Source organism: Neoarius graeffei, chromosome 8 (genome assembly GCF_027579695.1).
Source record: "Neoarius graeffei isolate fNeoGra1 chromosome 8, fNeoGra1.pri, whole genome shotgun sequence".
Lineage (NCBI taxonomy): Eukaryota > Metazoa > Chordata > Actinopteri > Siluriformes > Ariidae > Neoarius > Neoarius graeffei.
This window is the reverse complement of record NC_083576.1, coordinates 1,657,835-1,787,633: the sequence shown is the minus strand read 5'-3', so window position 1 is coordinate 1,787,633 and position 129,799 is coordinate 1,657,835. Positions and strand designations below refer to the sequence as shown.

Sequence of the window (129,799 nt, the reverse complement as noted above, 5' to 3'; positions counted from 1 at the left end):
TCACTCCCATATGTCCCTCTATGGAAGCAGATATCAGTTTAAGTGTGCCTGATTGCCAAGGGGATTGGAAGACTCCCATGCAGCCTGCCTTTCTCTCAGCTGTTTTTTCTTTGCTGCTACGAGGGAAGGATTTGGCTCATTGTCACATGCCGAGACGATATGACCATCCTCCCCACACTGGAAGCAGTACCAAGGGCATGGTTTGCTGCTCATTTTGATAGCGGGGCTCTGCTGAGTTGTTCCTTTCTTTTTCACAAGGTGAGCCTCAGCTTTGGCACTAGAAGCAAGGGACACTGCTTTCTGTTTGGGCAATTTCTGTTTTTGACTCTCAACTGTCATGCTATTAAAGTGCTGATGACACGTTTTTAACATCTTTGGCGATGTTTTATAACATAAAAAGTAATTCCCGATGATCCATATATTAATTCACGAAGGCGCCTATTTTACAAGTTATGATAAAAAACGTGGCTATTTGGGCAAATTTGACGGGGCTGCAGCACCCAGGAGACGAAGGAGGAGGAGGAGCTATATGACGTCAGCAAAAGAACCTTCCTCCTAACTTACCAGTTTGTTGTTGATGTGACAGGTGTTCAGTTTATCATTATTAGTATTTTTATTATATATATATATATATAATAAAGTTATTATGGCTTCACGTTGTGTTGCCGGCTTTTGCTCCAAAACCCACAAGGATGGGGTAAGTTTATTCAAGTTTCCCAGAGATCCTGAGCTGCATGCGAAGTGGGTGAAGCAAGTCAGGCGCACTCGTGACAAGTGGGAGCCCTCACCAACATCCGTCCTGTGCTCTGAACACTTCGATTTGGATTGTTTTGACACCCTTCCCAGCTTAAAAGAATCTCTTGGGTGTTCAGTTCAGCACAAACGTGTGTTACTACCATCAGCAGTGCCTACACAGTGTTGCCAGGTTGGGAGGTTTCCCGCTCAGTTGTGCAGTTTCAAGTGCATTTTGGTGGGTTTTGAACATATTTTGGGCTGGAAAACGTCAGATACTGTTGACGTTTTCCAGCCCAAAATATGTTCAAAACCCACCAAAATGCACTTGAAACCGCACAACTGGGCGGGAAACCTCCCAATCTGGCAACACTGCCAGTATTCCGGAGGGGGTCTACTAGTAGCTATGCCGGATCCAAAGACAGTCCTCCTGTCAGAACATGTGTTGTGAAACGACATAAGATAAAGGTACGTAGAGCTATAGATTCTACATGATAATCATAAATGTAATCATAAAGTCGGCGTGATATCAGTCATGTATTTGCTTGTGAAAGCTTGCGGCTTTCATGTAACTGCCGCCTAGCAACGAGAGGCAAAGGGTAAAGAGGGTAGGCTATCATAGATTCTATTCGGAAGAGATCAACACAATTCTAGACTCCCAGAAGAGGAAGAGCTAGCACTAGAGAGTTCACCGGCATTTTCATGCGCCATTTCCATTGAGTAGAACCAGAGTAGAACAGCCAGTGAACCGCAGCGTGTTCTTCCGCTGATGTCACAACATGGCCGCGAGCCACGGACCCAGTTTCTTGCGCTGTGCAATTAAAAGTTGGATATTCGAGTAACAACAGCTTCTTTTCACGTAATTATAACAGAAATCTAACATGTTTGCCGTGTTGTATAGTTTATTTAAGAAATTGCATAGAGTCATGTTCGTGTCATCAGCCCTTTAAGCTGGGCACTAATGTCTGATATCTCTTTCCTCAGCATCTCGACTTCAGTGCAATAATCAGAATCAGTAGCAGCATATGCTGTTTGAAGATGAGACATGACATGCTGTTTACTGGCACTATAAACAGGCTTGGTGCTTCCCAAATGCTGCTTCATGTGACTCACTTTCGCCACCTGTTTATCCTCTTCTGTCCTTAATAGCAGCAACAGTTCTGCAAAGAATGGTGGATTCCTCTTTCTTTGTTCAAGCTGGAGGTCGACTATTAGGGAATTTTCCCAGCAGCCACGGCAGAACTGCTTTAAAAGCTGCTGGTCGAAATCATGAGAGGACACACCACCATGTCTCATAGTTGTGCCCAGTGCCACATGCAATCTCTGCAGAAAAGCAGATGGCTTCTCCCCATCATTTTGAAGTGTATTCATGAACCTGGCATATAGTTCATCGCCATCTTCAACTGTTCCATAGGCAGAGTCCAGTAGTTCAAGATAGGCCAAAGGTTTAGCATGTGGGCCAAGATGCTTAGTCATCTCAGAAGCAGGAGGGAAGAGACTGTCAAGGATGCGATGCATGCAGTATGAATCAGAGACTGAGGGATCTTTCATGAGAACTTCAACACTGATACGCCATGTGTTGAAATCCACTTCGTTATTAAACGCTGGACATTTCCCTGAGAAAGCTTGAAGCCTACCTGGTGTAGCCAGGTGTGATGGGCTTTCACTGCTGTGGACAATGTGTTCAACCACCACTTGTTGAATGCTGGGGGGATTCAAGTCGATGGTGGACTGGGTCATGCTACCAGTCACAACTGAAGGAGTCAGCGACAAGGTTAACTCGGTCAGGTTTTTTGTGAAGATCAAAGAGGTATGATGCTGACCCTCATCGTGAGAAGATTTCTTAGCTGCAAGATCAGATGGGTCGACAAAAGAAAGTCGTGGAGAGGATGAGACATTTTCCTGGTGAGGTGGTTCCATTTGGGAGAGTGGGCTCTGCTCAGGTGAGGGATCTTGGTGAGGCTGAGGAGAAGAGGACAGTGTGCTAGCTGTAAACAAAGTAAGATGTGCCAGCTCTTCTTTCAGCAATTGCTCTAGTGATGTTCCACTCAGCTTGGCAATATCACAAAGTTGTTCCATGTATGCTTTGGTAGCTTTGCTCTGGGCATCTAATGTGTAAACACCTGCCAAGCTCTTCACTTCATACACCATGTTGGTCTGGGTGGGGCTTTGAAGCTTAAGGGGCAATAGGGGCTCTAAGGCTTCCATAGCAGTGCTATGTGTGAACTCTCCAATGATGTGTCTGTGGAAATCTGATTTGGGATCATCTATGCGAAGAAAACGTTTGATTGAACCATATTTCTGAAGGTAAGTAGATACTTCATCATCACTATCTGTCTCAGTTAATCCACTAACCACTACAGAGCAGGGAATTGCAACTGATTCCTGCATTACTGTTTCCATTTTGCCGTATTTATTTTTCTATTTTATTTTATTTTTATTATTTTTTTGGGGGGAGGGGATGACCTACCTTTAATTTCAGCAGCTTGTACACACAAAATAAATTTAACAGTTAGACACTCAACACAGCTCTCCTGGCTGGCTCGCCAAATCTGTAACCCTTGTTACGATGTAATAACAGAGCACAGGTAAACTGCTAAACTGCTAATGTCAATATTAATAGATGGACCAGTAATAGAAGACTATAAGCTTGTGAGAGCCTTTGTCGTTGAGTAGTCGAAAGACACAAGCAACAATGGTTTGAGTTTTTTGTGTGACCACTTGTTATTAATAATCAATAACACAATAAAAATAAAAACACAGAGTTTGTTGCAAGGAATTCAATGAAAAATAACTAAAATAATAAAGCCGGCAAAATAAAACCCTCTGTCCCAAAGTTAGCGTTGGGGCCCTTTTTCTTCAGATCCGTGTCAAATGTATCAGTGTATGTGTATTCTGTCCTACCACACAGTCCGTGAGGAAGGGGGAATGAAGGAATCCTTCACCAATCTCAGTTCAATATCGGTGGTTTCAATGTGGCTCGCCACCCAGCTCACACTGGGAATCTATGGATCATGGACTCTAGAAACAATCTCCCTGGATCTCTGGAAACCTCACACGAACCCAGCTGGAAACTCCCCGATAGACGGTGGACCTTGGCTGGGACCTCATCAAATGAAGTCACAGAAAAAAACCCTGACCTACAGAGAGGTCAAAGCAGATCCAAATAGCATGTTGATTATCACCAATCAATACTACTCATTTGCATTAACCAGTTTAAATCATGCTCTCAAAAGGTTTAGTTGTACAACAAAAATCAAATCTATCTTTAGTTCAAGAGTTCAAGTATTAATTTGTAGTTGCGAAACTATAAATACATTCAAAGTGCTTTTTTTTAATTCAAGTACTGTAGTTACATTAATAACTGTTTCAAGAGCTGAAATAGTTTTAGTTACATTAGTAACAAAGAAAATATAATTTTTCAAAATAAAAAATATATATATATTGCATAGTACCCTTTAATTTGGTAGAAAACTGCATTAAATTCAGAAACCCCATGGTAGTTAGAGGCATTAAGGCCTAACGTGCTTAATTGTCTCTCCTTGCACCGGTAACAATGAGAAACTGCACTAAATATTTACCTCTTTAAGTACCACAAGCACACACTTTCATCAAGCAGTCTCACCAATACCTTATTTTTTTTTTACATATGCAATGAACAACAGCTTAGAAAAATATTCCTTAGTAAATAACAATAAACAACACTGAACTGATTATTTAGATGTGACACCAACAAGCTAAACTGCTAAGTTCAGGTCAATGATCCATTAGCATCACAACACAGTCTCAGCACCTATACCACCATTAGCACCTTTTTCATGGCTGCTGCGCCGATTAACATAACTTTCAGATGCTTTACAAATCAACCAAACAAGTTAAAGAGTGTTTTTTTTTTCCACTCACCAAGTGATCAATTTAGGAACGAACGTTCCAGCAATTACCCTCGCCCGATCGGCAGAAATCGTCCGGTCTCACACTGCTCTATAAAGTTTAAATATTAACAATATACTGGTCAACCAGTGTTTAACATCATTAAGAATTATTCCAACTCAGTTCAAAACATTATTTTCAGGTCTTACCCCGTAGATGAAAACAGATTTTATCTGCGTTTGGATCAGACAACGCACGAGGCAGCAACCATAAACATGGCCGCAAAACAGGAAGTTACGACCAGACGTAACCTACGAGGTTGATCACCTGGGGCGCACAAGACGCACTAATTGGCTATTTGGGAAGCTCGTTCTACATAGCCTTCTGCAGCAACTCCTTTTTTTTTCTATTTCTCCTTTTCTCCATTTTAAACACTTTTCAATAGTTTTTAGTGCATATAATCAATTTCAATGAATTATTTATTAAGCATCTATTTATTTCAAAATAAAATGAGTTGCTTTTAGAATTTTAATGACTGATCAATTACTTTCAATGAATTGTTTTTTTTCACAAATAAAATGGATTATTTTAAGAGGATAGTCTTAACAAAATTATGACGCTTTACAGCCTGGGCTACACACAGTCGTTGGTTTGTCTGATTGTCTGGGCTGCAGTGGACTGGTCACTGACCCCGTGCTGCAAACACCAGTCTAAGAGAACACATTATCAACTGATCTGCTCATCAGAAATAGAAGAAATATTTACACTTACCCGAGCTGATCTTTGCTGGATCGAGTCAAAGTTAAAAAAAGGCACCCTTCATCATCAGTATCCCAGTTCTCAAGATTGAACCGAATCGCTGTCCTGAAATTGAATCGCTGTCCTGAAATTGAATCGCTGTCCTGAAATTGAATCGCTGTCCTGAATCATCCGAAGCACATAAAATCCACGTGTCACATCGCAACAAGTTTTCCCTCCAAATAGCCCAAACTATGTCTGACAGATTTTATCCTGTAAACGGGGGGCTTTCCCACCGTGAAGGAGAAACCAACTGCAACTAAAAGAATGAAAGTGTTTGTCATGCTGTTACCATGCCTGTGTCCAAAATCACTCACTCATTCACTACTCCCTACTCACTACATAGGGAATTACTGCATAGAGGACTGTATAGTGAGCTCATTGGTAAAATGTAAAAACGCTTTCGGACACTAGTCTGTCGCGCTGGTATTTACATCATTACTGTCGCACAATTAAAATGTGTCAGATCAGTCAGCTGGAGGGTTTTCAAAATAAAAAATACATGCATGTACTTTTGTGATAAATCCAGATTATACTGAGCGTATTTCCCACGTTAATCAATACAGAGTACTTTGTGTCTGCTGCATCTTTCAGTTCTTTGAAATCAAGGCTGAATACTTTCTTCTTCACTGTTGCCTTTTATTAAATCAAATTTAAGACTGTGGCGGTGGGGGCGTGGTCAAGCGTCGGTCTGTGACCGGAGGGCGGAGTCAGGGAAGGTAAGTGGCAGAATCACTACACCTGATGTGAATTAACCTGTGTTTGTGTGTCTTCCCAGCAGCCGCGCCCTATTTAAGGAAGAGAGCGAGAGCAGAGCGGGCTCTCTCCTGACCAGAACACGTGTGTGTGTGGTGTGTGTGTGTGTGTGTATATATATATATATATATATATATATATATATATATATATATATATATATATGTGTATATATGAATAAAAGTAGAGAAGCTGAAAAGCTGACAATAAAGGAGTCATTGAGAACTCAGTACTGTCCTGCCGTGCTTCTGTGCTCCACCCACCTAGAAAGCTTGCTACAGTGGTGCTGAAAACCGGGATTGGAACACTGAAGCAGAACAGCCCCATGGAGTCCTCCCCTTTCACCGAGCTGGTCCACGCCCTTGCCACGGCCCAGAAAAGCCAGCACCAGGCACTAGTCGCCCTCCGGAAGGAAAAGGAACAGCAGTTCGAGGCCCTGGTGCTGGCTCAGCAGGAAGAATGACAGGCATTCCGCCACCTCCTCACATCGGCAGGGTCCACCGCCGCGGGGCCGTCCCCCTTCACCCTGACGAAGATGGGCCCGCAGGACGACCCCGAGGCCTTCCTCACATTCTTTGAGCAGGTGGCAGAGACCTAGGGGTGTCTGATGGAACAGCGCGTGGCACGCCTCCTCCCCCTGCTAACGGGAGAGGAGCAGCTGGCTGTGCTACAGCTCCCCGCCGACCGCCGGCTGGCCTATGTGTACCTTCGCCGGGCCGTCCTCCAGCGTGTCGGGCACACCCCCGAGCAACAATGGCAGCGCTTCTGCGCATTGTGCTTGGAGGAAGTCGGTTGGCCGTTCATGTTTGGCCAGCAACTCCGGGATGCCTGCAGGCGGTTGTTGAGGGCCAACAACCGCGACACCGAGGGGATCATCGACCAGGTGGCGCTGGAGCAGTTCATCGCGAGTCTACCAGCCGGAGGTGCAGAGTGGGTCCAGTGCCACCGACCGGCGTCACTGGATCAGGCATTCGAGCTGGCGGAGGACCATTTGGCGGCTGTCCCGATGGCAGGACAGCAGACAACCTCTTCTCCCCTCTCCTCTCTCTCTCTCTCTCTCTCTCTCTCCCTCTCTTCCTCGCCCCGTTCTCCCACCACGGAGGCGGGGGCCGGCCCCACCCCAGCCGGCCACCGCACCCACGGTGCCCTCCTGTTTCTCCCTTCTGTGTCTGTCTCTCCCCCCCCACAGGTGAGTGAGCCCCAGAGCAGCAGTGCAGAGAGGAAGCCCAGGCCAGTTTGCTGGCGCTGCGGGGAGCCGGGCCACCTCCAACAGCAGTGCTCGGTGATGGAAGTGGGCGCGGTGGTTCGAATCCCCGACGCACCCGGAGCCGCCCTCGATCGGGCCGGAGCGTATTGCATACCGGTGAGTATCCAAGGGGATACATATCAAGCGTTGGTGGATTCTGGTTGTAATCAGACCTCAATCCCCCAAAACCTGGTGCAAGACGAGGCATTGGGGGAGCACAATTGGTGAAGGTGTTGTGTGTGCACAGGGATGTTCACAGCTACCCTTTAGTGTCGGTCAACATTTTTTTCCGAGGGGAAAAATTTATAGTGAAGGCGGCAGTTAATCCTCGCCTTACCCACTCTATAATTTTGGGGAGTAATTGGCCGGGATTTGGGGAATTAATGAGGCACCTAGTAAAGAGTGGGTCCTGCCGTAGTTTAATAAGGGGAGGTCCCGGTGTCGCGTTGGTGGGAGCAGCTGTCACAGAGCCATCTATGTCAGCTCCGCATCAGAGTGAGGAGCCGCTGGCTCCTCCTCTCTCTATTGGGGAATCCCTGGTGGATTTCCCGTTAGAACAGTTGCGAGACGAGACTCTGTGGCATGCATTTGACCAAGTGAGAGTAATCAATGGCCAAATGCTCCAGCCAAACGCCACCCCGTCCTTCCCCTACTTCGCGATTATGAAAGATAGATTATACCAAGTGACGCAGGACACTCAAACTAAAGAGCAAGTCACGCAGCTTTTGATACTGAAAAGCCAGCAGGAATTGGTATTCCAGGCGGCTCACTTTAATCCCATGGCTGGACACTTAGGGCAGGATAAAACACTAGCCCGAATAATGGCCCGATTCTATTGGCCAGGGATTCACGGCGATGTCCGTAGGTGGTGTACAGCATGACGCGAATGCCAGTTAGTAAATCCAGCGGCCATTCCAAAAGTGCCTTTGCGCCCTCTCCCATTAATTGAGACCCCATTCGAAAGAATTGGGATGGATCTCGTCGGGCCATTAGATTGGTCAACACAAGGGTACCACTTTATATTAGTTCTGGTGGACTATGCAACGCGATACCCGGAAACAGTGCCTCTTCGCAATATCTCAGCACGCAGTATTGCAGAGGTGCTGTTCCACGTTATCTCCTGAGTTGGAATCCTGAAAGAGATTCTGACTGATCAAGGCACCGCGTTTATGTCACGCACACTAAAGGAACTGTATAGGTTGTTGGGTATTAAGCCGATCCGCACCAGCGTGTATCACCCACAAACGGACGGTTTAGTTGAACGGTTCAATCACACCCTCAAAAATATAATTAAAAAATTCGTAAGTGAGGACGCACGTAATTGGGATAAGTGGCTCGAACCCTTGTTATTTTCAGTGCGAGAGGTCCACCAAGCCTCCACGGGCTTCTCTCCATTTGAATTCTTATACGGGCGTAAGCCGCGCGGCATTCTAGATGTGCTGCGGGAAAATTGGGAGGAGGGACCTTCACAAAGTAAAAATGAAATCCAATACATTATTGACCTGCGTGCAAAACTCCACACACTCACCCACCTAACCCAGGAGAATTTGCGGCAGGCCCAAGAACAACAAACCTGCCTGTACAACAAGGGTACGCGCCTCAGGGAGTTCACACCGGGAGATAAAGTACTCGTACTGTTGCCCACATCGAGCTCCAAATTAGTCGCCAAGTGGCAAGGACCCTTTGAGGTCGCACGGCGAGTCGGGGACGTTGACTATGAGGTGAGGCGAACGGACAGGGGTGGGGCGTTACAAGTTTACCACCTCAACCTGCTCAAACTCTGGAACGAGGAGGTCCCTGTGACATTGGTGTAGGTGGTTCCGGAGAAGGCGGAGCTGGGGCCAGAGGTTCAAAAGGGAACATTGGCATCGCGTACCTCTCCGGTCCCCTGTGGAGACCACCTCTCCCCGACCCAACTCGCGGAGGTCGCCCAGTTGCAGACCGAGTTTTTGGACTTATTCTCGCCCCTGCCCAGCCGCACCAACCTCATAGAACACCACATTGAGACGCCCCCGGGGGTGGTAGTGCGTAGCTGCCCTTACAGGCTACCCAAACACAAGAAAAAGGGGTTCGGGAAGAACTCAAGGCCATGCTCGAAATGGGCATTGTCGAGCAGTCCCACAGTGACTGGAGCAGCCCGGTGGTCTTGGTACCCAAGGCCGACGGGTCGGTCCGGTTCTGTGTAGACTATAGGAAAGTCAACGCGGTGTCTAAATTCGACGCGTACCCAATGCCTCATATTGATGAGTTGCTTGATTGACTAGGCACGGCTCGCTTTTACTCGACACTGGATTTAACAAAGGGTTATTGGCAGATCCCCTTGACTCCATTATCCAGAGAAAAAACGGCCTTTTCCACACTGTTCGGCTTACACCAGTTTGTCACACTTCCTTTTGGGCTGTTTGGGGCGCCCGCTACGTTTTAGTGGCTGATGGATAGGGTCCTTCGCCCCCACACCACCTATGCGGCCGCCTATCTCGACGATATCATTATCTATAGTTACGACTGGCCGAGGCACCTCCAACATCTGAGGGCCGTCCTTAGGTCACTGAGGCGGGCGGGTCTCACAGCCAACCTGAAGAACTGTGCGATTGGGCGGGTGGAAGTACGGTATCTGGGCTTCCACTTAGGCAACGGGCAGGTGCGTCCCCAAATTAACAAGACAGCGGTAATTGCGGCCTGCCCAAGGCCCAAGACCAAAAAGGGGGTGAGACAGTTCCTGGGGCTGGCTGGCTATTATCGTAGGTTTATACCTAATTATTCGGACGTCACCAGCCTGCTGACTGATCTCACTAAAAAGGGGGCACCAGATCCGGTCCAGTGGACGGAGCAATGCCAGTGGGCTTTTACTGAGGTAAAGGCTGCACTGTGTGGGGGGCCACTTTTACACTCCCCTGACTTTTCTCTCCCTTTTATATTGCAGACGGATGCATCGGACAGAGGGCTGGGGGCTGTTTTGTCCCAGGAGGTGGAGGGAGAGGATCGCCCAGTGCTGTATATAAGTCAGAAGCTGTCAGTGCGTGAGGGGCGCTACCGCACCATAGAGAAGGAGTGCCTGGCCATCAAGTGGGCAGTCCTCACCCTCCGTTACTACCTGCTGGGACACCCTTTCACCCTCTGTTCGGACCACATGCCCCTCCAGTGCCTCCACCGCATGAAGGATGCCAACGCGCGGATCACCCATTGGTATCTGGCACTCCAACCCTTTAACTTCAAGGTGGTCCACAGGCCGGGGGCGCAGATGGTCATGGCGGACTTCCTCTCCCGTCGGGGGGGGGGGGAGTCGGCTGTGGTCTGGACGGCTGCCCGGCCTGAGTCGGGCGATGGGGGTATGTGGAAGTGGGGGTGTGGTCAAGCGTCGGTCTGTGACCGAAGGGCGGAGTCAGGGAAGGTAAGTGGCAGAATCACTACACCTGATGTGAATTAACCTGTGTTTGTGTGTCTTCCCAGGATTGAAGTGCCATGTACAGCCTTCTTGGCTGATGTAGCTTTGAACGCTGGTTTCCTTCATCAATTTGTTGAATCCTAGCTCCTTGTTAGCACCGATGAAATTAGTGCCACAGTCAGAGTGAAGTGTCTTTGCTGGCCCCCGAATGGCAAAAAACCTCCTAATAGCATTGATGCAGCTTGAGCTGTCCATAGATTCAATCACTTCGATATGAACAGCATGGGTGCCCATGCAGGTGAACAACACTGCCCAGCATTTGCTCTGGGCCTGTCCCCCTCTGGTTCGACAGGCGGTCACATTCCAAGGGCCGAAAACATCCAGTCCAACATGACTGAATGGTGGTGCAACACAGAGACGTTCTTTAGACAGACCTGCCATCTTCTGCTTTTCTGCACTGCCACAAAGCTTTCTGCAGGTGATACACTTATGCAGTACCTTGCTTATGCATCTCTTCCCACCTACTAGCCATAGTCCTGCTGCACATATGGCTCCTTCGGTAAAGAGACGCCCTTGGTGACTGACTCTCTCATGATGATGGCGAATCAGAAGTAAGGAGATGTGATGGCCACCAGGTAAGATAAGTGGACGTTTCTCTTCATCACTCACCTCCACATTAGCTAGTCTGCCACCACCTCTAAGCATGCCTTCTTCATCCAAGATAGGATTCAGCTTTGAAAGTGAACTGCTTTTAGACACTGCGTCACCTTGAGAAAGTGTTTTGATCTCCTCAGGATAAGCTGCACTTTGCACAGACTGAATGATGATTTTGTTTGCTTGCAACAGCTCTTCAGCTGTATGACACTGAGTACAGTGATGCCATCCTTTGCATTTTGTATCTTTCTCTGCAGACGCAGACTTGAACTAGAAAAGCACTCGGAGAGCGCAGATCTCCATCAAGAATCCTTTAAAAAAATCCTGGATCCAGGAGGTGATCCAGATCACCGCCAAAATTTAATGGATTGTTACTTGTGCCCAGTCACACCTCTGGGAAAAATTTTAGAGCAATCTGTTCATTACTTTTTCCATAATGTTGCTAACAGACCAACAAACAAACAAACAAACAAACAAAAACAAACAAACAAACAAACAAACAAACAAACAAACAAACCAATGCTACCAAAAACATAACCTCCTTGGTGGAGGTAAATAATAATAACTAGAATGCATTTCTGGAGAAAATGCAAAAGTGTGCTTGCTCAGGTGCACCGCCATGGCGACCCGGCAAGAGAGGCGACTGCATGCCCACACGACAAGTTGTGTCAACATGCAAAAGTTTGGCCAAGACACAAGACGGATTCTCATACGGAGATGACAGGCTGGCAAGGTTCTTTACAGGGACATCCCAGAGCATCACTAACATGAAAATGTAGATGTAATTCTAAATCCATAGAGATATGACCCAAAACACATTTTTGCTTATTGTGGTGCCCTCTAGTGGCCAAATGACACCACATTTGATGAGGGTACATGAACTGGTGCCGAAAGTCATCGCATATGGTCATATGGTCTTGATACGTCAAAGCGTTTCTGAGATAGCCAAAATATGTTTTTGCTAATTGTGACGCCCCCTAGGGGCCAAATGACACCATATTTGATGAGGGTAGTTTGGATGGTGTCCAAAGTCATGCCACTAAATATGGTCTTGATACGTCAAAGTGTTTCCATGATATGAGCTCACTTCCTATTTGGTGGCTTTGCCATCGATTTTGATTGGCTGCCACGGGCGAATGCTTTGACATATGAGAGCCAAACTAATATCGTTCATTAGGCATGGACTGTAGATCATGTTTCCCAAGTTTCGTGATGATCGGACAAAACACGCGGCCAGGGTCACTCTACATTCACTTTGGACAAAATTCAAAATGGCGGAAAATCTAATTCGGTGAAGAATGACGTCATAGGGTGCGTTGGAATCGTCTACCGCCAAGGATTCCAACGGCACTAGACTTATGAAAATCCGACATATGGATCAAAAGTTACGTGCATGAATGCATGTCAGATTGTGATCAGTTGGTGGCGCTAGAGCGTGAGATGTACCAACATGAAACTTGATGAAATCAATCAGGGTCCACTCCTCTATCAGTGTACCAAGTTTCATGACTTTACACCTTACGGTTTGGCCTACAGAAGGAAAAATCTGTTTTTTGTGTCGCGTGCCCATTCATTTCAAGGGGAAAAAATTAATCCTTTAAAAAAATCCGGGATCCAGAAGGTGATCCGGATCACCGCCAAAATTTAATGGATTGTTACTTGTGCCCAGTCACACCTCTGGAAAAAATTTCAGAGCAATCCATTCATTACTTTTTCCATAATGTTGCTAACAAACAAACAAACAAACAAACAAACAAACAAACAAACAAACAAACCAACAAACCAACAAACCAATGCTACCGAAAACATAACCTCCTTGGCAGAGGTAATGAATGGGCAACATGAATGAGAGATGCAACAGCTCTAAGAAGTGTGGTCCATTTTGAGAATCTCTCGAAGCGTTCAGGCCTAAGCTGCTTCAGACTTGTTTGAGTAGCATATGTAGCTGCCTCGGGACGGATTTCAGTATCATGATCTGGATCAATCAGCTGAAAGGGGTCTTGTGTGGTTGTGCTTAAGTTGGGCTGCTTATACAGAAAGGCTGGTCCTGTCAACCAGGAAGTGCATGTCAGCTGTGATGCTGACACTGATCTTGACGCATAGTCTGCTGGGTTATGCTCAGTAGACACATAATGCCACTGCTCTGGACTGGTGAATTGTCTTATCTGTTGTACTCTGTTATGCACATACACATAAAAGCGTTTAATTTCATTGAAAATGTATCCTAGGACAACTTTACTATCACAGAAGAAGTGTACGGCATCTGGTTCAAAGTCATGGTACTGTGAGGTCTACTTGAGGAGCTAACTTGGCCTTCCCTAGGATAAATCCAAGCTGGCAGGCCCCATCCTCACTGATGGTCTTGAGGTAGGCCACAGCACCAATTGCTTTGGTGGATGCATCTGAAAATATGCAGATCTTCTTTCTTTTTGCCTTTAACAGCGACTGTGCCGTATAGGCGCGAGGGATGTGGAGCTTCTCAAGGTCCTTTAGTGAGTGACGCCATGTCTCCCACTCCATTCTTTTGTTTTCAGGAAGAGGCGAGTCCCATTCAATGCTGTCCACTGAAAGTTCTCTGAGTAAAAGTCTTCCATAGATTGTCACAGGAGCAGCAAAGCCAAGGGGATCGTATAGGCTATTCACTGTTGACAGTACACCACATCGTGTGTATGGCTTGTCATTGTCCAACACCTGAAAGCTGAATGTGTCTGTAGCAATTTCCCAAGTAAGCCTAAGGCTCCGCTGTGTGTGTGGTGTGTCTCCCTCAAGATCAAGATCCTTTATGTCTTTAGCATGATCCTCTTTGGGGAAGGCCTTCAAGACATTAGCACTATTAAAGGCAATTTTGTATAGCCTCAGGTTGGACTCACACAGCAGGGCCTGTGCTGCCTGGAGAAGATGAATGGCTTCGGCTTCCATGGGCAGTGAGATGAGCCCATCATCCACATAGAAATTCTGTTCTATGAAATGCCGAGCAGCAGTGCCATATTCCTGTGTTCATACTCTTGTGCGGCCCGTCTCAGTCCATACATCGCCAAGGCAGGGGAGGGCCTGTTGCCGAAGATGTGGACTTTCATATGGTATTCTGTTATGTCCTTTGAGGTGTCATTGTCACGATGCCATAAAAACCTGAGATAATCTCTGTGGTCCTCTCTCACCACGAAACAGTGAAACATCTGTTGGATGTCTTCTGTTATAGCTACTTGCTCCTTCCTGAAATGGATCAAGACGCCCAACAGGCTGTTATTTAAGTCTGGCCCAGTAAGCAGAACATCATTCAGAGAAACACCATGGTGTTGCGCACTGGAGTCGAAAACAATCCTGATCTGGTCAGGCTTCTTGGGGTGATATACTCCAAATGTTGGTAGGTACCAACACTCCTGATGTTCTTGAAGCGGTGGTGCGACCTCAGCATGGTCATTATTGAGTATTTTCTCCATGAAGCCTATGAATTGTTCCTTCATCAAAGGCTTCCTCTCCAAAGTGCGATACAGAGAAGAAAGACGACTGAGGGCCTGCTCCTTATTGTTGGGTAGACATGCCCGTGGATGTCTAAAGGGCAAAGGTGCGACCCAGCTGTTGGCCTCATCTTTGTACGTGTTCATCCATGATTTTCAGAAATTTCTCATCTTCTATTGAGAAAGCAAGTTTGTTGTCGTCTTTAGTTTTATGAAAAAACAGACTTTCTAATGTTGTTTCTTTTGCTCTTCCTGTCTGTGTGTGAGATATATCTTTGATTTGTATGTGGCCAGGGCATGGAGTGAATAATGAGGGGCGCCCATTTTCTAGCACATTAGTCTTTACACTGTAGAACTTTGGCTTATGTGCATTCCCCAGGCACATGTCTCCAACCAAGACCCAGCCCAGATCTAGCCTCTGAGCAAAGGGGGCATCGTTAGGCCCATTGATGTGTTGTCTGACTTTATGTGCTCTGAGCACATCTCTGCCTAACAGCAAGAGGATATGAGTGTTTGGATCCAGCTGTGGGATTTGTGAGGCAATGGACTTTAAGTGTGGATGCTGCAGGGCCACTTCTGGTGTAGGTATTTCAGCTCTGTTATCAAGTATCTCATTGCATTCAATCAGAGTGGGGAGTGAGAAGCTCTTACCACCACTAACTGGTTCTATACAAAAACCATCAGCTCTCCTGCCGCATGTTTCCACTATACCAGCGCAGGTCTTCAAGGAGTATGGAGCTTCAGTGTCAAAGACACCAAAGAGCTCAAAGAAATCTGACCTAGCCAGTGACCTGTTACTCTGATCATCGAGCATAGCGTACATTCTTGCTGCTATTTCAGGTTTCCTGTGTGGATATACTTTAACAAGACAAATCTTGGTGCATGACCGTCCTGGGGGCGGCACGGTGGTGTAGTGGTTAGCGCTGTCGCCTCACAGCAAGAAGGTCCGGGTTCGAGCCCAGGCTAGGGCCTTTCTGTGCGGAGTTTGCATGTTCTCCCCGTGTCCGCATGGGTTTCCTCCGGGTGCTCCGGTTTCCCCCACAGTCCAAAGACATGCAGGTTAGGTTAACTGGTGACTCTAAATTGACCGTAGGTGTGAATGTGAATGGTTGTCTGTATCTATGTGTCAGCCCTGTGATGACCTGGCGACTTGTCCAGGGTGTACCCTGCCTTTCGCCCATAGTCAGCTGGGATAGGCTCCAGCTTGCCTGCGACCCTGTAGAAGGATAAAGCGGCTACAGATAATGAGATGAGATGAGATGACCGTCCTGCGTGGCCTTCTCCACAGACCTCCATGCAGTGTGTGTTGACAGTGGTCGGCGGCTCTTGTTCATTTCCCTCCCCGCCGTCCTTTACAGCTGGCTCGGCAGCCTTTGCTGACCAGGGGGCTGGGCCTGGGTGCAGAGCACTGATATGGTTTTCACTGTCGCACTCCACACACTTCAGAGCAGCTTTGCACTGCTTTGCTAGATGTGAGTCTGAGGCACAGCATTTTAAGCATATGCCTTGCTCCTTTAAAAAGGCCTTTCTTCCCTCTAGCGTTTTCAGTCTAAAGCCTCTGCATTTCTTAAGGGAGTGTGGCTAATTGAGGATAGGGCAGTGCTTAGCCACATCGGGTTTCTGGCCACTGTCACCTTCGTGATCAGTAGTGGATCTTATTCACCGCCACAAACATTTTGTTCTTTACTTTTGCTGCGGGCCTGTCATGTGGATTGGAGCTGACGCTGGACAAAGCAAAGCTTGGGTCATTTCTGATTTTTTTCATTAAGGCAGATGAATTCAGTGAAGAAGGAGAAAGGCGGATAAGTAACACTATGTTGTCTCTTGAATTTAGAGCCTTGATAGATCCACTTTTCTTGTAGCCCGAAGGGCAGTTTCTCTACAATGGGGTTAGTGCCGCGGGCTGTGTCTAACACAGTAAGCCCAGGTAGATACCCATCTTCCTTCGCAGAGAGCAGCTTTAGCTGCTTCTGCCTTGGCGTGGGCTATTACTGCTGCAGACGATTTTGATGCTCTTGTAGAGCCAGAGTGTTGTGAATGCTTGTCTGACATACCTCTGTTGTTGTAGCTTGTTTACCCCTATGAGAGTCGTCTTTTTACTGTACTGTCCTCCTTGAGTGTATCTAACCCAATTCAACAGCCAGCCTAACTCCATTCAAGAAAACGCGAAGTCAGGAAGTAGCCTCCAAGCTCCAGTTTTAATGAACAGTGAGTAAAACTGAAAATCATACAAAATGTGTATCAGTATTCAGTGTTAAGTTTTAAGAAAATACAATAAAACAGCATAAATGTCCTTTTAAATCTTCTCTTTGTCTAGGCAATGTAGTTGAGTTCACACAGCAGCATGGTGAATGGTTTTACAAATTATTAGGGAGTAAGGAGAAAATATGGAGATATGTCATCAAAATCATAATCTACTAAAGGTATTTAATTTGTATACTTACAGACGATGCGTTCTAAGGGCTTAAACGTAAAAGATGATGACAGATGATAAATCAGAGCAAAACGTGTGCTTTTCATATCAGCAGGAAAGATCTTATCAAGATGGCTGATCTAGTTACCATGGTTACCATAAGCAAAACCAGATAGAAGCTGTATAACAAAAAGGGACACTAGGTGGCACTAAATTACCTAAACCTGCCCTAAACTATAGACCCTTCCCACTGACGTCACCGGAAACCGGAAGTAAACAGACCCTGCGCCATATTGGAAGACCAACAAACTCATGATCGGGGGAAATAACGGCAGCGCGCGGAATTTAAACCCACGAGGCACTTGATTCATCATAAACCTACAATGGTAAACTTTTGTGCTGTGTTAGGGTGTTCCAACAAAGCTGATGGGAAAGGTGAAAAGAAGTCTTTCTACAGAATACCAGCTGTGATTGAGACACAAGGGGAGCAAACCAAGGAGCTTTCTGCCAGGAGACAGAGAATAAGTGCATTACTGAGTGTCTGTGAGCAAAGGAGAGCCTGAACGTTGCAACCTCCCTATTGGCTGTTTGTAAAAATGTATCAATTGTTGCTCTTCCCACGGGAATCATCGCGGACTCGAGAGACGAGACCTGACGAGTTAGTTCGTTGGTAGCAGAACAAAATGTCTGGACACAAATCGGGTTTCCAGAAAAGGAAAGAAAATAAACGGAGGCTCGAAAATACAAAAAAGGAGGCAGAAAATGCAAAACGAGTTTTAAGGTAGGACAAATGGTTACTTTTCTGAGGCAGCCCGCCGTGGCTGCAGGCTTTCAGTTGTGTCATTGAATGGTTACTTTTCTGAGGCAGCCTGCCGTGGCTGCCTGCAGGCTTATTTATTATAGCCCATTTAGTTAAAATAGTTGATCTAAAATGTTTATAGTTATAGTTATGTGATGGTTGTCCTCAGTGTTCGAACTATGCCGATATTTTCGGGGGTCCCTTTTTTTCCCTGGGGGGTGCTTGCGCTTGTTTCGGAACACGGATCTCCAAACACGAGAAGCCTATCTTACGCACATATCACGCGGACTCCACACCTCCACACATGCATCGCGTCTGAAGTCATAACTCATCAGGGGAAATCGTGTCCGCATTGGCATGTTCAAAAAACAACCTTGCGTCAACAATGATACCACACGCAAGAACAAAAAAAACAGTCAGGCTACTCAACAACCAACCTGGCAGCAGCAGTCGTTGTCATATCGGTTTATTTTATCTTTGATGTAAACACAACACTTCGGATATGCAAATGCTTCCCATTACACACGATTGCTATGTCAATAAACATAATTTTGCCAATATTTTAGAGACCCCCCAACATTTCCTAAATCATGTTTTCAAGGGATCTCATGTCTGTTTCAGGGACTTCCCCCGTAGTTCGAACACTGGTTGTCCTGATTAAGACTGGTGTGTTTTTTTTTTTTTTTTTTGGGGGGGGGGGGGTTGTGCGATGTTGCACCCGGGTCCAGATTAGGGCAGAACCGGCCCTGGCTACATTTCAGGTGTAGTTTGTTTTATGTATGTATGTACTTGCATAGATGTGTACTTGGTCTTCCAATATGGCGACTACCGAAATCTCGCGGCACGGTGACGTCATGCGGGAACCCTCTATAGCTGAAACTGCCAGGGGCAGAACAACCATCGTTGTACACTAGTATTCATGATGCATTGTGGGATACTTTGAGTGCACTATATAGGGTGTAATAATCCTCACTATTATAAAGTTTGCACAATTAGTCAAATGATAAAGAAATTGGATGCCGTCACTGTTTTATTTCCAGCTCAGAGACCTCAGAATATAAAAGTGTGAAGTCAGTGTGCATGAGCAGATCGTTATTTGGAGGCAGCTATTGCAGTTCGCTCAGCCAATCAAAACGGCGTAAAAAATAATTTGAATGATAAATAATATCGACAAGGAGTCCAGATGTAACATGATGCTTTTGTAAATATTGAACAACAGACATTAATGTACAGTACGCAGGAATTACAGGTACACGACTCTAAACACCTGTAAACTCCTGACTATAATACTGTATAAAGCAGCATGACATGCATTTAATTCATACAACAACAAGTCTGTTATTTTTGTGGTATCATTTGACATTTTATGCACATATTAAATTATTTTTCATTATTCTAATTCAACATTTAAATAATATTGTCTGGCTTTTTTTCATGGTCTATCAGATATACAGTATTCCATTCAGCGAGCATGGTACTGAACGAGTCGAAGACGAGTAGCTGAATGGAATATATCTGATAGACCACGAAAAAAAGCCAAATAATAATAATAATAATAATAATAATAATAATAATATTATTGTGTTGTTATTATTATTATTATTATTATTATTATTATTATTATTATTAATCATACATATTCCTTTCGGGTGTTCAACGCATCTTTCTCTTTCAAAATTCTCTCAAAATCTTCCGTATTTAATGACGCAAACCTGGCGGCCATGTTTGTTTACAAATTGTCACAGTCACTCACTAGCACGGAAGTTTTACGTCTCTGATGTGTCTCTTTTCCAGTTTTTCGATGTCTGTTGGTCTGTTTTTCTCTTTTAAATATGTGTGAACAATATTTAATGAAGGTTTGGTCGCCTTTCAGTTGTTCAGCATGTCTTTATTTTCAGTTTTCAGTTTATTTATTTAATGCTTAAACCTAGCACTGGATAAGCCTCGTCTTCTCTCTTTCCTGGCCGACAAAGAAATGATGTTCCATGCCCAGCAGAAAAGCTTTGTCATTGGATCTTCGCATGAGCGTTGACGTATGAGGTCATGTTGTCTTGACAACCGTGCAATATCATAAACCATATTCAACACTCTTTCTCCATTGGGTAGAGTGACGTAATACACGTAGAATAAGTGCTCTGCTAACAATATTGCATGCTCTCGAACCGAATGAATGAAACCCGCTAGAAGGGAATAGAACACGTTCTTATTCCATCAAAAAAGTGTCCTGTATGGATAATAATTAATTTTAATGTATTTTTCCCTGACTTATGTACCCTTGCCTGGGTTTACTCAGTTTGTTATTACAATTTTATATTAATTACACATTATTACAACTGACATTTCTAGAGGTAAAGATCGAATATTTGTCTTGAATGATAAATTAAAAAAACTCCGTGTGGCAGCAGGGGCGTGGCCAAGCACCGGTCTGTGACAGGAGGGCGGAGTCAGGGAAGGTAAGTGGCAGAATCACTACACCTGTTGTCAATTAACCTGTGTTTGTGTCTTCCCAGTGACTGCGCCCTATAAAGAGAGAGAGAGAGAGCAGAGGAAGGGAGCTCTCTCTCCCCAGCCAGACGACTTGTGTGTGTGTGTGCGCGTGCATGGCTGAGAGAGTGTCGTTTGCATCTGAAAAGAGCAAAAATAAACAGTGATTGAACTTTATTCTGGCCTGCCGTCTTTCTGTGCTCCTCCCCTTCGTACGAACTGCCACAGTGGTGCCGAAACCCGGGACCTGGAGCACAGCAGCCTAACAGCCCCATGGAGTCCTCCCCGTTCGCCGAACTGGTCCACGCCCTCACCACGGCCCAGCAAAGCTGGCACCAGGCGCTACTCACCCTCCGAAAGGAGCAAGAACAGCGGTTCGAGGCCCTGGTGTTGGCCCAACAAGAAGATTGACAGGCGTTCCGGCACCTCCTTGCGTCGGCAGGGTCCACCAACACTCCCACCGCGGGCCCGTACCCCCTCACCCTAACAAAGATGGGCCCGCAGGACGACCCCGAGGCATTCATCATGCTCTTCGAGCAAGTCGCGGAAACCTCGGGGTGGCCGATGGAGCAGCGCGCGGCGCGCCTCCTCCCCCTGCTAAGGGGAGAGGCACAGCTGGCCGCGCTACAGCTCCCCGCCGACCGCGGCTGGCACCCGCGGTGCCCTCCTGTTTCTCCCTTCTGTGTCTGTCTCTCCCCCCCCTCAGATGAGTGAGCCCCAGAACACTTGTGCGGAGAGGAAGCCCGGGCCGGTTTGCTGGAGCTGTGGGGAGCCGGGCCACCTCCAACAACAGTGCACGGTCATGGAGGTGGGCGCGGTGGTTCGGATCCCCGATGCGCCAGGAGCCGCCCTCGATTGGGCCGGAGCGTATCGCATACCGGTGAGTATCCAAGGGGATACATATCAGGAGTTGGTGGATTCTGGTTGTAATCAGACCTCAATCCACCAAAGCCTGGTTCATGACACGGCATTGGGGGGAGCACAGGGGGTGAAGGTGTTGTGTGTGCACGGGGACGTTCACAGCTACCCTTTGGTGTCCATCCACATTTTTTTCAGAGGGGAAAATTTTATAGTGAAGGTGGCGGTTAATCCTCGCCTTACCCACTCTTTAATTTTGGGGACAGATTGGCCGGGATTTCGGGATTTAATGACACAGTAAAGAGTGGGTCCTGCCATTTAACAGGGGGAGGTCCCGGTGTCGCTTTGGCGGGAGCAGCTGTCACAGAGCCGTCTACGTCATCTCCGTGTCAGTGTGAGGAGCAGCAGGCTCCTCCTCTCTCTGTTGGGGAATCCCTCACAGATTTCCCATTAGAGCAGTCGTGAAACGAGACTCTGCGACATGCGTTTGACCAAGTGAGAGTAATCAATGGTCAAACGCTCCAGCCGAACGCCACCCCGTCCTTCCCCTACTTCGCGATTATGAAGGATAGGTTATACCGAGTGACGCAGGACACTCAAACTAAGGAGCGAGTCACGCAGCTTTTAATTCCAAAGAGCCGCCGGGAATTGGTATTCCAGGCGGCTCACTTTAATCCCATGGCTGGACACCTAGGGCAGGATAAGACACTAGCCCGAATAATGGCCCGATTCTATTGGCCGGGGATTCGCGGCGACGTTCGTAGGTGGTGTACGGTGTGCCGCGAATGCCAGTTAGTGAATCCAGAGGCCATTCCAAAAGCGCCTTTGCGCCCTCCACCTTTAATCGAGACCCTGTTTGAAAGAGTTGGGATGGATCTCGTCGGGCCATTAGATCAGTCGACACGAGGGTACCGCTTTATATTAGTTCTGGTGGACTATGCAACGCGATACCCGGAAGCAGTGCCTCTGCGCAATATCTCAGCACGCAGTATTGCGGAGGTGTTCTTCCATGTTATCTCCCGAGTTGGAATCCCGAAAGAGATTCTGACTGATCAAGGCACCACGTTTATGTCATGGACACTGTGTGAACTGTATGGGTTATTGGCAGTGGCGTGCACAGACATTTTGGGGGGCAAGTGCTCTGGGGGGGAAAAGGGCACTTTTTTGCGCATGTGGAACACCTTATTATAAAAGTCTGAGATTTAACCCTCCTCTTGTGTTCGGGTCGCCACTGACCCGTTTTAGTTTTTAAAGGTGTAAAACAACCACTTAATGTTAATTTATTACATCAAGGCTTTTTGACTTTGCCAGGAATCTCTAGTTGAACAAAATAGAAAAAGAAATTTTTGTTTTCCCAAGTCTGAAAATGGTCTAGCAAAAATATAATACTTATGTGCAGTTGTTTCTGTATGCGATGGGCTACTTCATGACAAAATAATTACAGCTTGGGCTTAGAGGGCAAACAATACATTTTCACTCGATTCATGTGTTACCTGGCTGGTGGGGCAGGGGAAGAGCTGACTGACTGCCCGATGTGTTGTCTGTCCTACGACAAGACCGTGGCTTCCAGGATGCTATGCTGCTGCAACCTCACATTGAATGCACTGCACGCTTGTTCACGTGACAGAGCAAGAGAGACAGAGGTCCGATGTGTGTGCGGAGGGGGCACACATTGGGACATTATTTTCACACACGCTTTTAATGCCACGGCTTTTCTGAAAGATCATGTCGACATTGGCCTCAGTAAACTGTAAAAAAAAAAATTCAAAAGGGCACCTTTTTGGACAGAGGGCAGAGGGGCAGGTGCTTGAGCACCACCTCGTGTCTATCTGTGCACGCCACTGGTTATTGGGGATTAAGCCGATCCGCACCAGCGTGTATCACCCACAAACGGACGGTTTAGTGGAACGGTTCAACCGCACCCTCAAGAATATAATTTAAAAATTCGTAAGTGAGGACGCACGTAATTGGGATAAGTGGCTCGAGCCCTTTCTGTTTTCAGTGCGAGAGGTCCCCCAAGCCTCCATGGGGTTCTCCCCGTTCGAATTATTATATGGGCGTAAGCCGCACGGCATTCTAGATGTGCTGCGCGAAAATTGGGAGGAGGGACCTTCACAAAGCAAAAACGAAATTCAATACGTTATGGACCTGCATGCAAAACTCCACAGCCTCACCCACCTAACCCAGGAGAATTTGCGGCAGGCCCAAGAACGGCAAACCCGCCTGTACAACAAGGGTACGCGCCTTAGAGAGTTCGCACTGGGAGATAAAGTACTCATACTGTTGCCCACATCGAGCTCCAAATTGGTCGCCAAGTGGCAAGGACCCTTTGAGGTCACACGGCGAGTTGGGGACGTCAACTACGAGGTGAGGCGAACGGACAGGGGTGGGGCGCTACAGATTTACCACCTCAATCTGCTTAAACTCTGGAATGAGGAGGTCCCTGTGGCATTGGTGTCGGTGGTTCCGGAGAAGGCGAAGCTGGGGCCGGAGGTCCAAAAAGGGGCATTGGCGTCATGTATCCCTCCGGTCCCCTGTGGAGACCACCTCTCCCCGACCCAACTCGCGGAGGTCGCCCAGTTGCAGACCAAATTTTCGGATGTGTTCTCGCCACATAGAGATGCCCCCGGGGGTGGTAGTGTGTAGCCGCCCTTACAGGCTACCCAAACACAAAAAAAAGGTGGTTTGGGAAGAACTCAAGGCCATGCTCAAAATGGGCATCATCGAGGAGTCCCACAGTGACTGGAGCAGCGCGGTGGTCTTGGTACCCAAGGCAGACGGGTCGGTCCGGTTCTGTGTGGACTATAGAAAAGTCAACGCGGTGTCTAAATTTGACGCGTACCCAATGCCTCGGATTGATGAGTTGCTCGATCGACTAGGCATGGCTCGCTTTTATTCGACACTGGATTTGACAAAGGGATACTGGCAGATCCCCTTGACTCCACTATCCTGAGGAAAAAACGGCCTTTTCCACACCGTTCGGATTACACCAATTCGTCACACTTCCGTTCGGGCTGTTTGGGGCGCCTGCTACGTTTCAGTGGCTGATGGACCGGGTCCTCCGCCCCCACGCCACCTATGCGGCCGCCTACCTTGATGACATCATCATCTATAGTAATGACTGGCCGAGGCATCTCGAACATCTGAGGGCCGTCCTTAGGTCACTGAGGCGAGCGGGTCTCACAGCCAACCCGAAGAAGTGTGCGATTGGACAGGTGGAAGTACAGTATCTGGGCTTCCACTTGGGCAACGGGCACGTGAGGCCCCAAATTAACAAGACCGCAGCAATTGCGGTCTGTCCGAGGCCCAAGATCAAGAAGGGGGTGAGACAGTTCCTGGGGCTGGCTGGCTATTATCAGAGGTTTATACCTAATTATTCGGACGTCACCAGCCCGCTGACTGATCTCACTAAAAAGGGGGCACCAGATCCGGTCCAGTGGACGGAGCAATGCCAGCGGGCTTTTTCTGAGGTAAAAGCCGCACTGTGTGGGGGGCCACTTTTACACTCCCCTGACTTTTCTCTCCCCTTTATATTACAGACCGATGCGTCGGACAGAGGGTTGGGGGCGGTTTTGTCCCAGGAGGTGGAGGGGGAGGACCGCCCAGTCCTATACATCAGCAGGAAGCTGTCAGTGCGTGAGGGGCGCTACAACACCATAGAGAAAGAGTGCCTGGCAATCAAGTGGGTGGTCCTCGCCCTCCGTTACTACCTGCTGGGGCGCCTTTTCACCCTCTGTTCGGACCACGCGCCCCTCCAGTGGCTCCACCACATGAAGGATGCCAATGCGCAGATCACCCGTTGGTATGTGGCACTCCATCCCTTTAATTTCAAGGTGGTCCACAGGCCGGGGGCGCAGATGGTCGTGGCGGACTTCCTCTCCCGTCAAGGGTCGGGCAGTGGGGGTATGTGGCAGCAGGGGCATGGCCAAGCGCCGGTCTGTGACAGGAGGGCGGAGTCAGGGAAGGTAGTGGCAGAATCACTACACCTGTTGTCAATTAACCTGTGTTTGTGTCTTCCTAGTGACCGCGCCCTATAAAGAGAGAGAGAGAGCAGAGGAAGGGAGCTCTCTCTCCCCAGCCAGACGACTTGTGTGTGTGTGTGCGTGCATGGCTGAGAGAGTCTCGTTTGCATCTGAAAAGAGCAAAAATAAACAGTGATTGAATTTATTCTGGCCTGCCGTCTTTCTGTGCTCCTCCCCCTCCTACGAACTGCCACACTCTGCTGTTTGTATTAATGATGAATTTCACTGAAACTCAGGATAGATGTGTTATGGTTATGATTCACTCTGTTTAAATGAAACGAAACACTTTGAGTCATCTGTTTGCTTGACTGAATGAAAGACTGAATGTCTCAGGCATCAACAAATCAGAAAACAGTTTCCTGCTCAATAGTTAACTGTATATTTGTGAAATCTGCTTTCAAGTGCTTTGAGTCTCTGAATCGTTTTTGACTGAGATTCGTTCATCTGCTGCGCATCAGACAGATACAGTACGTTTCATGTGTCCAATTATCACCTCATTTCATTTTTGATTTTAAATTTAAAGAAAATATTCTGCTGTAAAGGTGTCAGATTGATCTTGTTTCAGCCACCGGATGTCTCAGCGTGTCCCTGTCCTTATCGTTCATGTTCCAGAAGAATGCCAGGGTTTTATTTTCTCCAAAATACACATAAATATGTTGTAATCATCTCTCTTTGCTCATGTTGTTTCAGGTTCTCAAGAGTTCATGTTCATCATCACAAACAGAACTATTGCAGAAAAGGACAAGAAGCAAATTCAAGCAGCCACCACGGTTCTCCTGGTTCCTCTTCTCTACCTCATCTCTTTCGTGTTTGGTTTCCCCTCTAACCTTCTGGCGCTGTGGGTTCTTCTCTTCCACACAAAAAAGTTTCCATCCACCATTCTGTTAGTGAACCTCACCTGCTGCGACCTTCTTCTTCTCCTCATGCTTCCCTTTCGCATCATCTACCACTTCCAGGGAAACAACTGGATGTTTGGCGAAGGCTCCTGCCGCTTGCTAATCGCTCTGTTTTATGGGAACATGTACGGCTCGGTGGTTTGCCTGGCACTCATCGCTGTGGACCGTTACGTGGCTGTGGTGCATCCGTTTGGTGCCAGAATGCTACGGAGCGTCAAGACGTCCATGTTGATGAGCGTGATGGTGTGGACCATGGTGCTGATTGCAGCTGTCCCTATGCTCGCTTCACGTCAATCTTACTTCATCAAAGACCTTTCGATCACAACTTGCCATGACGCTCTTCCTGAAGAGGAACAGAAGAAGTACATGGTGCCATATTTTGCCACACTCTTCTTCCTCTGCTTTCTCATCCCGCTATTTGTTGTTGTCTTCTGCTACAGCGCTGTACTGCGCACCCTAGTGGCCGCTGGTGCTCGCTACACCCACGCAACCCGAGTCACGGCACTCATGTTGGTGGTTTTCATCGTCTGCTTGCTCCCCAGTAACGTTCTCCTGCTCATGCATTACTCCAAATGGTTATACTCACCTAAGAGCACGAAAGGTCATGATGGTAGCTCTGACAACTCCGACCAACTCTACGTGCCCTACATGATCAGTCTCGCTATCAGCACCTTTAACAGCTGCATCGACCCCTTTATCTTCTACTATGTCTCCGAGGACTTTAGAGGAAAAGTGGGAAAGTTGCTGTGCTGCACAAAAAACAGCTACAAATCTTCTTCTGGAAGTTCCTCAGGGACGACAAGGTCAAAGGTCACGCTGTTGTCGGAAAAAAGTAAAGGACTTTCAGAGAAAGATACCATAAACTTGTAAAGTGGTCAAGGGGAGGAGTCACGATGACAAGAACGTAGACAAAAATTAAACACTCGACTTTAATATGAGTCCGTAGAGCTTTTGTTAGTGAGCTGCCAGGCATTATATCTTGTTTGCACCTGTGCTAGCATGCTATGTAGCTACATATCTAATAACAAAGTGCATTTATAAATAACTAGCATGCTAAGTCTAAAGTTAGTTTACAGTAATCTCAAAACAAAAGGATAAAGACACTGATTTTAACCGTAAAGGCGTAAAACTGGAGTGAAATGGAATCAGAAGATGAGTGTCGGATAACTCAGTGTGTGTGGTGTGTTGTTCTGGATAAACAGTTTGTGCACATGTGATGATTCTGTATGAACAGGAAGATGTGTGTGTATAAATGTTTTAAATCTGTTTAATGAAGAATGTAACAGTCGTCTGTGATTAATGAAGAGACTGATGATGTGTTCATGAAGGATGAAGAGAAGGTTATGATGCGTACAGAGTGTTCGACTGTAAAAGGTAAAGTTATCGTGTTTGACTAAAGGATCGTCTTTAGGATTTTTAATGACCGTGATGTATTCTGGATGCTGATCATCAGTGACGCGTTTGAAGAAGAGCTGCATCGTGGATGCCAAAGGGGTGGAAAGTGACTGCTCTTCTTTCTCTACCTTTAAATCTGAGTGAAAGACTTTTTCACTTCAGAGCATATTTCTCTTCCTCCTTTCCTGCTCATTCCTCCCTTTCTTTTAAACTCCCTCCCATGTTTAACATGCGACAGGATTTCAGCGTGTGTTCGAGAGGCGAGAGGAACACACATGGTTCCTTGGATTTTTATGGGTATTCTGTGGTTCCTCAATGTTTCTGGAGAATTTATCAACCCAGTAATGAGAGGCAGAACCACAGAGTTACTGTAAGCACAGAGAACAAAACAATATATAAATATATAAATGTGTAACTGTACTTGTAGTATATTCCTGTATATGGACACAATATGGGAAAGAAAATAAAAGACTTGGCTTCATTTGACAAACACAAGTTTATGCAAACGACTTTTCCTTAGTCACCAGTTTTATCTTCGCCGAATCTGTCTGATCAAAGTCACATGAAAAGTTTGTGCAAATTTATTCGTAACATTCTCACAACCTGACAAAAAGATTTGTCATGATTTGTTCTCGTGTTTTATTTCATTAAAGGAATTCTGCACTTGTTCTCGCCTCCACTCTGCACTCATGACACATTCTTAGAACAACAGTGTTCCTCCAGGGTTCCTCAAGGGGTTCTTTGTGTATTACAGGTTGATGAAATCCTCCTCAGCGTGGATCTATCAGAGAAACACTGATGTAGAACTGTAAGGGTTCTCCCAGAGGAACAACTGAACTACAGACATCACACACATTATCTCATCTCATCTCATTATCTGTAGCCGCTTTATCCTGTTCTACAGGGTCGCAGGCGAGCTGGATCCTATCCCAGCTGACTACGGGTGAAAGGCGGGGTACACCCTGGACAAGTCGCCAGGTCATCACAGGGCTGACACATAGACACAGACAACCATTCACACTCACATTCACACCTACGCTCAATTTAGAGTCACCAGTTAACCTAACCTGCATGTCTTTGGACTGTGGGGGAAACCGGAGCACCCGGAGGAAACCCACGCGGACACGGGGAGAACATGCAAACTCCGCACAGAAAGGCCCTCGCCGGCCACGGGGCTCGAACCCGGACCTTCTTGCTGTGAGGCGACAGCGCTAACCACTACATCACCGTGCGCACGAACAATCACTCGTGAAATGTAATTTACATTTATCTGTTAGACAATAATTTTTATATCCGTTATAAATATAAATGAATAAATTAATAAAAAATAAAATCAATAACCTCCACTTCCTCTCTTTATTTTTTTACCTTCTTCCTCTTCCTTTCTTTCACTTTTTCCCTCCATTTCATTGTTACTCTTCCTTCCTCAACCTCATCTTCCTCTTTATTTACTTCCTCTTTATTTACTTCCTCTTTATTTACTTCCTCTTTATTTACTTCCTCTTCTGGATACTTTTCATCTTCAATCTTCATTCTTTTCATAATAATTCTTTCTTTCTTTCTTTCTTTCTTTCTTTCTTTCTTTCTTTCTTTCTTTCCCTTTTTTCCTTCATTTCCTCTTCCTCTCCCCGAGGTCTGTTCTCCTCATCCTTATCCCACCCCTCATCTTCCTCTTTTACTTCCTCTTTGTTTTCTCCTTGACTGTTTGTCTTCTTTGTGATTATGCTCTTCTTCATCCTCTTCCTCACTGTTCTTTTCATCTTCCCCTTCATTCTTTTCCTGTCCTTCTCTCTATCCTCCTCATGCTCTTTCTCTTTTACCTTTTATTTCTTCCCCACTTCACTTTCACTTTGATCAGGCTCATCATCCTCTTGTCCTTCCTCCTCTTCTATCTTCTTTCCTTCTCCCAGTCTTCATCTTTATTTTCATTTTCTCTGCTGTTAATTGACTTCAAGATGAAATTTGTCTTTAATTTTACACAAAATGTTACAGAAACTCAGCTCTGTGTGTGTGAGATGAGGATGAGGAGCTGATGTGATGCTGGGAGGAGAGACAACAGGCGCACACACACACACACACACACACGCACACACACACACACACACACACGCGCACACACACACACACACACACACACACACACACACACACACACACACACACACACACACACACACAGAGACACACCCCAAACTCAGATCAGCAGCTGTAGGAGTCGTTTGAACTCAACACCCTCAACATTAAACACAGCAGAAGGGAAAAGAGTCGCCACGTAAAGGAAGTGAAGAAGAAGGAGAAGCTTTTTCTTATTCCTGATTTGGAAAATTCTGAAGTTTTTATTTCTACAATAATAACAATAAAAGAGAGAGAGAGAGAGAGAGAGAGAGAGACTCATCTACCCAGCAAAATGTCAGTTGCTGTGTCTAATAGCTGTGTTGTGTTTTTTGTCCTCGTCTCCATCCTGTCTCTCACTCACGTCTCATCTACAGACACTGAGAACTTCAACTACTTCACAATTCCAGAATGTAAGTTTATTACTTTCACTTCCTTCTGAAATTTATCATTAATGTGTAATAAAACACTCAGTAATATTGAAATAGAGTCTGAGTTTATCTGAACTTTAGTTTATCTATAAAAAAATTAAATAAAATAAAAAAACCTGGGATGTATTACCAAATGAAGTGTGTGTGTGTGTGTGTGTGTGTGAGGAGGAGCTGATGTCATGCTGGGAGGAGAGACAACAGGCACATACATGCATGTACACACACACACATTTTTGAACCAACTGATCAGAGTGAACATGCACACACACGCACACACACACACACGCACGCACACACACACACACACACACACACACACACACACATTTTTGAACCAACTGATCAGAGTGAACATGCACACACACGCACACACGCACGCATGCATGCACACACACACACACACACACACACACACACACACACACACACACACACACACACACACACATTTTTGAACCAACTGATCAGAGTGAACATGCACACACACGGCAAGGCAAGTTTATTTATATAGCACATTTCATACACAATGGCAGTTCAATGTGCTTTACAGAAGTAAAAACAAAAACAGTAAACAATAGAGAAATAAAATTACATAAAATAATTTTATTTTTATTCTAAAACAATTAATTAAAAGAATTAAAAGAATTAAAAAAATAAGAATTAAACAATAGTAGAAATAAAATAATAAAATGAAGTAGTAGTTCAAATAGGAGGAGAAAAAAGAAACCAGCAGAATAGAATAAAGAATAAAATAGAATAAAGTTAAAGTTAAAGTAAATATAAAACATGCAGAGAAAGTAAAGATTATAAAAAATGTAAAGACAATATTAATTATTTAACAGAAAGCATCTGAAAACAGCTTGGTCTTTAACCTAGATTTGAAGCTGCCAACAGCAGGAGCATTTTTTTTTTTTTTTTTTTTTTTTTAATATGTTTATTGGACAAACCACAAAGAGAATCACAGTCAAAGTATAAAATGTTTACAGGCCATGGGTTTGTTTTTGTTTTTAAATCAAGAACCCAACACCCAAAACACCCACCCTCCCCAACCCAATAATTCCCATGAACTGAAAATGAAACTTAAAATATTATAAAGAAAGGGCAAATCGGCCTGAACTAGTAGATGCATATCTACCCATAAAGATACATACATATACACAAAGACAACAAAGACATTAAAATGAAGCAGAGTGAAAAATAAATAAATAAATAATAATAATAAACATAAAATAATGATACTACTACTAATAAAAAGCAAACAATTTAAAACAATATGTACAATAAATAAAAATAAAAAAAAAGGGGGAAAGTGTCACTAGTCTTCAATGTCTAATTGTTGGTTTATGTTAAATAGATCATAGGAAAGGAGGGGCTCCCACGTTTTATAGAATGTTCTCAAAGATCCTCTAACAGTATGCTTTATTTTCTCTAGGTGTAGGAAAGACATAAGCTCTCCAAGCCAGGAACAAGAGCCAGGTGGTTTAGGGCTCTTCCAGTGAAGAAGTATTTGACGTTTGGCTATTAGTGCAGCAAATGCAATAACATCAGCTTGGTAACTGTTAAATTTCCCTAAAACAGGGGACACACCAAAAATTGCAATTAAAGGACATGGGGAGATAGGAATATTCAGGACTTCAGAGAGGGTGGTGAAGAAAGATAACCAGAAAGCATTAAGTTTGGTACAGGTGTAGAAAGTGTGTGTATGATCTGCTGGAGAGTGAGAACACCTGATGCAGAGATCATCCGCTTCAGGGAACAGTTTTTTCAGCCTGGCCCTGGTGTAGTGAAGTCTGAAAACCACTTTGAACTGAATAAGACTCATTCGTGCACAAATACAGGTGGTGTTAATCCTGGCCAAGACATCCATCCACCAGACATCTTCCAATGGAAGACCAAGTTCCTTTTCCCAATTCTCCTTAAGCCATAACAGAGGAGACAACTGGGATGAGAGGAGGAGATTGTGTATTGAGGAAATGCGGCTGTTTATAACTGGATTGTACATAATGTCTTCCAACAGAGTTTTTTCTGGCAATGTAGGGAAGGAAGTGAAATGAGTTTTTGCAAAGTCTCTTAATTGAAAATATCTAAAAAGACCTTGATTTGAGACACCACGGTTTTTGACCAGGTCAGCAAAGCTTACAAAAGAATTAACTGAGTATAGGTCATTGAAAGAGACCAGGCCCATATTTCTCCACAACATGAAGGTCTTATCTATACTGGAAGGTAAGAACAAGTGATTATTGCAGATGGGAAGAAGGACAGATGGAGCTTTTAAACCAAAGTGATTTCTAAACTGCTTCCAGATTTTTAAGGAGGAACGCACCAAAGGATTATTAGTGTGTTGAGAAGGGCGTATAGAGAGAGGACCAAAAAGCAAGGCTGGTAGTGAAGATGTAATGCAAGAGTTTGCTTCTATTACACACCAGTTAATGTCTGGGTAATGACACCATTTCTTAAGCATTTGAATGTTAGCGGCCCAATAGTATAACAGCATGTTTGGTAGAGCAAAACCCCCAACCAGCTTGGGTCTCTCTAACATTCTTTTCTGAATCCTGGGGATCTTGCCATTCCAAATAAAAGAGGACACACTTCTGTCCAGTGACTTAAAAAAAGATTTCGGAAGAAAAAGAGGGAGTGTCTGAAACAGAAATAAGATACGGGGTAACACATTCATTTTAATTGTCTCAATTCGGCCAACAAGAGAAAGGGGTAAAGCATGCCATCTCTGAAGATCTGCTTTTATATTCTCAACAAGTTTTATGAAATTGTTTTTATGAAGAGAGCTAAGTGAATGAGAGATATTGACGCCTAAATATTTAAAGCTATTAGGGGATAACTGAAAGGGTAGTGTACCTGGAGGGATTAATTTAGCAGATTGATTGACAGGAAAACAGAGACTCTTATCAATGTTCAATTTATAACCTGAGAATGTTCCAAATGTCTTAAGTAAATCCACTATTTTCTCAGTGCAGTTAAGAGGGTCACACACATATAACAATAAATCATCGGCATAGAGCGAGACTCTATGTTCAAGGCCTCCTCTAATAATACCAGAGAATAGTGGGGAAGTTCTCAAGGCAATTGAAAGTGGTTCTATGGCTATTGCAAATAATAAAGGTGACAAGGGACACCCCTGACGTGTGCCACGTGTTAGAGGGAAGGCAGGAGATATATCAGAGTTGGTTTTAACACTAGCAGTTGGGGCAGAGTACAGAAGACGAATCCAAGAAATGAATTTAGTTCCAAACCCAAACCTGTGCAATACAGAAAATAAGTAATTAAATTCTACGCGATCAAACGCTTTTTCTGCGTCAAGGGAAATGACCAGCTCAGGGGTTGGAGAGGCAGAAGGAGATAAAACCACGTTCAAGAGTCTGCGTACACTAAATGATAGTTGACGGCCCAGGATAAAACCTGTTTGGACTTCTGAAATAATTTTAGGGAGACATGTCTCCAGTCTACGTGCTAGCACCTTCGCCAGAATTTTAACATCGTTGTTAAGAAGACTGATGGGTCTGTAGCTGCCGCATAGATTTGGGTCCTTGTCTTTCTTTAATATAAGGGAAATCAAAGCCTGATTGAGAGTTGGAGGTAAAATTCCCTGCTCCAATGAGTCATTATAAACATCCAGTAGTAAAGGGGCTAGTTGAATAGAAAACTTCTTAAAAAACTCCACTGGATAGCCATCTGGGCCAGGGGCTTTGTTACTCCGCATTTGGGCTATGCAGGAGGTGATTTCTTCTAACTTAAGGGGTTCATCTAAACTTCCCGACATATCCTCACTTAAAGTTGGAAATTCTAAGTTATCTAGAAATGAGTCCATGGAAAAGCTATTAGAAGGAGGTTCTGATTGGTAAAGAGTAGAATAGAAAGAGGAAAAGGCGGAATTTATGGAGGCGGGGTCTGTAGTCAGATTATGAGAAGTGTCATAAATCTGTGAAATAAAACGTGAAGCATATTCGTGTCTCAACTGTGAGGCTAAAAGGCGGCCAGCTCTATCCCCATGCTCATAATATGTGGCTCTTGTGCGCTGCAATAGGTATTCTGCTTTCCCAGTGGATAATAGGTCAAACTCAGTCTGCAACTGTAAGCGCTTGGCAGTTAAATCAGGATTAATTGATAATGCCTGTTGCCTATCTATATTTAGAATGGCATCTGTTAATTCTTGCTGCTTCAATCTTCTATTTTTAGCTAAATTAGAACTAAAAGATATAATACTCCCTCTAATGAAGGCTTTTAATGTTTCCCATAAGAGTGATGGCGATACATGCTCAGATCTATTAGTATCTAAGAAAAAATTAATGTTTGTAGAAACATAATCACAAAAATCAGAATCAGCAAGCAAGCTGGAATTAAGCCTCCAACCACCTTTATGACTGAGGGAACTTAATGGTAAACACAGGTCTAGAATGTGGGGGGCGTGGTCAGAAATTACAATGGCGGAGTATTGTGTAGTACCAACAAGAGGTAGAAGAGATTTATCAATAAAAAAATAGTCAATACGTGAGTAAACCTTATGGACAGGAGAATAGTAGGAGAAATCCTTCGCGCTGGGATGGAAAAAGCGCCAGGGGTCAACACATCCAATTTGTTCCATGAAAGTTTTTAACGCCTTAGACATAGCTGATGGTGTTACTGTTTTAGACTGAGAGCGATCAATAGCAGGGTTAGTGACACAGTTAAAGTCTCCACCCAGGATTAGGAGCATTTTTAATGTCCTCTGGCAGTTGGTTCCATAGCTGCACTGCATAGTAGCTAAAAGCTGCTTCACCACACTTTGTTTTAACAACTGGTTTAAATAGTAAATTTTTCTGTTTCGATCTGGTAGATCTGATTGGGTTAGGCTGCTGCAACATATCAGAGAGGTAATTGGGCCCTGTACCATTTAGAGATTTGTACACCAGCAGCAATACTTTAAAGTCAATTCTGTAGCTTACTGGAAGCCAGTGAAGGGACCTTAGAATTGGAGTAATGTGCTCTGTTCTTTTTGTTCGTGTGCGATCCCTCACCGCTGCATTTTGAACCAGCTGAAGTCGTTTGATGGTCTTTTTTGGCAGGCCTGTGAAAAGGCCATTGCAGTAATCAACCCTACTAGAGATGAAGGCATGGATTAGTTTTTCCAGATCATTTTTTGACATAAGTCCTCTTAGTTTGGAAATGTTTTTTAGGTGATAAAATGCCGTTTTAGTGATTGCTTTCATGTGACTGTCAAAGTTTAGCTCGCTGTCAATGAAAACACCAAGATTTTTAACCATTTCTTTAGTTTTAATCCCCTTTGTGTCAAGAATAGTGGTAATCCTGAGTCTTTCATCTTTTTTTCCAAATAGAATTACTTCTGTTTTATCTGTGTTCAGCTGAAGAAAATTTTGTGACATCCAGCTATTGATTTGATCGATGCACTGGTAGAGACATTCAAGGGGGGCATAATCATTAGGTGATAGAGCAAAATAAATTTGGGTGTCATCTGCATAGCAGTGATACAAAATTGAATTTTTATTGATAATTTGCCCAAGTGGGAGCATATAAAGGTTGAAAAGTAATGGTCCAAGAATCGACCCCTGGGGGACACCACAGGTCAAGGGCATTGATGTTGAGGAACAATTTCCCAGGGTAACAAAGAAGCTTCTATCTTTTAAGTATGAATTTAACCAATTGATAACTTTACCAGTCAATCCAACCCAGTGTTCAAGTCGATATAGCAGTATGCTGTGATCAACAGTATCAAAAGCTGCACTGAGGTCCAGTAACACCAGGACCGATGTTTTGCCTGCATCAGTATTAAGATGTATGTCATTTATAACTTTAATCAGCGCTGTTTTAGTGCTATGATTGGCACTAAATCCTGACTGAAAATTATCAAAACGGCTGTTTGATATCAAGAAGGCAGTTAATTGATTGAAGACAATTTTTTCAAGGATTTTCCTGATGAATGGTAAATTTGATATTGGCCTGAAGTTATTTAATACTGAAGAATCCAGATTATTTTTTTTTAAGTAGGGGCTTTACAACGGCTTTTTTTAGGGACACAGGAACAACACCAGTCTCCAGGGATGTATTTATAATTTGAAGCACATCTGTAATTATAAGATGAAGAACAGACTTAAAAAAGTTGGTGGGCAGAATGTCCAATTCAGATGTTGAGGAACTGAGATTTTGTACAGTTTTTTCAAGAGTCTCATAATCAATTAAACAAAATTCTGACATTGTGTTGAAATTATCTATCTGTGTCATTGGTGATTGCAGTTTTTCAATTTTTTGCAACTGAGATATATTATGAGGAATATTCTGCCGTATTTTATCAATTTTACCTTTGAAAAAGGATGCAAACTCATTGCATTTATTAACTGAGAGAAGTTCAGGTGCTAATTGTGGTGGGGGATTAGTTAGCTTCTCTACTGTTGAAAATAGCACACGGGCATTGTTCATATTCCTGCTGATGATGTTGGAGAAGAAAGACTGTCTTGCTTTATGAATTTCATAATTATAATTACAAAGCATCTCTTTATGGATTTGATAATGGATGTGAAGTTTAGATTTGCGCCATTTTCTTTCAGTCTTTCTACATTCTCTCTTTAGCAGTTTAACAGCCGGGTACTGCTTCCATGGTGCTTTCTGCTTATCATTGACTCTTTTGATTTTGAATGGAGCAATATCATCCATAATTTGGGTCATATTTAAATGAAAAATTTCCAGTAAATCATCTACAGAGTCTGACATTTTGGTTGAGTTCTGAGAGAGAACTTGCTCAAAGAGAGCACATGTGTTGTCTTTTATGACTCTCCTACCTATAGTCGTTGAGCTGTTCTGAATGTGAGGAGACATAGAAACATCAAAGAAAACACAGAAATGATCAGATAAGGCCAGGTCAACAACAGTATTAGAAACAGTAAGACCCTTTGTGATGAGGTCAAGAGTATGACCACGAGAGTGGGTCGGCCCCTGTACATGTTGTACTAGGTTGAAGTTGTCAATAATTGCAAGTAGTTCTTTGGCATAAATGTTATCAGTATTATCTACATGCAAGTTAAAATCCCCAGATATAATAAGACAATCAAACTCTAAGCAAATGACTGATAACAGTTCACCAAACTCTTCAAGAAAGACTTTGGCTGAATGTCTCGGAGGCCTGTAAATAGTTAATAATAATATGTTAGGAGAGCATGTAACAAGTGCACATAAGTGTTCAAAGGACATAAAATCACCAAGTGAGGATTGTTTACATTGAAAAGAGACTTTGAATATATTTGCAATCCCTCCACCTTTCCCTTGTCGGGTAACATTCAAAAAATTTAAATTTGGGGAAGCTGCTTCAATAAGGGTGGTAGCACTATTTGCTTGATCCAGCCAGGTTTCAGTTAGAAGCAAAAAATCAAGATTGTGTTTGCAAATAAGATCATTAATTAAAAATGACTTGTTTAGAAGTGATCTAACGTTCAGAACAGCTAGCTTTACAGAAAGTCTAGAAGTAGTATCTGCTTGTGCACTCTGATGCTGTTTTAAAACAGGAAGGAGATTAGATTGGTTCACCCCCAGGGTTAAATGTGCTCTATGTTTTCTGTTTCTTATCAACACAGGAATAGAGAGTGGCATAGGCACATTGGGTCCCAGCTGGTTTTCAACACTACACCCATTTGCAGGGACCCAGAGTACATCAAACAAGACTTTCTAAATGTTCCATTTGGTTTGAGGGTGAAAGGACTGGAGATGACATGTATCTTTTGGATGGTGAAAAAGATTTGTAGCCAGCTGAAAGTCCTGGGCAAACACAATTTTGATGAACTGGGTAAACTGCTTGTCGTGACAGATTTGGGCTGGAAAAAGAGAGTGTAGCCATTGGGAGCAATTTTTTCATGCTATTTGGGAAATCCATCCGAGGGGAAGTGGAGTCATCTGTCTTTGAATGTTGGCAGTCTTGCAGGTCAGATGTCTGTGTGTCCTTGATGACGACTTGCAAAGATGATTGTTTAGGCTTTGTAACTATGTCAGTCTGCGACATCTTATCAACTGTTTTCCTCAATGCTGGCTGAGAAAAGATTGCAAGTCTGTAATGGTCTACTAAGACTTTGGCTCCAATCCAGCTGAGTTCAGTGCTATTTGGCTTGTAAAATTCTCTGCGATTCCAGAAAAGGTTAAAATTGTCTATAAAGTTCATACCAAATGAAAAACAAGTTTTTCCAAGCCAGGTGTTAAGACTGAAGAGTCGAGAAAAAGCAAAACTTCCTCTCACTGGGAGTGGGCCACTGATAAAAGATTGAATTCCAGTCTTATAGAGCTCAGAAAAAAGTTTTCTGAAATCATCTTGGACAAACAGCTGTTCTCTGAAAACATCATTTGCTCCCACATGCACAACAATACGTTTAATAGTTTTATGCTCGGACATGAGTTTCAAAATGCTGTCTTTGGTGTCAGAGATGGATGCATTTGGAAGGCAACAAATAATCATCCCATAACCTTTTAATTGTCTTACAGTGGAATCACCAAGAACAAGGGTCGTGGGATCAGGTGGTGTTATGAGCTGCTTTTTGCCTCTTCCCACAGCTCTTCGATCTTGGTGCGATCTCTTTTTACTATGTATTTGTCCGCTTGAAAAATCCTCTTCCACATCCCTGAGGCATTCAAATTTGTTCTGAAGCCTTATGGGCTGTGGATTTTCCATAGGATTGTAGATCCTATTGTAATTTGTAGAATGAGCTGGTGTTGAAGTAATTACTCTTCTGTTTTTATTTTTGGGCTTAGCACCCATCATTTGCCAGTTTTCTGTACTCACATTTTGCCCAGCTTGATTAATGAATTCTTCCACTTGACCTGCAATGTCCTCAGTCTGTCGGAGTGCAATCTCTGCATTCTCAGCCACTGTTTCTGTACTCCTTTCCTGAGATATCGCTTTTAATTCATCTGTCTTTGGCAGAGCATCAATCTTTGATTCCAGAATAGAAATCCTCTGTTCTAGTTCCATGCATTTTCTGCAGGATTTTTTGCTCCCTGGCATTTTGTTTTAAAAACTAACTCATAAAGATGAAAAAAAAAACAAAAAAAGTGGAAATTAAATTAAAATTAAATTAAAAGCTTATAAAGATGAAAAATAAAATGAGAAAAAAATAGTGGAAAGTAAATGAGAAAGTAAAGTATAGAAATAAAGATCAAGAAAGCAGGAGCAAAGCAAAGAAGCGTCCTACTCGCTTGAGTAGGAGGAGCAGAGAACACACACACACACACACACACACACACACACACACACACACACACACACATTTTTGAACCAACTGATCAGAGTGAACATGCACACACGCACCCATAGACATATAAACATAGACGCCGCATTGAGCTGGTGCCCCGTTGCTGGGATACGTCAGAGCGTCCGCCATATTTGATGTGGCAAATCTTCCCTGTAAACCAATGCAAGTAAATGGACTGAACTTCATAAAGCCCCTTTCTACAATAATATTTAACTCGATGCCTTTTATTCACCCATTAAGACACACATGTATATATTTGGGAAACAAACAGGCATCAAAACAACACATATAACTTTTAATGTGACGGTTATAAATAGTGTGCGAAATATCCGTCAATATTCCGTGGGATAACTATAACTACAGCCAGCTAATCAGGGTTCGTAATGTGTTAGAGTTGAGATGAGACGTTTGAGCAAACAGACTGGTCGCTCATATGTTCATACATGCAGCATCAGCATGCATTAAAACCCTAAATGCCAGCAATATTTTTTTGGGGAAAGGGATGGTCTCTTCCTCTCGTTGACCTGTTCGTCCAGTAACCTCATTCACAGAAGAGTCTGCATTGCAATAATTAATATTGGCTAACGGTATCCAGACATCTATAAATGCCCAATACTCATCATAGTAGCCTTTATTTATTTTCTATATAAACCTCGGAGCGCGGCAACAGTCATTCCAGTTTACATTTATTACAGTCTTATGTATTTATTAATACAATCTTCTGACACCATGTATGTCCTTGGCTTAATGGGTACTTTTGTAGCCTTTGGTGGCGTTTTAAAGTCGCTTTCTAATTATGCTAGTCAGACTGACAAACACACCAGCGGCATCACTGTCAGCTGAAATGCCATTGGGGGCTTCGCCCAGCCCCTGTACACTGCAAACTAGCGATAGATACGCGATAGATAGCTCAGGTAAGCTAATCAGTCAGCATACCGTAGCAAGCTACCAAAACCTGAGGCCAAAATAACCAACCTACAAGACTGAATATGATAAATGATGGAAATAGTGGAAAAACTGGAAATAGTGAATGAAAATAAAAATGTACTGTTTTATTTATTGAGTCACCACACAGACCTACTCTCATTGAATAAAGTGAGCTGAATTACCGCCAAACTGAGTTCGGCCAGGTTCTAACGCCATACCAAAACAAAATACATAACTGATTCCTTCACATTCAGAAAGGTTAAAAACATTCATCATACGTTCAAAAACGTTCATCATAGTGTGGCACTGTATTCTCTAATTCTCACTGCTTATAACTCTACACCTCCCCGGTGGAGATGAGCTGGGAAACTGAAGACTGAAGGAACAGCTCCCTCTCTGATCCTGACTGTCTGACCTGTTCTGTCCAAATCCTCCGTTCTGAAGTGTTCACTGCACAGCATGGATGACGGAGCAGTAGAAAACCCTTCCCGTCGCACAGCTGTCTCCCACTGCTTTTTCATGGCTTTATTTTTGGGAAACCTACATAGTATGTGAAAAGTTAGCTTAGCAACTAACAACAATCAGCGTAGTTATGAAGGAAATACTTCGTTGTTTGGAGACAGGTTTCACCGAGCGGCTATTATGCACGAGACTTCATATTAGCCACAAAGTCAGAAAAATCTGTTCGTAAAATTACGTTATAATGACCAAATACAATGAAAAGTATTTTTCCAGTCTCACCTGTGAAAGGTAATCCCATGTGATCTCGTTTGGATGGTAAACCTGTTGGTACAGTTAAACGCAGCACATGAATGAGGCATCTTTATTCTCGGCTACTGTCTAGACGCTATACCAGAGACGGTTGAAGAATCTCCACTTTGCCACATCCAATATGGCGGCGAGGATGACGTATGATTCTACACATAAGGCGGCGTCTCTGTTTATATATCTATATATACAGTGGTGCTTGAAAGTTTGTGAACCCTTTAGAATTTTCTATATTTCTGCATAAATATGACCTAAAACATCATCAGATTTTCACACAAGTCCTAAAAGTAGATAAAGAAAACCCAGTTAAACAAATGAGACAAAAATATTTTACTTGGTCATTTATTTATTGAAGAAAATGATCCAATATTGCATATCTATGAGTGGCAAAAGTATGTGACCCTTTGCTTTCAGTATCTGGTGTGACCCCCTTGTGCAGCAATAACTGCAACTAAACGTTTGCGGTAACTGTTGATCAGTCCTGCACACCGGCTTGGAGGAATTTTAGCCCGTTCCTCCGTACAGAACAGCTTCAACTCTGGGATGTTGGTGGGTTTCCTCACATGAACTGCTCGCTTCAGGTCCTTCCACAACATTTCGATTGGATTAAGGTCAGGACTTTGACTTGGCCATTCCAAAACATTAACTTTATTCTTCTTTAACCATTCTTTGGTAGAACGACTTGTGTGCTTGTTGTCTTGCTGCATGACCCACCTTCTCTTGAGATTCAGTTCATGGACAGATGTCCTGACATTTTCCTTTAGACTTCGCTGGTATAATTCAGAATTCATTGGTCCATCAGTGATGGCAAGCCGCCCTGGCCCAGATGCAGCAAAACAGGCCCAAACCATGATACTACCACCACCATGTTTCACAGATGGGATAAGGTTCTTATGCTGGAATGCAGTGTTTTCCTTTCTCCAAACATAACGCTTCTCATTTAAACCAAAAAGTTCTATTTTGGTCTCATCCATCCACAAAACATTTTTCCAATAGCCTTCTGGCTTGTCCACATGATCTTTAGCAAACTTCAGATGAGCAGCAATGTTCTTTTTGGAAAGCAGTGGTTTTCTCCTTGCAACCTTGCCATGCACACCATTGTTGTTCAGTGTTCTCCAGATGGTGGACTCATGAACATTAATATTAGCCAATGTCAGAGAGGTGTTCAGTTGCTTAGAACTTACTCTAGGCTCCTTTGTGACCTCGTTGACTATTACACGCCTTGTTCTTGGCGTGATCTTTGTTGGTCGAGCACTCCTACGGAGGGTAACAATGGTCTTGAATTTCCTCCATTTGTACACAATCTGTCTGACTGTGGATTGGTGGAGTCCAAACTCTTTAGAGATGGTTTTGTAACCTTTTCCAGCCTGATGAGCATCAACAACACTTTTTCTGAGGTCCTCAGAAATCTCCTTTGTTCGTCCCATGATACACTTCCACAAACATGTGTTGTGAAGATCAGACTTTGATAGATCCCTGTTCTTTAAATAAAACAGGGTGCCCACTCACACCTGATTGTCATCCCATTGATTGAAAACACCTGACTCTAATTTCACCTTCAAATTAACTGCTAATCCTAGAGTTTCACATACTTTTGCCACTCACAGATATGTAATATTGGATCATTTTCCTCAATAAATAAATGACCAAGTAAAATATTTTTGTCTCATTTGTTTAACTGGGTTTTCTTTATCTACTTTTAGGACTTGTGTGAAAATCTGATGATGTTTTAGGTCATATTTATGCAGAAATATAGAAAATTCTAAAGGATTCACAAACTTTAAACTTTCAAGCACCACTGTATATATATATATATATATATATATATATATATATATATATATATATATATAAATAAAGTTTGCTGCCTCTTCTCCCCGGCGTTTTCTTTTCTTTTTTTTTCTTTAACTGTGCTTCTGATTTTTGGCAACGTATTTCCCTTTTTTTTCTTTTTGGTTAATTTCGGACTTTTCTTGCTTGGTTTTGACACCGGCTCTTTGCAATCACCTGTAGCTAACCCGCCTGCGAGCCCCCGCTTTTTTCCACCCGCTTGACTTCAGCAGTGGTGAGTGAGTTTCCATCTTTCACCATGTTGTTGTCTGTTTTATGTGCTGGTTAGTCAAATTGCTTCCCTGCACTGTACTCTGGGTGGAACCGCTGGTGTTTTGGCTACGTTTATGAGCGGTGTTAGGCTAGGTGGCTTTGCACCTTACATTGGACTGCATCTGTCCATCTGTTTTTGGATTGTGACTGTGGGTCTGGGTGTTGGTTTTGTGGCCCGGCTTTTACCCATGTTTTACACCTACTTGCCGGAGGAATTAAAAAGCCTTAGTGCGCGGCACCGCTTGGATTCTGCGGTATTTAATCTGTGCCGCTCTATTGGAATCACGCGCTGCCCTCAGTATATTCACTGCTCTCCGCGCTCTCCGACTGCTCATTATGCTTCGGAGTCTTCCATACCCATCATATGGACTCACAATCGGATTGCCAAGGTCAACAAGTACGCTCATGGAATTAATCACGGTGTTCTTCGCTCACTTGGGAAACTGCAAGGTTCTGCTGTCTCTGGATTGTCACCTGTGTTTCCTGCGAAGATTGGCCTTTTAAACTCCATCACCAACAAAGCGTCACTCATTAATGACTTAATTATCCAAAAGACCCTGGACATACTTCTGCTGGTGGAAACATGGCAACAGGCTGAGGACTACATACATTTAAATATGTCTTCACCATCTGGATACACATATTTTTCGAAGCCCCATCTCACAGGGAAGGGTGGAGGTCTTGCTGCAGTTTTCTGATGTGGTTGAAACTTAAAGAGATTGTTTTTCATGATGTAACATCCTGTGAATATCTGGCTTTGAAATCCTCCACTCCCACACCGTTGTTGCTGATCTTAATCTATCGACCTTCCAAATCATCACCATCTCTTTTTCTGTCTGAACTGAATGAACTGCTAACTGTAGCCTCATCTGTCTGTCCTGCCGTCATTCTTCTGGGTGACTTTAACATTCATGTTGACACTAGTTGCTCCCTGACAGATGAGCTCTTGACTGTCTTTGAATGTTTTGGTTGAACTCAGCATGTTGACTTTCCCACACATAATCCTGGTCATATACTTGACTTGCTTTGCTCAACTGGAATAAAAATTGTATCTGTATCGGGTTCTGATGGAGGTTTTACTGACCACAGGTTGATTGAGTGTTGTCTCAGTGTGCCTTTTTCTAAACTTCCTCTGTGTTCTACTGTCTCTTTCCGTAATCTTTCTTCTATTGATGTGCATTCTTTCTCTGCCTCTCTCCTCTCTTCTTTTTGTAAATTTGCTGGGGTTTCCTCTCCTGATGATACTGTTGCTATTTACAATAATACTATATTTAACACACTTAACACTTTCGCTCCCCTTAAAACTAGACAGGTCTCTGCAAATCGCGCCTCTCAATGGTTCACCTCTGAGCTTAGGGCCATGAAGGCCAAGGGAAGGCAGCTAGAGCACTGTGGCAGCAGGGGTGTGGTCAAGCGCCGGTCTGTGACAGGAGGGCGGAGTCAGGGAAGGTAAGTGGCAGAATCACTGCACCTGACGGCAATTAACCTGTGTTTGTGTATGTCTTCCCAGTGACCATGCCCTATTTAGGGAAGGAGAGTGGAAAGCAGGGGAGCTCATCGCCGGACGAGATGCTAGACTGTGTCTCTAGTCTCCTAATAACACGTTGTTTAGACTGAAAAGTTTGACAATAAAAAACCCATATATGAACCTGATCTCTGTCCTGCCGTCCTCTGTGCTCCACCCACGCCTAGCAAACCGCTACAGTGGTGCTGAAACCAGGGAATTCAGAGTGGAGCACCAGCCGATCAGCCCCATGGAGTCCTCCCCATTCGCCGACCTGGTCCACGCCCTCGCCACGGCCCAACAAAGCCAGCACCAGGCGCTCGTCACCCTCCGGAAGGAACAAGAGCGATGCTTCGAAGCCCTGGTGCTGGCCCAGCAGGAAGACTGCGAGGCGTTCCGGCACCTCCTCGCGTCGGCGGGGTCCACCAGTGCTCCGGCCGCGGGCCTGTCTCCCCTCACCGTCACCAAGATGGGTCCACAGGACGACCCCGAGGCTTTAATCACACTATTCGAACAAGTCGCAGAAGTCTCAGGGTGGCCGGTGGAGCAGCGCGTGGCGCGCCTTCTCCCCCTCCTAATGGGAGAGGCACAGCTGGCCGCACTACAGCTCCCCGCCGACTGCCGGCTGGCCTACGCGGACCTCCGCCGGGCCGTCCTCTAGTGTGTGGGGTGCACTCCAGAGCAACAGCGCCAGCGCTTCTGCGCATTGCGCTTGGAGGAAGTCGGCCGGCCGTTCGCGTTTGTCCAGCAGCTCCGGGACGCCTGCTGGCGGTGGTTGAGGGCCGACAACCGCGACGGCGAGGGGATCATCGACCAGGTGGTGCTGGAACAATTCATCGCTCGCTTACCAGCAGGAACCGCGGAGTGGGTCCAGTGCCACCGCCCGGCGTCGCTGGATCAGGCAGTTGAGCTGGCGGAGGATCATTTGGCAGCTGTTCCGGCAGCAGGACAGCAGACGGCGTCTTCTCTTCTCTCCTCTTCTCTCTCTCCCCCTCCTTCTGTGTCCCGTCCTCGCCCCATTCCCCCACCGCCGAGGCGGGGGCCGGCACCACCCCAGCCGGCCCACCGCACCCACGGTTCCCTCCAGTTTCTCCCTTCTGTGTCTGTCTCTCCCCCCCCTCAGGTGAGTGAGCCCCAGAACACTGGTGCAGAGGGAAAGCCCGGGCTGGTTTTCTGGCTCTGCGGGGAGCCAGGCCACCTTCAAGAGCAGTGCACGGCAATGGAAGTGGGCGCGGTGGTTCAGATCCCCGACGTGCCAGAGGCTGCCCTCGATCGTGCCGGAGCATATCGCATACCGGTGAGTATCCAAGGGGCTACATATCAGGCGTTGGTGGATTCTGGTTGTAATCAGACCTCAATTCGCCAAAGCCTGGTGAAAAACGAGGCATTGGGGGGAGCACAGGGGGTGAAGGTGCTGTGTGTGCACGGGGATGTTCACCGCTACCCTTTGGTGTCAGTCCACATTTTTTTCAGAGGGGAAAAAGTTATAGTGAAGGCGGCAGTTAATCCTCGCCTTACCCACTCTTTTGGGGACTGATTGGCAAATTTCGGGATTTGATGACACACTTAGTCAAGAGTGGGTCCTGCCATTTAACAGGGGGAGGTCCCGGTGTCGCTTTGGCGGGAGCAGCTGTCGCAGAGCCGTCTACATCATCTCCGCGTCAGAGTGAGGAGCCGCCGGCCCCTCCTCTCTCTATTGGGGAATCCCTCGCAGATTTCCCATTAGAGCAGTCGCGAGACGAGACTATGCGAAATGCGTTTGACCAAGTGAGAGTAATCGATGGTCAAACGCTCCAGCCGAACGCCACCCCATCCTTCCCCTACTTCGCGATTATGAAGGATAGGTTATACCGAGTGACGCAGGACACTCAGACTAAAGAGCGAGTCATGCAACTTTTAATTCCAAAGAGCCGCCGGGAATTGGTATTCCAGGCGGCTCATTTTAATTGCATGGCTGGACACTTTGGGCAGGATAAGACACTAGCCCGAATAATGGCCCGATTCTATTGGCTGGGGATTCGCGGTGATGTTCGTAGGTGGTGCATGGCATGCCACGAATGCCAGTTAGTAAATCCGGCGGCCATTCCAAAAGCGCCTTTGCACCCCCTCCCATTAATCGAGACCCCGTTTGAGAGAATTGGGATGGATCTCGTCGGGCCATTAGATCAGTCAGCACGAGGGTACCGCTTTATATTAGTTCTGGTGGACTATGCAACGCGATACCCAGAAGCAGTGCCTCTGTGCAATATCTCAGCACGCAGTATTGCGGAGGCACTCTTCTGCGTTATCTCCCGAGTTGGAATCCCGAAAGAGATTCTGACTGATCAAGGCACCACATTTATGTCACGGACACTGCGCGAACTGTATGGGTTATTGGGGATTAAGCCGATCCGCACCAGCGTGTATCACCCACAAACGGATGGTTTAGTGGAACGGTTCAATCGCACCCTCAGAAATATCATTAAAAAATTCGTAAGTGAGGACGCATGTAATTGGGATCAGTGGCTCGAGCCCTTGTTGTTCTCAGTGCGAGAGGTCCCCCAAGCCTCCATGGGGTTCTCCCCGTTTGAATTATTATATGGGCGTAAGCTGAACGGCATCCTAGACATGCTGCGAGAAAATTGGGAGGAGGGACCTTCACAAAGTAAGAACGAAATTCAGTACATTATGGACCTGCGTGCAAAACTCCACACGCTCACCCACCTAACCCAGGAGAATTTGCAGCAGGCCCAAGAACGGCAAGCCCGCCTGTACAACAAGGGTACGCGCCTTAGGGAGTTCACACCGGGAGATAAAGTACTCGTACTGTTGCCCACATCGAGCTCCAAATTGATCGCCAAGTGGCAAAGGCCCTTTGAGGTCACACGGCGAGTCGGGGACGTCGACTATGAGGTGAGGCGAACGGACAGGGGTGGGGCACTACAAATTTACCACCTCAACCTACTTAAACTCTGGAATGAGGAGGTCCCCATGGCATTGGTTTCGGTGGTTCCGGAGAAGGCAGAGCTGGGGCCGGAGGTTCAAAAGGGGGCATTGGCATCACGCACCTCTCCCGTCCCCTGTGGAGACCACCTCTCCCCGACCCAACTCACGGAGGCCGCCCAGTTGCAGACCAAGTTTTCGGATGTGTTCTCGCCCCTGCCCAGTCGCACTAACCTCATAGAGCACCACATAGAGACGCCCCCGGGGGTAGTAGTGCGTAGCCGCCCTTACAGGCTACCCAAACACAAAAAAAAGGTGGTTCGGGAAGAACTTGAGACCATGCTCGAAATGGGCATCGTCGAGGAGTCCCACAGTGACTGGAGCAGCCCGGTGGTCTTGGTACCCAAGGCCAACGGGTCGGTCTGGTTCTGTGTGGACTATAGAAAAGTCAACGCGGTGTCTTAATTCGATGCATACCCGATGCCTCGTATTGATGAGTTGCTCGATCGACTCGGCATTGCTCGCTTTTATTCGACGCTGGATTTGACGAAGGGATATTGGCAGATCCCCTTGACTCCACTATCCCGAGAAAAAACGGCCTTTTCCACACCGTTTGGTTTACACCAATTCGTCACCCTTCCGTTTGGGCTGTTTGGGGTGCCCGCTACGTTTCAGTGGCTGATGGACAGAGTCCTCCACCCTCATGCCACTTATGCGGCCGCCGATCTAGATGACATCATCATCTATAGTAATGACTGGCAGAGGCATCTTGAACATCTGAGGGCCATCCTTAGGTTGCTGAGACGAGCGGGGCTCACAGCCAACCCAAAGAAGTGTGCGATTGGGCGGGTGGAAGTACGGTATCTGGGCTTCCACTTGGGCAACGGGCAGCTGCGTCCCCAAATTAATAAGACGGCAGCGATTGCGGCCTGCCTGAGGCCCAAGACCAAAAAGGGGGTGAGACAGTTCTTGGGGCTGGCTGGCTATTACCGTAGGTTGATACCTAATTATTCGAATGTCACCAGCCCGCTGACTGATCTCACTAAAAAGGGGGCACCAGATCCGGTCCAGTGGACGGAGCAATGCCAGCGGGCTTTTTCTGAAGTGAAGGCTGCACTGTGTGGGGGGCCACTTTTACACTCCCCTGACTTTTCTCTCCCCTTTGTGTTGCAGACCGATGCGTCGGACAGAGGGCTGGGGGCGGTTTTTTCCCAGGAGGTGGAGGGGGAGGACCGCCCCGTCCTGTACATTAGCAGGAAGCTGTCAGTGCGTGAGGGGCGCTACAGCACGATCGAGAAAGAGTGTCTGGCGATCAAGTGGGCGGTCTTCGCCCTCCGCTAGTACCTGCTGGGGCACCCTTTCACCCTCTGTTCGGACCACGTGCCCCTCCAGTGGCTCCACCGCATGAAGGATCACCCGTTGGTATCTGGCATTCCAACCCTTCAATTTTAAGGTGGTCCACAGGCCGGGGGCGCAGATGGTCGTGGCGGACTTCCTCTCCTGTCAAGGGGGGGGAGGAGTCGGCTGCAGGCCGGACGGCCGCCTGGCCTGAGTCGGGCGGTGGGGGTATGTGGCAGCGGGGGCGTGGTCAAGCGCCGGTCTGTGACAGGAGGGTGGAGTCAGGGAAGGTAAGTGGCAGAATCACTACACCTGACGGCAATTAACCTGTGTTTGTGTGTGTCTTCCCAGTGACCGCGCCCTATTTAGGGAAGGAGAGCGGAGAGCAGGGGAGCTCATCGCCGGACGAGACGCTAGTCTGTGTCTCTCGTCTCCTAATAACACATTGTTTAGACTGAAAAGTTTGACAATAAAAACCCATATACGAACCTGATCTCTGTCCTGCCGTCCTCTGTGCTCCACCCACGCCTAGTGAACCGCTACAAGCACCTTTATAAGAAAACTGGCCTTACTATTCATCTTTCACTCTTCTCTGAACACATCGCAAAGAATAAGGATGCTCTTAACGCTGCCCGATCCTCCTATTATGCTAACATCATTAAGAGTGGCAACTATAGACCCAAAACTCTGTTTAATACAATAAATAAACTTCTTCAGCCTCCTTCCTCAACCATTCCTAGTTCCCCTGCTCAGTGTCAGGCTTTTTTGGATTTTTTCAAGGATAAAATTGTCAGTATTTACCAACACTTTCATTCTGAAATTCATTCTTCTGTCCCGCTAGTAGCTCTTTCTCATAAAGCTGACTGCTGTCTCTCTGCTTTCTCTCCTGTTGATTCAGCTAAAGTATTGGAAATTATGTCTAAGTCCTCTTCATGTCTGCTGGACCCGGCACCCACTGCACTTCTTAAATCTTGTGTATCTGCTATCTCCTCTTATATTGCTCATTTGATTAATCAGTGCTTTGCTTTAGGCACTGTTCCCATCTCCCTCAAAATTGCTTCAGTTACACCAATACTAAAGAAACCTGGTCTAGATTCTCTTTCACTGTCCAATTACAGACCCATTTCAAATCTCCCTTTCCTAGCTAAAGTAATGGAGCAAGTTGTAGCCTCTCAACTTCATACTTTCCTTGCTCATAATGATCTCTATGAACCCTTTCAGTTAGGCTTTCGCAATCTGCACAGCACTGAATCTGCTCTCTTAAGAGTTGTTAATGACCTCCTGCTCTCAACTGATGCTGGTCATCTCAATGTCCTTGTTCTCTTGGACCTCACAGCTGCATTTGACACCGTACATCAGGGGTGTCAAACCTGATCCATAAAGGGCCGTGTGGCTGCAGGTTTTCATTCCAGCCATGCAGCAGCACCCTGATTTGGCTTATTCAATCAACTGAACTGTCTTCACACAGTCAAATACTTGCAGCCACACCCACCCTTGATTAAAGGGTGGGTGTGGCTGCAAGTATTTGACTGTGTGAAGACAGTTCAGTTGATTGAATGAGCCAAGTCAGGTGTGCTGCTGCATGGCTGGAATGAAAACCTGCAGCCACAAGGCCCTTTATGGATCAGGTTTGACACCCCTGCCGTACATCATGAGAGACTCATTTCCAGACTGTCTTCTTTTGGTATTACTGGCTTAGCTTTATCCTGGTTTCAGTCATATCTAGCAAACAGGCAACAGCTTATTTCTATTGGTGTTCATAAATCATCCACTGCTACTGTTGCTCAAGGTGTGCCTCAGGGTTCTGTCCTTGGTCCCCTTCTTTTTATATTATATGTTTCTCCTATAGGCCAGATTATTCGTAACCATGGCCTTAACTTTCATTGTTATGCTGATGACATTCAAATCTACATCACTATCACCCCTTCCATAGCTTCTGTTCAGCTGCTAAGGACTTGCATCACTGACCTTAAGCAACGGCTGCATAAGAACTGCCTTAAACTTAATGCTGGCAAAACAGAGGTTCTATTAGTAGGTACCAAAAGACAGGTTCAGAATTTCTCCAGTTTTACTATTGATGTTGATGGTGTGTCTATTCATCCTTCCCAAGTTATAAAAAACCTTGGAGTTATCTTTGACTCCACCCTTACGTTTGAACCCCATCTTAAACTAACTACTAAGAATGCTTTCTTTCACCTCCGCAATACTGCATGTCTCCGCCCTTTTCTCTTGGAAACTGATGCCAATATGTTGGTCAATGCATTTATTTTTTCTCATCTTGACTATTGCAATTCTCTCTTTTATGGTCTCCCTGCCACATTGCTCAATCGCCTGCAGTCCATCCAAAACTCAACAGCTCGAGTCCTCACACTCACCAAGCGCACTGCTCACATCACTCCTGTTTTACAGCAACTGCACTGGTTGCCAGTTATCTCTCGGATCAAATACAAAATCCTGCTTTTAGCCTATAGACCCCTTCGCATGTTTGTAAACAAACCGACCGTTGCCAGGATGTGCGTGCAGCCTGGACTCAGAAACAATGGCGCTGCCCATAGACCGGCATTATGAGCTGTCAGATTATGCCAAACAATTGTCGTTACAAGATCGAGAATGCTACATAAATAAGTTAACTCTAACAAGTGGACATCGCCTACCAGATCCGTATTTAATTAAAGAGTGGACGGACGATGTTAGTAAGTTCCCTGGTATACAATGGCCAGATATATACTCGTACCTTATTGACAAGACTTCAGTGTACACCCACGAAAAACTTCGTGCCTACAAGTCTTTAGACGCATATGAATGTGTTGTGTGCGGGCATGTACAGAACGTGTTTTACACTGAAATTGTTTTAATCAAATTATGCCAGTGATGTGATGGCAATGTGGCTTTAGCTACAACAGCAAATACCAACACTAAACAGCAATTTGCAGGAGGTGATGGCATGAAAGGAATGATAGTGTAAAGAGTGCAGCTAAGAGAAATCAGAGCTGCGTAAAAAGTGAGAGGCAGAGAGCAGAAATGAAACTGAACGGGGCGGGAGCTAGGTTAGAGCAGTCAACGTAAGTTGGCATTTAGAGCGAGGGCACACAATTTTACCTTTCCATCCTTGCTTTAAAATTGTGATTTTCGGCATACACAAATAATGATGGCACAAAATCTGGACTGCTTGAGTCAAGCGAGACCTCTCCTACAAACAAAACTGCATGCAAAGCTAAGTTAACATGCTAACAATATTCATTACATTGTGTAACTATGACCCAGCTAATCAGACAAACGTTACCAAAGTATTTTGCTACATCAATAAACGAAGACTAGAAAGAATAAAAAAGAAAGATTTAATAAATAGCCTGATCTTACCTGTGATGAAGTGGGCGCTGCAAACCCGCGCATTTTTGATGGTGCTTTCATCCCAGTCTACACGTTTGATGGCTTGTAGCCATAGACGTCGGCGATTTTTTTGGAATGGGTGAGATCCTGCTGGAATTCTGAACATTTTAACCCCATCACTGCTACGATTCTGACACCCGACAACACAACAACTAGGCATTTCTGAGTCTTTTTTGGGTCCAGGCTGCGCGCGCAATTTCCGCTTTCGTATGAATGACGTTTACTGCGAAGGGGTCTGTAAAGCTCTTCATGGTTTTGCTCCTTCCTACCTCTGTGAGCTAATTCATCTGTACTGTCCCTCCCGCTCCCAGGCGGTTCTTCAACTAGGGGTACTTTTACCATTGTGAAGTTGATGAAAAAAAACTTTTTCAAAATTTACCTAATTCAGTATCATACATTTAAATAACATACCTAGTTTTAAGATATGTAAGAGTTCAAACTTAGATTACAAGACAAATTGTTATTTTTGACATTTTATCTGACCCGCAGTGAAGAAACGTCATTTCCACCACATCTCAATCTACAACTGTAAAGTAAAAGTAGAATAAATTACACCATTTAATAATTGTTTAGGATCATGTTTGTAAGTAACTTTACCCATTTGTCCATGATATAAAACAACCATGCATTTTTAAATGAGATAAATTAACTGTCCTATGGACCAAATGCTGTATTGAACACCTGTCACAGTGGGAAACTTAACGGTGGTTTGGGTAGGACCCTGTTAGAAAATAAATAGCATTATTTTTTATGTTAAATAACACAAGATCTCAGAAACTGTGCATATAGTTTTAATGTGTGATGAGAACTGTTTGAATATTTTCAAAAAATATGTGTGGTGATGGAAATGACCAGGTGTTGTGGAAATGACAATGAATTGACATAAAAGTATATTTATTAGAAAAATTATAAAACTCATTTCACAGTTCACAAAATAATTAAACACACCTGTTTTTAGTTTAGTGCCAAGCCAATATCTGAATTTCATCAAACAGTTTGACTTGATGTCTCAAACATGAATGAGTACAGTTCATAGGCTGCAAATAACTCATTAAACCTATGGCTTAAGGCAGAAATATTAAAAAGTGGATTCTGAAAATTTCTAATTGGTCTCTTAAATGAACACTCTGTACTTGAAACTGTAACTAACTCCTGAAATTGTATGATTTGTATCATGGAACATCATGGAACTGCCTACTAATAGAAAGATGACCTAACAGAGGGTCTTAAAAACAGGGTATCAACGCCCACAATGCTGAACCTGAAGGGGGCTTAGATGGGTGTAACAGTCTAGGCCTATAAGTGTGTGTGTGAGAGTGTATGAGAGAGAGAGAGTGAGTGTATGAGTGAGTGTATGAGCGTATGAGAGTGTATGAGAGAGTGAGTGAGTGTACTGTATGAAAGAGAGAGTGACTGAGTGTATGAGAGAGAGTATATGAGAGTGTATGAGAGAGCGAGAGAATGAGTGAGTGTATGAGAGTATGAGAGAGAGTATGAGAGAGTGAGTGTACTGTGTGAGAGAGAGAGTGAGATACTGAGAGTATGAGAGTGAGTGTATGAGAGAGTGAATGAGTGAGAGAGTATGAGAGAGTGAATGAGTGAGAGAGTATGAGAGAGAGAGTGAATGAGTGAGTGTATGAGAGAGAGTGAGTGAGTGTACTGTATGAGAGAAAGAGAGTGACTGAGTGTGTGAGAGTGGATGAGTGAGTGTATGAGAGAGAGAGTGTGTGTATGAGAGCGAGTGAGTGTATGAGAGAGAGAGTGAATGAGTGAGTGTATGAGAGGGAGTGAGTGTACTGTATGAGAGAGAGAGAGAGTGTGACTGAGTGTATGAGAGAGAGTGAGTGAGAAAGTGTATGAGAGAGGGTGTGTATGAGAAAGAGAGTGTATGAGAGAGAGTGAGAGAGAGTTTGTATCTCTGTGTGTGATTCAGGGCTTACTCTAATGTCTCACAGATTTCTTTCCAAACTGACACAATAATTTCCTTGTGGTGTTTGGTAACTGGTACCGGCTCAGGGATAAGACCTATGACATTCATGGTTTGGTACCAAATTATGTCATCCCTTTGTGGCCAATAAAAATGATTTTGACCAATCTGGCTCATAGTTTTCACAAGGGCGCCACTGTATGTATCAATGTCTTGGATGATGCCGGGATAAACATCTCCATCATATTTTACAGCACACCACTGACCAATAAGGCCCTCATGGAGGTCGTCAATGTGCCGCAGATTCTTTGGTGTGTCAGGAGGAAGTGATGTGCTAGCTGAGGGGGAAGCTTCAGTCCATGTTGGGAACGAGACCATTTCTGGGTGGAAACATGTGCAGTCATGAGGTGCAGAGCAAAAGCAACTGAGGATTCTCCACAACATTTGACTTGGGCTACCAGAGATTATCTGACAGGAGAAAAAAAATGTTAGAGCATGAACTCAGGTCACAACACTTATTTGTTAGGAGACCTCTTTCAATTATTACCTGATGGATCTTCATTGTGCCATGGATCGTATGCAGGTCAGGTGGCATATGAGTGTCCATAGAGTCGATGTCTTCTGGCTCAACATAAAATAGCTCTATGGCTGACTTTTCCTGCTGAAGCTCCTCAAAAAGAGCACGAGCATTTTGAATGTCTTTCCCTCTAGCTACTGTATGAGGTCGTCTGCTCTCCTTTTTACTGCTGCGCCAATCCCATCCGCAGGGCCTTTTCCGTGGCCAGCCTCCAGGAAGTTCCATGTCAGTTTACGCCAACCCATCTGAAATGGAATGTTGGTGAAGTAGAAGAAATTCTTCTTGGAGCGGTACTGGGTGGTTGGCCCATCACTGACCACATGCAGCACTGACGCAGTGGGGTGTTGATCCTTTAGGAAAGTGAGGACTTTTGATAGATGTGCCCATATAGCACAGGGGTCATGACGAAAAGAGGAGCTGATTGAGCAGACTGAGATGACACTGTTTTTGGTGTACGCCACACCAGTGTGTAGTGAGGCCTGTTTATGTGAGTCTCCAAAATGCACTGCTTGGATTTCGCTGCTGTATTTGCAGAGAAAATTTTCTGCAAAGTCAATATGCAGGACAACCTCATCTTCATTGAGGTTTTCTTTCAGACCACGAAGAGCAGCATACTGGTGTCTAATGTTGTAGACATGTTTCCCCAGTTTTTCTCTTAGTCCCCTGGAAAAGTCTTCAAGCAAAGTATGCAGAGTACCCTCAACCTTTTCTTTCACTGTCAAATGGACTGTGAATTTTTCTTCTGTACCATCTTTCTTTTTCTTCAGTCTCTCCTCAGCCTTTCCCTTCCACTCATACCAAAATGTCTGGGTCCCAGGGTCAAAGGTTGAGAGTTCCAATTCTTTATCCTTACAAATGGCACATTCCCTGTACATGCACTGCTTAGTGTAGTTTGAAGAACAGCACAAGGATTCAATCAAATCTTCAATGTTGCTGCTTTTGATGACTTTATAATAAAGCAGCTTGTCGGCCATATTCTGCAGATTGGCATGGATCTTACAGAGACATGTATCTCTATCCCTAACTGTGGGCTTTACTATCCGAAATGGACGTCTCTTGCAGAACTCACTGTAAGAAATGCTGATGCTAGGATATGCCTTCCTAAACTTATTATGGAGTTTTTCCAGAGACTCATTTAGGAACCGCTTTTGTCTTTTTGTCTTGTTCTTTGTCACAGTCTCCTTTTTTCCAGTTGATGCTCTGCTGTTCTCATCTCTTCCTAGGAATTGTTTGATTTTTTTCTTCTGTGGCTAGACTAATGCTGTTCTTTTGTTTCTTCCGCATGTATGTAAGGGCTGTTGTCCTTTTTTCATTACTTCTCATTCTTCTAGGTGAAAAGCCAAATTCCCTTTTGGCCATCTTTAGTAGTCGATACTTCTTAAGGACTTTCCCTGCCATAATCTTTGAAATTATGTGCTTGTCTCTGTCTGTTTGGAGATGTTTATATCTGTCTCTCAATTCAGTGATCAGAACGTTGTGAAAAACTAAAGTTTTTCGTAGAGTGCTAGATGGTGCAACCATTTGCCGTTTGGATTTCGCATTTGGAGAGTCAACCTGACACCTTTTTTTCATCAGTCTGTCATACCGCTGGCGGTATTTCTGTGCTGTTCGCAAAGCTTTCTCAAGTTTGGCATTACACTCATACAGTGCTACATATACTTTCTGACGGTTCCTTGCTACCCTTTTCCTTCCTCTCTGTTTTTGGGACTGAGATTGATCAGGGCGTGGTGTTTGGGGCAGGTGAACATCCTGCTCTGGCTCCAAGGTTGCATCAGGAGAATGTGGTGGTGTGGTGGAGGAAAGGTAGGCCTGCATTGTGAGATTTTTTTTTTCTCGTCTATTTCTTTGATTGATTCTCCATTGTCTCCTCTGTTTGCGTTGTTCCCGCTTTGACAGATCTGTGATTGCCTTTACTACTCCTTTTTCTTTTTTCCTCAAGTATCTCTCCCTGTCTCATTTAAGTCTCTCCTCATATTTTGTAGGGTCAGCTTTTATCTTGTCCCTATAGGCTTGTGACCTTTGTTTTGTTGTTTTAGGCGGCATCTTAAAAAAAGATTAAATGAAATAAATATATTAATATTGTATAATATTTAAAAATTTCTATTCTAATATTATGTAACATGTTCTATTATATTAAGTATTACATATATCTTCTTTCACAATCCATGTCACCTGAACGTTATCATCCTAAATGTCATTTCCACCACATACTGTCTTTTCCACCACAGAGAGCAGTGTGGTGGAAATGACCGTGGTGGAAATGACATTTCTACACTTCTTTGTGAAAAAATGGAAGATGGCTTCACTGATTAGCTTTGAATTAATACTTAGCATTTCATGTATGCAAGATACTCTTATTTAACTTAAAATTTTCATCTCTTTAAAAACACCCATGACAGTACAGCATGTTTGGAAATGACGTACAATAAATGTATTTACTGATCAAGCAATATTTACCTTGATTTTTCTTCAGTAGTTTTTAATGAAAATTTAAATGCCCTCCATGTTCGACATGTGCTCTGATGTCAGTGTAGATTTCCATGGTAACCACACAAACAATCTTTCTCACAAACTTTTTAAAGGGACATTACAGTGTTGTGGTGGAAATGACGCCAATACTGTGCGACAGGTATATTTTGTATAAAAAAATATATTAATGATGGACTCAAATGAAATATTATATGACATTGTATTTATGTGACTATTATTTAATACAGGAACATTAATAATTACCAGCTAAGTCATATTCTTAAACTTTATTTTCAGTCTTTTAGTTTAAAAGTCTGGGTGTGCGACAAGGAGAAAACAGTGATTTTGACACCTTCCAGGAGGTTGAAAAGTATGAAAAAATCATAATAGAAAGCTAGTAAATTTTTTTAAGTGGGTTTCATTGGTAGTGTGACAAAGAAAGTGGAATTTGTCCAAAATTATAAGTATTTTTAAAATATGACCAAATAACATAAAAGTACCCGTAGTCTAAAAATCACCCTCCCTCAGATCTTCTGTCTGTGGACTTCTGACTGTTCCACGTTTTAAACTGGCATCTATGGGTGGCAGATCATTCAGTGTTGCTGCTCCTAAACTTTGGAACTCGTTACCACAATCACTTCTTGACTCTTCCACTCTCTCTTCCTTCAAAGCTAACTTGAAAACTTTTCTCTTTACCTCACACTATTCTTCCTAGGTTTTTTTTTTTTTGGTGGTAATTCTTTTGTAAAGCGTCATTGGGTTTGTGAAATGCGCTATATAAATTGAAATTATTATTATTATTATTATTATTATTATTATTATTATTATTATTATTATTATTATATGTCTATGCATGCACTCACACACACACACACACACACACACACACACAGACACACCTCAAACTCAGATCAGCAGCTGTAGGAGTCGTTTGAACTCAACACCCTCAACATTAAACACAGCAGAAGGGAAAAGAGTCGCCACGTAAAGGAAGTGAAGAAGAAGGAGAAGCTTTTTCTTATTCCTGATTTGGAAAATTCTGAAGTTTTTATTTCTACAATAATAACAATAAAAGAGAGAGAGAGAGAGAGAGAGAGAGAGAGAGAGAGAGAGAGAGAGAGACTCATCTACCCAGCAAAATGTCAGTTGCTGTGTCTAATAGCTGTGTTGTGTTTTTTGTCCTCGTCTCCATCCTGTCTCTCACTCACGTCTCATCTACAGACACTGAGAACTTCAACTACTCCACTTTTCCAGAAGGTAAGTTTATTACTTTCACTTCCTTCTGAAATTTATCATTAATGTGTAATAAAACACTCAGTAATATTGAAATAGAGTCTGAGTTTATCTGAACTTTAGTTTATCTATAAAAAAAAAATAAAATAAAAAAACCTGGGATGTATTACCAAATGAAGTGTGTGTGTGTGTGTGTGTGTGTGTGTGTGTGTGTGTGTGTGTGAGTGATGAGGATGAGGATGAAGAGCTTGTCATGCTGGGAGGAGAGACAACAGGTACATACAACCCCGAATCCAAAAAAGTTGGGACAAAGTACAAATTGTAAATAAAAATGGAATGCAATAATTTACAAATCTCAAAAACTGATATTGTATTCACAATAGAACATAGACAACATATCAAATGTCGAAAGTGAGACATTTTGAAATTTCATGCCAAATATTGGCTCATTTGAAATTTCATGACAGCAACACATCTCAAAAAAGTTGGGACAGGGGCAATAAGAGGCTGGAAAAGTTAAAGGTACAAAAAAGGAACAGCTGGAGGACCAAATTGCAACTCATTAGGTCAATTGGCAATAGGTCATTAACATGACTGGGTATAAAAAGAGCATCTTGGAGTGGCAGCGGCTCTCAGAAGTAAAGATCGGAAGAGGATCACCAACCCCCTAATTCTGCGCCGACAAATAGTGGAGCAATATCAGAAAGGAGTTCGACAGTGTAAAATTGCAAAGAGTTTGAACACATCATCATCTCCAGTGCATAATATCATCAAAAGATTCAGAGAATCTGGAAGAATCTCTGTGCGTAAGGGTCAAGGCCGGAAAACCATACTGGGTGCCCGTGATCTTCGGGCCCTTAGACGGCACTGCATCACATACAGGCATGCTTCTGTATTGGAAATCACAAAATGGGCTCAGGAATATTTCCAGCGAACATTATCTGTGAACACAATTCACCGTGCCATCCGCCGTTGCCAGCTAAAACTCTATAGTTCAAAGAAGAAGCCGTATCTAAACATGATCCAGAAGCGCAGACGTCTTCTCTGGGCCAAGGCTCATTTAAAATGGACTGTGGCAAAGTGGAAAACTGTTCTGTGATCAGACGAATCAAAATTTGAAGTTCTTTATGGAAATCAGGGACGCCGTGTCATTCGGACTAAAGAGGAGAAGGACGACCCAAGTCGTTATCAGCGCTCAGTTCATAAGCCTGCATCTCTGATGGTATGGGGTTGCATTAGTGCGTGTGGCATGGGCAGCTTACACATCTGGAAAGACACCATCAATGCTGAAAGGTATATCCAGGTTCTAGAGCAACATATGCTCCCATCCAGACGACGTCTCTTTCAGGGAAGACCTTGCATTTTCCAACATGACAATGCCAAACCACATACTGCATCAATTACAGCATCATGGCTGCGTAGAAGAAGGGTCCGGGTACTGAACTGGCCAGCCTGCAGTCCAGATCTTTCACCCATAGAAAACATTTGGCGCATCATAAAACGGAAGATACGACAAAAAAGACCTAAGACAGTTGAGCAATTAGAATCCTACATTAGACAAGAATGGGTTAACATTCCTATCCCTAAACTTGAGCAACTTGTCTCCTCAGTCCCCAGACGTTTACAGACTGTTGTAAAGAGAAAAGGGGATGTCTTACAGTGGGAAACATGGCCTTGTCCCAACTTTTTTGGAATCGGGGTTGTACACACACAGAGACACACCTCAAACTCAGATCAGCAGCTGTAGGAGTCGTTTGAACTCAACACCCTCAACATTAAACACAGCAGAAGGGAAAAGAGTCGCCACGTAAAGGAAGTGAAGAAGAAGGAGAAGCTTTTTCTTATTCCTGATTTGGAAAATTCTGACGTTTTTATTTCTACAATAATAACAATAAAAAAGAGAGAGAAAGAGAGAGGGACAGCATGGTGGTGTAGTGGTTAGCGCTGTCGCCTCACAGCAAGAAGGTCCGGGTTCGAGCCCCGTGGCCGGCGAGGGCCTTTCTGTGCGGAGTTTGCATGTTCTCCCCGTGTCCGCGTGGGTTTCCTCCGGGTGCTCCGGTTTCCCCCACAGTCCAAAGACATGCAGGTTAGGTTAACTGGTGACTCTAAATTGAGCGTAGGTGTGAATGTGAGTGTGAATGGTTGTCTGTGTCTATGTGTCAGCCCTGTGATGACCTGGCGACTTGTCCAGGGTGAACCCCGCCTTTCACACGTAGTCAGCTGGGATTGGCTCCAGCTTGCCTGCGACCCTGTAGAACAGGATAAAGCGGCTACAGATAATGAGATGAGAAAGAGAGAGAGACTCATCTATCCAGCAAAATGTCAGTTGTTGTGTCTAATAGCTGTGTTGTGTTTTTTGTCCTCGTCTCCATCCTGTCTCTCACTCACATCTCATCTACAGACACTGGGATCGACAACGACTCCACAATTCCAGAAGGTAAGTTTATTACTTTCACTTCCTTCTGGAAATTTATCATTAATGTGTAATAAAACACTCAGTAATATTGAAATAGAGTCTGAGTTTATCTGAACTTTAGTTTATCTATAAAAAAATAAAATAAAAATTAAAACCTGGGATGTATTACCAAATGAAGTGTGTGTGTTTAATAATAAAAATAAAATCTAAATCATATGAATAAAAGAGAAAGGAACTAAAGAACAGTTAAATGAGCATGAAGATAAGAGAGAGAAACATTTCATAATATTCATTTGATAATAATTTTGAAATTATGATTTATAATACTGATAAATGGATTTGTACTGCTTTATATTTTTATTAGTCGACCTGTAATTTAAAAACAAACAAAATATTCATATTCTCTGTAGATTAACAAAAAAAGATGCTGTCCGAGCCCATTGTCTGTGCAGATAACGACCTCAGACAGTATCAGTCTTTATTTTCTATTTATTTATTTAATGAATTAATCAAATTTCCATTTATGGTATCTGTGAGCTCATGCATGTGCTAAAGGGCAGATCTTCACCACTGGAGCTACAGCGTTCATGTTGTTGAAGCAGTGGAAGATTTGAGCCTCCAGTTCTGTGAAATCCTTCAGTGATTAAACTGTACCTGTAGTGAATTTTAATTACTAGCTATTTCAAAAGATCACGTATAATACCAGTGATTCTGTCATGTAACGTTCGTCATAAGCTCTTGTCAAGTACACGTGAGTTTTAAGTCACTGCTCCATCAGTCAGGCATGGTCAGAGACATGTCTCCTCCTTCATGGGCTGTTCCAGCACCGGTCGTGACGCACAGTCGTTGGTTTGTCTGATTGTCTGGGCTGCAGTGGACTGGTCACTGACCCCGTGCTGCAAACACCAGTCTAAGAGAACACATTATCAACTGATCTGCTCATCAGAAATAGAAGAAATATTTACACTTACCCGAGCTGATCTTTGCTGGATCGAGTCAAAGTTAATAAAAAAGGCACCGTTCATCATCAGTGTCCCAGTTCTCAAGATTGAACCGAATCGCTGTCCTGAAATTGAATCGCTGTCCTGAAATTGAATCGCTGTCCTGAAATTGAATCGCTGTCCTGAAATTGAATCACTGTCCTGAAATTGAATCACTGTCCTGAAATTGAATCGCTGTCCTGAAATTGAATCACTGTCCTGAAATTGAATTGCTGTCCTGAAATTGAATCGCTGTCCTGAAATTGAATTGCTGTCCTGAAATTGAATCACTGTCCTGAATCATCCGAAGCACATAAAATCCACGTGTCACATCGCAACAAGTTTTCCCTCCAAATAGCCCAAACTATGTCTGACAGATTTTATCCTGTAAACGGGGGGCTTTCCCACCGTGAAGGAGAAACCAACTGCAACCAAAAGAATGAAAGTGTTTGTCATGCTGTTACCATGCCTGTGTCCAAAATCACTCACTCATTCGCTACTCCCTACTCACTACAGAGGGAATTACTGCATAGAGGACTGTATAGTGAGCTCATTGGTAAAATGCAAAAACGCTTTCGGACACTAGTCCGTCGCGCTGGTATTTACATCATTACTGTCGCACAATTAAAATGTGTCAGATCAGTCGGCTGGTGGGTTTTCAAAATAAAAAATACATGCATGTACTTTTGTGATAAATCCAGATTAAACTGAGCGTATTTCCCACGTTAATCAATACACAGTACTTTGTGTCTGCTGCATCTTTCAGTTCTTTGAAATCAAGGCTGAATACTTTCTTCTTCACCGTTGCTTTTTATTAAATCAAATTTGAGACTTTTAATTTGATTTCTTTCAGTGCGACCGCAATGCATGATGGGATATATTGCTTTGGTTAGTGACCATTGTCCTGTCCTCCTTGAGTGTATCTAACCCAATTCAACAGCCAGCCTAACTCCATTCAAGAAAACGCGAAGTCAGGAAGTAGCCTCCAAGCTCCAGTTTTAATGAACAATGAGTAAAACTGAAAATCATACAAAACGTGTATAAGTATTCAGCGTTACGTTTTAAGAAAATACAATAAAACAGCATAAATGTCCTTTTAAATCTTCTCTTTGTCTTGGCAATGTAGTTGAGTTCACACAGCAGCATGGTGAATGGTTTTACAAATTATTAGGGAGCAGAGGTGGGTAGAGTAGCCACAAATTGTACTCAAGTTACTTTAGAATAATATTACTCAAGTAAAAGTAAAAAGTAGTCGTCCAATTACTTACTTGAGTAAGAGTAAAAAGTACTAAGTGAAAAAACTGCTCAAGTACTGAGTAACTGCTGAGTAACTTTTGTTTATTGATCAGGACGTCATAACAGGCAGAGATTTCATATATATTTCACATAAACTGTGTGTGTGCAGTTCTGTGTATTAACAATAACAACAAGAAGCTCAAGGCAGTCTGCACATAAACCATAACACTGTGTGTGTGTGTGCGTGTGTGTGTGCGTGCATGTTCACTCCATAAAGTGACTGTTCAGCTTTAACAGCAGCTGAACATCACACGTAATATCTCCTCGTACGAAAAAGACTGGAAATAATCCTGTAAGATGCGATCAACGATGTTAATCCTTTCATCTCCCAAAAAGTTGTTTACTGGCTCCATCTCGCAGAGGAGTTAGCAAGTGGAAGTAACAAGCAGAAAGGTTGCTAACTAGCTGCCGGTGCCCAGCTTGGCCGGGTGGTGGTGGGGATTGCTAGCAAGCAGTCAAGCTAACAAGCTAATGCCCTTCCTTTTGTGAACAAGCACTTGTAGACAAATAATAAAACAAATCTCAGAGAAAAAAAACACCTAAAGTCTTCACAAATCCCTCTAATCCACAACAAATACAGTAGCTTGAAAAATGGAATTTCACAAACGATATGTTACGCGTTTTCAGTGTTTCCCACAGACCAGGTAGCAATTTGTGGTGCTCCACTGTGCCGCTGAGGGAATCGTGCGCGGTGGTGTCGTGGCGGTCGGTGGAGTCGGTCATTGGGGTGTATAATGCAAAGTGTTTACAGCGGGCGGTGTTCAAACACACAGTATTTTTCTTCAGAGTCACCTGCTGGGACTATTTTAAAGCTACAAGAAGCGTTTGAGATTATTCAGTTCAATCTAAATTCTTTTAAGTTCTTTAAGAGAAGACAGCTAAAACAATTTTTCCCAGAACCCTGCCTGGTTTCATTCCTCGACCCAACTTTACATTACAGCGCAGGCCATTAGTTTGCTGGGCTTGATGTTGGTGGAAAACCTGTCTTTTAAATTTATGAAAATTACTCGCCAAAATTGAAGTTAAAGTTTAGTTTTTACTAGCGATGCACCGATTGCAATTTTTTGGGCCGATTCCGATTTCCGATTTTCCATGGAGTGTGACCTGCCGATACCGATTTTGGCCAATTCTAATTTCATTTTTTCAAACCACTTCACAGCGCACACAAAGACTATTTTCTTTTTATCTTTTCTTTAATAGAACATTCTGCCAGATTTTCAGTAATACATTTTCAACACCTCAAAGGTTGAAAACAAACAAAAAGACATTGTTCTTTGTAAAATCTTTCTTCATGTTTGGTATTAACATATTAATTCCTGAAATAGGAAATTCACACAAACATTTTTTCTTTTCCCATCCAATATCTGGCACAAAAACAACGTCCCCCTCATTTATTATTTGCCTACTGCTATGGAACACACTTTCATAAGCCTATTTAGATCTGAAAACTTCTGCCTTATAGAACAACCCATTTCTTCATTCAGTATCAAAATACAAAAATAATTTCCAGTCATACTTATACCATAGCCATTCTATCATCTTTGTCAAATGTGTATTTGTAGAGTAATTTCCAATGGAATCAAGTGCAACCAAGGTTGTAAAACAAACAAAAAGACATTTTTTTCTCTCTCTTTGTACGAATCTAACTAGATGTTTGGTAATAGGCTAACGGATTAATTCCTGTAATGGGAAATTCACACAACCACAAACATTTTCTTCTTTTCACATCCAATATCTGGCACAAAAAAAATTCACTATATTTGGATATATAATATATCCAAATATAGTGAATTTTTTTGTTGTTAACAGCGCGCGCCGGAGCCAGTTAGGCGTGCAGGACTGACACTGTTCTGCGCAACACAAAAGAGTTTTTTTCTTTGTTGTTTGTTTTGTTTTAAACGGGGTAAAGCCTTTACAAAAAACAAACAACAAAGAAGAAAACTCTCATATATACTAACCCTGATGAACCTGTATACCCTGTATGCCCCCACATTTTGTATGCTGCTGAATCTGTCCTTTTTTCAGTAGCTTTGTATAAACAATAACCGCTAAATGTAATGCAATGTTATGTAAGGTGATCGCCGAGGCATTCTCATTGTGAAAAGTAAGTCACATGTACATGGACTGGCATTTAATGTTGTATTTGTTCCTTTCTATTTGTTTTTTGTCTGTTCATATTCTTTTTGGCGGAGTAAAGTCAGTTTAAAAATGCCGTTAAATGCATAGGCCTATAGGCCAAGTTTAATGACCTTGAGGTTATCAGAGGTCATATGTCGTTTTACAAATGAAAAATGAATTCAGCACCCAAACATTTAACAAACAAGGCCATTTGCTAACTTCATTAATCATTTTAGTACATTTCATTCCTTAGAAAGCTGAGAAACTGGGTTCAGCTGAGACGTTTACAGGCCCAAAGTTCAATGACCTCTAGAGGTCAACAGAGGTCAGATAGAGCTCAGCATATTGCAAATTTGAATTCGGCACACCCAAATTGACAAAATAAGACTGTTTGCCGACTTTGTCTCAAAAATGCCTTTAACTCCTTAAATAAGCACTTTTTTGAATTTTGGTACCAGTCTAACTGGTTTGGGGAGACACATGCAGGGGCGCCGCTAGGGGGGGAAAGTTAGGACGATTCTAAGGGCCTGGCACTGACAGGGGGGCCTGTGAGGGATATTAATATTATTTTAATAGTATTGCCTTGTGTAAGTTTTTGAAATAAAATATTTCATTTCATCTGTTAAAATATGCAAATTATACATGGTTATGATTTGCTATAACATTTTTCTTGAATTATTTATGATATTGTCATTTCACCCCTCCACCCTTTTTACTAATGGTACAGTGTGATTGTGGGCGGGGACAGTGAAATGTGTAGCTCCGTGTGTGCGCAGCGCCGCTATTAGCGCAGCTGTCAGTTTCTCTATGTGCGCAACAGAGGTGAACATTCTAGAAGTTGCTAAGCAGGAGCAGGTGTGATAAATTATGAATTTATGAATATATTATGAATATATCACACTGTGTGTGAAAAAAATCACCTTTTTTCATAGGTATCTTTATTGTATAATTAAGTCTAGATGTTTTGCCATTGTTCATGTGTGGATTTGTTGATATTAAGTATTTAACTTTAATATTTTGCACATTAGCTGTGGTCAGAGATATCATTGCTATTGTTCATGTGTGGATTTACTGATACTGTTGCTGAGTATTTAACTTGAATATTTGAACATTTGCTGTGTTTTCTAATAAATGTGTGATGCCTAAAAGAAACCAAAAACACTTAGTGGATTTCTTGCAGTGCACTCTGTAACTGTATCAAAAAACTAGTGTAGTTATTCATCAAGGCGTACATTCGATCACATACAATAAGTCAATCAATGGACGAAACAAAGGAATACATTTTGTAATCCTGATTATTGATGATGTTTGCTGGAGGGCTCTGGAGTCTCCATAATGTGCATACAGAATGTTATAAATCCATACTGATACAGTGATGCATGCAATTTCTCTCAACACAAACATTTGGATTGAATGAACTCCATAGGCTACTGAGTGGCCTAATAATAGTTGCTCATAAAAGAAAAAAAATATATATATATCTTCCATATATATCATGGAATTTTCATTTTAAGGCAACAGTCTATTCAGTCTAATTCTGACAGTTCTGCATTTAAAATGTTCATATCCCAAATAATTGTATCACCTAAACTTGCTAGGTAGCTGATCACATGCATAGTAAAGTAGAAGTGCAGCCAAAAACAGACTTCAAATTCAGTTGCTTGAGCTTGAAAATTTTACCGGGGGGCCCTAAATTGTAATCTTTCATAGGGCCCAAGATTTCTAGCGGCGCCCCTGGACACATGTGACACCGCATAACATAACTATTATTTGTTGTTGTTTGGAGAGTGAACATGGTTTGTATGTGTGGCCAGGGGTGTGCCTCTTCGGCTTGATGAGAAACGCTGGCCGCTGTCTCTGCCATTTTTCTTCTGCTTCTGTGCTCTTCTCCACCTGGACTGCTCTTGCCGCGGGAATTTTGTGTGTGGGCGCGCGCGGCGGCTTGGCTCTGTTTGATTGGCGAATCGGAGTTAAACCATAGCTCCGCCCACTATGGCTCTGGCTGCTCCATTTGATTGGTGAGATGCGGTCATGTGACAGAACCTCTGCTGGAAGTCTCGACAAAACATAAAAAAACAGACCACGCATCGCACGGATCAATAAAAATAAAGTAGCGAGTAATGAGCAGAATATAGCCCAATGTAACGGAGTAAAAGTACCGCTTCTTCTTCACAAATATACTCAAGTAAAACGTATGCTGCATTAAAACTACTCTTACAAGTACAATTCATCCAAAAAGTTACTCAAGGAAATGTAACGGAGTAAATGTAGCGCGTTACTGCCCACCTCTGCTTATGATTCACTCTGTTTAAATGAAACGAAACACTTTGAGTCATCTGTTTGCTTGACTGAATGAAAGACTGAATGTCTCAGGCATCAACAAATCAGAAAACAGTTTCCTGCTCAATAGTTAACTGTATATTTGTGAAATCTGCTTTCAAGTGCTTTGAGTCTCTGAATCGTTTTTGACTGAGATTCGTTCATCTGCTGCGCATCAGACAGATACAGTACGTTTCATGTGTCCAATTATCACCTCATTTCAGTTTTGAATTTAAATTTAAAGTAAATATTCTGCTGTAAAGGTGTCAGATTGATCTTGTTTCAGCCACCGGACGTCTCAGTATGTCCCTGTCCTTATCGGTCATGTTCCAGAAGAATGCCAGGGTTTTATTTTCTCCAAAATACACATAAATATGTTGTAATCATCTCTCTTTGCTCATGTTGTTTCAGATGTTTTCATGTTCATCATCACAAATGAAACTATTGCAGAAAGGGAGAAGAAGCAAATTCAAGCAGCCACCACGGTTCTCCTGGTTCCTCTTCTCTACCTCATCTCATTTGTGTTTGGTTTCCCCTCTAACCTTCTGGCGCTGTGGGTTCTTCTCTTCCGCACAAAAAAGTTTCCATCCACCATTCTGTTAGTGAACCTCACCTGCTGCGACCTTCTTCTTCTCCTCATGCTTCCCTTTCGCATCATCTACCACTTCCAGGGAAACAACTGGATGTTTGGCGAAGGCTCCTGCCGCTTGCTAATCGCTCTGTTTTACGGGAACATGTACGGCTCGGTGGTTTGCCTGGCACTCATCGCTGTGGACCGTTACGTGGCTGTGGTGCATCCGTTTGGTGCCAGAATGCTACGGAGCGTCAAGACGTCCATGTTGATGAGCGTGATGGTGTGGACCATGGTGCTGATTGCAGCTGTCCCTATGCTCGCTTCACGTCAATCTTACTTCATCAAAGACCTTTCGATCACAACTTGCCATGACGCTCTTCCTGAAGAGGAACAGAAGAAATACATGGTGCCATATTTTGCCACACTCTTCTTCCTCTGCTTTCTCATCCCGCTATTTGTTGTTGTCTTCTGCTACAGCGCTGTACTGCGCACCCTAGTGGCCGCTGGTGCTCGCTACACCCACGCAACCCGAGTCACGGCACTCATGTTGGTGGTTTTCATCGTCTGCTTGCTCCCCAGTAACGTTCTCCTGCTCATGCATTACTCCAAATGGTTATACTCACCTAAGAGCACGAAAGGTCATGATGGTAGCTCTGACAACTCCGACCAACTCTACGTGCCCTACATGATCAGTCTCGCTATCAGCACCTTTAACAGCTGCATCGACCCCTTTATCTTCTACTATGTCTCCGAGGACTTTAGAGGAAAAGTGGGAAAGTTGCTGTGCTGCACAAAAAACAGCTACAAATCTTCTTCTGGAAGTTCCTCAGGGACGACAAGGTCAAAGGTCACGCTGTTGTCGGAAAAAAGTAAAGGACTTTCAGAGAAAGATACCATAAACTTGTAAAGTGGTCAAGGGGAGGAGTCACGATGACAAGAACGTAGACAAAAATTAAACACTCGACTTTAATATGAGTCCGTAGAGCTTTTGTTAGTGAGCTGCCAGGCATTATATCTTGTTTGCACCTGTGCTAGCATGCTATGTAGCTACATATCTAATAACAAAGTGCATTTATAAATAACTAGCATGCTAAGTCTAAAGTTAGTTTACAGTAATCTCAAAACAAAAGGATAAAGACACTGATTTTAACCGTAAAGGCGTAAAACTGGAGTGAAATGGAATCAGAAGATGAGTGTCGGATAACTCGGTGTGTGTGGTGTGTTGTTCTGGATAAACAGTTTGTGCACATGTGATGATTCTGTATGAACAGGAAGATGTGTGTGTATAAATGTTTTAAATCTGTTTAATGAAGAATGTAACAGTCGTCTGTGATTAATGAAGAGACTGATGATGTGTTCATGAAGGATGAAGAGAAGGTTATGATGCGTACAGAGTGTTCGACTGTAAAAGGTAAAGTTATCGTGTTTGACTAAAGGATCGTCTTTAGGATTTTTAATGACCGTGATGTATTCTGGATGCTGATCATCAGGGACGCGTTTGAAGAAGAGCTGCATCGTGGATGCCAAAGGGGTGGAAAGTGACTGCTCTTCTTTCTCTACCTTTAAATCTGAGTGAAAGACTTTTTCACTTCAGAGCATATTTCTCTTCCTCCTTTCCTGCTCATTCCTCCCTTTCTTTTAAACTCCCTCCCATGTTTAACATGCGACAGGATTTCAGCGTGTGTTCGAGAGGCGAGAGGAACACACATGGTTCCTTGGATTTTTATGGGTATTCTGTGGTTCCTCAATGTTTCTGGAGAATTTATCAACCCAGTAATGAGAGGCAGAACCACAGAGTTACTGTAAGCACAGAGAACAAAACAATATATAAATATATAAATGTGTAACTGTACTTGTAGTATATTCCTGTATATGGACACAATATTGGAAAGAAAATAAAAGACTTGGCTTCATTTGACAAACACAAGTTTATGCAAACGACTTTTCCTTATTCACCAGTTTTATCTTCGCCGAATCTGTCTGATCAAAGTCACATGAAAAGTTTGTGCAAATTTATTCATAACATTCTCACAACCTGACAAAAAGATTTGTCATGATTTGTTCTCGTGTTTTATTTCATTAAAGGAATTCTGCACTTGTTCTCGCCTCCACTCTGCACTCATGACACATTCTTAGAACAACAGTGTTCCTCCAGGTTTCCTCCAGGGTTCCTCAAGGGGTTCTTTGTGTATTACAGGTTGATGAAATCCTCCTCAGCATGGATCTATCAGAGAAACACTGATGTAGAACTGTAAGGGTTCTCCCTGAGGAACAACTGAACTACAGACATCACACACATTAATAAAGTCTTATTCTCAACACTCTGCGTGTGTGTGTGTGTGTGTGAGAGAGAGAGAGAGAGAATTGAATGTCTAAATAACTTTCACATTTTGTCAGAAATATCCAGGGAGCACTGCTCTGCTTTTTTTCCCCAAACCGAACACTTCTTCATCCCTTCATGTCATGGTCCTACCTGTGGTTTTCCTCTCTTCAGGTAACTATTCCACTCCTCTCCACTCAGTATTACCTACCATGCCCGCATACTCCTCCTCTTATTAACTTTCAGTAGCTGTCATTGGCTGTTGCCTATCACCTGCTCCTCCTCTGTGGGTATTTAAACTGCAGTCCTCCCAAGCTTCAGTGTCAGATCGTCTTCAAGGCATCGACTCCGTCAACTTTTCAGTCCTGGTAACCTGACCCTGCATTTCTGTCCCTAATCTTGCTACCTGATCTGTGACTCTGTGTTCCAGCCTGTTCCCTAACTCCTGCCTGTTGTGCTGTCCTGTCTGTCTGCTGAGGGACTGCTTGCTGGGAGACTGCCTGAAACCCAAGTGCTGTCAGCTTACAGCCACGCTACTCTGACAACACCTGATCCTGTCTGATCTCAGCTGCTAAGCAGGGTCGAGCCTGGTTAGTACTTGGATGGGAGAACACAGACATCACCACCATGTTCCCACCAGCCATCCCTGCCTCTCTGGCCATTGAACTTCCTACATGCACATCCTCCCAACTCCCTTTCCCCTGCTATCAATAAAACTCAACATTTAACTTGTGCTCTTGGGTCCCTGTCTGTTTATCCTGACAGAACGATCTGACCATCATGGACCCAGCGCCCTCCCTGACCAGCATGGTGATTGAGCCCGAAATGACTGCCCTGCAGCAACTGGAACATACAGAGGGAGACATAAACCGGATGTCTGGCAACATTGCATCTCTGCTCCAGCTTGACCACCAACAATGACAGCAGTTCAACTAGCAGCAGCAGCTAACCTAGGTCCTGCAAGTACTCACCAACCTCATCACTCCATCCACTCATGTTCCTCTGGCTCCTGGTGACCCGGAACCGTCTCGTCTTCTTCCGCTTATCCGGGACCGGGTCGCGGAGGCAGCAGTCTAAGCATGGAAGCCCAAACTTCCCTTTCCCCAGACACCTCGGCCAGCTCCTCGGGAAGAACACCGAGGCGTTCCCAGGCCAGCCGAGAGACATAGTCCCTCCAGCGTGTCCTGGGCGTGACCCGGAACCGAAGATTGGTAATCCGGAATGTTTCAATGGTGACCCAAACCAGGTCCAGCCATTCCTGACCAGCTGCTGTATCCAGTTCTCTCTGCAGCCCAGGACCTTCTTGACAGGGAGCCAAGGTGGGGTACATCATCACTCACCTGACCGGCTGGGCTCGGCTGTGGGGGACAGCAGAATTCAACCGGCAGACCCCGGCCTTTGCCGAGGAGATGTTAAAGGTGTTCGACCTGGGCTTGTCAAGAACAGAGGCATCACGAGCATTGATGAGTATCTGTCAGGGCAACCGGATGGTGGTGGACTACTCCATCGACTTTCGTACCCTGGCGAGGCGCAGTTCGTGGAACATGGTGGTGCTAGTGGACGCCCTCCTCCACAGTTTGGCGGACTACATCAAGGACGAGCTCGTTTCCCATGAGGGACACTCGATGAGGCCATTGCCCTTGCTGTGCGCATCGATCATTGTATCCGTAGACGAGAGAAGGGGCGTCCTAGTCAACCTGCCACCCGCACTAGGGGGGAGTCTTCTGCTGCCCAGTTCCCGCCTGTCATGCATGCCCCAAAGCCGACATAATCAGTCTGAGCCCATGGAGATTGGCCGTGCCTCCCTCTCCCCCGAGGAACGACAGCGCTGCCTAACCTCCATCCGTAAACCCCTGCTTCAGCTCCGCCTTCAGCTTCCCGACACCACTTGTGCCCTGACCGCCCTGGTGGACTCTGGAGCCGAAGCCAACATCATGGATACAGAGTTCGCACGGCAGCTGGGTGTGGGTCGCCACCACCTCACTCCACCCGTTCCTGTACGAGCGCTGGGTGGACATTGTCTCGGCACAGTTACACACATCACAACCCCCGTGACCATGCTGCTGTCAGGAAACCACCAGGAGTCCATCCAGTTCCACTTCCTACACTCACCCGGCCAACCACTCATCCTAGGGTACCCGTGGCTCCGTCTACACAACCCCCAACTTGACTGGGAGACTGGCACCATACGAGAGTGGGGAAGGGGCTGCCATCAGACCTGCTTGAAGGGAGCCGTCCTGCCAGCCAACCAGGAGACCACCAGCTCCACCCCCGACATATCCAAGGTTCCTGTCTGCTATCACCACCTGAGAGAGGTGTTCAACAAGTCTAAGGCCACATCGTTGCCCCCACACCGACCATACGACTGCGCCATCGACCTCCTGCCAGGCACCGCACCCCCTAAGGGCCGTCTCTACTCCCTGTCAGCCCCGGAAAGAAAGGCCATGGAGGACTACATAAACGACTCTCTGGCCGCTGGCCTAATCCGTCCATCGTCCTCTCCTGCCGGAGCTGGATTTTTCTTCGTGGGAAAGAAGGATGGTTCTCTTCACCCATGCATAGATTACCGGGGCTTGAACGACATTATGGTTAAGAACCGCTACCCTTTGCCACTACTCTCCTCCACCTTTGAACTGCTGCAAGGGGCCACAGTGTTCACCAAGCTAGATCTCCGGAACGCTTACCATCTGGTGCGAGTGAGAGAAGGCGACGAGTGGAAGACTGCGTTCAACACCCCAACGGGACATTATGAATATCTGGTCATGCCATTTGGTCTCACCAATGCCCCAGGCGCTGGTAAACGACATCCTTAGAGACATGCTCAATAAGTTCGTTTTCGTTTGCTTGGACGATATTTTGATCTTCTCAAAAACCGTGTCTGAACACACCCACCACGTCCAGTTGGTCCTGCACCGCCTGCTTGAAAATTTGTTGTTTGTGAAAGCAGAGAAGTGCGAGTTCCACGCTCAGTCTGTCTCGTTCCTGGGATATGTGGTGACCGAGGGCAGCATTCAAATGGACCCTGCAAAGGTGTCGGCAGTGACGTTGTGGCCGGTTCCAGAGAGCCGTAAGAAATTGCAGCAGGTCCTGGGGTTCACCAACTTCTATAGGAGGTTCATCTGGAGCTACAGCACCGTGACAGCCCCACTCACCACACTGACCAGCATCAAACAGCCCTTCCAATGGACTGCAGCAGCTGACAAAGCCTTTGAAACCCTCAAGGCCCGTTTCACTTCAGCTCCCATCCTCCGGATGCCTGACGCTAAGCGGCAGTTTGTGGTGGAGGTAGATGCTTCAGATGTGGGAGTCGGGGCAGTGCTTTCCCAGCGAGCAGCAGAGGATGGAAAAATGCACCCCTGTGCCTTCTACTCCCGAAGACTGACCCTAGCAGAAAGCAACTACGACGTCGGCAATCGCGAGCTACTGGCGGTCAAGCTCGCCCTCGAGGAGTGGCGCCACTGGTTGGAGGGGTCCAAGGTTCCGTTTGTGGTCTGGACAGACCACAAAAACCTGGAATATATCCGGACAGCCAGGAGGCTAAACTCCCGCCAGCACTGGTGGTCACTATTCTTCACCCGATTCAACTTTGTCCTTTCCTACCGTCCTGGCTCCCGCAACATCAAGCCCGATGCACTCTCCCGGATGTTTCAGAGGGATGAGGCATCCAAGGAGGAATTAACACCCATCCTCCCAAGCCCCTGTGTCGTTGCTGCCCTGACCTGGGACATCGAGGAGCAGGTTCGAGAGGCCATCAGGGACCAGCCAGGCCCCAGCGCTTGCCCCTCCAACCGTCTCTATGTCCCAGCCGACCTGAGGTCTCAGGTGATTCAATGGGGACATGACTCCCACCTGGCCTGTCACCCCGGGGTCACATGCTCCCTCCATCTGCTGTCTCAGCGATTCTGGTGGCCGTCGATGAGGAAGGACATCCAGGACTTTGTGAGAGCCTGCCCCACTTGCAACCAGCACAAGTCCCCCAGTCAGCCCCCAGCCGGATTACTCCAGCCCCTGCCAGTACCCATGCGTCCCTGGTCTCATGTCTCCCTGGACTTTGTTACTGGTCTTCCTCCATCGGAAGGTAATACGGTCATCCTCACCATTGTGGACCGCTTCAGTAAGATGACCCACTTTGTGCCTCTCCCAAAACTGCCAACTGCGAAGGAGACTGCCCGGGTCATCTTAGAACACATCTTTCGGGTCCACGGCCTGCCCAGGGATATCGTTTCTGACCGGGGACCGCAGTTCTCTGCCAGTTTCTGGAGGGAATTCTGCCACCTCCTCGGGGCCACTGCCAGTATGTCGTCTGGGTTTCACCCACAGTCAAATGGCCAAACGGAGCGCATGAATCAGGAACTGGAGAAGGCACTTAGGTGTGTGGCTTCATGCAACCCCCACACCTGGGCTCAACATCTGCTCTGGGTGGAATATGCCCACAACTCCCTCACCAGCTCTGCCACCAGACTCTCCCCCTTCCAGTGTGTGTATGGCTATCAACCACCTCTGTTTGCCAGCCAGGAGGGAGAAGCCACCTGCCCGTCTGCTCTCGCCCACCGCTGCCGCCGCACGTGGGCCCAGGCCCGCACCGCACTCCTGAAGTCCAGTACCAGCTATGCTATTGGGGCTAACCGGTGGAGGACCCCTGTACCCATTTACCATGTCGGCCAGAAGGTATGGTTGTCTGCTCGAGACCTACCACTATGGGTGGAGTCACGCAAATTGGCGCCTCGCTACATCAGACCCTTTCCCGTACAGAAGGTCATCAGTCCCATGGCAGTTCGGCTGTTGCTGCCCAAGACCATGAGGATACATCCCACCTTCCACATCTCCAAACTCAAACCGGTGCACGAGAGCCCCTGGTCCCGGCAAAACTGCCACCTCCTTCTCTACACTTCATTGGTGGTGGACCAGTCTACACGGTCCGGCGACTGCTCCGCTCTCGACGAAGGGGTAGGGGCATCCAATACTTGGTAGACTGGGAGGGTTATGGTCCTGAGGAGAGGGCATGGGTCCCCACTGGAAGGATTTTGGATCCGGCCCTCATCGCCGACTTCCATCGCCTACACCCTGACCAGCCCTCCATCCGACGGGGTCGACGTAGGGGTTCTCACCATACGGAGCCACTTCCGGACCCTGCCGCCACCCCTGCTCCAGCGTCCGAGTCTTCCGACAGAGAAGATGGTGTGGAAGCTATGGACACTGACCGGTCAGAGGAATTCTGACCCTCCACCAGTATTCCCCCTCCTCCCGCCTGTCTTGGTGGGTCTGCGCCTAGGGACTTCTGGAGCCGTCCCTTGGGGGGGGGGGGGGGTTCTGTCATGGTCCTAACTGTGGTTTTCCTCTCTTCAGGTAACTATTCCACTCCTCTCCACTCAGTATTACCTGCCACGCCCGCATACTCCTCCTCTTATTAACTTTCAGTAGCTGTCATTGGCTGTTGCCTATCACCTGCTCCTCCTCTGTGGGTATTTAAACTGCAGTCCTCCCAAGCTTCAGTGTCAGATCGTCTTCAAGGCATCGACTCCGTCAACTTTTCAGTCCTGGTAACCTGACCCTGCATTTCTGTCCCTAATCTTGCTACCTGATCTGTGACTCTGTGTTCCAGCCTGTTCCCTAACTCCTGCCTGTTGTGCTGTCCTGTCTGTCTGCTGAGGGACTGCTTGCTGGGAGACTGCCTGAAACCCAAGTGCTGTCAGCTTACAGCCACGCTACTCTGACAATGCCTGATCCCAGAAGCTAAACAGGTTTGAGCCTGGTTAGTACTTGGATGGGAGACCGCAGACATCACCACCATGCTCCCACCAGCCATCCCTGCCTCTCTGGCTACTGAACTTCCAACATGCACATCCTCCCAACTCCCTTTCCCCTGCTATCAATAAAACTCAACATTTAACTTGCGCTCTTGGGTCCTCGTCTGTTTATCCTGACTCTTCCTCACTGTTCTTTTCATCTTCCCCTTCATTCTTTTCCTGTCTTTCTATCCTCCTCATGCTCTTTCTATTTTACCTTTTATTTCTTCCCCACTTCACTTTCACTTTGATCAGGCTCATCTTCCTCTTGTCCTTCCTCCTCTTCTATCTTCTTTCCTTCTCCCAGTCTTCATCTTTATTTTCATTTTCTCTGCTGTTAATTGACTTCAAGATGAAATTTGTCTTTAATTTTACACAAAATGTTACAGAAACTCAGCTCTGTGTGTGTGAGATGAGGATGAGGAGCTGATGTCATGCTGGGAGGAGAGACAACAGGCGCACACACACACGCACACACACACACAGACACACCCGCACACACACACACACCCCAAACTCAGATCAGCAGCTGTAGGAGTCGTTTGAACTCAACACCCTCAACATTAAACACAGCAGAAGGGAAAAGAGTCGCCACGTAAAGGAAGTGAAGAAGAAGGAGAAGCTTTTTCTTTTTCCTGATTTGGAAAATTCTGAAGTTTTTATTTCTACAATAATAACAATAAAAGAGAGAGAGAGAGAGAGAGAGAGAGAGACTCATCTATCCAGCAAAATGTCAGTTGTTATGTCTAATAGCTGTGTTGTGTTTTTTGTCCTCGTCTCCATCCTGTCTCTCACTCACGTCTCATCTACAGACACTGAGATCTCAAACTGCTCCACTGTTTCAAAACGTAAGTTTATTACTTTCACTTCCTTCTGGAAATTTATCATTAATGTGTAATAAAACACTCAGTAATATTGAAATAGAGTCTGAGTTTATCTGAGCTTTAGTTTATCTATAAAAAAATAAAATAAAATAAAAACCTGGGATGTATTACCAAATGAAGTGTAAGTGTGTGTGTGTGTGTGTGTGTGAGGAGGAGCTGATGTCATGCTGGGAGGAGAGACAACAGGCACATACACACACACACACACACACACACACGCACCCACACACCTCAAACTCAGATCAGCAGCTGTAGGAGTCGTTTGAACTCAACACCCTCAACATTAAACACAGCAGAAGGGAAAAGAGTCGCCATAACAACAATAAAAGAGAGAGAGCGAGAGAGTGGGGCGGCACGGTGGTGTAGTGGTTAGCGCTGTCGCCTCACAGCAAGAAGGTCCTGGGTTCGAGCCCCGTGGCCGGCGAGGGCCTTTCTGTGTGGAGTTTGCATGTTCTCCCCGTGTCCGCGTGGGTTTCCTCCGGGTGCTCCGGTTTCCCCCACAGTCCAAAGACATGCAGGTTAGGTTAACTGGTGACTCTAAATTGAGCGTAGGTGTGAATGCGAGTGTGAATGGTTGTCTGTGTCTATGTGTCAGCCCTGTGATGACCTGGCGACTTGTCCAGGGTGAACCCCGCCTTTCACCCGTAGTCAGCTGGGATAGGCTCCAGCTCGCCTGCGACCCTGTAGAACAGGATAAAGCAGCTACAGATAATGAGATGAGATGAGAACAGGGTACCCCCAGGATTGTTAAACCAAAATTTAAGACTTTTTAAGACTTTTTTAATGCCATTTCAAGTGAAATTTAATACCTTTGTCGCACTCATTAGGGAAGAATAAATCATATTGAGCACCAGATTAAACCTCAAATAATTACTATTTACGAGTGTTTGAAATAACAAAATTACATTTATTAAAATAATCAATCAATCAGAATTCATTCTACTCACACCCCCTGGACACCATGCAGAGGAGAGCACCCCCATGTAAGTCCAGACAATCACCCCTCATACACACACACACACACACACACACACACACACACACACACACACACCAGAGAAGCATTCAAAAGACAAAAAGAAGATGGAAGGTAAGAGCATCAACCGAACATCTTTAACTTGCCCAAAGGTAACGAGAGTAAGCCAATCCACTCAGAGAACAAACAGGGTGGGGAAAACATAGCCTACATCTCACAGCATGGCCTACATCATTCCACTCAAACTCTCTCTCTCTCTCTCTCTCTCTCTCTCTCACACACACACACACACACACACACACCAGAGAAGCATTCAAAAGACAAAAAGAAGATGGAAGGTAAGAGCATCAACCAAACATCTTTAACTTGCCCAAAGGTGTCGAGAGTAAGCCAATCCACTCAGAGCACAAACAGGGTGGGGAAAACATAGCCGACATAGACATCACAGTATGGCCTACATCCTTTGGAGATCTGCTCCTTTGGATGCAATCAGTTCATCCAGTTTCTTTAGTTCAGCCAACTTTTCTTTATGACTCCGCCTGAATGCATTTGACTTTGCAACAAGTTCTGCCATCTTGCTGCCTTGCTTGGACTCCGCTTGCTCACACAACTTGTCTGCATCCCGGGCCAGATTTTCTGCAACTTCCTGAATGGACAACCTGGTCTTCTTAAGTTTCTCCAGATGCTCCTCTGCAGCTTTCCTTTTCAAGCCCTGTGCCTCTGATTCCTTTTTTTGCCTTTCTGTCTCGAGGTGGATCCGATATCTGCTCCTTGCTGATGATACTGAGGCTAGCAGCTCCTGTGTGAGAGGCACCTTGGTCACCCCTCCATGCAGTGACACATAATCACACACAATCCTGTGTGCTACAAGGGTGTCTTCTTGAATGTTGCAAATCTCCACTTCCTTGTTTACAGAAAAACCCCTCTCCACAGTTGCCTGTCCATGAGAGAGGAGCAAAAGCTTCTGGATGAAAGTCCAATGCTCTGGGTAAGGACCACTAACATGGCGGTGAAGGAAAACATCCAGCCTCTTTTCCAGAGGCTTGAAGACTAAGAATTCTGGCTCATTCCTCACCTCCAGTGACAATAATTGAGAAAACTGTTGGGTGATCAGATCGCCTAAAAGGGATGAAATGAAAAAGGCAAACATAAAATTAGAACACAATTGTTTACATACACATCAACAATATGCGACTATTTTGCAACGTATTATTGTTGCCCAAATTATTCAACTGGAGGCAAATTCTTACTACATTTTTAACAGCCCATAAAGAGCCTTTCCATTCAAAATGAATTGGATGGTATTCTTAGATGAAGGACATAACTAATAATATTTTGGTTTGTATGGCTACTTGAGAGACTGCCAAAATCACAAAGTTACAAGATCCAACTTGCTATCATAGTGTAGTGAGTGGCAGTGACATGCCCCTTTTTGGGCCTCTGGCTCATGTACTTCATGTAAGAACATTACCAATAGCAACTCCTCCATCCAATTTTTTGTCTTGAAGAAACTGCCTCACTAGCCCTTTCATTTGGGTCCGACACACTTCTGGACAAGAGTACATCCGAGCTGGATTCAGGCAACTCATCTGTCGCACGGTTGTGTATTTTAGAGGACTCTTGTCTTGAATCTTCTTCACAATTCTGGAAAGACCTTCCACACATTCCTTTTTGAACTGAAGGACAGAGAGCAATCCAGTGGTCCTACTCTGCTTCTCAAGTTCCTATGAATACATAGGGACTAACTGTAGTAAACTGAAATAATTCTCCCTCTTCTTCCCAGCTCCCTAACTGTGAGAACACTTAAGCACACAACATAAAAATACAATCTTGTTGCATGATTTTTTTTTAAACCGTAGATCTTATTGGCAAACCCTGAAAAATGTCACCACGACCATTTTCATGACATTCTAACGCAACTGCCCATTTTCAGCAGCATTCTAAGATTTAAAGGTAGACTATGCATCTCCAGAGCTCCCCCTACAGGTGCAGATTTATTTAAAATATAGCAACAAGATTGTACAAGATTGTACATTCCCACCAATTCATGTGGATTACTCTTCAGACCAAAGCATACAAACCAGCAATAATCATTTTGTGGAGTTACGTTGACTAAAAAGGTAATAAACGTGATTTCAGCTTCTTTTCCGTTTTGCTTTCATTTTCCTCTATGTGCGCGCCCCGACTCATTGGACATTGCATAGCGTGGTAAAGCCGCTAGGAAGGGGTTGAGAGCAGCGAAATAGCCTTCATTCGCCCCGGAATGAACTATCTAATCATCAAAGTGACTATGACGCTGATATATTAACCTAAAAACGTTGCACAAAAAGTAGGCACAGTTGCATATCTTGCCCATGTCAGGAATGTCAGCAATGCCCGCTATGAACAACGTACATAATAGAATAAGAAATACACCTTGATGGCATTCTCGGCACCAATGCCAATATCAACAGCTTTTGCTGGCACCCGGGAAGACTTATCAGTAACATCTATTCAGACCAAATGCAGAGGGGTGGCATCATGGAGCAGTTCCAATTTGATGAATTGCCTTAGAAGACTCTGTAAAACGATATAACAAAAAGCAAAGAGTTATTATTGAGCTAAAACATAGCTTTAGAGTTTTACAATAAGTCATCTTGATTAACAGTGTTATGCAATTAATATAAATGTAATGGATAAATAAATCTAAACCAACCAATTTCATCTGTAAGGTCCAATGATTGTGAAAACCAGACCTATATCAAGATTTGCTGCCATTCATGTGTGTCTAGTTTCCTAACTGAACTGTGACAGCGAAGAGAAAACCTCACCTTCAGCAATTCTGCCAGGTCATCTCCAACAAAAGGCAGCACAGGCTCATCTGTCTGGAATTTAGTGAGAAAAGGCGAAACACTCTGCGACACTGCCATAAAAAAATGCATCTTCGCCATGATGAAGTGGTCCTTGGCTGCTGCCTCAATTGTGTCGAATGACGAGGTTCCAGGATTGGGGAGTTTTTTAGTAGAAACAGCATCCACATATTTCAGAATGTTAGGCCAGATGAGAAGTGCTCTTTCCACCACAGGAAGGTTTTCCACCCAGCGATGGCCACAAAATGGCAAGGCAAAGGTGTTTGACTGGGTTAGTTTGCAGAAATCTTCTCTCCTTGCAGGCACATTCAGGAATATTGTGTGTAGAGCTCTTAGAACCTTTTCCACTTGCCAGTCGTTGAATCCACATTTAACCGCATTGTGCACAGTATGGAGGCCACAACTGCCAACTACGATTAACTGTGCACCACCAAAATCCTCTGCATGTTCCTGCTGCAGCATCTCAAAAAACAGCCAATTCACATTAGGTCCGTCCATAGACACAGACACCATCTTCCTCAAGTCAAGGTCACTCACACACTCCTACAAGAAATGAAATAACTGATATTAATATTGGTTATACAGTATGCAGCTAAACCAAAGATACTGAATAACCCACCATCTCTGGCTAAACTTAAAAAAAAAAGCCACTAGATGGCGATAGCTTACCACTACCACACACATACAAAAAAGCTACATCAACATTTCACTTGAAATCACATTAAAAGAGGCAAACAAAGCACATGCCAATCCATCTGTTTGTTATAATAAGATCATTTTATCACGGAGAGAAAATCCATATTCTTATTCCATCAAGAAAACCAGTTAAACGTATCGGGAGAATATCAGCCGCGATGGAATTGTACATCCCATTGCACAGCTAGGCTAGTGTACTTGGCTAGCTAGCTAGCTAGCTCCGGCTAGCTCCCTATTCAAATGCAGGGAGACATAGCTAGCTAATGCAAAATTAGATACATTCATTGAAAGGCAAACCTTAAACCTTAGATAGACACAACATTACGACATCTATGATTGATTAAATCTCAAAGTAACTACTTAAACTTAAATCAAACACGTTTTAATTAGAGAAATACTTACTTTGAAATGTTTAAGTAGGTCCACTGCCTTGGCATGTCCCATAAATTGGGACCCGTAATATCTTGACGTGACTTGGTCGCCGTTCCAGTATCTCAGGTGCAGGTCTAATTGTTTTGATTTAGTTGTTTTGTTCAGAATTTCGTCGAACATAACGACAAACGCATCTGAACGGTTCACTTGTTTGGTCATTTCTTCTGTAATGAACAGCACTAGACCAAATTTCGTGATGTATGCCATTTTGTTGCTGCCACACGCAAAAGTGGAGGCTATTGAGGAATCTGGAAACATCAGTCGGAACAGGTCACTGATGGACTCATTTGACGTATAGGAGTGGTGGTCACTGATGGTCTTCAGAATCCATAATACCTCTGCCTGTAGTGTCTTCGGGCCAGCAACAAATGGAAGCATCCCCAATGCAGAAGTTGAGGTCTCATTTTCGGCTGTGCTGCTAACGTTACTGGGTGTTGTTGGCACACAGTACTGTGCTATAGCTGCCTGCTTCTGAATTGTGGATGCAAACGAAATATGTTTACCACTTTTCATGTGAGAATCCAGAGCTGTAAGCCCCATTGTCCCTAGTTGAAAGGTTTTTTTACACAAAGTGCATAATGCCTCACGGTCATTATTTGGAACCCCCTTAACCCAGGCGTATTTAGGGTCGAGCGGCCACTTCAGGTTGAATCTGCACTTCCCCATGCTCTCTCCCCCTCACCCTCTCTGCTCTATGCGCCTGCTGCTCTCGTTTCGTGTGAACCCTTTACGGCGCGACGTGAATTTCCCGCTGTTTGCGTGTGAACGCCAGGGCAGCGCAAAACATTTTAGATTTTGCTTCATTTTCATCACAGAGAATTTAATCTAGGTTACGCAACGATGTTAGACTTTCTTTGGAAAATTAAGACCTCCGTGGAAAAAATTAAGACTTTCAAGATGAAATTTAATACTTTTAAGGCCTTAATTCTGGAAAATGAAATTCAATACTTTTTTAATACTTAAGACTCCGCGGGTACCCTGGAGAAAGAGAGAGAGAGAGACTCATCTGTCCAGCAAAATGTCAGTTGCTGTGTCTAATAGCTGTGTTGTGTTTTTTGTCCTCGTCTCCATCCTGTCTCTCACTCACGTCTCATCTACAGACACTGGGATCCACAACAACTCCACTATTCCACCAAGTAAGTTTATTACTTTCACTTCCTTCTGGAAATTTATCATTAATGTGTAATAAAACACTCAGTAATATTGAAATAGAGTCTGAGTTTATCTGAACTTTAGTTTATCTATAAAAAAAAAATAAAAATAAAAACCTGGGATGTATTACCAAATGAAGTGTGTGTGTTTAATAATAAAAATAAAATCTAAATCATATGAATAAAAGAGAAAGGAACTAAAGAACAGTTAAATGAGCATGAAGATAAGAGAAACATTTTATAATATTCATTTGATAATTTTGAAATTATGATTTATAATACTGATAAATGGATTTGTACTGCTTTATATTTTTATTAGTCGACCTGTAATTTAAAAACAAACAAAATATTCATATTCTCTGTAGATTAACAAAAAAAAGATGCTGTCCGAGCCCATTGTCTGTGCAGATAACGACCTCAGACAGTATCAATCTTTATTTTCTATTTATTTATTTAATTAATTAATCAAATTTCCATTTTTGGTATCTGTGAGCTCATGCATGTGCTAAAGGGCAGATCTTCACCACTGGAGCTACAGCGCTCATGTTGCTGAAGCAGTGGAAGATTCGAGCCTCCAGTTCTGTGAAATCCTTCAGTGATTAAACTGTACCTGTAGTGAATTTTAATTACTAGCTATTTCAAAAGATCACGTATGATACCAGTGGTTCTGTCATGTAACGTTCGTCATAAGCTCTTGTCAAGTACACGTGAGTTTTAAGTCACTGCTCCATCAGTCAGGCATGGTCAGAGACATGTCTCCTCCTTCATGGGCTGTTCCAGCACCGGTCATGACGCACATGTAACCCTTGTTACGATGTAATAACAGAGCACAGGTAAATAATAGTCAATATTAATAGATGGACCAGTAATAGAAGACTATAAGCTTGTGAGAGCCTTTGTCGTTGAGTAGTCGAAAGACACAAGCAACAATGGTTTGAGTTTTTTGTGTGACCACTTGTTATTAATAATCAATAACACAATAAAAATAAAAACACAGAGTTTGTTGCAAGGAATTCAATGAAAAATAACAAATAATAAAGCCGGCAAAATAAAACCCTCTGTCCCAAAGTTAGCGTTGGGGCCCTTTTTCTTCAGATCCGTGTCAAATGTATCAGTGTATGTGTATTCTGTCCTACCACACAGTCCGTGAGGAAGGGGGAATGAAGGAATCCTTCACCAATCTCAGTTCAATATCGGTGGTTTCAATGTGGCTCGCCACCCAGCTCACACTGGGAATCTATGGATCATGGACTCTAGAAACAATCTCCCTGGATCTCTGGAAACCTCACACGAACCCAGCTGGAAACTCCCCGATAGACGGTGGACCTTGGCTGGGACCTCATCAAATGAAGTCACAGAAAAAAAACCCTGACCTACAGAGAGGTCAAAGCAGATCCAAATAACATGTTGATTACACTGTAAACCCGGATAAGTTGAGTACACTTAAACGACTTTAGTAAAGCGATTGCCTTAAGTGGTTTAAGTTATGAAGAGTAGAGAAAATTAATTTGTCAAGTACAATCAACTTGAACGACTTAATTAATGAACTAAACAAAAACTGTGCAGTCTACTTAAGACTAGAATGCTCAGAACTTAATACGATAAGTCTAATTCACCTAACTGCTTTAATATTTAAAATCTTAATATCTTCTTCACTGTAAGCCCGGATAAGTTGAGTTTACTTAAAAAATTTGAGGAAACCAGTTGCCTTAAAAAAAATTAAGTAATGTATAATCAAAACTTGAGTGAATTAAACTTAAATGCTTGATGGGAATGGAATTGCTATTTTAAGTACAACACACTAAATACCAAGTTGATTTAACTTAAAATCTTTTGCTAAACCAATTGCTTTGTATAATCATTAAATGTAACATATTAAGTTCATTACACTAAATGCCAAGTTGGTTTAATGCAATATAAATAGCAATATTAACTTTAATGAACAAAAAAAAAAGAAAACAAATGTACATTCTTTTTCTCTTTTATTGTAGATAGCACATTTACAAAAAAAAGGAGCAGAAAAAAACAATCAAATCCTGGATTCACAAGACTGACAGCATGGTGTTCATCTTTCTTAATGGCAGGACTGAGAAAATATGCATATACTATATAAGATTTTCACTGAAAGAAATATTTACTTTCAGAGAGAGAGAGAGGGAGAGAGAGAGAGACAGGAGGGCAGAGAGAGAGAGGATGGAAAAGGTGAGCAATAGTGATGAACTGACACACCAAAAACCTACTTAACCAAATAACATGTCCAAATAAATCCAAACAGTGATACACCAACGGACCGCCGCCTTCCTGTCTCTCTCCTTCTGTCTTGTGCTGCGCAGCGGGAAGAGCGCGTTTTCTGTGCTGTCGGTCGGGTGTTCAATGCAGCTAACAGCAAGTGAGCACTTAGCTAATAGGGGAAGAACGTCAATTCTAACGTTAGCTACTTAAGCGTACAATATATAATGATTAAACCTATGATATGGTTGTGCTGTATACTTACATTATCCGAAAAGTCTTCAAAAGTGTCCCATTCCAAATCCAGAGAGCTCTCCACAGTGACAAAAGCAACTTAGCCAACAGATGAAAATGACGTGAAATTGGTAAAATACCACCTGTAACTGTAAAACACGCGATTTCCACTGCTCTTAAAGTTAAAACAAACATTCCCACCGACAGTCAGGATCCAAAATACTAAGTTCAGAGAAGAAACGTTGGCTGAAGCTCACTCTGAATTTTACCAAACCTCACGTAACCGCTGCTGATCTGTGAAAGTTAAAATGGCGGCTTCACAACTCTGCGCAGATTAAAAAAGAGGTGTGGTCATGACTAAAACTTAGAATTTTAAGGCCATTCAACTTAAACTTATTAACACTTTTGACTATGTGTACAAATTAGTAGAATATACTTAATATTTTTTAGTAATGCAATCAAACTTAAATTTTTACGTACATTGTAATTAAAACATTTAATTAAATACAAAGTCCGGGCTTACAGTGTATCACCAATCAATACTACTCATTTGCATTAACCAGTTTAAATCATGCTCTCAAAAGGTTTAGTTGTACAACAAAAATCAAATCTATCTTTAGTTCAAGAGTTCAAGTATTAATTTGTAGTTGCGAAACTATAAATACATTCAAAGTGCTTTTTTTTATTCAAGTACTGTAGTTACATTAATAACTGTTTCAAGAGCTGAAATAGTTTTAGTTACATTAGTAACAAAGAAAATATAATTTTTCAAAATTTAAAATATATATATATATATATATATATATATATATATATATATATATATATATATATATATATATATATATATATATATATTGCATAGTACCCTTTAATTTGGTAGAAAACTGCATTAAATTCAGAAACTCCATGGTAGTTAGAGGCATTAAGGCCTAACGTGCTTAATTGTCTCTCCTTGCACCGGTAACAATGAGAAACTGCACTAAATATTTACCTCTTTAAGTACCACAAGCACACACTTTCATCAAGCAGTCTCACCAATACCTTATTTTTTTTTTTACATATGCAATGAACAACAGCTTAGAAAAATATTCCTTAGTAAATAACAATAAACAACACTGAACTGATTATTTAGATGTGACACCAACAAGCTAAACTGCTAAGTTCAGGTCAATGGCCCATGAGCATCACAACACAGTCTCAGCACCTATACCACCATTAGCACCTTTTTCATGGCTGCTGCGCCGATTAACATAACTTTCAGATGCTTTACAAATCAACCAAACAAGTTAAAGAGTGTTTTTTTTTTCCACTCACGGAGTGATCAATTTAGGAACGAGCGTTCCAGCAATTACCCTCGCCCGATCGGCAGAAATCGTCTGGTCTCACACTGCTCTATAAAGTTTAAATATTAACAATATAGACCCTTTTCACGTGACGTCACGACAAACGCGGCCGCCATTTTGGACATGTACTACCAGTAGTTTACCACAGCCAGCATTGAGGAACGGCAGCAAAGAAAGTGTTTATTTTCAGCAAGACTTCCATCATGCCACTATATTGTTGTGCACCTGGATGTAGTAACCATCAACAAACAAGGCAAGGGTTATCATTTTATCGGATCCCGACGGAGAAGATGGATAGCGGCCATTAACAGGAAAGATTGGCAGCCCTCAGCATACCAGCGCTTGTGTAGTGACTACTTTGTTGGAGGTAAGACGCATAAAATTAGCCAGAAAAGGCATTACATTGCTGTTAACATTCTGTGGCGGCGAGTGTGTAACCAAATAGGCTAAAATAACCCATTGTAACCTCTGTTCTTCTGTAGTAGCTATTAGCTAACGACATTAGCTAGCGTTATGTTCCTTTGCTGTTGGTAGACTGTAGGACAGATCAGAGGCAGTGTCCTACAAACAGCGCTTAATTTGAGGGGGAGCAAGCCGGAGCGCGCTCCGGAACCTCGGGCGTTGGCTCCGGCAGCTATTTACACTGGATCCGGTGATCCGACACCTCTTTTGACTATGTAACAAAAAAAAACAACCCAAATAATTAAATAAAAAAATGCAAGTTTATTTAGTGTTAATGTCTGATTTTGATATCTGTCTTGTTGGTGATTTCTCTCATGAAACGACATCCACAAAATATCTGCAGATGAACTTAATTTGCAGTGTTATTACAAAACATGCCCAGAAGCACAGCGCAGCGCAGCGCCGCGCCGCGCCCCCCTCTCCCCCTCTTTTTTTCCGCACCGGAGCCGCTCATCCTCTGCGCTCCGGGACCTCCCACTTTACAAATTAAGCACTGCCTACAAATAAGTGTTCAAAACAAGAGGAACGTGTATTTGTCTCTTAAATCCAGGCCGTTCCCTGTAATCTGTCACAACGGTTGGAGAAAGTAATGGCAAATAGTGAGTGCACAAACCGTAGAAGGTAAAATGTACGCAGCACCAGGGCAGTGTGATGGTATGTCTACTTTTAGATTGTGTTAGCCTATCAATGAACACACTCGTCACTCGACGAGTTTCATGTCTTTACGACGGATACTTAAATGTGTGTTAGGTATTATTGTTGCACTCTAAGCAGTCATTGTAGCAGCTAGATGAGCGAGAACCAAAAGGGTCTGTGCCATAAACCGTTATTTCTGTACGGCGTTGCTAATGTGTCGTTACTGTTGTTATTTCTCCCTCTGCTCGCCCTGTAAATGCCCTACGTCGCTGGATAGCGAAGGTGTTTTCTGCATCTCGCTCCTTTTTCTTGTATGTTCTCCGTTTGTTGCCTTCCTCGCATTCAAACCAATTCGAGCCGACGTCCGCTACATGTCCAAAATGGTGGTCGCGTTTACAAAGGTCACGTGACTGAAAAGGGTCTATACTGGTCAACCAGTGTTTAACATCATTAAGAATTATTCCAACTCAGTTCAAAACATTATTTTCAGGTCTTACCCCATGGATGAAAACAGGTTTTATCTGCGTTTGGATCAGACAACGCACGAGGTAGCAACCGTAAACATGGCCACAAAACAGGAAGTTACGACCAGACGTAACCTATGACGTTGATCACTTGGGGCGCACAAGATGCACTAATTGGCTATTTGGGAAGCTCGTTCTACATAGCCTTCTGCAGCAACTCCTTTTTTTTATTTCTCCTTTTCTCCATTTTAAACACTTTTCAATAGTTTTTAGTGCATATAATCAATTTCAATGAATTATTTATAAAGCATCTATTTATTTCAAAATAAAATGAGTTGCTTCTAGAATTTTAATGACTGATCAATTACTTTCAATGAATTGTTTTTTTTTCACAAATAAAATGGATTATTTTAAGAGGATAGTCTTAAAATTATGACGCTTTACAGCCTGGGCTACACACAGTCGTTGGTTTGTCTGATTGTCTGGGCTGCAGTGGACTGGTCACTGACCCCGTGCTGCAAACACCAGTCTAAGAGAACACATTATCAACCGATCTGCTCATCAGAAATAGAAGAAATATTTACACTTACCCGAGCTGATCTTTGCTGGATCGAGTCGAAGTTAAAAAAAAGGCACCGTTCATCATCAGTGTCCCAGTTCTCAAGATTGAACCGAATCGCTGTCCTGAAATTGAATCACTGTCCTGAAATTGAATCGCTGTCCTGAAATTGAATCGCTGTCCTGAAATTGAATCGCTGTCCTGAAATTGAATCGCTGTCCTGAATCATCCGAAGCACATAAAATCCACGTGTCACATCGCAACAAGTTTTCCCTCCAAATAGCCCAAACTATGTCTGACAGAGTTTATCCTGTAAACGGGGGGCTTTCCCACCGTGAAGGAGAAACCAACTGCAACCAAAAGAATGAAAGTGTTTGTCATGCTGTTACCATGCCTGTGTCCAAAATCACTCACTCATTCGCTACTCCCTACTCACTACAGAGGGAATTACTGCATAGAGGACTGTATAGTGAGCTCATTGGTAAAATGCAAAAACGCTTTCGGACACTAGTCCATCGCGCTGGTATTTACATCATTACTCTCGCACAATTAAAATGTGTCAGATCAGTCGGCTGGTGGGTTTTCAAAATAAAAAATACATGCATGTACTTTTGTGATACATCCAGATTAAACTGAGCATATTTCCCACGTTAATCAATACAGAGTACTTTGTGTCTGCTGCATCTTTCAGTTCTTTGAAATCAAGGCTGAATACTTTCTTCTTCACTGTTGCCTTTTATTAAATCAAATTTAAGACTGTGGCGGTGGGGGCGTGGTCAAGCGTCGGTCTGTGACCGGAGGGCGGAGTCAGGGAAGGTAAGTGGCAGAATCACTACACCTGATGTGAATTAACCTGTGTTTGTGTGTCTTCCCAGCAGCCGCGCCCTATTTAAGGAAGAGAGCGAGAGCAGAGCGGGCTCTCTCCCGACCAGAACACATGTGTGTGGGGTGTGTATATATGAATAAATGTAGAGAAGCTGAAAAGCTGACAATAAAGGAGTCATTGAGAACTCAGTACTGTCCTGCCATGCTTCTGTGCTTCACCCACCTAGAAAGCTTGCTACAGTGGTGCTGAGACCCGGGATTGGAACACCGAAGCAGAACAGCCCCATGGAGTCCTCCCCTTTCACCGAGCTGGTCCACGCCCTCGCCACGGCCCAGCAAAGCCAGCACCAGGTACTAGTCACCCTCCGGAAGGAACAGGAACAGCAGTTCGAGGGCCTGGTGCTGGCTCAGTAGGAAGAATGACAGGCATTCCGCCACCTCCTTGCATCGGCAGGGTCCACCGCCGCGGGGCCGTCCCCCTTCACCCTGACAAAGATGGGCCCGCAGGACGACCCCGAGGCCTTCCTCACATTCTTTGAGCAGGTGGCAGAGACCTCGGGGTGTCCGATGAAACAGCGCGCGGCGCGCCTCCTCCCCCTGCTAACGGGAGAGGAGCAGCTGGCTGTGCTACAGCTCCCCGCCAACCGCCGGCTGGCCTACGTGTACCTTCACAGGGCCATCCTCCAGCGTGTGGGGCACACCCCCGAGCAACAACGGCAGCGCTTCCGCGCTTTGCGCTTGGAGGAAGTTGGTCGGCCGTTCACGTTTGGCCAGCAAGTCCGGGATGCCTGCGGGCGGTGGTTGAGGGCCGACAACCGCGACACCGAGGTGATCATCGACCAGGTGGCGCTGGAGCAGTTCATCGTGCGTCTACCAGCCGGAGGTGCAGAGTGGGTCCAGTGCCACCGACCGGCGTCGCTGGATCAGGCATTCGAGCTGGCGGAGGACCATTTGGCGGCTGTCCCGATGGTAGGACAGCAAACAACCTCTTCTCCCCTCTCCTCTCTCTCTCTCTCTCTCTCCCTCTCCTCCTGTATCTCCTCCTTGCCCCGTTCCCCCACCGCGGAGGCGGGGGCCGGCCCCACCCCAGCCGGCCACCGCACCCGCAGTGCCCTCCCGTTTCTCCCTTCCTTGTCTGTCTCTCCCCCCCCCTCAGGTGAGTGAGCCCCAGAGCACCAGTGCAGAGAGGAAGCCCAGGCCAGTTTGCTGGCGCTGCGGGGAGCCGGGCCACCTCCAACAGCAGTGCTCGGTGATGGAAGTGGGCGCGGTGGTTCGGATCCCCGACGCGCCAGGAGCCGCCCTCGATCGGGCCGGAACGTATCGCATACCGGTGAGTATCCAAGGGGATACATATCAGGTGTTGGTGGATTCTGGTTGTAATCAGACCTCAATCCACCAAAACCTGGTGCAAGACGAGGCATTGGGGGAGCACAATTGGTGAAGGTGTTGTGTGTGCAAGGGGATGTTCACAGCTACCCTTTAGTGTCGGTCCACATTTTTTTCCGAGGGGAAAAATTTATAGTGAAGGCGGCAGTTAATCCTCGCCTTACCCACTCTATATACCCAGCTACCTTGACCTCTGGAGTCCCACAAGGGTCCATTTTGGGCCCTCTTCTTTTCTCTCTTTATATGCTTCCTCTAGGTCAAATCCTGTCCAAGCACAACATTTCATTTCATTTTTATGCAGATGATCTGCAACTGTACCTTCCTCTGTCCATTGGAAGCCAGGGCTCCATGAAATTGCTCAGTGACTGCATCACAGAGGTCAAAACATGGATGGCTCACAGTTTTTTGCAGTTAAATGTGAACAAAACTGAGGTAATACTATTTGGACCTCCTCACAAAACTGAGGCCCTGAAGAAAGATCTTGGCCCTCTAACTGCTTTTAGCAAACCCCTAGTCAGAAATCTTGGTGTACTATTTGACTCAGAGCTAAAATTTGATAAGCAGATAAATGCTGTTGTAAAGGGCAGCTTTTTTCAGCTTAGGTCCATAGCCAAGTTAAAATCTTTTTTAACTGTACCAGATCTTGAGAAAATCATACATGCTTTTATTACCTCAGGACTGGACTATTGTAATGCACTTTACACTGGCATTTGTGAATCATCTCTTGCACATTTACAGCTAGTCCAAAACGCAGCAGCCAGGCTACTTACTGGAGCCAGGAAAAGAGATCACATCACATCCATATTGGCGGACCTACATTGCCTCCCTGTGAAGTTTAGAATCCAGTACAAAGTAGCACTGACAGTTTTTAAAGCATTACATGGACGTGCTCCAACATATATAGTGGACATGTTAAGTCCATATGTCCCTTTACGGTCACTGAGATCTGCATCCCAGGGACAGCTGATGGTCCCATGTGCACGGCTTTCCATGAAAGGGGACAGGGCCTTTAGTGTCTATGCCCCACGTCTCTGGAATAGTCTACCACAGGAACTGAGATCTGCATCTGAGGTGTCAGTGTTTAAAACCTTTCTCAAAACACACCTGTTTAGACTTGCCTTCAATGACCTTTGAAATTGTGGGATTCTGGGATGGAGACCCTATTATTGTATGTATTGTTGTATTGCTGTGCTGTTGTTTCTTTCCTGTCTTGTTTGCTCTGTCTCATCTGTCAGTACTGGTACCTGTATATTTCTGTATATTTTGTATTTATTTCTTTTAATTTATTTATTTTATTTTTATTACTATTTTACTGTGAAGCACTTTGGTTTTAAATGTGCTATACAAATAAATTACTTACTTACTTACTATAATTTTGGGGACTGATTGGCTGGGATTTGGGGAATTAATGAGGCACCTAGTAAAGAGTGGGTCCTGCCGTAGTTTAATAAGGGGAGGTCCCGGTGTCGCATTGGCGGGAGCAGCTGTCACAGAGCCATCTATGTCAGCTCCGCATCAGAGTGAGGAGCCGCTGGCTCCTCCTCTCTCTATTGGGGAATCCCTGGTGGATTTCCCGTTAGAACAGTTGCGAGACGAGACTCTGCGGCATGCATTTGACCAAGTGAGAGTAATCAATTGTCAAATGCTCCAGCCAAACGCCACCCCATCCTTCCCCTACTTCGCGATAATGAAAGATAGATTATACCGAGTGACGCAGGACACTCAAACTAAAGAGCAAGTCACGCAGCTTTTGATACCGAAAAGCCACCAGGAATTGGTATTCCAGGTGGCTCACTTTAATCCCATGGCTGGACACTTAGGGCAGGATAAAACACTAGCCTGAATAATGGCCCGATTCTATTGGCCAGGGATTCACGGCGATGTCCGTAGGTGGTGTACGGCATGCCACGAATGCCAGTTAGTAAATCCAGCGGCCATTCCAAAAGCACCTTTGCGCCCTCTCCCATTCATCGAGACCCCGTTGGAAAGAATTGGGATGGATCTCGTCGGGCCATTAGATTGGTCAACACGAGGGTACCGCTTTATATTAGTTCTAGTGGACTATGCAACGCGATACCCGGAAGCAGTGCCTCTTCGCAATATCTCAGCATGCAGTATTGTGGAGGCACTGTTCCGCGTTATCTCCCGAGTTGGAATCCCGAAAGAGATTCTGACTGATCAAGGCACTGCGTTTATGTCACGCACACTAAAGGAACTGTATAGGTTGTTGGGTATTAAGCCGATCCGCACCAGCGTGTATCACCCACAAACGGACGGTTTAGTTAAATGGTTCAATCACACCCTCAAAAATATAATTAAAAAATTTGTAAGTGAGGATGCACGTAATTGGGATAAGTGGCTTGAACCCTTGTTATTTTCAGTGCGAGAGGTCCACCAAGCCTCCACGGGCTTCTCCCCGTTTGAATTCTTAAACGGGCGTAAGCCGCGCGGCATTCTAGATGTGCTGCGGGAAAATTGGGAGGAGGGACCTTCACAAAGTAAAAATGAAATCCAATACATTATTGACCTGCGCGCAAAACTCCACACACACACCCACCTAACCCAGGAGAATTTGCGGCAGGCCCAAGAACAACAAACCTGCCTGTACAACAAGGGTACGCGCCTCAGGGAGTTCACACCGGGAGATAAAGTACTCGTACTGTTGCCCACATCGAGCTCCAAATTAGTCGCCAAGTGGCAAGGACCCTTTGAGGTCACACGGCGAGTTGGGGATGTTGACTATGAGGTGAGGCGAACGGACAGGGGTGGGGTGTTACAAGTTTACCACCTCAACCTGCTCAAACTCTGGAACGAGGAGGTCCCCGTGGCGTTGGTGTTGGTGGTTCCGGAGAAGGCGGAGCTGGGGCCGGAGGTTCAAAAGGGAACATTGGCATCACGTACCTCTCCGGTCCCCTGTGGAGACCACCTCTCCCTGACCCAACTCGCGGAGGTTGCCCAGTTGCAGACCGAGTTTTTGGACGTATTCTCGCCCCTGCCCGGCCGCACCAACCTCATAGAACACCACATTGAGACGCCCGCGGGGGTGGTCGTGTGTAGCCGCCCTTACAGGCTACCCGAACACAAGAAAAAAGTGGTTCGGGAAGAACTCAAGGCCATGCTCGAAATGGGCATTGTTGAGCAGTCCCACAGTGACTGGAGCAGCCCGGTGGTCTTGGTACCCAAGGCCGACGGGTCGGTCCGGTTCTGTGTAGATTATAGGAAAGTCAACGCGGTGTCTAAATTCGACGCGTACCCAATGCCTCATATTGATGAGTTGCTCGATTGACTAGGCACGGCTCGCTTTTACTCGACACTGGATTTAACAAAGGGTTATTGGCAGATCCCCTTGACTCCATTATCAAGAGAAAAAACGGCCTTTTCCACACTGTTCGGCTTACACCAGTTTGTCACACTTCCTTTTGGGCTGTTTGGGGCGCCCGCTATGTTTTAGCGGCTGATGGATAGGGTCCTTCGCCCCCACGCCACCTATGCGGCCACCTATCTCGACGATATCATTATCTATAGTAACGACTGGCTGAGGCACCTCCAACATCTGAGGGCCGTCCTTAGGTCGCTGAGGCGGGCGCGTCTCACAGCCAACCTGAAGAACTGTGCGATTGGGCGGGTTGAAGTATGGTATCTGGGCTTCCACTTGGGCAACGGGCAGGTGTGTCCCCAAATTAACAAGACAGCAGCAATTGCGCCCTGCCCGAGGCCCAAGACCAAAAAGGGGGTGAGACATTTCCTGGGGCTGGCTGGCTATTATCCTAGGTTTATACCTAATTATTCGGACGTCACCAGCCTGCTGACTGATCTCACTAAAAAGGGGGCACCAGATCCGGTCCAGTGGACGGAGCAGTGCCAGCGGGCTTTTTCTGAGGTAAAGGCTGCACTGTGTGGGGGGCCACTTTTACACTCCCCTGACTTTTCTCTCCCTTTTATATTGCAGACGGACGTGTCGGACAGAGGGCTGGGGGCTGTTTTGTCCCAGGAGGTGGAGGGAGAGGATCGCCCAGTGCTGTATATAAGTCAGAAGCTGTCAGTGCATGAGGGGCGCTACCGCACCATAGAGAAGGAGTGCCTGGCCATCAAGTGGACAGTCCTCGCCCTCCGTTACTACCTGCTGGGACGCCCTTTCACCCTCTGTTCGGACCACGCGCCCCTCCAGTGGCTCCACCGCATGAAGGATGCCAACGCGCGGATCACCCGTTGGTATCTGGCACTCCAACCCTTTAACTTCAAGGTGGTCCACAGGCCGGGGGCGCAGATGGTCATGGCGGACTTCCTCTCCCGTCGGGGGGGGGGGTTTGGGAGTCGGCTGTGGTCTGGACGGCTGCCCGGCCTGAGTTGGGCGATGGGGGTATGTGGCAGTGGAGGTGTGGTCAAGCGTCGGTCTGTGACCGGAGGGTGGAGTCAGGGAAGGTAAGTGGCAGAATCACTACACCTGATGTGAATTAACCTGTGTTTGTGTGTCTTCCCAGCAGCCGCACCCTATTTAAGGAAGAGAGCGAGAGCAGAGCGGGCTCTCTCCTGACCAGAACACATGTCTGTGTGGCGTGTGTGTTTAATAAAGGAGTCATTGAGAACTCAGTACTGTCCTGCCGTGCGTCTGTGCTCCACCCACCTAGAATGCTTGCTACAGAGACTTTTAATTTGATTTCTTTCAGCGCGACCGCAATGCATATTGCTTTGGTTAGTGATCCTCCTCCTCCTTGAGTGTATCTAACCCAATTCAACAGCCAGCCTAACTCCATTCAAGAAAATGCAAAGTCAGGAAGTAGCCTCCAAACTCCAGTTTTAATGAACAATGAGTAAAACTGAAAATCATACAAAACGTGTATAAGTATTCAGTGTTAAGTTTTAAGAAAATACAATAAAACAGCATAAATGTCCTTTTAAATCTTCTCTTTGTCTTGGCAATGTAGTTGAGTTCACACAGCAGCATGGTGAATGGTTTTACAAATTATTAGGGAGTAAGGAGAAAATATGGAGATATATCATCAAAATCATAATCTACTAAAGGTATTTAATTTGTATACTTACAGACGATGTGTTCTAAGGGCTTAAACATAAAAGATGACGACAGATGATGAATCAGAGCAAAACGTGTGCTTTTCATATCAGCAGGAAAGATTTTATCAAGATGGCTGATCTAGTTACCATGGTTACCATAAGCAAAACCAGATAGAAGCTGTATAACAAAAAGGGACACTAGGTGGCACTAAATTACCTAACCTGCCCTAAACTATAGCTGAAACTGCCAGGGGCAGAACACTCCCCGCCTGGTGTCTGTAAGATGCCACATCAACATGAATCTAAAGAAAAAGGATATGTTTATTCTTCTTTCCCCATCAGTAAGACGATTTCTGACACAGATCGGAGAAACCTTTTGATTGTTCCTTCTTTTGTTACTTTTAACTCTACTTTACAGACTTTGCCATCCTGACCAAGAAAAACAGCTGTGATGATTGCCATGGGCCAAGTGTTTCACGCGGCTTGGGCATCTCGTAGCAGGGCCAGATCATCCACTTGAATGTTACGTTGTTCATCTTGCCACTTTCGATGAGGTTGCAGTGTTTGGAGGTACTCTCCTCTCCATCTGTTCCAGAATCTGTTGGCCATATTCTGTACTTGCATCTTTTGTCGTTTGTAGAGGTCTTTCTCGGCAAAGTCCCCAGGTGGTGCCAGTAAGGCACTCTTTTGAGTGAGTAACATAGAAGGGGTCAGGAGGAATGGTAAATCTGGATCAGCCATCAAGGTGCATAGGACTTCATGTGATAGAGCTGTCTTTGTCTGCATCAGCATGGAATCCAAGATTTTACGCGCCACTCCTATCATGCGCTCCCAAATCCCTCCCATGTGGGAGGCATGGGGGGGATTGAAGTGCCATGTACAGCCTTCTTGGCTGATGTAGCTTAGTTTCCTTCATCAATTTGTTGATCCTAGCTCCTTGTTAGCACCGATGAAATTAGTGCCACAGTCAGAGTGAAGTGTCTTTGCTGGCCCCCGAATGGCAAAAAAACTCCTAATAGCATTCATGCAGCTTGAGCTGTCCATAGATTCAATCACTTTGATATGAACAGCGTGGGTGCCCATGCAGGTGAACAACATTGCCCAGCATTTGCTCTGGGCCTGTCCCTCTCTGGTTCGACAGGCAGTCACATTCCAAGGGCCGAAAATGTCCAGTCCAACATGACTGAATGGTGGTGCAACACAGAGACGTTCTTTAGGCAGACCTGCCATCTTCTGCTTTTCTGCACTGCCACAAAGCTTTCTGCAGGTGATACACTTATGCAGTACCTTGCTTATGCATATCTTCCCACCTACTAGCCATAGTCCTGCTGCACGTATGGCTCCTTCGGTAAAGAGACGCCCTTGGTGACTGACTCTCTCATGATGATGGTGAATCAGAAGCAAGGAGATGTGATGGCCACCAGGTAAGATAAGTGGACGTTTCTCATCATCACTCACCTCCACATTAGCTAGTCTGCCACCAACTCTAAGCATGCCTTCTTCATCCAAGATAGGATTTAGCTTTGAAAGTGAACTGCTTTTAGACACTGCGTCACCTTGAGAAAGTGTTTTGATCTCCTCAGGATAAGCTGCACTTTGCACAGACTGAATGATAATTTTGTTTGCTTGCAACAGTTCTTCAGCTGTATGACACTGAGTACAGTGATGCCATCCTTTGCATTTTGTATCTTTCTCTGCAGACGCAGACTTGAACTAGAAAAGCACTTGGAGAGCGCAGATCTCCACCAAGAATCCTTTAAAAAAATCCTGGATCCAGGAGGTGATCCAGATTACCACCAAAATTTAATGGATTGTTACTTATGCCCAGTCACACCTCTGGGAAAAATTTCAGAGCAATCTGTTCATTACTTTTTCCGTAATGTTGCTAACAGACCAACCAACCAACCAACCAACAAACCAACAAACAAACAAACAAACAGACAAACCAATGCTACCGAAAACATAACCTCCTTGGCGGAGGTAAATAATAATAACTAGAATGCATTTCCAGAGAAAATGCAAAAGTGTGCTTGCTCAGGTGCACCGCCATAGCGACCCGGCAAGAGAGGCGACCGCATGCCCATACGACAACTTGTGTCAACATGCAAAAGTTTGGCCAAGACACAAGACGGATTCTCATACGGAGATGCCAGGCTGGCAAGGTTCTTTACAGGGAGATCCCAGAGCATCACTAACATGAAAATGTAGATGTAATTCTAAATCCATAGAGATATGACCCAAAACACATTTTTGCTTATTTTGGTGCCCTCTAGTGGCCAAATGACACCACATTTGATGAGGGTACATGAACTGGTGCTGAAAGTTATCGCAACATATATGGTCTTGATACGTCAAAGCGTTTCTGAGATAGCCAAAATATGTTTTTGCTAATTGTGACGCCCCCTAGTGGCCAAATGACACCATATTTGATGAGGGTAGTTTGGATGGTGTCCAAAGTCATGCCACTAAATATGGTCTTGATACGTCAAAGTGTTTCCATGATATGAGCTCACTTCCTATTTGGTGGCTTCGCCATCGAATTTGATTGGCTGCCACGGGCGAACGCTTTGACCTATGAGAGCGAAACTAATATCATTCATTAGGCATGGAGTGGAGATCATGTGTGCCAAGTTTCGTGATGATCGGACAAAACACGCAGCCAGGGTCACTCTACCTTCACTTTGGACAAAATTCAAAATGGCGGAAAATCTAATTCGGTGAAGAATGACGTCATAGGGTGCGTTGGAATCGGCTACCTCCAAGGATTCCAACGGCACCAGACTTATGAAAATCCGACATATGGATCAAAAGTTACGTGCATGAATGCATGTCAGATTGTGATCAGTTGGTGGTGCTAGAGCGTGAGATGTACCAACATGAAACTTGATGAAATCAATCAGGGTCCACTCCTCTATCAGTGTACCAAGTTTCATGACTTTACACCTTACAGTTTGGCCTACAGAAGGAAAAATCTGTTTTTTGTGTCGCATGCCCATTCATTTCAATGGGGAAAAAATTAATCCTTTAAAAAAATCTGGGATCCAGAAGGTGATCCGGATCACCGCCAAAATTTAATGGATTGTTACTTGTGCCCAGTCACACCTCTGGAAAAATTTTCAGAGCAATCCATTTATTACTTTTTCCATAATGTTGCTAACAAACCAACGCTACTGAAAACATAACCTCCTTGGCAGAGGTAATGAATGGGCAACGTGAATGAGAGATGCAACAGCTCTAAGAAGTGTGGTCCATTTTGAGAATCTCTCGAAGCGTTCAGGCCTAAGCTCCTTCAGACTTGTTTGAGTAGCATATGTAGCTGCCTTGGGACGGATTTCAGTATCATGATCTGGGTCAATCAGCTGAAATGGGTCTTGTGTGATTGTGCTTAAGTTGGGCTGCTTATACAGAAAGGCTGGTCCTGTCAACCAGGAAGTGCATGTCAGCTGTGATGCTGACACTGATCTTGACGCATAGTCTGCTGGGTTATGCTCAGTAGACACATAATGCCACTGCTCTGGACTGGTGAATTGTCTAATCTGTTGCACTCTGTTATGCACATACACATAAAAGCGTTTAATTTCATTGAAAATGTATCCTAGGACAACTTTGCTATCACAGAAGAAGTGTACGGCATCTGGTTCAAAGTCATGGTACTGTGAGGTCTATTACTTGAGGAGCTAACTTGGCCTTCCCTAGGATAAATCCAAGCTGGCAGGCCCCATCCTCACTGATGGTCTTGAGGTAGGCCACAGCACCAATTGCTTTGGTGGATGCATCTGAAAATATGCAGATCTTCTTTCTTTTTGCCTTTGACAGCGACTGTGCCATATAGGCGCGAGGCATGTGGAGCTTCTCAAGGTCCGTTAGTGAGTGACGCCATGTCTCCCACTCCATTCTTTTGTTTTCAGGAAGAGGCGAGTCCCATTCAATGCTGTCCACTGAAAATTCTCTGAGTAAAAGTCTTCCATAGATTGTCACAGGAGCAGCAAAGCCAAGGGGATCGTATAGGCTATTCACTGTTGACAGTACACCACGTCATGTGTATGGCTTGTCATTGTCCAACACCTGAAAGCTGAATGTGTCTGTAGCAATTTCCCAAGTAAGCCTAAGGCTCCGCTGTGTGTGTGGTGTGTCTCCCTCAAGATCAAGATCCTTTATGTCTTTAGCATGATCCTCTTTGGGGAAGGCCTTCAAGACATTAGCACTATTAGAGGCAATTTTGTATAGCCTCAGGTTGGACTCACACAGCAGGGCCTGTGCTGCCTGGAGAAGATGAATGGCTTCGGCTTCCGTGGGCAGTGAGATGAGCCCATAATCCACATAGAAATTCTGTTCTATGAAATGCCGAGCAGCAGTGCCATATTCCTGTGTTCATACTCTTGTGTGGCCCATCTCAGTCCATACATCACCAAGGCAGGGGAGGGCCTGTTGCCGAAGATGTGGACTTTCATACGGTATTCTATTATGTCCTTTGAGGTGTCATTGTCACGATGCCATAAAAACCTGAGATAATCTCTGTGGTCCTCTCTCACCACGAAACAGTGAAACATCTGTTGGATGTCTGCTGTTATAGCTACTTGCTCCTTCCTGAAATGGATCAAGATGCCCAACAGGCTGTTATTTAAGTCTGGCCCAGTAAGCAGAACATCATTCAGAGAAACAGCATGGTGTTGCGCACTGGAGTCGAAAACAATCCTGATCTGGTCAGGCTTCTTGGGGTGATATACTCCAAATGTCGGTAGGTACCAACACTCCTGATGTTCTTGAAGCGGTGGTGCGACCTCAGCATGGTCGTTATTGAGTATTTTCTCCAGGAAGCCTATGAATTGTTCCTTCATCAAAGGCTTCCTCTCCAAAGTGCGATACAGAGAAGAAAGACGACTGAGGGCCTGCTCCTTATTGTTGGGTAGATGTGCCCGTGGATGTCTAAAGGGCAAAGGTGCGACCCAGCTGTTGGCCTCATCTTTGTACATGTGTTCATCCATGATTTTCAGAAATTTCTCATCTTCTATTGAGAGAGCAAGTTTGTTGTCGTCTTTAGTTTTATGAAAAAACAGACTTTCTAATGTTGTTTCTTTTGCTCTTCCTGTCTGTGTGTGAGATATATCTTTGATTTGTATGTGGCCAGGGCATGGAGTGAATAATGAGGGGCGCCCATTTTCTAGCACATTAGTCTTTACACTGTAGACCTTTGGCTTATGTGCATTCCCCAGGCACATGTCTCCAACCAAGACCCAGCCCAGATCTAGCCTCCGAGCAAAGGGGGCATCGTTAGGCCCATTGATGTGTTGTCTGACTTTATGTGCTCTGGGCACATCTCTGCCTAACAGCAAGAGGATATGAGTGTTTGGATCCAGCTGTGGGATTTGTGAGGCAATGGACTTTAAGTGTGGATGCTGCAGGGCCACTTCTGGTGTAGGTATTTCAGCTCTGTTATCAAGTATCTCATTGCATTCAATCAGAGTGGGGAGTGAGAAGCTCTTACCACCACTAACTGGTTCTATACAAAAACCATCAGCTCTCCTGCCGCATGTTTCCACTATACCAGCGCAGGTCTTCAAGGAGTATGGAGCTTCAATGTCAAAGACACCAAAGAGCTCAAAGAAATCTGACCTAGCCAGTGACCTGTTACTCTGATCATCGAGCATAGCATACATTCTTGCTGCTATTTCAGGTTTCCTGTGTGGATGTACTTTAACAAGACAAATCTTGGTGCATGACCGTCCTGCGTGGCCTTCTCCACAGACCTCCATGCAGTGTGTGTTGACAGTGGTGGGCAGCTCTTGTTCATTTCCCTCCCCGCCGTCCTTTACAGCTGGCTCGGCAGCCTTTGCTGACCAGGGGGGTGGGCCTGGGTGCAGAGCACTGATCTGGTTTTCACTGTTGCACTCCACACACTTCAGAGCAGCTTTGCACTGCTTTGCTAGATGTGAGTCTGAGGCACAGCATTTTAAGCATATGCCTTGCTCCTTTAAAAAGGCCTTTCTTCCCTCTAGCGTATTCAGTCTAAAGCCTCTGCATTTCTTAAGGGGGTGTGGCTTATTGAGGATAGGGCAGTACTTAGCCACATTGGGTTTCTGGCCACTGTCACCTTCATGATCAGTAGTGGACTTTACATCTGTCTTATTCACCGCCACAAACATTTTGTTCTTTACTTTTGCTGCGGGCCTGTCATGTGGATTGGAGCTGACGCCGGACAAAGCAAAGCTTGGGTCATTTCTGATTTTTTTCATTAAGGCAGACGAATTCAGTGAAGAAGGAGAAAGGTGGATAAGTAACACTATGTTGTCTCTTGAATTTAGAGCCTTGATAGATCCACTTTTCTTGTAGCCCGAAGGGCAGTTTCTCTACAATGGGGTTAGTGCCGCGGGCTGTGTCTAACACAGTAAGCCCAGGTAGATACCCATCTTCCTTCGCAGAGAGCAGCTTTAGCTGCTTCTGCCTTGGCGCGGGCCATTACTGCTGCAGACGATTTTGATGCTCTTGTAGAGCCAGAGTGTTGTGAATGCTTGTCTGACATACCTCTGTTGTTGTAGCTTGTTTACCCCTATGAGAGTCGTCTTTTTACTGTACTGTCCTCCTTGAGTGTATCTAACCCAATTCAACAGCCAGCCTAACTCCATTCAAGAAAACACGAAGTCAGGAAGTAGCCTCCAAGCTCCAGTTTTAATGAACAGTGAGTAAAACTGAAAATCATACAAAATGTGTATCAGTATTCAGTGTTAAGTTTTAAGAAAATACAATAAAACAGCATAAATGTCCTTTTAAATCTTCTCTTTGTCTTGGCAATGTAGTTGAGTTCACACAGCAGCATGGTGAATGGTTTTACAAATTATTAGGGAGTAAGGAGAAAATATGGAGATATGTCATCAAAATCATAATCTACTAAAGGTATTTAATTTGTATACTTACAGACGATGCGTTCTAAGGGCTTAAACATAAAAGATGATGACAGATGATAAATCAGAGCAAAACGTGTGCTTTTCATATCAGCAGGAAAGATCTTATCAAGATGGCTGATCTAGTTACCATGGTTACCATAAGCAAAACCAGATAGAAGCTGTATAACAAAAAGGGACACTAGGTGGCACTAAATTACCTAAACCTGCCCTAAACTATAGACCCTTCCCACTGACGTCACCGGAAACCGGAAGTAAACAGACCCTGCGCCATATTGGAAGACCAACAAACTCATGATCGGGGGAAATAACGGCAGCGCGCGGAATTTAAACCCACGAGGCACTTGATTCATCATAAACCTACAATGGTAAACTTTTGTGCTGTGTTAGGGTGTTCCAACAAAGCTGATGGGAAAGGTGAAAAGAAGTCTTTCTACAGAAAACCAGCTGTGATTGAGACACAAGGGGAGCAAACCAAGGAGCTTTCTGCCAGGAGACAGAGAATAAGTGCATTACTGAGTGTCTGTGAGCAAAGGAGAGCCTGAACGTTGCAACCTCCCTATTGGCTGTTTGTAAAAATGTATCAATTGTTGCTCTTCCCACGGGAATCATCGCGGACTCGAGAGACGAGACCTGACGAGTTAGTTCGTTGGTAGCAGAACAAAATGTCTGGACACAAATCAGGTTTTCAGAAAAGGAAAGAAAATAAACGGAGGGTCAAAAATACAAAAAAGGAGGCAGAAAATGCAAAACGAGTTTTAAGGTAGGACAAATGGTTACTTTTCTGAGGCAGCCCGCCGTGGCTGCCTGCAGGCTTATTTATTATAGCCCATTTAGTTAAAATAGTTGATCTAAAATGTTTATAGTTATAGTTATGTGATGGTTGTCCTCAGTGTTCGAACTATGCCGACATTTTCGGGGGTCCCTTTTTTTCCCTGGGGGGTGCTTGCGCTTGTCTCGGAGCGCGGATCTCCAAACACGAGAAGCCTATCTTACGCACATATCATGCGGACTCCACACCTCCACACACGCATCGCGTCTGAAGTCATAACTCATCAGGGGAAATCGTGTCCGCATTGGCATGTTCAAAAAACAACCTCGCGTCAACAATGATACCACACGCAAGAACAAAAAAAACAGTCAGGCTACTCAACAACCAACCTGGCAGCAGCAGTCGTTGTCATATCGGTTTATTTTATCTTTGATGTAAACACAACACTTCGGATATGCAAATGCTTCCCGTTACACATGACTGCTATGTCAATAAACATCATTTTGTCAATATTTTAGAGACCCCCCAACATTTCCCAAATCATGTTTTCAAGGGATCTCATGTCTGTTTCAGGGGATCTCGGATCCCCCGAGTACCCCCGTAGTTCGAACACTGGTTGTCCTGATTTAGACTGGTGTGTTTTTTTTTTTTTTTGGGGGGGTTGCGCGATGTTGCACCCGGGTCCAGATTAGGGCAGAACTGGCCCTGGCTACATTTCAGGTGTAGTTTGTTTTATGTATGTATGTACTTGCATAGATGTGTACTTGGTCTTCCAATATGGCGACTACTGAAATCTCGTGGCACGGTGACATCATGCGGGAACCCTCTATAGCTGAAACTGCCAGGGGCAGAACAACCATCGTTGTACACTAGTATTCATGATGCATTGTGGGATACTTTGAGTGCACTATATAGGGTGTAATAATCCTCACTATTATAAAGTTTGCACAATTAGTCAAATGATAAAGAAATCGGACGCCATCACTGTTTTATTTCCAGCTCAGAGACCTCAGAATATAAAAGTGTGAAGTCAGTGTGTTGCGGCGACCTGCCACAAGGAGTGCCTGAACGCAGGCTCACATGATTGACAGCTGCCTCCGCCAGTTCCTGCTACGCTGAATCGCTGCGCTATCAGCGCACGCACGCTGCGCTGAACAGGCAGCCAATCACAATGCTAGTTAGCAGGGCAGCCAATCACAACGCTAGTTAGCAGGGCAGCGGTCGTTCTAGAACGATAGGCAGAATTGACATTCAGTTTGAAACGAAGCAGCAGCGCAGCAGTTGCAAAGAGAATTCGCTACTAACACAAACTTTACAGCACATCAGGGAAAAAAGGACAAAAAAGGCTACCGGTAAACCCACTGAACTTTTTTATATGCAAACGCTGCGCTCGCAGTAATCCGTGGGCATGAGAAATGTTTGTTCCTTACCTGTGATTGGTTTAATGGTTTAAACTTTCTTTCTCAGTGGCGTGTAGTAAAATATCTTCAGTTAAAGTGAACAAACTGCCTGTGAAAGGGCTAATGGTTAAAATGGTTCTTAGTTTAAAACTGGTTTTCTGTTCATTTATATTTGTTCAGCAACATATTACCTGAATGATTAAAAATGGTTAAAATATACTTAAATATACATAAATGACTTATGATTTATGTATATAAAATATACATAAATATTTATATATTGTTGCCTAATTAACTTGGGCTTTGTTATAGAAAAACAAGCATTTATTCATACATGCTTTGTTGTAGAAAAACAGGCATTTATTCATACATTTATTTTGTTTGTATGTTTAAAGGTTTTTCACCTGCTAGCTTCGGCTTCAAGCTCCAAGCTTCTAGCTTCTACTTCTGATTCTACTTCTGATTCTGGTTCTACTTCTACCTTTCCTTCTGGGAGAACCCACTACTACCACAATTCTACTATAACGTCAGTTCCACTGAAAACCAATAAAATACAAGACGAGTGGAATCCTGTGTCCAAGTCCTTCCCTTTCAAGTGTGGGAAACCCTGATGCTCACATACACTTGACAGTGAAAAACCGCTGCACCAGTGCATCAAACCGAAACCAGTGACCAAGAAGCAAGACTCCACTCGTGCCACAACCCAACAGAGAGGGAAGACACTTCACCTGGGGGCCTGGAGGATAAAGCTTGAAGTCATCTGGAAAAAAGAAATGAAATGGCGAAGTCATTAGAAGAACTGAAAACAGAGCGATCCACAGCCAAAAGACTTTTCTCCCATCTTGCTAACTGCATTGCAAGAACACACTCAGAGATGACTGTGGAGGAGCTAAAGCAAAACTTCAACAAGCTTACAGCAGAAAGCTCGAGACTCATGGAGGCGAACGAAGAGATTGAGGGCCCCCTACATGGCAGAAGCAGCCGCAGCCGCTGTAGAGGACCTGGGCGCCGAGAAGAAAGCCGACCTGGAGAAGATAGAGGCATACTGTAAGCAGAGGACTAAAGAAGCAAAGCTCCTAATTCAACAAACACTCTGGGAATCATATGGGGAGAAAGAGCTGCCCCTTGCTCTATACATCGCTGAAGCTGACTGCAAGAGCGTCTCCTCGGCCCAGCTCGACGTGACTCTGGAGGCATATGAGTTCATGCTGAAGCACTTTGAGATGTTGGTGCTGAAGGCAAAAAAAGCGCACCGTGACTGGAAATGCTGGGCTCCTGCTGCAGAGCAAAGAGACTTTGATCACCGCATGACAGAGCTCGAAGTGCAACTTCCCCAGCTGGTGTCGCGCAAGGCCGCCTTCATCAAAGCTGCAAAAATCAAGACAGACTCTGAAGAGCCCACTGTCCACCGTACAGCTCCAGTGCCAGCAATAAAGCTGAAAGCCACAGCCCTTCCAAAGTTTGCTGGCAACCAGCGAAGTTACTACAGGTGGAAGAAGGAGTGGGAAGCTCTACAGAAGCAGGGTGAACTGACAGGGTCTAGAGAGGTCAAGAAATTCCAGCTGCTCGACAGCATCGATGAGAAGGTGGCCGGAAACCTATGCCTGTCGACCTACAGCTCCTCAAACGAAATCTTCAGAGTCCTGGATAACCGGTTTGGGAACCAAGCCAACATTGCTCTCGAGATCATTGAAGATCTACAAGCAACTCCTGCAGTCAAAGCCGGCCAGCCAAGAAGAGTCATCAAGCTCATCCAAACAGTGGAAAAAGCTCTCTACGACTTAAATGAACTGGACAATGCCGAGGCCATAAAGAACCCCATTGTGACCAAATCCATTGAGGGCAAGCTTCCAGAAACTTTAAAGAAAGACTGGCTCACCTATGCTGCTGACGTGAGTAATGCTGTGGACCGTCACAACTGCTTTGACAAGCTGCTGGCTTACCTAAAGTCACAGGAAGCCATATATGAGCAACTTGACCAACTGAAAGATGGCGGTGAACCTGCCAAGGACAAGACCAAGTTCCTGAAGCAAGCCAGAACAAAAGCAACCAACAGTCCGGCAGTGTCATCCAACAGTGATGCAGCAGGCTGCATCGTCTGTGGTGACCCAAAGCACAGAAGAAAACTGTACTTCTGCAGAAAGTTTAGAACCGACCTAAAGCCATCGGAGAAGAGGGATGCAGCACAACAACTCGGTGCCTGCAAAAGATGCCTCGAAGTCCACACTGGTGAAAGCTGCAAGAAAACCACTTACCTGTGCGGGAATCCAGAATGCAAAGATCAACACCACTTCCTCCTCTGTCCAGTTACCAGACCCCAGTCCCAAAGAACACCCAAGTTCAGTCCAGTGAGGGCTGAGGGCAGAAGACTCACTGACACCCAGGAGCAGTTCCTCTCCAAACTCACACCAGAGCTGGCACAACAGTGTCGAGATGCCTTCTGCAACATAGCGTCCAGGGCATTCAACTCCAGTGCTGCTGAGAGAGGTCTTCTAGATGAACACTGCCTCACTGAGTACCCAGTCATCCTTATGCTCCTCAATGTCACTGCCAATGACGGACAGAGTGTCGGGACCCTCATCGACCTGGCAGCAGACACAAACTAAATAACGCACAAAGCTGCGAGCAAGTTGAACCTGAGAAGTGAAGACGTTACGCTGGAGGTTCATGGCATTGGAGGGATGAAGGTGTCTGTTGCAACCAAGCACTATTTGCTGAAGATACAAGTCAGCACCCCAAGAGGGACACTCAAAGCACACCAACTCATCTGCTATGGACTTGACAAAATAGTGGAAGTCCACAGACATGTCCCACTGAAAAAACTGCAGAAAATCTTCTCAGACATCTCCCTGGATGATCTGGCAAGACCAAAGGAGATCCAACTCCTCATCAGCCACAAAGAAGGGCAGCTGGTACCCCAGAAGGTTCGTTCCGTCGGTGACCTGGTGCTCTGGGATGGCCCGCTTGGCAAAACCATTGGAGGCACACACCCGGACCTCTTTGAAGAAGTCACCTTAACGGCCCACACCTCCAAAACTCACTTTGCAAGATCCATGCGCACTGCAGCTGTCAGATACACCGAACTCACCTGCAAAGTCCCAGTTTCCCACCAGTCTCCCAGACATCCCAGCTCCCAGTCCAACACAGCCACTAGCAACAGAAACTTCCTGAAGTGGTGGAAATGGGAAAGCATTGGAGCAGCTTACGAACCGAGATGTGGAGGATGTTGCTGCAGGAACTGTCAGCCTGGTGGGAAAGAAATGACACTGGCCGAAGAAAGGGAGATGGAGATGGTGAGGGACGGCTTGACTTATGTGGCCGGAGACCACCATAGCCCTGAACCACACTGGCATGCCAAGTACCCATGGAAAGAAGACCCAGCATCTCTTCCCAACAACAAGAAAGCAGTTGAAGCCACGTTCCACAGAACTGAGAGGCAGCTGGCGAAGGAACCGGAGTGGAAAGTGGCCTACGCCTCACAAGTCCACAAAATGGTGAGCCGCAGAGCTGCAGTGAAGCTGTCCAAAGAGGTTCTGCAAAGCTGGACCGGGCCAGTGTGGTATATAAGTCACCTGATAGCCCCAAATCCACATTCAGTCTCCACCCCAGTGAGACTAGTATGGAACAGCAGCCAGAAGTACAGTGGCCTCAGCCTAAACGACATCCTGATCAAAGGCCCTGACGTCCTGAACCCGATCAGAGGTGTCCTGCTGAGGTTCCGCGCTGGTGTCTTCGCAGCTTTAGGGGACATCCGCAAAATGTACAACTCTTCAACCCAGGGCTTGAAGAAAGAGAAGTCCACCTGCACAGATGTCTGTGGCGTGACACAGAAGATGCAGAGATCGAAGAATTCGCCATAACAAGAGTCAACATTGGAGACAAACCTGCTGGTTGCATAGCCCAAGTTGCCATGCGAGAGACCGCCAGCCTGCCTTCATTCAACCACTTCAAAGAGGAGAGACGTGTCCTTGAAGAGGATGCCTATGTCGATGACATATTGACTTCCCACAACAACCTCGACCACCTGAAACGCCTTACATCCAACATTGAGCAGATCCTTCAAGCAGGAGGGTTCTTCATGAAGCCCTGGATCTACTCGGATCAAAGTGGGAGGAGCGAGTCGAGAGGTGAGAAGATCGAGTCAAACACCATGATCCTGCCAAACCAACTCACCGAAGAGGATAACAAAGCCCTGGGCCTCGGCTACACCGTCGACAATGACAAGTTACATGTCATGGTTGCAGTGAACTTCTCCAAGAAGAGGAAGAAAATGCGCCTCGGCCAGGACTTGTTGAAAGAACAAGTGAGAGAACAAACTCCTGACCCACTAACCAGAAGAGAGCTGTTAAGCCAAGTCTCTGGTCTCTATGACCCTCTCGGCCTTGTGGCCCCAGCAAAACAGAAGGGAGCCATCCTGATCCGCAGGGCCTTCCAAGAGGCAAAAGTCATGTACTGCGTAGAAGACACCTGGGATGCTGCCTTGTCCAGAGAGCTCAGAGACGATGCCATAAAGCTCCTCGAAGAGTACGCTGAGCTGAGCCAAGTTAGATTTCCCAGAGCTCTCACACCACCAGATCCAGCTGAAAGACCATGTGCAATCACCTTCTCTGATGGCAGTGAGTGTGCATATGGTGCCGTGCTGTACCTGCGTTGGAGCTGCAGCCATGGTGTCGTAGTAAGGCTAGTTGAGGCCAAGGCTAAGCTGACCCCCCCTTGACCATAAAGGTGACCCTGTGAAAGCAGAAATGTGCGGAGCAGTCTTTGCAGCACGGCTGAAGAATTACTTCCAAAAGCACTGCCGACTCGAGGTCAAGAGGTGGTATCATCTAGTCGACAGCCAGACCATCTTGGGTGCCATACAGCGTGAAAGTTATGGATACCAAACCTTCTATGCAAACAGAGTTGGTGAGATCCAGAGCAGCACTGACATACGAGATTGGTGGTGGATTCCAGGTGCCGAGAACATTGCAGATATTATCACCCGAGGGGCCAGTCCTGATGACCTAATCGAGAAATCCAAGTGGCAGTCAGGTCCGCAGTTCCTTCAGCTTCCTGAGAGTGAGAGGCCAAAAAAGTCAGTGAAAGATGTTGTTGCACAGGCAAGAGACAACGTCACAAAAATGCAGAAGAAAACATTCACTGCTGTACTCACCCGAAGTCAGCTGAAGACACAAAGCCCAATTGCAGTCCAGGACGAAGCACAATCCAAGTCCAGAAACCCGCCACCAACAGTAGCAGCAGTCCAAAATCTATTGGACGAAAGGTGCTTCAGCAGTCTAAGACGGCTGGTCGGGACGGTTGCATGGATTTGGAGGGTGGCTAAGAAGCTCTTGCATGCCAAGAGGGGAGATGAAGCAAAGTGGGAGGCAATACCCTCATCTGGCGTCATCACTGTCAGCGAAAGGAAAAACGTGTTCCTGAAACTATGTCTGGCAGCGCAAGAAGGTGTGAACTTCCCAAATACAACTACTGACAGGCTTGTTGTATACAAAGACCAAGTAACTGGGATCCTGATGTGTGGAGGGCGGATACAGGCCTTCAAAGAGGACCATAATGCTGTTCCCCTGCTACCATACCAAGCCTGGGTCTCCACTCTCCTGGCCCGTGAAGCACACAGTGAGGGACATGACGGAGTGCCAGGAACTCTGCTGCGGATGCGAAAGAGAGCCTGGGTGATCAGAGGAAGAATTCTGGCCCAAAAAGTTGTCGACAACTGTATCATCTGCAAGAAGGAAAGAGCAAGAACCTGTCAGCAAATCATGGGTGACTTACCTGAAGAGCGTGTCAATCCAGCTGCGCCATTCCAGTTCACATCCGTCGACCTGTTCGGACCATATCAAGTGAAGGATGACGTCAGAAGGAGAGCAAGGATGAAAGTATGGGGCATACTATTCTGCTGTATGTCAAGCCAAGCCATCCATGTCGAACTGGCAAACACTCTAACAACAGAGAGCTTCCTCCTTGCTTACCAGAGGTTCACTTCAATCCGTGGTCATCTGCAGAAGAGCTGGTCCGATCCTGGAACAAACTTCATTGGAGCGAAACCTGTCCTGGAAGAAATGTATACTTACCTGAGACAACTGAACAAAGAATCACTTGAAGAGTATGCTGCCAAAAACGGTACCTGCTGGACGTGGAAAATCCTTCCAGCTGACTCACTCCACCGGAATGGTGCTGCCGAAGCTGCTGTCAAGGTCACCAAAAGAGCTCTGCAAAGCCTTGGTGGCGGAGGAGGCCTTACCTTCAGTGAGTTCCTGACAGTGCTTAAGCTAGCTGCTAACCTTGCCAACGAAAGGCCAATCGATGCCAGAGTTCAGAGCCATGAGGACCGCATCAACTACGTAACCCCAAACACACTGTTGCTTGGCCGAGCCACACAAACTGGAGACCTCAAAACAGTAGACTACACCACCTACCCCTTCAAGAGACTGCAAGAAATGCAAACACAAGTTAGCCACTTCTGGAGGTCCTGGAGCCAACTTGCAGGTCCAAACCTGTTCATCCGCAGCAAGTGGCACACTGCAAAAAGAAATGTTGCTGTCGGAGACATAGTGTGGCTCTGTGACCAAAACGCACTGAGGGGGCAATTCAAGCTTGCAAGAGTGGTCAGCGTGAATACAGACTTCAAAGGCATTGTCCGGGATGTCCATGTGAAAGTCCCCCTAGGTGGACGTGCTCAGGTGAAGACTCCAAAGCCAACCAAAAAGTCCTGGGACCCACAGGGTACCACACTGCATCGGGATGTGCGACGCCTCATTGTCCTCCTCCCAGTGGAGGAACAAGTCAGCAGAGACCAGCTTGCCTGATGGGTGCAATCTTCCCGTGTCGTGCCACACCAAGATCGAGTGGGAGGTGTGGCGGCGACCTGCCACAAGGAGTGCCTGAACGCAGGCTCACATGATTGACAGCTGCCTCCGCCACTTCCTGCTACGCTGAATCGCTGCGCTACCAGCACACGCACGCTGCGCTGAACAGGCAGCCAATCACAACGCTAGTTAGCAGGGCAGCCAATCACAACGCTAGTTAGCAGGGCAGCGGTTGTTCTAGAACGATAGGCAGAATTGACATTCAGTTTGTAACGAAGCAGCAGCGCAGCAGTTGCAAAGAGAATTCGCTACTAACACAAACTTTACAGCACATCAGGGGAAAAAGGACAAAAAAGGCTACCGGTAAACCCACTGAACTTTTTTATATGCAAACGCTGCACTCGCAGTAATCCATGGGCATGAGAAATGTTTGTTCCTTACCTGTGATTGGTTTAATGGTTTAAACTTTCTTTCTCAGTGGCGTGTAGTAAAATATCTTCAGTTAAAGTGAACAAACTGCCTGTGAAAGGGCTAATGGTTAAAATGGTTCTTAGTTTAAAACTGGTTTTCTGTTCATTTACAGTGGTGCTTGAAAGTTTGTGAACCCTTTAGAATTTTCTATATTTCTGCATAAATATGACCTAAAACATCATCAGATTTTCACACAAGTCCTAAAAGTAGATGAAGAGAACCCAGTTAAACAAATGAGACAAAAATATCATACTTGTTCATTTATTTATTGAGGAAAATGATCCAATATTACATATCCGTGAGTAGCAAAAGTATGTGAACCTTTGCTTTCAGTATCTGGTGTGACCCCCTTGTGCAGCAATAACTGCAACTAAACATTTCCGGTAACTGTTGATCAGTCCTGCACACCGGCTTGGAGGAATTTTAGCCCATTTCTCTCTACAGAACAGCTTCAACTCTGGGATGTTGGTGGGTTTCCTCACATGAACTGCTCGCTTCAGGTCCTTCCACAACATTTTGATTGGATTAAGGTCAGGACTTTGACTTGGCCATTCCAAAACATTAACTTTATTCTTCTTTAACCATTCTTTGGTAGAACGACTTGTGTGCTTAGGGTCATTGTCTTGCTGCATGACCCACCTTCTCTTGAGATTCAGTTCATGGACAGATGTCCTGACATTTTCCTTTAGAATTCGCTGGTATAATTCAGTATTCATTGTTCCATCAGTGATGGCAAGCCGTCCTGGCCCAGATGCAGCAAAACAGGCCCAAACCATGATACTACCACCACCATGTTTCACAGATGGGATAAGGTTCTTATGCTGGAATGCAGTGTTTCTTTCTCCAAACATAACTCTTCTCGTTTAAACCAAAAAGTTCTATTTTGGTCTCATCCGTCCACAAAACATTCTTTCAATAGCCTTCTGGCTTGTCCGTGTGATCTTTAGCAAACTGCAGATGAGCAGCAATGTTCTTTTTGGAGAGCAGTGGCTTTCCCCTTGCAATCCTGCCATGCACACCATTGTTGTTCAGTGTTCTCCTGATGGTGGACTCATGAACATTAACATTAGCCAATGTGAGAGAGGCCTTCAGTCGCTTAGAAGTTACCCTGGGGTCCTTTGTGACCTCGCTGACTATTACGTGCCTTGCTCTTGGAGTGATCATTGTTGGTCGACCACTCCTGGGGAGGGTAACAATGGTCTTGAATTTCCTCTATTTGTACACAATCTGTCTGACTGTGGATTGGTGGAGTCCAAACTCTTTAGAGATGGTTTTGTAACCTTTTCCAGCCTGATGAGTATCAACAATGCTTTTTCTGAGGACCTCAGAAATCTCCTTTGTTCATGCCATGAGACACTTCCACAAACATGTGTTGTGAAGATCAGACTTTGATAGATCCCTGTTCTTTAAATAAAACAGGGTGCCCACTCACACCTGATTGTCATCCCATTGATTGAAAACACCTGACTCTAATTTCACCTTCAAATTAACTGCTAATCCTAGAGGTTCACATACTTTTGCCACTCACAGATATGTAATATTGGATCATGTTCCTCAAGAAATAAATGACCAAGTATAATATTTTTGTCTCATTTGTTTAACTGGGTTCTCTTGATCTACTTTTAGGACTTGTGTGAAAATCTGATGATGTTTTAGGTCATATTTATGCAGAAATATAGAAAATTCTAAAGGGTTCACAAACTTTCAAGCACCACTGTATATTTGTTCAGCGACATATTACCTGAACATATTACATGAGCAGAGCGTTATTTGGAGGCAGCTATTGCAGTTCGCGCAGCCAATCAAAATGGCGTAAAAAATAATTTGAATGATAAATAATATCGACAAGGAGTCCAGATGTAACATGATGCTTTTGTAAATATTGAACAACAGACATTAATGCACAGTACGCAGGAATTACAGGTACACGACTCTAAACACCTGTAAACTCCTGACTATAATACTGTATAAAGCAGCATGACATGCATTTAATTCATACAACAACAAGTCTGTTATTTTTGTGGTATCATTTGACATTTTATGCACATATTAAATTATTTTTCATTATTCTAATTCAACATTTAAATAATATTGTCTGGCTTTTTTTCATGGTCTATCAGATATACAGTATTCCATTCAGCGAGCATGATACTGAACGAGTCGAAGACGAGTAGCTGAATGGAATATATCTGATAGACCACGAAAAAAAGCCTAATAATAATAATAATAATAATAATAATAATAATGTTGTTGTTGTTGTTGTTATTATTATTATTATTATTATTATTATTAATCATACATATTCCTTTCGGGTGTTCAACGCGTCTTTCTCTTTCAAAATTCTCTCAAAATCTTCCGTAATTAATGACGCAAACCTGGCGGCCATGTTTGTTTACAAATTGTCACAGTCACTCACTAGCACGGAAGTTTTACGTCTCTGATGTGTCTCTTTTCCAGTTTTTCCATGTCTGTTGGTCTGTTTTTCTCTTTTAAATATGTGTGAACAATATTTAATGAAGGTTTGGTCACCTTTCAGTTGTTCAGCGTGTCTTTATTTTCAGTTTTCAGTTTATTTATTTAATGCTTAAACCTAGCACTGGATTAGCCTCGTCTTCTCTCTTTCCCGGCCGACAAAGAAATGATGTTCCATGCACAGCAGAAAAGTTTTGTCATTGGATCTTCGCATGAGTGTCGACGTATGAGGTCATGTTGTCTTGACAACCGTGCAATATCATAAACCATATTCAACACTCATTCTCACTTGGGTAGAGTGACGTAATACATGTAGAATAAGTGCTCTGCTAACAATATTGCATGCTCTCGAACCGAATGAATGAAACCCGCTAGAAGGGAATAGAACACATTCTTATTCCATCAAAAAAAGTGTCCTGTATGGATAATAATTAATTTTAATGTATTTTTCCCTGACTTATGTACCCTTGCCTGGGTTTACTCAGTTTGTTATTACAATTTTATATTAATTACACATTATTACAACTGACATTTCTAGAGGTAAAGATCGAATCTTTGTCTTGAATGATAAATTAAAAAAACTCCGTGTGGCAGCAGGGGCGTGGCCAAGCGCCGGTCTGTGACAGGAGGGCGGAGTCAGGGAAGGTAAGTGGCAGAATCACTACACCTGTTGTCAATTAACCTGTGTTTGTGTCTTCCCAGTGACTGCGCCCTATAAAGAGAGAGAGAGCAGAGGAAGGGAGCTCTCTCTCCCCAGCCAGATGACTTGTGTGTGTGTGTGTGCGTGCATGGCTGAGAGAGTCTCGTTTGCATCTGAAAAGAGCAAAAATAAACAGTGATTGAACTTTATTCTGGCCTGCCGTCTTTCTGTGCTCCTCCCCCTCGTACGAACTGCTACAGTGGTGCTGAAACCCGGGACCTGGAGCACAGCAGCCTAACAGCCCCATGGAGTCTTTCCCGTTCGCCGAACTGGTCCACGCCCTCGCCACGGCCCAGTAAAGCCGGCACCAGGCGCTACTCACCCTCCGAAAGGAGCAAGAACAGCTGTTTGAGGCCCTGGTGTTGGCCCAACAAGAAGATCGACAGGCGTTCCCGCACCTCCTCGCATCGGCGGGGTCCACCAACGCTCCCACCGCGGGCCCGTCCCCCCTCACCCTAACAAAGATGGGCCCGCAGGACGACCCCGAGGCATTCATCATGCTCTTCGAGCAAGTCGTGGAAACCTCGCGGTGGCCGATGGAGCAGCATGCGGTGCGCCTCCTCCCCCTGCTAACGGGAGAGGCACAGCTGGCTGCGCTACAGCTCCCCGCCGACTGCCGGCTGGCCTACGCAGACCTTCGCCGGGCCATCCTCCAGCGCGTGGGGCGCACCCCGGAACAGCAGCGGCAGCGCTTCCACGCTTTGTGCTTGGAGGAAGTTGGCTGGACGTTCACGTTCGGCCAGCAACTCTGGGACGCCTGCTGGCAGTGGTTGAAGGCCGACAACCGCGACGCCGAGGGGATCATCGACCAGGTGGTGCTGGAGCAATTCCTCGCACGCTTGCCAGCGGGAACCGCGGAGTGGGTCCAGTGCCACCGCCCGGCGTCGCTGGATCAGGCAGTCGAGCTGGCGGAGGACCATATGGCGGCTGTCTCGGTGGCAGGACAGCAGACAGCCTCTTCTCTTCTCTCCTCTTCTCTCTCTCTCTCCCCCTCTCCTCCTGTGTCTCATCCTCACCCCGTTCCCCCACCGCGGAGGCGGGGGCCGGCGCCACCTGTGCCAGCCCGCCGCACCCGCGGTGCCCTCCAGTTTCTCCCTTCTGTGTCTGTCTCTCCCCCCCCTCAGATGAGTGAGCCCCAGAACACTGGTGCGGAGAGGAAGCCCGGGCCGGTTTGCTGGAGCTGCGGGGAGCCGGGCCACCTCCAACAACAGTGCATGGTCATGGAGGTGGGCGCGGTGGTTCGGATCCCCGACGTGCCAGGAGCCACCCTCGATTGGGCCGGAGCATATCGCATACTGGTGAGTATCCAAGGGGATACATATCGGGAGTTGGTGGATTCTGGTTGTAATCAGACCTCAGTCCACCAAAGTCTGGTTCAAGACAAGGCATTGGGGGGAGCACAGGGGGTGAAGGTGTTGTGTGTGCACGGGGACGTTCACAGCTACCCTTTGGTGTCGGTCCACATTTTTTTCAGAGGGGAAAATTTTATAGTGAAGGCGGCGGTTAATCCTTGCCTTACCCACTCTTTAATTTTGGGGACTGATTGGCCGGGATTTCGGGATTTAATGACACACTTAGTAAAGAGTGGGTCCTGCCATTTAACAGGGGGAGGTCCCGGTGTCGCTTTGGTGGGAGCAGCTGTCACAGAGCCGTCTACGTCATCTCCGTGTCAGAGTGAGGAGCAGCAGGCTCCTCCTCTCTCTGTTGGGGAAACCCTCACAGATTTCCCATTAGAGCAGTCGCGAAACGAGACTCTGCGACATGCGTTTGACCAAGTGAGAGTAATCAATGGTCAAACGCTCCAGCTGAACGCCACCCCGTCCTTCCCCTACTTTGCGATTATGAAGGATAGGTTATACCGAGTGACGCAGGACACTCAAACTAAAGAGCGAGTCACGCAGCTTTTAATTCCAAAGAGCTGCCGGGAATTGGTATTCCTGGTGGCTCACTTTAATCCCATGGCTGGACACCTAGGGCAGGATAAGACACTAGCCCGAATAATGGCCCGATTCTATTGGCCGGGGATTCGCAGCGACGTTCGTAGGTGGTGTACGGAGTGCCGCGAATGCCAGTTAGTGAATCCAGAGGCCATTCCAAAAGCGCCTTTGCGCCCTCCACCTTTAATCGAGACCCTGTTTGAAAGAGTTTGGATGGATCTCGTCGGGCCATTAGATCGGTCGACACAAGGGTACCGCTTTATATTAGTTCTGGTGGATTATGCAACGCGATACCCGGAAGCAGTGCCTCTGCGCAATATCTCAGCATGCAGTATTGCGGAGGTGTTCTTCCGTGTTATCTCCCGAGTTGGAATCCCGAAAGAGATTCTGACTGATCAAGGCACCACGTTTATGTCACGGACACTGCGTGAACTTTATGGGTTATTGGCAGTGGTGTGCACAGACATTTTGGGGGGCAAGTGCTCTGGGGGGGAAAAGGGAACTTTTTTGCGCATGTGGAACACCTTATTATAAAAGTCTGAGATTTAACCCTCCTCTTGTGTTCGGGTTGCCACTGACCCGTTTTAGTTTTTAAAGGTGTAAAACAACCACTTAATGTTAATTTATTACATCAAGGCTTTTTGACTTTGCCAGGAATCTCTAGTTGAACAAAATAGAAAAAGAAATTTTTGTTTTCCTAAATCTGAAAATGGTCTAGCAAAAATATAATACTTATGTGCAGTTGTTTCTGTATGCGATGGGCTACTTCACGACAAAATACAGGGACTGCAGAATTATTAGGCAAGTTGTATTTTTGAGGATTAGTTTTATTATTGAAAAACAACTATGTTCTTGATGAACCCAAAAGACTCATAAATATCAAAGCGGAGTATTTTTGGAAGTTGGAGTAGGGCTTTCTTAGTTTTAGCTATCTTAGGAGGATATCTGTGTGTGCAGGTGACTATAACTGTGCATCATTATTAGGCAACTTAACAAAAAACAAACATATACCCATTTCACTCATTTATTTTCACCAGGGAAACCAATATAACAACTCAACATTCACTAATATACATTGCTGGCATTCAAAAACAAACAAAAAAAACAAATCAGTGACTAATATAGCCGCCTTTCTTTACAAGGACACTCAAAAGCCTGCCATCCATGGATTTGGTCAGTGTTTTGATCTGTTTGCGATCAACATTGCGTGCAGCAGCAACCACAGCCTCCCAGACACTGTTCAGAGATGTGTACTGTTTCCCCTCCTTGTAGATCTCACATTTGATGAGGGACCACAGGTTTTCTATGGGGTTCAGATCAGGTGAATAAGGAGGCCACGTCATTAATCTTTCTTCCTTTAGACCCTTTCTGGCCAGCCATGCTGTGGAGTACTTGGATGCGTGTGATGGAGCATTGTCCTGCATGAAAATCATGCTTTTCTTGAAGGATGCTGACTTCTTCCTGTACCACTGCTTGAAGAAGGTGTCTTCCAAAAACTGACAATAGGACTGGGAGTTGAGCTTGACGCCATCCTCAACCCGAAAAGGTCCCACAAGCTCATCTTTGATGATACCAGCCCATACCAGTACCCCACCTCCACCTTGCTGGCGTCTGAGTCGGACTGGAGCTCTCTGCCCTTTGCTGATCCAGCCACGAGCCCATCCATCTGGCCCATCAAGACTCACTCTCATTTCATCTGTCCATATGACCTTAGAAAAATCAGTCTTGTGATACTTCTTGGCCCAGTCTTGACGTTTCATCTTGTGTGTCTTGTTCAGTGGTGGTCGTTTTTCAGCCTTTGTTACCTTGGCCGTGTCCCTGAGTATTGCACACCTTGTGCTTTTTGACACTCCAGTGATGTTGCAGCTCTGAAATATGGCAAAACTGGTGGCGAGTGGCATCTTGGCAGCTTCACGCTTGACTTTCCTCAGTTCACGGGCAGTTAGTTTGCGCCTTTTTTTTTCAACGCGCTTCTTGCGACCCTGTTGACTATTTTGAATGAAGCGCTTGATTGTTCGATGGTCACGCTTCAAAAGCTGGGCAATTTTAAGAGTGCTCCATCCCTTTGCAATATATGTCACTACTTTTGACTTTTCTGAGTCCGTCAAATCCCTCTTCTGACCCATTTTGCCAAAGGAAAGGAAGTTGCCTAATAATTTTGCACACCTGATATAGGGTGTTGATGTCATTAGACCACACCCCTTTTCATTACAGAGATGCACATCACCTGGTATGCTTAATTGGTAGGAGGCTTTCAAGCCTATGCAGCTTGGAGTAGGCCAACATGCATGGAGAGGGTAATGTGGTCAACATACTCATTTGCCTAATAATTCTGCACTCCCTGTAATTACAGCTTGGGCTTAGAGGGCAAACAATACATTTTCACTCGATTCATGTGTTACCTGGCTGGTGGGGCAGGGGAAGAGCTGACTGACTGCCCGATGTGTTGTCTGCGCTACGACAAGGCCGTGGCTTCCAGGACGCTATGCTGCTGCAACCTCACATTGAATGCACTGCACGCTTGTTCACGTGACAGAGCAAGAGAGACAGAGGTCCGAAGTGTGTGCGGAGGGGGCACACATCGGGACATTATTTTCACACATGCTTTTAATGCCGCGGCTTTTCTGAAAGATCATGTCGACATTGGCCTCAGTAAACTGTAAAAAAAGAAAATTAAAAAAGGGCACCTTTTTGGACAGAGAGCAGAGGGGCAGGTGCTTGAGCACCACCTCGTGTCTATCTGTGCACGCCACTGGTTATTGGGGATTAAGCCGATCCGCACCAGCGTGTATCACCCACAAACGGACGGTTTAGTGGAACGGTTCAACCGCACCCTCAAGAATATAATTAAAAAAATCGTAAGTGAGGACGCATGTAATTGGGATAAGTGGCTTGAGCCCTTTCTGTTTTCAGTGCGAGAGGTCCCCCAAGCCTCCACGGGGTTCTCCCCGTTCGAATTATTATATGGGTGTAAGCCGCGCGGCATTCTAGATGTGCTGCGCAAAAATTGGGAGGAGGGACCTTCACAAAGCAAAAACGAAATTCAATACGTTATGGACCTGCGTGCAAAACTCCACAGCCTCACCCACCTAACCCAGGAGAATTTGCGGCAGGCCCAAGAACGGCAAACCCGCCTGTACAACAAGGGTACGCGCCTTAGAGAGTTCGCACAGGGAGATAAAGTACTCATACTGTTGCCCACATCAAGCTCCAAATTGGTCGCCAACTGGCAAGGACCCTTTGAGGTCACACGGCGAGTTGGGGACGTCGACTACGAGGTGAGGCGAATGGACAGGGGTGGGGCGCTACAGATTTACCACCTCAATCTGCTTAAACTCTGGAATGAGGAGGTCCCTGTGGCATTGGTTTCGGTGGTTCCGGAGAAGGCAAAGCTGGGGCCGGAGGTCCAAAAAGGGACACTGGCGTCATGTATCCCTCCGGTCCCCTGTGGAGACCACCTCTCCCCGACCCAACTCGCGGAGGTCGCCCAGTTGCAGACCGAATTTTCGGATGTGTTCTCGCCCCTGTCCGGTCGCACTAACCTCATAGAGCACCACATAGAGACGCCCCCGGGGGTGCTAGTGTGTAGCCGCCCTTACAGGCTACCCAAACACAAAAAAAAGGTGGTTCGGGAAGAACTCAAGGCCATGCTCGAAATGGGCATCGTCGAGGAGTCCCACAGTGACTGGAGCAGCCCGGTGGTCTTGGTACCCAAGGCTGACGGGTCGGTCCGATTCTGTGTGGACTATAGAAAAGTCAACGTGGTGTCTAAATTTGACGCGTACCCAATGCCTCGGATTGATGAGTTGCTCGATCGACTAGGCACGGCTCGCTTTTATTCGACACTGGATTTGACAAAGGGATACTGGCAGATCCCCTTGACTCCACTATCCTGAGAAAAAACGGCCTTTTCCACACCGTTCGGATTACACCAATTCGTCACACTTCCGTTCGGGCTGTTTGGGGCGCCTGCTACGTTTCAGCGGCTGATGGACCGGGTCCTCCGCCCCCACGCCACCTATGCGGCCGCCTACCTTGATGACATCATCATCTATAGTAATGACTGGCCGAGGCATCTCGAACATCTGAGGGCCGTCCTTAGGTCACTGAGGCGAGCAGGTCTCACAGCCAACCCGAAGAAGTGTGCGATTGGGCAGGTGGAAGTATGGTATCTTGGCTTCCACTTGGGCAATGGGCACGTGTGGCCCCAAATTAACAAGACCGCAGCAATTGCGGCCTGTCCGAGGCCCAAGACCAAGAAGGGGGTGAGACAGTTCCTGGGGCTGGCTGGCTATTATCAGAGGTTTATACCTAATTATTCGGACGTCACCAGCCCCCAACTGATCTCACTAAAAAGGGGGCACCAGATCCGGTCCAGTGGACGGAGCAATGCCAGCGGGCTTTTTCTGAGGTAAAAGCCGCACTGTGTGGGGGGCCACTTTTACACTCCCCTGACTTTTCTCTCCCCTTTATATTACAGACCGATGCATCGGACAGAGGGTTGGGGGCGGTTTTGTCCCAGGAGGTGGAGGGGGAGGACCGCCCAGTCCTATACATCAGCAGGAAGCTGTCAGTGCGTGAGGGGCGCTACAACAACATAGAGAAAGAGTGCCTGGCAATCAACTGGGTGGTCCTTGCCCTCCGTTACTACCTGCTGGGGCGCCCTTTCACTCTCTGTTCAGACCATGCGCCCCTCCAGTGGCTCCACCGCATGAAGGATGCCAACGCGCAGATCACCCGTTGGTATGTGGCACTCCAACCCTTTAATTAATTTCAAGGTGGTCCACAGGCTGGGGGTGCAGATGGTCGTGGCGGACTTCCTCTCCCGTCAAGGGGGGGGGGGGGGGGGGGGGGGGGAGTCGGCTGCAGGCCGGACAGCCACCCGGCCTGAGTCGGGCAGTGGGGGTATGTGGCAGCGGGGGCATGGCCAAGCGCCGGTCTGTGACAGGAGGGCGGAGTCAGGGAAGGTAAGTGGCAGAATCACTACACCTGTTGTCAGTTAACCTGTGTTTGTGTCTTCCCAGTGACCGCGCCCTATGAAGAGAGAGAGAGAGCAGAGGAAGGGAGCTCTCTCTCCCCAGCCAGACGACTTGTGTGTGTGTGCGTGCATGGCTGAGAGAGTCTTGTTTGCATCTGAAAAGAGCAAAAATAAACAGTGATTGAACTTTATTCTGGCCTGCCGTCTTTCTGTGCTCCTCCCCCTCCTACGAACTGCCACACTCCGCTGTTTGTATTAATGATGAATTTCACTGAAACTCAGGATAGATGTGTTATGGTTATGATTCACTCTGTTTAAATGAAACGAAACACTTTGAGTCATCTGTTTGCTTGACTGAATGAAAGACTGAATGTCTCAGGCATCAACAAATCAGAAAACAGTTTCCTGTTCAATAGTTAATTGTATATTTGTGAAATCTGCTTTCAAGTGCTTTGAGTCTCTGAATCGTTTTTGACTGAGATTCGTTCATCTGCTGCGCATCAGACAGATACAGTACGTTTCATGTGTCCAATTATCACCTCATTTCATTTTTGATTTTAAATTTAAAGTAAATATTCTGCTGTAAAAGTGTCAGATTGATCTTGTTTCAGCCACCGATCGTCTCAGCGTGTCCCTGTCCTTATCGTTCATGTTCCAGAAGAATGCCAGGGTTTTATTTTCTCCAAAATACACATAAATATGTTGTAATCATCTCTCTTTGCTCATGTTGTTTCAGATATTTCCATGTTCATCATCAACAACAACGGAACTCTTACAAAAAGGGACCTGACGCAAATTCAAGCAGCCACCACGGTTCTCCTGGTTCCTCTTCTCTACCTCATCTCATTCGTGTTTGGTTTCCCCTCTAACCTTCTGGCGCTGTGGGTTCTTCTCTTCCACACAAAAAAGTTTCCATCCACCATTCTGTTAGTGAACCTCACTTGCTGCGACCTTCTTCTTCTCCTCATGCTTCCCTTTCGCATCATCTACCACTTCCAGGGAAACAACTGGATGTTTGGCGAAGGCTCCTGCCGCTTGCTAATCGCTCTGTTTTACGGGAACATGTACGGCTCGGTGGTTTGCCTGGCACTCATCGCTGTGGACCGTTACGTGGCTGTGGTGCATCCGTTTGGTGCCAGAATGCTACGGAGCGTCAAGACGTCCATGTTGATGAGCGTGATGGTGTGGACCATGGTGCTGATTGCAGCTGTCCCTATGCTCGCTTCACGTCAATCTTACTTCATCAAAGACCTTTCGATCACAACTTGCCATGACGCTCTTCCTGAAGAGGAACAGAAGAAGTACATGGTGCCATATTTTGCCACACTCTTCTTCCTCTGCTTTCTCATCCCGCTATTTGTTGTTGTCTTCTGCTACAGCGCTGTACTGCGCACCCTAGTGGCCGCTGGTGCTCGCTACACCCACGCAATCCGAGTCACGGCACTCATATTGGTGGTTTTCATCGTCTGCTTGCTCCCCAGTAACGTTCTCCTGCTCATGCATTACTCCAAATGGTTCTACTCACCTAAGAGCACGAAAGGTCATGATGGTAGCTCTGACAACTCCGACCAACTCTACGTGCCCTACATGATCAGTCTCGCTATCAGCACCTTTAACAGCTGCATCGACCCCTTTATCTTCTACTATGTCTCCGAGGACTTTAGAGGAAAAGTGGGAAAGTTGCTGTGCTGCACAAAAAACAGCTACGAATCTTCTTCTGGAAGTTCCTCAGGGACGACAAGGTCAAAGGTCACGCTGTTGTCGGAAAAAAGTAAAGGACTTTCAGAGAAAGATACCATAAACTTGTAAAGTGGTCAAGGGGAGGAGTCATGATGACAAGAACGTAGACAAAAATTAAACACTCGACTTTAAAATGAGTCCGTAGAGCTTTTGTTAGTGAGCTGCCAGGCATTGTATCTTGTTTGCACCTGTGCTAGCATGCTATGTAGCTACATATCTAATAACAAAGTGCATTTATAAATAACTAGCATGCTAAGTCTAAAGTTAGTTTACAGTAATCTCAAAACAAAAGGATAAAGACACTGATTTTAACCGTAAAGGCGTAAAACTGGAGTGAAATGGAATCAGAAGATGAGTGTCGGATAACTCGGTGTGTGTGGTGTGTTGTTCTGGATAAACAGTTTGTGCACATGCGATGATTCTGTATGAACAGGAAGATGTGTGTGTATAAATGTTTTAAATCTGTTTAATGAAGAATGTAACAGTCGTCTGTGATTAATGAAGAGACTGATGATGTGTTCATGAAGGATGAAGAGAAGGTTATGATGCGTACAGAGTGTTCGACTGTAAAAGGTAAAGTTATCGTGTTTGACTAAAGGATCGTCTTTAGGATTTTTAATGACCGTGATGTATTCTGGATGCTGATCATCAGGGACGCGTTTGAAGAAGAGCTGCATCGTGGATGCCAAAGGGGTGGAAAGTGACTGCTCTTCTTTCTCTACCTTTAAATCTGAGTGAAAGACTTTTTCACTTCAGAGCATATTTCTCTTCCTCCTTTCCTGCTCATTCCTCCCTTTCTTTTAAACTCCCTCCCATGTTTAACATGCGACAGGATTTCAGCGTGTGTTCGAGAGGCGAGAGGAACACACATGGTTCCTTGGATTTTTATGGGTATTCTGTGGTTCCTCAATGTTTCTGGAGAATTTATCAACCCAGTAATGAGAGGCAGAACCACAGAGTTACTGTAAGCACAGAGAACAAAACAATATATAAATATATAAATGTGTAACTGTACTTGTAGTATAATCCTGTATATGGACACAATATTGGAAAGAAAATAAAAGACTTGGCTTCATTTGACAAGCACAAGTTTATGCAAATGACTTTTCCTTATTCACCAGTTTTATCTTCGCCGAATCTGTCTGATCAAAGTCACATGAAAAGTTTGTGCAAATTTATTGGTAACATTCTCACAACCTGACAAAAAGATTTGTCATGATTTGTTCTCGTGTTTTATTTCATTAAAGGAATTCTGCACTTGTTCTCGCCTCCACTCTGCACTCATGACACATTCTTAGAACAACAGTGTTCCTCCAGGGTTCCTCCAGGGTTCCTCAAGGGGTTCTTTGTGTATTACAGGTTGATGAAATCCTCCTCAGCGTGGATCTATCAGAGAAACACTGATGTAGAACTGTAAGGGTTCTCCCTGGGGAACAACTGAACTACAGACATCACACACATTATCTCATCTCATCTCATTATCTGTAGCTGCTTTATCCTGTTCTACAGGGTCGCAGGCGAGCTGGATCCTATCCCAGCTGACTACGGGCGAAAGGCGGGGTTCACCCTGGACAAGTCGCCAGGTCATCACAGGGCTGACACATAGACACAGACAACCATTCACACTCACATTCACACCTACGCTCAATTTAGAGTCACCAGTTAACCTAACCTGCATGTCTTTGGACTGTGGGGGAAACCGGAGCACCCGGAGGAAACCCACGCGGACACGGGGAGAACATGCAAACTCCACACAGAAAGGCCCTCGCCGGCCACGGGGCTCGAACCCAGGACCTTCTTGCTGTGAGGCAACAGCGCTAACCACTACATCACCGTGCGCACGAACAATCACTCGTGAAATGTAATTTACATTTATCTGTTAGACAATAATTTTTATATCCGGTATAAATATACATGAATAAATTAATAAAATTAAAATCAATAACCTCCACTTCACCTCTTTATTTTTTTACCTTCTTCCTCTTCCTTTCTTTCACTTTTTCCCTCCATTTCATTGTTACTCTTCCTTCCTCATCCTTATCTTCCTCTTTATTTACTTCCTCTTTATTTACTTCCTCTTCTGGATACTTTTCATCTTCAATCTTCATTCTTTTCATAATAATTCTTTCTTTCTTTCTTTCTTTCTTTCTTTCTTTCTTTCCTTCCCTTACTTTTTTCCTTCATTTCCTCTTCCTCTCCCCGAGGTCTGTTCTCCTCATCCTTATCCCACCCCTCATCTTCCTCTTTTACTTCCTCTTTGTTTTCTCCTTGACTGTTTGTCTTCTTTGTGATTATGCTCTTCTTCATCCTCTTCCTCACTGTTCTTTTCATCTTTCCCTTCATTCTTTTCCTGTCCTTCTCTCTATCCTCCTCATGCTCTTTCTATTTTACCTTTTATTTCTTCCCCACTTCACTTTCACTTTGATCAGGCTCATCTTCCTCTTGTCCTTCCTCCTCTTCTATCTTCTTTCCTTCTCCCAGTCTTCATCTTTATTTTCATTTTCTCTGCTGTTAATTGACTTCAAGATGAAATTTGTCTTTAATTTTACACAAAATGTTACAGAAACTCAGCTGTGTGTGTGAGATGAGGATGAGGAGCTGATGTGATGCTGCGAGGAGAGACAACAGGCACACACACACAGACACATGCACACACACACACACACACACGCACAGACACATGCACACACACACACACACCCCAAACTCAGATCAGCAGCTGTAGGAGTCGTTTGAACTCAACACCCTCAACATTAAACACAGCAGAAGGGAAAAGAGTCGCCACGTAAAGGAAGTGAAGAAGAAGGAGAAGCTTTTTCTTATTCCTGATTTGGAAAATTCTGAAGTTTTTATTTCTACAATAATAACAATAAAAGAGAGAGAGAGAGACTCATCTATCCAGCAAAATGTCAGTTGCTGTGTCTAATAGCTGTGTTGTGTTTTTTGTCCTCGTCTCCATCCTGTCTCTCACTCACGTCTCATCTACAGACACTGAGAACTCAAACTGCTCCACTGTTTCAAAACGTAAGTTTATTACTTTCACTTCCTTCTGGAAATTTATCATTAATGTGTAATAAAACACTCAGTAATATTGAAATAGAGTCTGAGTTTATCTGAACTTTAGTTTATCTATAAAAAAAATTAAATAAAAATAAAATCCTGGGATGTATTACCAAATGAAGTGTAAGTGTGTGTGTGTGAGGAGGAGCTGATGTCATGCTGGGAGGAGAGACAACAGGCACATACATGCACGCACGCACACACACACACACACACACACACACACACACACACACACACACACACACACACATTTTTGAACCAACTGATCAGAGTGAACATGCACACACACGCACCCATAGACATATAAACATAGATGCTGCATTGAGCTGGTGCCCCGTTGCTGGGATACGTCAGAGCGTCCGCCATATTGGATGTGGCAAATCTTCCCCGTAAACCAATGCATGTAAATTGACTGAACTTCATAAAGCCCCTTTCTACAATAATATTTAACTCGATGCCTTTTATTCACCCATTAAGACACACATGTATATATTTGGGAAACAAACAGGCATCAAAACAACACGTATAACTTTTAATGTGACTGTTATAAATAGTGTGTGAAATACCCGTCAATATTCCGTGGGATAACTATAACTACAGCCAGCTAATCAGGGTTCGTAATGTTAGAGTTGAGATGAGACGTTTGAGCAAACAGACTGGTCGCCCATATGTTCATACATGCAGCATCAGCATGCATTAAAACCCTAAATGCCAGCAATATTTTTTTGGGGAAAGGGATGGTCTCTTCCTCTCGTTGACCTGTTCGTCCAGTAACCTCATTCACAGAAGAGTCTGCATTGCAATAATTAATATTGGCTAACGGTATCCAGACATCTATAAATGCCCAATACTCGTCATAGTAGCCTATATTTATTTTCTATACAAACCTCGGAGCGCGGCAACAGTCATTCCAGTTTACGTTTATTACAGTCTTATGTATTTATTAATACAATCCTCTGACACCCTATATGTCCTTGGCTTAATGGGTACTTTTATAGCCTTTGGTGGCGTTTTAAAGTCACTTTCTAATTATGCTAGTCAGACTGACAAACACACCAGCGGCATCACTGTCAGCTGAAATGCCATTGGGGGCTTCGCCCAGCCCCTGTGCACTGCAAACTAGCGATAGATATGCGATATATAGCTCAGGTAAGCTAATCAGTCAGCATACCGTAGCAAGCTACCAAAACCTGAGGCCAAAATAACCAACCTACAAGACTGAATATGATAAATGATGGAAATAGTGGAAAAACTGGAAATAGTGAATGAAAATAAAAATGTACTGTTTTATTTATTGAGTCACCACACAGACCTGCTCTCATTGAATAAAGTGAGCTGAATTACCGCCAAACTGAGTTCGGCCAGGTTCTAACGTCATACCAAAACAAACTACATCACTGATTCCTTCACATTCAGAAAGGTTAAAAACATTCATCATACGTTCAAAAACATTCATCATAGTGTGGCACTGTATTCTCTAATTCTCACTGCTTATAACTCTACACCTACCCGGTGGAGATGAGCTGGGAAACTGAAGACTGAAGGAACAGCTCCCTCTTGGATCCTGACTGTCTGACCTGTTCTGTCCAAATCCTCCGTTCTGAAGTGTTCACTGCAGAGCATGGATGACGGAGCACCAGAAAACCCTTCCCGTCGCACAGCTGTCTCCCACTGCTTTTTCATGGCTTTATTTTTGGGAAACCTACATAGTATGTGAAAAGTTAGCTAAGCAACTAACAACAATCAGCGTAGTTATGAAGGAAATACTTCGTTGTTTGGAGACAGGTTTCACCAAGCGGCTATTATGCACGAGACTTCATATTAGCCACAAAGTCAGAAAAATCTGTTCGTAAAATTACGTTATAATGACCAAATACAATGAAAAGTATTTTTCCAGTCTCACCTGT

General features: G+C 44.9%; 6 protein-coding genes across 6 annotated transcripts; 5 read left to right on the top strand and 1 right to left on the bottom strand.

The window, feature by feature from the left end:
• The first annotated feature begins 25,303 nt into the window (after nucleotides 1-25,303).
• LOC132890383 (proteinase-activated receptor 4-like) lies at nucleotides 25,304-28,643 on the top strand. Its single transcript, XM_060927198.1, has one exon. The coding sequence runs from the start codon at nucleotides 26,180-26,182 to the stop codon at nucleotides 27,239-27,241; it is 1,062 nt and encodes a 353-aa protein (XP_060783181.1). The 5' UTR covers nucleotides 25,304-26,179; the 3' UTR covers nucleotides 27,242-28,643.
• Nucleotides 28,644-29,232: 589 nt separating this feature from the next.
• Nucleotides 29,233-70,559, top strand: LOC132890381 (proteinase-activated receptor 4-like). Its single transcript, XM_060927197.1, has 4 exons — nucleotides 29,233-30,291; nucleotides 58,692-58,727; nucleotides 61,105-61,140; nucleotides 68,244-70,559. The coding sequence occupies exons 1-4, from the start codon at nucleotides 30,174-30,176 to the stop codon at nucleotides 69,311-69,313; spliced, it is 1,260 nt and encodes a 419-aa protein (XP_060783180.1). The 5' UTR covers nucleotides 29,233-30,173; the 3' UTR covers nucleotides 69,314-70,559.
• An 8,468-nt stretch (nucleotides 70,560-79,027) lies between these two features.
• LOC132889974 (uncharacterized) lies at nucleotides 79,028-81,831 on the bottom strand. Its single transcript, XM_060926773.1, has 3 exons — nucleotides 81,183-81,831; nucleotides 80,788-80,931; nucleotides 79,028-79,491 (listed from the first exon to the last, which is right to left on the bottom strand). The coding sequence occupies exons 1-2, from the start codon at nucleotides 81,732-81,734 to the stop codon at nucleotides 80,866-80,868; spliced, it is 618 nt and encodes a 205-aa protein (XP_060782756.1). The 5' UTR covers nucleotides 81,735-81,831; the 3' UTR covers nucleotides 79,028-79,491; nucleotides 80,788-80,865.
• A 1,540-nt stretch (nucleotides 81,832-83,371) lies between these two features.
• On the top strand, nucleotides 83,372-125,912 carry LOC132890380 (proteinase-activated receptor 4-like). The gene is made up of 2 exons (XM_060927196.1): nucleotides 83,372-83,485; nucleotides 123,826-125,912. The coding sequence occupies exon 2, from the start codon at nucleotides 123,834-123,836 to the stop codon at nucleotides 124,896-124,898; it is 1,065 nt and encodes a 354-aa protein (XP_060783179.1). The 5' UTR covers nucleotides 83,372-83,485; nucleotides 123,826-123,833; the 3' UTR covers nucleotides 124,899-125,912.
• On the top strand, nucleotides 88,456-98,143 carry LOC132890379 (uncharacterized). The gene is made up of 2 exons (XM_060927195.1): nucleotides 88,456-91,224; nucleotides 95,591-98,143. Exons 1-2 carry the CDS (start codon nucleotides 90,751-90,753, stop codon nucleotides 96,065-96,067), a joined length of 951 nt encoding a protein of 316 aa, XP_060783178.1. The 5' UTR covers nucleotides 88,456-90,750; the 3' UTR covers nucleotides 96,068-98,143.
• Nucleotides 114,691-122,935, top strand: LOC132890378 (uncharacterized). The gene is made up of 2 exons (XM_060927194.1): nucleotides 114,691-117,472; nucleotides 122,592-122,935. Exons 1-2 carry the CDS (start codon nucleotides 116,639-116,641, stop codon nucleotides 122,880-122,882), a joined length of 1,125 nt encoding a protein of 374 aa, XP_060783177.1. The 5' UTR covers nucleotides 114,691-116,638; the 3' UTR covers nucleotides 122,883-122,935.
• Nucleotides 125,913-129,799: the final 3,887 nt, after the last annotated feature.

What these genes read in the sequence shown, in the direction of transcription:
- LOC132890383 (XM_060927198.1), top strand. Translation starts at nt 26,180, where the DNA reads ATGTTCATCATCACAAACAGAACTATTGCAGAAAAGGACAAGAAGCAA.
- LOC132890381 (XM_060927197.1), top strand. Translation starts at nt 30,174, where the DNA reads ATGTCAGTTGCTGTGTCTAATAGCTGTGTTGTGTTTTTTGTCCTCGTC. An exon ending in CTACTCCACTTTTCCAGAAG is followed by an intron (nt 58,728 to 61,104) that starts GTAAGTTTATTA and finishes TCTCATCTACAG; the next exon opens with ACACTGGGATCGACAACGAC. An exon ending in CGACTCCACAATTCCAGAAG is followed by an intron (nt 61,141 to 68,243) that starts GTAAGTTTATTA and finishes ATGTTGTTTCAG; the next exon opens with ATGTTTTCATGTTCATCATC.
- LOC132889974 (XM_060926773.1), bottom strand. Translation starts at nt 81,734, where the DNA reads ATGGTGTCTGTGTCTATGGACGGACCTAATGTGAATTGGCTGTTTTTT. An exon ending in ACCTGGCAGAATTGCTGAAG is followed by an intron (nt 80,932 to 81,182) that starts GTGAGGTTTTCT and finishes ATCGTTTTACAG; the next exon opens with AGTCTTCTAAGGCAATTCAT.
- LOC132890379 (XM_060927195.1), top strand. Translation starts at nt 90,751, where the DNA reads ATGGGCCCGCAGGACGACCCCGAGGCCTTCCTCACATTCTTTGAGCAG. An exon ending in ATTTGGCGGCTGTCCCGATG is followed by an intron (nt 91,225 to 95,590) that starts GTAGGACAGCAA and finishes TTTATATTGCAG; the next exon opens with ACGGACGTGTCGGACAGAGG.
- LOC132890378 (XM_060927194.1), top strand. Translation starts at nt 116,639, where the DNA reads ATGGGCCCGCAGGACGACCCCGAGGCATTCATCATGCTCTTCGAGCAA. An exon ending in CCGGAGCATATCGCATACTG is followed by an intron (nt 117,473 to 122,591) that starts GTGAGTATCCAA and finishes TTTATATTACAG; the next exon opens with ACCGATGCATCGGACAGAGG.
- LOC132890380 (XM_060927196.1), top strand. Translation starts at nt 123,834, where the DNA reads ATGTTCATCATCAACAACAACGGAACTCTTACAAAAAGGGACCTGACG.